Source organism: Micropterus salmoides, unplaced genomic scaffold, assembly GCF_014851395.1.
Source record: "Micropterus salmoides isolate LMB-PRFRI ecotype aquatic unplaced genomic scaffold, ASM1485139v1 Ms_hic_scaffold_1, whole genome shotgun sequence".
NCBI classification, from domain to species: domain Eukaryota; kingdom Metazoa; phylum Chordata; class Actinopteri; order Centrarchiformes; family Centrarchidae; genus Micropterus; species Micropterus salmoides.
This window is the reverse complement of record NW_024040040.1, coordinates 53,363,863-53,490,492: the sequence shown is the minus strand read 5'-3', so window position 1 is coordinate 53,490,492 and position 126,630 is coordinate 53,363,863. Positions and strand designations below refer to the sequence as shown.

At 42.7% G+C, this 126,630-nt stretch overlaps 4 protein-coding genes and 1 long non-coding RNA gene across 9 annotated transcripts in view; 3 read left to right on the top strand and 2 right to left on the bottom strand.

Annotated features, from left to right (window-relative positions):
- Nucleotides 1–2,618, bottom strand: part of LOC119885848 (multiple epidermal growth factor-like domains protein 8) — a 46,071-nt gene extending 43,453 nt beyond the window's left edge. Inside the window, 2 exon segments of the mRNA XM_038696184.1 lie at nt 818–1,019; nt 2,558–2,618. Coding sequence (XP_038552112.1) covers nt 818–1,019; nt 2,558–2,618 — 263 coding nt within the window.
- Nucleotides 2,619–5,286: 2,668 nt separating this feature from the next.
- dipk1c (divergent protein kinase domain 1C) lies at nt 5,287–60,814 on the top strand. 4 transcript variants are annotated; one of them, XM_038732933.1, is made up of 10 exons: nt 5,287–5,822; nt 7,694–8,230; nt 8,475–10,012; nt 47,683–47,886; nt 47,960–48,013; nt 48,094–48,269; nt 51,009–51,324; nt 54,280–54,444; nt 57,839–57,913; nt 58,279–60,814. In XM_038732933.1, exons 3-10 carry the CDS (start codon nt 9,791–9,793, stop codon nt 58,483–58,485), a joined length of 1,419 nt encoding a protein of 472 aa, XP_038588861.1. In that variant the 5' UTR covers nt 5,287–5,822; nt 7,694–8,230; nt 8,475–9,790; the 3' UTR covers nt 58,486–60,814. The 4 variants fall into 4 exon arrangements, with proteins under 4 accessions (XP_038588861.1, XP_038588862.1, XP_038588865.1 ...); XM_038732934.1 differs by having other exon boundaries at nt 5,287–6,356; XM_038732937.1 differs by lacking the exon at nt 5,287–5,822 and adding an exon at nt 6,392–6,847.
- An 808-nt stretch (nt 60,815–61,622) lies between these two features.
- Nucleotides 61,623–66,618, top strand: LOC119913670. The gene is made up of 3 exons (XR_005446607.1): nt 61,623–62,994; nt 63,096–63,198; nt 63,311–66,618. It is a non-coding gene; the product is annotated as an uncharacterized LOC119913670 (long non-coding RNA).
- Nucleotides 66,619–99,125: 32,507 nt separating this feature from the next.
- On the bottom strand, nt 99,126–121,751 carry LOC119913644 (uncharacterized protein C18orf63). Of its 2 annotated transcripts, XM_038732932.1 has the most exons (15): nt 121,463–121,751; nt 119,296–119,443; nt 118,616–118,694; nt 115,900–115,956; nt 115,695–115,806; nt 114,689–114,730; nt 114,269–114,345; nt 112,044–112,156; nt 111,331–111,427; nt 110,179–110,264; nt 109,709–109,895; nt 107,417–107,677; nt 105,455–106,042; nt 104,494–104,577; nt 99,126–99,910 (listed from the first exon to the last, which is right to left on the bottom strand). In XM_038732932.1, exons 1-15 carry the CDS (start codon nt 121,470–121,472, stop codon nt 99,788–99,790), a joined length of 2,064 nt encoding a protein of 687 aa, XP_038588860.1. In that variant the 5' UTR covers nt 121,473–121,751; the 3' UTR covers nt 99,126–99,787. The 2 variants fall into 2 exon arrangements, with proteins under 2 accessions (XP_038588860.1, XP_038588859.1); XM_038732931.1 differs by lacking the exons at nt 105,455–106,042; nt 107,417–107,677 and having other exon boundaries at nt 121,463–121,737.
- Nucleotides 121,752–123,545: 1,794 nt separating this feature from the next.
- LOC119913628 (cytochrome b5) overlaps nt 123,546–126,630 on the top strand; it is a 10,984-nt gene continuing 7,899 nt past the window's right edge. The window contains exon 1 of the mRNA XM_038732930.1: nt 123,546–123,683. Coding sequence (XP_038588858.1) covers nt 123,546–123,683 — 138 coding nt within the window. The remainder of the gene's footprint in view (nt 123,684–126,630) is intronic.

The window sequence follows — 126,630 nt, the reverse complement described above, 5'->3', positions numbered from 1 at the left end:
TACAATACTGACAGTCTGAAGTGCTGCTGGCATCCTCCAGAGGCTGCTGTGTTCATCTCAACCACAATATGAGCAGACAACATGAAGGTTTATCTGTCCTCAGTAGTGGAAGTAGACGGGTAAAGTTTGTCCAGGTGGCGCTAGAGGAAAGGTCTTGCTGACTTCTGCTGACTTGATAGTTCACGTGAGCTGCAGGCGACTGCAGGACTGGCATCAAGTCAAAAATGGCCACCATATTGGGTGAAATATGAAAATATGACCGTCAAGGACAATATTTCTTTTACAAATACTCCTGAATTAAGCTGGTTTGGAAGCCTTGTTGTTGAAACTGAAAACTATAGTGGAAACGGTGGTCACGTGTAACATGTGATCCCAAAAGGAGGAGTTCTAATTTGCATCCGCTTCAGAAGAGATAACGGATCTGAAGTTCCTAAGAATAAAAGTGAGTCAAGTCAGTGAAGCCTGAAACCAATGAGGGTAAAGTTCTGTTGTCACAAAGGTGGTTCCCACCCGCAGGAGAGCAACCGCGGCAGCCAGACTCAGAAAACTGTGCCGGCGAAAGTCAGACAAAATGTCTAACCAGCTTGCCTCATGTGAAGTCCAGCATGCATCAGCGCTGCAATGTCAAAATGCACCTAATACAATCTGAGGGGGTCGTCCTGTGGAGAGAAGGAATGGGAAAAGCAAACTTGACAATCTGTAAAATAGATTTAGATTTTTATTCTGTATGTAAAAATAATCTTTTGGTCAGGGGGGTCAATAAAAACATGAAGAATCATCAGTTATTAGGTATCGTCCAATGAGCATCATGAGCTACCTCAGAATGGGGACGGTGACACTACAGCAGATCAGTATCATGCTGGTCTGAGTCGGATTTTTGTGGTCCTGGCCCCTGGAGTGCTTACCCCCATCCAACACCTTCAGGATGAACTGGAACACCAACTGTGATCCAGACCTGATCACCAGTGTTGGTGGAGTTGCTAGACTCTGAGAGCGAATCGCTGCAGCTGGTTCGACATCTGGAGAGACCAGAAGAGTGGCGCCTGTTAGAGCAGACGTTTGTCCATGTTGTGTATCTAGATGTTGTTGTCATGGGTTAGTTAATAGGCTCGTGTCTCCAGAGTGACCGACAGGACAGATTTAATGTAACTGACTTTTACTGTTGTTCCTCTGACAGGAGCTGGAGAGCAGAGCGGGAGCTTGACGAGCCAATCAGAGAGCTGGAAGACAACCTCAGCCCAATCAATTAAAGGCAGAGTCAGGTCATCATCTGGAGAAATGATAAAACAATCCTGCAACATTAATGTCTCCTGAAAGCTTTTCCAGGACGTGTGAAGTGAAAATAGCAGCAGTGTTTTCTCAGGATCACGTCTTATATGCGTGTGTCTACAATTTAAATTCAGTTTGAAATATATTTCCTGAAATGACTCCAAATCTCAGCCTTAAATGTTGTTATTCTCCACACGGCTCCTGCAGTGGTTGAGTTTAGTCAAATAAATTACTAAGTTGGGTTTAAGAGAAAAAGTCACTTTGGTTAAACCTTTAAAAAGGTCACAGATGTTAAAGGATTTTTTTGCACATAACGAATACGTTAAATTAAATATCCTCTTTTATCTGTGATGTCTTGTGCAGAGAGGTTTGCCCTGCTGCGTGTTATATTTTTATTTGGAGGCAGTTATATTTATTTTGTTTTTTTTAATTTATTCACTGCAGTGCGTTATTTTTATTTGTAATGATGATCTTACTGGAGATTTGTTTTCTTATTCTGGGAATGGAAATTGGAATTCTGCTTTATTTTAGGACAGTTTCTCCTCATTAGTGTCAAAACTGGGTGGTGCTGTTGCTCAGAAATGTAAACCTACAAACTGATAAAGATGACTTAAAGAATAAAGCTCCACTTTCACACATATTAACAGCTGTTTGTCAATAAATCTTCAAAGACTCATATTTGCTGCTGCTGATGAACACGGGCTCATTGTGACCTCTAGTGGTGGCGACTAGGAACTGCAAGCACAAGTGCACCAGATCCACAAGGGTCCTGCAGCGTGTAAAACCCAGATAGTGGAATCAACTAATCTTTTGTCATTATCTTACATATATTTCAGTATTTTTAAACCTGGACTGGTGTGGAAATGACAAGTAGGTATAAAAAGTTTGGGATCCGTGCAGTAGATGCTTCAGCCGGCAGCTGAACTGTCTTCAGGGGTTGCAACCAAGGGCGTCACTTTGTGTCGAAAAGTGTTTCATAGTCAAGAAACTACTATTTCATTTAGAATCTATATTCACAGAATATTTAACAGGAAGCCTGCGTTACAAACTGGAGGTGCGGAGTTTGAAAGATGCTATTCACCAGGCCATTAAGTTGCATTATGGGAAATGTTGGAACCAAATCAGAATAGAACAAATCAACAAATATCTTACATTTATTCTTTTAGCTGATGCTTTTATCCAAAGCGACTTACAGCTGCTATACATGTCAGAGGTCGCACGCCTCTGCAGCAACGAGGGGTTAAGTGTCTTCCTCAGGGACACATTGCTGGACGGGTCACAATCAAACCCAGGTCTCTGACACCAAAGGCACTTGTCTTATCTACTGCGCCATCGCCACCCTGCGTCATTCAGACATAAATAAAATGAATCAGATAAAGTCAATAGTTTTATTTAGCGACTCAAGTCTCCCTGTTCAGCTCAGCTGCTTATTAATGTAAGAAGAGCCGGTTAATAACAAAGCAGGACTGTTCTATGCTTCTGACTGGCTGTTTTGATCATTTAGGGATATTTTGGCTCAATGTCTTTAAATTAAGGAGCAGATTGAGGGCCTATTGTGAATAATTTGCACATAACCTGATTTAATAATAGTAGCCTACATCTTTTTTGGTTTATTTAAACATTGTCTCATCACTGTAGGAATACAAATGTTACAGTAATCTAGTTTTTAACATCCTTTATTGTTAATGCAATGTTTATGATTCACCTCCCCTCCGATCTTTCTCCCCTTCTTCCTCCTCATCCTCTCAGAGTTTCCTGTAAGTGCCATGAGCAGCCACGAGGAGGAGCTGCAACACAACTCAGTGACTCCAGTGATTTAAACAGCCTGACTCACCGACATGACAACCATTTCACCACCAATCAGCTCCACATGAGAACACTCTCACTCCAGCCAGCGGCCGCCTGTGTGCAAATTACCCCAATGCAAAAATGCATGCATGTATTTTATTGAATAATTCCACGCCCGGCCTGATTTAAGCAGCAGCACGAACAGTTCTTGGTTTCTTCTCTCCTGCAAAACAGATTCCCCTGAACTGAAGTTCAGGAAACATCTGCAGAGCCAGCAACTTCTGAGTGTGTGTTGTAGTCAGTTAAAATACCTGTGAGATAAGTCGCTGCCCCTAAACGAGTAACCTCAGGTAATTGGCTGCTGCTAACGAGGCTGCTGTGATAAGTGGTTAAGGAAAACAGTGCTGCTGTGTGCTGGACTGCCAAGAGCTCGCCATATGCCGGCTGATGTAATTGGCAATTACAGGACAAAAACGGCGCGGAGCTCCGAGTGTTTGAATATTCAGGAGCTGCTGGTCGTCTCCAGAAAGTGGACTGGGATCCTGCTGCTGGATGCTGTCTCTGCAGACTCTCCACACAAACATAGTGATGGTCTTGCTCTCTGGTCCTTGTTCAGTCCACTTAAAATCTAGCAAATCATTTTAAGCTTCAACAGGTTGTCGATCAGTAAAGACTCATAATTGTTCTCCTTGTTTGAGAATTAATAAGTCAATAATTCAAAATCAGATAACTACCTTTAAAAAAAGATCCTGTTTTCTAACAGTACAACACAGCTTGGTCTGTCCTCACTGTTTAGAGCTGAAGATAAATCTTTAATGAAAACTGGAGTTAGACTCTGAACTCGGGGTGTTACTGCCGTCTTTAGCCATCGGGCCCCAGAGGGCCACAGAGGGCCTCTCTGTCTGTTGGATTAATGTTTGCAATCTTCTCTCTGACTGCAGAAGGCAGTGAGGAGGAAAAGAGACGGAGGCTGAGAGCAGCTGGTGGACACGGTGGAGCATTTAGCAGCTAAAGAGCCAGATATTTCCCTCAGGAGCTGGCGGAGACATTTGCATGAACATGTTTTAAGTCCTGACGTCAAGTCTTCTGAACGGACTTTTGCCTGAATTGGTCGTCCTTGACTAAATTTGGGAGCAGGTTGACTTTGCAGATCAGTTCCCTCTTGGCTGCTGTGAAGAAAACGGTACTGAGGTTTTAATGTTGTTGAGCGGGATTTTAAATGTAGTCTTCACTGAGCCTGTGCTGTGATGCAAGAGACAAATCAGAGGGACAGTTAACACCTGCAATCTGTCATTCATCTGTGTTTCTGAAAACCCTGTTCCTGGAGTTTCCAAATTCAAATCAGCTCCACTACAGCACATGAAACCTTTTAGATTTGAGACAAACAACTTTAAAACTGCACAACAGCTTCCATGAAAGTGAACGCATGTGAGTACTAACGTCGTCATAGCTTGATAAAACTCCCTATGCTCTCCTCTGCAGTTTCCCCTTCTTCTGCTGTTTCACCTGTGATGGGCTGATGGGAAATGGGGTTCGTTAAAAAACTCCGACATCAGATCGTTCTACCTTCTTTAATAATTAGCAGGGTTACAAATCAAAGAGATTTTTAATGAGGTTCATATGTCAGAGCTGAGTGTCCGTCAGCTTGTTGTGGCCTTTTTCTGCCCGTTTAGATAACTAAATACATCAAACGCACGACACCGCACACACATCAGTTTAAAAAATGACCTCCTCAAACATTTTTCACCCCTGAAAACATCAAACTGCACACCGAGCGGCCTCCGCAGTGGCTGCCCTTTCTTTATGCTTGCAGAACTTTATTGCCATTTTTACAAATAGGGCAATTACCAACATGCCCTGGGCCTCTGGGCTGTTTTTATTGGAGCACTTGCCTTGTATGGCACTAGAGTGAGAGCTGGGGGAGAGAGAGAGAGGGGGGGGGGGGGGGGGGGAAGAAAAATTAGATCAATGGGTGGGAGTTTTAATTTGGCAAGGATCTATGAGGCTGCATGTGGGGACTGAACCTTACGTAGAGTTTTGCTGTCGGGGTAAAGAAGGGGGAGAGAGAGAGAGAGAGAGAGAGAGAGAGAGAGAGAGAGAGAGAGAGGTACAGTAGCATGTAAATGTAAGATGGGGTGAGGAGAGGAAAGAAAGGGGGAGTCTCTTCTGTTTGAGAGGAGGAACCGCCTCCATTTTCCCTGCAGACACACACACACACACGCACACACACACACACACACACACGCGCACACACACACACACACACACACAGTCGATAGGAAAGGGAAGGAAAAAGCCGACTGAAGGACGGAAGGAAGAGGACTGAACTAACACGCCTGAGCTCGACACACACTCTCTCTCTCTCTCTCTCTCTCTCTCTCTCTCTCTCTGTCACACACTCTCTCTCTCTCTCTCTCTCTCTCTCTCTCTCTCTCTCTCTGTCACACACACACTTTGTTTCAGCCGGGCAGTGCGGAGCGTGAGACGGAGAGAGGCAGCAGCAGCAGCAGCAGCAGTGTAAGGAGAAACCAGAGCCGCTGGGACACCAGACGTCTGCTGGAGCCGCCGGGCTGCCTGGCAGTCCTGAGTCAGGGTTTACAGCTCAGCCTGAGAGCCGGATCGTCTCCTGGAGGAAAAGTCTCACAGTTAATCTCCCACAGCATCTCCACGGACTGAGACCTGCTCCTACAGCTGCTGTCAACGCCGCGTATCAGACTTTTGGAGTTTTTGATCAAACCAGGCAGAAACGGGGCCGCAGACAGCAGGTTAGTTTAGTTATCTGGACTTTGCAGACCATCTTCAGTTGAATTAAGCAGGTTTCATAGAGTTACATGTCAGAGTTAATCCTGGATCTGGAGACAACCAAGGGACCCACAAAATGTAGGAGGGAGAAGTTTAGTGATCAAACTTAGGAAGGATTACAGCTGAAATTCAGAGTTAATCCTGGTTCTGGAGTTTTGATCAAACCAGACAAGTGAAAGGACCCACAAGCATCAGCAAACAATCTGGGCATTTTAAACAACCTGCTAACAAGCTTTTGACTTATTTCAGTGGGAGTTAGACCTGGCTGTGGAGTTAATTTATCTGGACACAAACAATTCTTCAGTTCATTTCAGGAGCTGTTTAGATTCAAGTCCTGGTTTTGGTCATCAAAACAACCTGCTAAATAATCTTTTGCAATTGTTATTTCCTGAGCTGTTAAATGTTTGAGTTAATCCTGAATCTCTTCAAAACAAAAACCCGACTAAGGAAAACCTGCGGATCTCGTGGACTTTCTTCAGCCTACCTTTGTTTGAATGGTGAGCAGTGGGTTTTCTGCATTTAAAACTACTTCAGATGCAAATCAAGCAGCTTGCAAATGTAACCAGACCCGTAAAGAACCGTAAGGTCTCAGGATTACAAAATGAGTGAGAAAAGATTTTTAAATAAATTAACATTTGACATTTAACATCTTGCTGCTTCAGGAGCAGGACTTGTGCTGTAGCTGACTGGATTATAAAACTTCGTCTTCTGCTTTTTTAAGTTTAGGTGAGAATATTAGTTTAACCATTTGGACCTCGGCCTCTCCAGCATCTTATGAGACTTCGGCTACGAACGCTGTCTGCCGAAGCCCCTTCTGAGACTGCGAGGAGTTAACTGTATCTGTTAGAGTCCTGCGTCGCTCGCCGGACTCTCACAGCCCCTCTTTATATGTCAGAGATGCACGTCGGCTCAAACAGCCGCTGCTGCAGCTCAAGGACTTCGACTGTCTGCTGCAAGTCTGCGAGAAGAACAAAGAGGACAGGTGAAGGTAACGGCAGGACTCGGTGAGCGAAACAAACTGCCTGGTTTCCTCAGTGGGAGCAGATCTGGATGGTTATTTGGAGACTTGGCAGTTTGGCACCTGTTGCATCTGAGCGATCCGCCGGCAGCCAGTGTTTGCTTTGACTCTGATCCTGGTGGTTTTCTGCAGAAGAAGAGGAATCATTTGAGAGTTTAGAAACATTCGCAGTTTTAGGTTTAGATTTTAGGATGTGAGGGACACACTGCACTCGACTGTCTTCAGCTTAAACCAGCTGACTTGCAGAGTTAGTTACATATTTGGACACATGTTGGATACCAGCCCCGTGTCTCTGTATAAGATCATTTGCAGTAACAGTAAATATAAAGAGAAAGAAAAGGTCACGCTGACTAGGTTATGTTTTGGATGTACAAATCTGAACGCATTCATGACTGCATGAGTTATTAAACTGTTTCATGGCTGTGTCAGAGATCCTGGTCTGCTTTAATACAGAAAGTCTGCAGTGCTTTTGGTGTCCAAGCCGAACAGCAGAAGGACTCGGGATGCTAACCCTGCTAACTCTGGTGTCACAGTCCTGCAGCACAGACCTCCGCCTTTAAACGGAGACTTTACTCAAAAACAGTTTAGTAATATATAAAAGAGTGATTTCTAGAAGCAGGGCTGCACATGCTGCATGGATCAAACCTATGAGGTCATAGAAATAGTAGCTATAGTGTGGTTTTGTCTCCTGGGGGAGCGTTCGAGAACAGCTGCAGCAGCTGTCGCCTCTCCGCTACCCGCGTTCCCATCAACAAGAAACAAACTGGTATTTTAAGAAGCAGGCAATGACAGATCTCCTTTCTTTCTTCCCTTTAGGATTTGAAGAGCTCGATGTCCTAAATTTGGATCTCTGCATGAAAGGCGACGAGGTCTTCTGACGTTTGGCAGGTCTCCTTGTCTCCGGTGTGGAGTTTTTTTCATGGTTCGGATGCTTCATTGTGAGGAGCCACAACCACATCGGGACATGGCTATAATGGGCTAAATAACTGGACAGCAGGGCGTTTTAGATGTGTCAGCGAAAGTCTTCACAGCGGGATAGAAAGCACATCTCTGTGCTGGCCTGATAGAGACTTCCAGAGCTGCTTGTGTGAGAAGTTGGGTGTTTTTTCTTCAGACATTCAGAACAGATAAAAGCAGAAGAGTGGCCCACTGTTAAAAAAAGAAACCCTCGACTGACCCTGCAAATGGAAGAGATAATTAGCTTTTTCAACACGAACATCAGAGGAGAAATCAGACAGCTTTCAGAACTCATCTGAACCCTTCATGGACTTTGGGAAAAGAGAGTTTTATTAGTTTGTTTGCCTTTAACACCACAAAACCAAAGTCTGCAGACAAGCTGTCCGAGAGAGAACAGTAAGAGTTGATTGACTATCAGTTTCCCACAGTTTTGGAGGGGAATAATAATTTAAAAGTAAAGTTTTTCAGAGTTTGAAAAGTTCATGGAAGGCAAACTTTGTTCAGCGCAGTTTGTCTGAATGTTAAAGGCTGATATTCTTTGATGTTGAATCATTAATAAGAAAGTTTTTGATTCATTTTTTATAGCAAAAGGCTGAAAAGTTCAATGACAGCAGTTCATTCTTTTTCTCTCCCGTCACAGATCTCTCTGTCAAACATCAAGCATGTCTTTTTCCAGTGTTCAGGACAGATCAGAGCAGCGAAAACGTCTTCTGACACCAACAAAGTGTTTTTCTTCTTTCTGACATCACGGACGCTTTCCTGCATCTGTTTTTCTTTCTCATGAGGAACTCTTCTCCAATATCACGGACGCTTTCCTGCATCACAGCGTTCTGGATATTTTGGATTTCTCCCTCTTTCTTTTTGCAACACGAAGAGGTTCTTTTGTTGGATGTTTTGAAGTTTGTTGTCGTTTGAGCTGGACGTGGTGACGACCGCAGAGACTTCAGACGCCACGAGGAAGTGACGTGAGGACAACATCGCGGGGAGGTCTGCTGCGAGTGTGTACAAGTGTGTGTGCACGCTGTACAGAGCGTGTTTATGTGCACGAGAGAGAGAGTGTGTGTGGGAGTCCAACAGAAAGAGGGTGTAAAGTTGCGTGTTTGCATGTGTGTGCAGCTGGTTGTGCATTTGAGTGTGTGTGTGTGGACACATCACACTGCGACGGCGACGCAGCTACTTCTGAGTTATTTCCTGTTGCTCAACGCTTGATGAATTGTTGAAAGGACAAAATCTCAACATGAACAAACAAAATTTCCAGATATTTCCCACGGAGATGCTGCCGAGCCGAGCCGGAGGCCGGGCCAGTCCAGTCTGTCTGGAACATGTTGCCCTGATTGGATGATTACAGACGGCTCTCTTCTTCTGCTGCTTCTGTTTTTCTGAGATTTACCCTGAACTATTTGGCCTTTGCTGTTCGAGGACACAGTTTTCATTGAGACCAGTGAGTCTGGGAGAAACTGAGAGAAAGGCCTCGATGGTGATGGATGTTTTACATTACTGAACACATATTTTTGGATTACAGCAGTTATTTCTACCTTACCTGATTGCAGAGCATCATGGGAGATGTGAAGGCACCACCGCCCGATGTTTGGTTCCTAACTGTCGCAAGACACGCTGACAGTGTAATTCATTTCTTTAACACAAAAAGACTCTTCTGTATTTGATCAAACATGAGACTTGACATTCGTGTAACAATAAGAACGTTTTTGACTCGAGCTCATGAGTATTTATCCTCCTTTCTGTCCAACTTGCAAGTTTTTTAGGGGATTATTTAACTTTGTCGAACTAAAAATAACTTTTCTCGAGGCTATAAAATTTAGCATTTTATTGGCAGACCAAATGTTTCAGAAGCTGGAGCTCCGCAGCATCTTTTTTTAGTGAGACCACTGCAGCAGTTCAGAAGAGCTCGGGCACTTTTTGGCAGAGGAGGCTTTCGTGCAGACGCCGACCACCACCATGCTCCCTGGAGGACTGGTGTCGGGTGGAGGGGGTCGGGGCGGCGGGCTGTGTCTGCTCCGGTGGCTGGGCCTCAGGCTGTGGTCCCGCCGGGGGACCCTGGTGTTCGCTCTGCTCTGGTTCGGCTCCTGGTTGTTTCTTAACGGGCTGGTTCTGGTCCACAGGAGCATCCTGTCCGACTACTGCACCGACGACAAGAGTAAGAGGATCCTGCAGAGGCTGGTGAGTCAGCTGTGGTTGTGCGCTGTAAAGATCATCAGTTTACAAGCTGTTTAACAGCGTTACAGACAGAGGTGGTTGTGTGCTGCTCTTCAACAGAGTCTTTTCTCTTGCAAAGCTGGAAAATTCAGTTTGAAAACCCTTCCTGCAAAGCAGAAATCTCACCTTTGTGTCCCTCGTCCAACTGAGTTTTGTGGTGGAGGGTGGACGTTTTTCTCTCTCACAAGAGAAAAGATTTAGACGAGAAAGTAACTAACCTAACTTGGTTTGGCAAATGTACGTCTGATTATTCACGCTTTTCTATGTTAGCCAACTTACAGTCGTTATCAGCCGATGGACTTTGCTCACTTGTCGTCACGTGACCGTAGTGAGAAAAAGGGATGTCACGATACCAGAAATTTAGCAGTCGATACCAATACCGGTGAAATTCCACGATTCTCGATACCAAATTCGATACCGCATTAAAAAACATTACGACAGATGACACAGACTGAATGGTAAGGACAGCAGCTTACTGTTTACATTACGTTAGCCTAAACGTGGTAGCCTTTAGCGTTTAGACTGTATATAAGAAGTGGACGTAGCCATCGTGACGTCACCCGTTGGTTTGTGGACTGCCGTTTTGAAGTCTTGAGTTTGGCCGATGGCCCGGAAGTGACGATACGGCGGAGCTAACGGCCGTGTGTGGAGCTAGCTAGCTTGCTTAGCTAGTTGCATCTGTAATTCACGTTAACTGTCATTTTAACAGGGCTGATAACTTTTTCTGGTAGAACAACAGTTCTTAAAACTAAATGTTCTCACCAGAGAAAGTGAACAGCCGACTCCTAATAAGCTTTTTCAACGGCACTGGTTAAATTTACACAGCGCGAGTCACTCTAACCTGATTGACAGGTCGCCATGGTAACAAATTGTCAATCATAGATAATCCCGCCCTAAAGCCTCCCCTGCTTCCTGGTCTCTGTTCCTCTAAATGGGACCATAATTTACTAAATGAACTGAAGACTTGAAACTAGCGACTGAGACCATAAACTCATCAGGAAAGTGTTTACTGAGGGAATAAATCAGCTGGGAAGTAGAAACATTTTACCATTATTTCTAATGGAGCCAGACTTCTTTTTGCAACCAGAAGAGTCGCCCCCCGCTGGCCGTTCGATAGAATGCAGGTTTAAGGGACTTGCGCGTTCGCATCAGATCGCTGACCGGAAGCTTCCCGCTTGGTTTAGCGCCGTACACAGCAGTGGCAGCTGTCTCAAACTAAAATAATGGAAAGCACTTTCATACACGACTCTTGCTGTTGTTGTTTTTTCGCCCTCTGCGTCTTGGATCCCCGTTACTTACAGTACCTTTGGTGTCAACTTGGTACCGAAGTGCTGGTTCTAGTGACATCCCTAGTAAGAAAAAACATGTAAGAGGACCTTGGGTTAAGTTTAATTTGTCAGATTTTTATTATAGGTTGACTAATTAATTAACTGACTGATTGAGAGGATTGATCCACATCTGACCTGTCTGAAAGTTGTCATTTGACTTGATCTGTGTTTGGCTTAATTCAGTAAAATGTAGAACAGACTCTTTTCTACTGATGGTTTTGAGTCTTTGTATCCACAGCTGCATACCTGCTGTAGGTGACTGAGTTGTGTGTGAGTGAAAGTTTGACATTACCTTCACTCTTCTTGCACCATCTTGTTGTTGGCGCTGGATTACTGGAGGAGCTACTCTCTCGCTCTCTTTTCTTCTAGAAGTTGAAAGACTTTCTGTGTTCCCCTCGACCGCCCACCTTCTTGACAAAAACACAACCTCAGTGTGTGATCAGCATCTGCACGGTAACTTTTTTGGATGGAACTTTTCTCACATGTTTGGCAAGAAAAGTTAAATAATATTGACAAGCAGTTCAAAATAACTCCCATGTGTTTGCTGGTTGTTTGTTATTAAAGAACCTTCCAGCCTTTTTTTCCAAAAATCTTCCATTCAGTTTTGGATGGATTTTCTTTTCCGTGCTGTAGATAGTATATCCAAGTGACTAAAGACTTTACTCTGCAGCATATCAAGTCTCCACACGCTGATTTTTAGAGACATTTAATAACACCGGGCGCTGCCTGAAGGAAGGAAATCCATCTCCAAACTGATGATGATTTGGAAAATTGTCTGCAGGATTGTGAAATAACTGCAGTCAGCCTCCCCACTGTCCCGTAACGCCGCTCATCTGTCTCCAGCTTCAGAATATTTATGGTCTGGAGGACAAACTGCAGCTCATCGACTGTTTCTGTGAATCCCGCCGCCGTTCATCAGACGGTTATAGAAAACAGGCGGGTGGAGATAAACGGCCAGAGGTCAATAGATTTTAATGGCCTGCCGTCTTATCTGCTGCAGCATCTCCTGGTGCACTGTGGGTAAACGCTGATAACAAGACACTCTTTCTCTTAGTCCTCGGAGGCTCCGCTCAGTCGCTGTCTGCACTTAAAAACTCTCCTTTGGGTTTATCTTTTCTCTATTTCAAGTTCATCTCTCTTTTCATTCCTCCCTTTCTCCATTTTCTCCTCTTTTCAACCGCCATTGTGTTTCTGTCATCTTGAATTTCTTTTTTTATTCCCTTCCCTATTATTCTTTTCGGCCTCTCCTTCTCTGACGTCCGTCCTTTATTTCTTTGTGCCTCTATCCTTTCCAGCGTTTCTCTCTCCCTCCTTTCTCTTATCATCTAACTTTCTTTTCATTGTTTTGTTTCTTTGCCTTTCTTCTCTACCTTGATTTGTTTCCTTTTATCACACATGGGACCAGATTTACTAACATCCTGAATAAAGAGGACTAAGTTGTGTGTTCATTCTACAATACTGCACGTGTAATTTTAGTACCTGTTATGGGTGATTTACTAAGAAGTATTGTGTATATAATAACAGGAGCAAACACAATGAAGGTGGCAGTATTTAAATGAGGGTTTTGCGTGTTTTAATGGTTTCCGCCATGGAGAGTCGGGAGGGAACGCAGCCGCTGCGTAAAATCCTTGGTTTGTTTCGTTCAATGCGTCCCGAGAATGTGGAAATCGTCTGTAGCTGCCCGTCTTGCCTGAGAGTGCACTAAGTACTTGGGACAGCACAACTGGAAAAACAGTTTTGGGAAACCCCAGCAGAAACAGCTACAGTAGCTGGAATGAACCAGACGCGAGGAAATGCCAGCAGATCGTGCTTCATCCAGCCAGAGGGAACGATCGCCGACCGTCCGCATTTGCATGCAACAACAGCTGCTGTCTTGCACTTTTGAAAGACGTCCCTCTGCGTGTAGTAGATCAGCTTACGTGTTAATTTGCTGGTGATATCACGTTTGCACAGGTTTTTACTCACGCAGACCTTTAGTGAATCTGGGCCTTAATCTCTCACAGCGGTCAGTGAAGGATGATTAAGTGAATGATCAAAGACAACAGCATCAGTTGTTTAAAATTTTCTCTTGCAGCCGTGAGAATTATGGCTGTCTGTCAGGAGCAAACCAGAAAGTAGCGTGTTGTTTCTATCGAGCCACAAAACGTCTTGAAGGACGCTGATCGCTACCCAACAGTCAGCAATGACCAAAATCTTTCCCCAGTAGTTTTTGTGTCTGAACTTAAACCGGACAGACTCGACAGTTAAAGACGGCACTAACGATTCATGTTGTCCTATCGATCAGGAAAGGGGTTGCTTTGAAAGGTGGTGACAACGTATTTGGTTTAGTTTAGAGGTCCTGTTGAATTTGGTGTGACGAGAGAAGCAGCAGCTTTGAGCCGTCTGCCTAAAGAAGGCTTTGCTCAAGTTTAAACAATACAGACGGCCTCTGTGATGTAAATCACAGGTCTACAGAATATTAGTCCTCTGCAGCTTTATCATCACGCTCCCACGACGCTGTCAGACTCAGGACGGATTCAAATCAATGAAGCAGGACTCAGAGATAACAGGTCTTTTCATTCCACATTCTTCTTCCTTGTCAAAACCTGAAGCCTACATGACCCACAATGCAACTTCATCATCAACAGTTCATCTGGAGATTTGGGTGCGTCAGCCCTTTCTCGTTCCCAGGGCGTCCAACAGCTTTATCATGTCACTGGTGTCTGGCACCAACGCACATGGCAGCATTCAGCGTCACAGTTTAAGGAGGTGGTAAGGGTGGAGAGGTGGGTCAGAAACCTTCACTCAGGAGACTGGTGTTCATTTCCCCGCTGAAAACAAAAATTAATGGGGATTGTTTTAGTGATGTTGCTGAGGATCCCCATAGTGTCATAGTTCAACGGGCAATAGGCGGCCTGCGGGCCAAAATTGGCCCGCCAGCAGTAACATCTGGCCTCTGGCCACATTACTTTAATAGCAGCCAAAAAACAGACATTATTACAGCTGGTGCTGAAAGAGATCTCAGTCATGACAGTAAAAGTTACTCACATAATCACTTCCTCTTAAGTGACTGTGCAAAATGAAAGCGGGAGAACGTCTTTGCAGCAGTACTTTCGTGTTTAAGCGAGCTTTTACATTGAAGTTTAATTTAGAAAAGTTTTAGAAAAGCAGGAATTTCCTCTGCCTGGAGATACTGGGAAAATGAAAGTAAGCGTCCATAGGTTCATGTTGACCAATCGCGGTGGGGAACACACTCCTGCACATGCTTAATTGTGAACGTGTAAAACGAACTCTTGATAGTGAATTTGTTGAAAAGTAACGATAGCAGCAAGTGGGGATTGAACACAATCCCAAACCCTTTGAACAGGTGTCCTGAACATTACCGACTGAACTAAACAGACACACAGCAAATAACAAATCATAAATGTTCTGGCCCGCCATGATATTTAACAGAAAAGACCGAAACAAAAAGTCGACTTTAAATATTATTAAAGTTACGTAGGATACGTAAATTAGCGTAACAACTTTAACAACATTTTATTTTATTTGTCTACCCAGACGTTGCATATTTATTGTTGCTAACTATTGCTAACTTTACCTCGGAGCCCTAATTATCAAAAAACAACACTAAAGTCTACCCAGACGTTGCATATTTATTGTTGTCTTGACCAAGCGTCCATATGTGACGAGTCAGGAGTGAGAATGTGTTGCAGAAACGACACCACGGGATGAGAAGGGGTTGGTTGTGTTATGCTAGTAGCGGCTAATCCTGCAGCAGAGATGAGCAGCAGCAGCTCCCTCTGACACACTAATGTCAGCGGAGTTCCCCTGTGAGCCTTTAACTTGTTTTTCTGTTTTTGGTTAACCGCCTGAATAAACAATGTTGTGGGCATATTTAAGTGCCGTGATGAAATACGGCAACATACAATCACTGTTGTTGTTGTCGTCGTTAGTAACCATTTAATCAGAAATCCGTTTTCCATCACACAGGCTGTGACCTCAAACTCTGTGCTGATATTAAAGCTCTCGGAGATCCGAAGTGGAAACTGATGAAATCCCAAATAAACACGGACATCCAAAGTCAACAAATAGAGCATGTTTGCTGAACTAACGCTGCACATTTGCTCCATCCGTCACGTTGTTTGAAATGTTCTCCTCCTTTTCAACTCTCGGAGGTTTTAGAGATCGTCTCCGGTGACATGTTGACTCGGAGCAACAAGAGGTTTCGTCTTTCCAGAAGCTAATTTGGCTCCTCAGACGGGCGGTAATGCGGGACAGATGCATGAACGGCTTCCACCACAACATCACTGCACAGCTCACATTTTCTGCCAATGTGTTTAACAATGTAGAGCTTTACAAACAAAAGCCCACATTGTGTCCACTGACTGGCAGGCAATCCTGCTGTCGAGTTACCGGATTACCGCGCAGGTTTCTCGGCGGTCGAGGATCAGGCGTGTCTTAACTGCTCCAGGTGTTGCAGTAACCTGAGTGAAAGCCTGTCAGTCTTCCTTCCTGTGGGCTCATCCCTCCTCTCTCAAACCTTTCAGCAGATTAACACAGCCGGTGTGTTGAAACTTTCAGCTGAGTACTTGAGGCTCTTTAGCGCATGAATGCCCAGAGGGGTGGGGGGTTGAGTGAAAGCTTTGTTTTTACATTTACATACAAGCAATAAATCATGTGGAAAAGGGAGACAGACAGCAGAGACATCTGAGGTGAGGCAAGGAAACTCCTGCCAACATGAAAAAACAAATATTAGAAGGCAATAATAGTAAAACATTAGTAGGGAGCCAGCTCTGCCTCAGGTTTTATGAAGCTCGTTAAGGGTAATTAGCTTTAATCTGGACTGACCAGAATCTCTAATTGGAACAATATGATTCACTCTCTGCTTCCTACAGTTTCTCACTGCTAACAAGGTTTTTTTCTGTATAATCCTGAAGTTCTAAGGCGGGTTTTAACGGCTCACAAACCCCAACAGGGTCTAGTAGTGCATTCAGTGCAATGAGGACAGGGTCTAGTCTGCATCTTCCAGACAGCCACCTTTGTTCCTGTCTTATCACTACATGACTCAGGTTAAGGAAACTGCTTCTGAGGCAGAAGATGATGCTGACGGGATGGATGCATCACTCACTGCTGATTTGTTGAACAGGAGAGATTATGGTGATTTGTAGCCCGCGTCCGTCTGGTTTGCTTCTTGGTCCTGAACATGATTAAAGAGACTCTCAGTGTGGACGTTAGGGACAAAGATATAAATACACTCTTGGGAAACTCTTCTCCGTGCTCATCCATCTCAGAGACATGAACTCCTCGTGAGATTTCTGTATGAAAACAAATCTTATTTTGGGCTGACGCAGAGAAAATCGCCCCGTCAGTGACGGAGAAGTCGTACATTTGTCTTATTGCAATCAAACTCTGCTGTCGGGAGGTTGGTGGCGAGTTCACTTCTCTTTGGGGTTTTCTGTCCATGTTCTAAAGTAAATGAGTCGTTCTTTCCACCGTACTCCTCTTCCAGCCTCCTCCTGCAGAATAAACAACTACAGGTTTTTCCTTTATCAGGAAACACATCAAAGGGGAGCAGCATTCCCTCTGCTGCCCCCCCTCCTGATGTCAATACTACAACATCAAACAGAGCTATAATGTAAAATTCCCTATCATGTCTATCTGTATCCTCCATATGTCGTATTCATGTCAGGTTTCTGAGACAAAGGAAGGTATTGATTTTAAAAAGTACAAGGTCAAATGCAAAGAAGCACAGTTTGTCAGGTTAGCTAACACGGCACGCTTTGTTTGTAAACAACATGACTAAAACATGAATTAAAACATTACTGATTTATTGTCATTCGTTCATGAGCAGCATAAACAGATGTCAGAAGCAGTCAAGCTACCCGGCTTGCCTACAATGCTGCAGCATACGGCTGGTTTCACAAGTTGTTTTTACAGAATTTGTTTTAGCGTCTACAATAAACATAAACCTTTATTAATATAAAGATTTCTTAAAAATATGAGATTGATAAATAAAAGTATTTACATGTGCAATAGAAGAATCAGGTCTGTTGTGCAAACATTCACGGTGGGGGGGGGGCGGTGACTGTCAGAGTCCGTAGGGGTCCTTGTTGATGAGGCCGGCTGCAGACGGGAAGAAACTGCTCATGTGGTTTTGGTCCTGATGGGCCGCAGCCTCCCGCCGAGTGGAGAGTCTGAAGTTTGATCCGCTTTGATTGATTCCGTCTTTGGAAGCTACTCAGAAACTGTAATAAGTTAGTTACTTATTACTCTAATATTTCTTATTATTGGGTGAAAGTTACGTTACTCTTACTTTCACTTGACATAAAGGTTCTGCTAGGCTAACTAGCTAATTAAAGAAAAAACATGTCTATCTGTTTATTACTAAGAAATAGGAACATTTTAATGTCTTTAATTAATGCCAAACCCTTTTATTCTAAGAACGACCACGAACAACCAAATGTTTTTCATGTGTGTGCAAAGAGATGTGAAGACTGTTGGAGCACATGTGAAAAATGTTTTTCACTTCTTTAGCGTTTTCTCTCCTTCTCTGGCTGGTTTCCCGCTCACATCAGTAACACGACAACAAGTTACAGATTTCCAGCCTTTCTGGCCTGAATGCATGCGGTGTTGTCCTCATGGGGTCTTTGTGAAATAGGTGGCGCTGAAAGCCAATCAGCTGCCAACCAGACATTAAGTCCAAACACTTACTTTAAGGTTCATATTTACTCACCCGACTGATTTCGATGCTGCCTCTCTTTGGTGGAGCCGTTATAACAGTGTGACGCAGCTAATACGGCAGCTGTCTCTACTGTGGAGTCTTTGGCAGACTCGTCAAGGCTCATGAACATGATGTCGGCCTGACGCTCGGGGCTTCAGTCTCATATAAACTGTGGTCGTACAGCACGGATTGATCAGAGCTGCTGTAAAGCCGTCACAGATACCTCTGCAGGCCCTTCGTGGAGCTCGACACACATGGTCTCTGTTGAAGCACAAATCTGTATGTTTCTGGTGACTATTTATGGCCCAGTGGCTGATCTGTTGCACAGTCTCACCCTGTCCTTACATGTCTTTGGCATTCCTCTGCCTATTTATGGCCTGACGCTACATTTTTATGGCCTACGCCTGTTTCTTAATGCAGTCTGGTTTGTTCCTTAACAGAGACACAAGAGACAAACGTGAATGCTCGCGTGTGTCTTGTTTCTGCTGGGAAGGCAGACGTTTCACTTTTGTCACTGGCCGAGCTCCATGCGGCTGTGTCGGCACGTTGTGTCGCGGCGAGGGCGGAGAAACTGACATATGAGACGGCAGGTGTGACGGTAAATCTTTATCGGATGATAATCAAACATCAGCAGCAGGTGGAGAAATTTTATTTTATCTAACGTCTAATCAAACTGCTATACTGTACTGCTTTAAAGAACGTTTGTTAAAGTGGTTTGAAATCAAACTAACGTGACACTCAAAACAAACACCGACTTTGAGACGGTGGTGAGGCGAGGACCTGACGAGGCCGACGGTGTGATCTTCTCTCTGTCCCCTCCGGCAGGAAAACTTTACTCCCGCCTCTGAAGAATGACTCACCGTTCAGACGTCGGTGACTGACAGAGCGTAACACAGCCGACGGGTAAAAAGACCTTAGTTTACACAGAGTTTTGTGTTCTCACTGAGTTTCACGACCCTCCGAGCTGCTGAAAACCTGCTGGTAAACTCTCAGCTGTGCTGCAGGCAGTTTACAAATCCTCAGTTTCTTTCTTTTTTTTCGTTTCATTAGAAACATTACGGCCTCTGTAAAAGCATGTACTGAAGCACTTTCACAAACTAAAAGTACCCATGAAGAATAATTTGGTAGGAAGTTGTGACACTGAAATGATGAGCTTGAAAAAATTCTATTTTATGATCTTGTGTTTTTCGTGTAAAAGGTGAACCTTTAGCTGGAGAAGATGCAGTTAAAGCTTTTTACATCAGCAGCAGAGAAACTGCATGGAAAGGAGAACAATTTGCCCGTCCCATCAAAATGATTTACAGCCACTGTGACACTCTTCAACACGATTTTCCCCAAACTTCTGGATCAGGAAGGACCAGAGAGGGCAGAAAGGGACAGTTCAGTGATTTAATGACCGCAGGCAGTCAAACAGGCAGGTAGGTAGGTGGGTACAGGTTGCTCAAAAGTCAAGAATCGTGGCAACATAGAACCCACAATGATCTGACTGGGGAAAGGGGGCTGGCTTATGTTCTGCAGGGCTGATGAGGACATGAGGTGCGTGGGCAGGGAAGCTCAGGTGAGGGGCAAATTGGAGCAGTAGGAGCTGGAATAAAAGTAAATTCTGAAGGTATCTGGTGGACAGGTAAAGAAAAACAGCTGAGGGGTCTGAAGACAGGGACGCATTGCAAGAATCCACCCAGCTTTGCACATTTTGAAGCACTGCGTTAGAGCAGGTTGATGGAAACAGAAACATTTTTAAAAACTTCAACCTCAATTTCGCTAAAAACGTTTTTAAGGTTGCTTGAGTTTTTTTTTTTGCCTTTTTCGATAAAACAGTTAATGCGCTAAATTCGAAGAAGTTGAAGACGTTCTGACCTGGGCAACATTTACCTCACGCGTCTGATCAGCTGTTCCCGCTGTGTGCGTCTTCCCGGATATTTCCATTACCTCTCTCCCTTTCTCAGCTCCATGGTCCTCAGCTCCATGGTCCTCAGCTCCATGACCCTCAGCTCCATGACCCTCAGCTCCATGGTCCTCAGCTCCATGGTCCTCAGCTCCATGACCCTCAGCTCCATGGTCCTCAGCTCCATGACCCTCAGCTCCATGACCCTCAGCTCCATGAGCTCCCTCAGCTCCATGACCCTCAGCTCCATGACCCTCAGCTCCATGACCCTCAGCTCCATGACCCTCAGCTCCATGACCCTCAGCTCCATGACCCTCAGCTTCATGACCCTCAGCTCCATGACCCTCAGCTTCATGACCCTCAGCTCCATGACCCTCAGCTTCATGACCCTCAGCTTCATGACCCTCAGCTTCATGACCCTCAGCTTCATGACCCTCAGCTCCATGACCCTCAGCTCCATGGCCCTCAGCTCCATGGTCCTCAGCTCCATGGTCCTCAGACCCTCAGCTCCATGGTCCTCAGCTCCATGACCCTCAGCTCCATGGCCCTCAGCTCCATGGTCCTCAGCTCCATGGTCCTCAGCTCCATGGTCCTCAGCTCCATGACCCTCAGCTCCATGGTCCTCAGCTCCATGACCCTCAGCTTCATGGTCCTCAGCTCCATGGTCCTCAGCTTCATGACCCTCAGCTCCATGGTCCTCAGCTCCATGACCCTCAGCTCCATGACCCTCAGCTCCATGGCCCTCAGCTCCATGGCCTCAGCTCCATGGCCCTCAGCTCCATGGCTCCATGGCCCAAGAAGCAAGAAAAAATCCAAATATAGTTCCCAGTAGTGACTGACACATTCAGCTGCTGCCTCCTGAACTTCACCAGTTGCTGAAGATCAGATCCAATACTGAATCTGCTGCTGTGAAATTGGCAGCTGGCTGTTTTCCATTGGTTTTTGCTAATAAGAAAGAGTGAGGAGAGAACAGTTTGACGAGATGATGAGTTTAACGGATCCAAAAGTGAACCAGCTATTAGAACCCACGTCGAGGCAGAAGACTGAAGAAAAATGACCTGTAGGCAGAATAAATACCAGCCCAACATAATTTCATCTAGTATGTCTTGTATCTCCATGTTAAAGGGTCTTCACTTCAGTCCTCTGGCACAGAGGTGCAGGAACATGAAGGAGAGAATATGGATTTATTCTCCTACAAATGCAGATTTCTGTAGAGTCGTAGCTTTTGCAGCGCGGTGTCTTGTTGGCTGCCTCCAACCAAAAACTTTCCTCTTCATCAGCACATCAAAAGGAGCAGAACTTTAGACTGGGAGCATGAAAAGAAGGAGCGGCTTTGAAAACAGCTCTGCCTGCAGAAAGCTTCCTCACTGTGAGTTCAGGTTTGAGGCTCTCAAACTAGCAGAGGCCGATGGAGCAGGGACCCTGAGTTTGAGACGTTGGGGCCAGCTGCCTCTCTGTGGCTCTACAGTCGAGGTGCGCAGATGTTAAAGTCTGCAGCTGCTGGTGAATCAAGCCGACGGGAGGATGAATCTCTGGTAAATCTCCGCTCGGGTGATTTACAGCTGCAGACCACAGAGAGACATGAATGTTGTGTTTGATCAATAAATGTGTTTGTGTTTTCAGTTTGGCTTATAGTTACGTTACTTATTGTTCCAATAAAGTGGATTCAATTCTAAAACGAACTTAACAGGGGGGTAGTGAAAGCAATACAGTAACAAGTAACGTAACTAATTACTTTAATACCCAAGCCATAAAGATTGCAGCTGACTCCTCCCACCCTGAACACAAACTGTTTCGGACTCTCCTGGACCAAAACCTCTCGCCACAGTTTCTTCCCGTCTGCAACACGTCTGCACTACAAAACCCAAGTGAATATCTGCGACGTTGTTCTTTCTCTGCAAATAGTTGTATTATTTTTCTCTCTTCTTTTATTATTCTTATAGAACTTGAATTTGTTTATTCCATATTTATATATTTCTACATTTATTTATGTCGACTGTTTGTTTGTCCGCCTGTAGCTTATCACCAAAGTAAATTCCTCGTATGTGTAAAACACTACTTGGCAATAAAGCTCCTTCTGATTCTGATTCTAATAAGCTAAATGTAATTTATTCCTAATTAACTTGCCCAACACTGTCCCTAAACTCCCACACATCTCCTCCTCTGTGGGGCAGGAATGTGATCAGTGAATAAATTTTTTTATTCTATTAGTAGAGCTGGACACTTGAAGATCAACCTATGTTGTCAAATATCTAGTGTGAGCCTTTTTGTGAGATTTGTTGACAGTAAAACATCTAGAATAACCAGCCTTATATTCTAACATTTGCTCTCTAATCCAACATATCTGCTTTTATTCTTGTCAGACCGGCGTTTGTGTTAATTAAGGCTGTGCAAAGTTCGTCCATTTGTTCCAGTCCTCTCTTTTAGCTGCACTGGTAATTTGACCTTGGCTAAAAATCAAAGAGCACTTTTGACTTTGGATTCTGCAGCAGGTCTCTGCAGGTTGATTTCATAGCAGAGGAAATGACACCAACAGCAGCCCTGAGGGAGAAGAAGTCCATCTAAAAAACTGATTAGATGATTTAGAAAATGATCAGTAGGAATCTTCAACAGGCTCAAGGAGCTAAAAGATGCAAAACACCAGTTAAGTCTGTAAACAAAGTGGTGATCAACACACGGAAAGACATTATAATCTGGAGACAAGACGCATGTTGCCAACAGTAAAAGAATAGTGCAGAAATTGAGTTTAATGTGTTAAGAAGGAGGCGAGAGAGACACGAGTGTTGGCAGGTCTCTCGCTCTCCTGCAGCCAAATCCTTAAATGTTTTGGAGTTGTTATTCAGAAAAGAGCTGCTCATCAGTCTGCTCACATATCCAGCGCACTAAATCCTTTCTTCATAATCGCCAGAACACACACACGGCACTTCTGTACTTGAGAGGACACTCACTGACATAATGGAAACAGCCTCGAGGAGGCATAAACACCAGGAAAGACGTCCCCCAAAATGTCCTCCACACTCTAACCGGCCCTCGCAAACATCTCTCACACACAAACCTTTCTTCTTGGCAAACAATCAAGAGCTTTTCGGGCTTTTTTGGACGGTCGCCTGGGGCAACTGGCTGACAGACGGGCCGGTCATACGGTGTCTGTACCCACAATGCAACGCGTACGTTACAGTTTTTTCTTAATTGCTAACAAGCGTCAGTCAAAACTGAAGCCACTTTTTCAAAATTCCCAACATGCATCTTAACCAAACTGTGAATCTCACCTCCAAAACTCACTAAAGCCACCTGAACACTTTTTATTTTTCCTATAAATCATCGCCTCAGGACGATATTGTAACTTTGAGGGACTTCCCAGACACTTTTATACTGATGTCGTTAGATGCTTGGATAACATAAGACTTTTCTCCTCCAAAGAAACTCTCAGTGACTCTCAGTGTTTCTGATTTTGACTCGCTAGTTCGTAGAATAACAGGAACACAGCAGATTCAACGCCAACAGCCAGTAAATTGTTTTATAATTATGATTCATCTTTACCAAAGCCTATGGTTTCCTCTCAGCCTGGAACCAAATGATTTGTGGCCGGTTGTTGAAACACGTTCTCACTCCAAAGTCGTCACATATGGACGCTCCGTCAAAACCGTCCTAGTTGAACGCTTACAGTAGGGCTCGTACAAATAGCAGAAAAGGTAAGGAGGAGCCAGGGGACCGGCACTTGTTTGGTGTGAAACACAGGAAAACTCTTACAACTCTGTTTCAACACATTCGCTTCTGACAGGTATAAAACCTGCGTGATGACAATAACTCAGTGTCAACTATTCGCTACCACATCGGAGCTTGTAAGCCCCGCCCCCGCGAGCGAACACTGCTCTGCTCAACACGTTCTCACTCCCGACTCGTCACACCTGGACAAGGCCTTTTGGCGTCGCCTTGTAACGCCCTGGGTAGCCCTTTTGCGTCATTTATTGACTTTTAGGGCTCCGTGGTCAAGTTAGCAACAACAAATATACGTAAAGTTAGCATGCAACGACCGGTTAGACTTTCAAAATAAAACGCTAGCGTTTCGAAACATCGTAATTTTTGACACGGCACGTTATTAAAGTCGTGAAATGTTGCAGTTTTGTTGTGTTTAGGCAACAAAACTACTTGGTCTTGATCCTGGTTTGAGTTAAAATAACTACGCATGTCAGTTAACACGTATGTTAACTTACGTTACTTATGTCAATTTACATAACTTGCGTAACTTAAATAAAAATATTTAATGTTGACTTTTGGTTTCACACAGGACACAAACCCCGGTCTCCTGGTTCAAAGTCGGGGTTCTGGCCCTCCGTCCACCCCATCCACCTCCTTACTCTGTTAAATATCATATACCTGCCTTTACCGACAGAAACCGAAGCTACAGGGCTATTAATTCTGAATGTGTCTGAGCGTTGCACTCCCTTGGGTCCGCAGCAACACGCCCGCCACCTTTGACGTCGATTGAATGACAGTGGTTCCTGACACAAATGAAATACTAACAAACAGGCTGACAGACGGAGAATCCTTCCTTTATTAGAGAGACGAAAACACAAAAGGGCATATACATTAAATACATTTTAGCCTTTTTGGCAGGTACATGCTAAGCAAACATTTCAAATACATTTCAAATACCAATACGCCCAGCTTGTTTTTTCTTTGTTTTCGTAAAAAATACCTAAGATTTAAAGGAAAATATTGAAACGGCAGGCCGAAACATGACACTAAAGGGCACCCAGAGCGTTAAAAAGGCGACTCTTTACCAAACCTGTTGTGAAACTTGCCTAGTTTCTCCCTGTAAGGAGGACATTACCAGTAGAAGGGGAAACCGTCAGGGAAAGGAAGCAGTAACGCACACACACACTTCACCTCACATTTATCACAGCTACATTTCATATGTTTAATTAGAGCGGCAGCGCTCACTGTCCTCTCGTGTAATATCTGCACTTCAGTCTGTATTTCTGAGGCTCCATCCGTCTTACATGATGTGTGATAATTAAGGTAGCACCTGATGTTTGAGCGACGAGTAGGAAATGACTGTTTAACCTTCAGTTAACATCGCCGCCGCTCGGTCTGAGGGAATTTAATCAGCTCTGCTCTCGCTCAGGGTTTTTGTAGTCTCAGGTGGATTCAGCAGCAGGCTGAGTTTTAGCTTCTTTAAACATTTAGTTTATCCTCACTATCACCAGATTCACTCCAGCTACATCCTAGAGGTTCATCTGTCTGACGAGTTTAACATGGAAAATTGTCGGCAGTAGTTATTTCCCACCTTTAGTGCTGCTCGAATTTATTTTCTTCCACCACAAGCACAGGAGCACACACACACCCCGACAGACTAGTGGTCATGTCGCACAACAACACACAGCTGACAATAATAAGCACAGACCAACAATGTGTGACTGCAAGACCACAAAAAATAGGATGTGAACTGTATTTTATTAACTTATTAAATCAACATGTCCAAACTATAAATAGGCTAAAACAAAACAGAGACTTTTGCTAAGGATATTCCATGAACATCACAAACATCAGTGGATTAGAAGTAGTAGGCCTTGTGTGCAGTATTGGAGCTTGTTAGGCCTACTTCGAATTTAGAAATGACTTCTTGTCAGAAGTACACGACTCGTGCAGCAGCACCGAGTAGCTGTTTGTCTTTCACACTGCTGAAAAAAGCTCACTCCTAATGAGCTCCACAGAGCTCCTGTTCTTGCTGAGAAATTGCTAATGAACTAAAATATGTGTCATTGTTTGCAGTGAGGGGTTTCTCGAGCTGCCACTTTGAATGCACGTTGATACATTTTTTACGGCTAAGAACTGTGTCTTACCTTTGCTAGCCTTCATCTCGTCTGGCAAACATGATTTACGTTAAATGCTAACCTTATATTATTATAAGATATTTATGTCAGCCGTCAGAAGAACTACGTTACGGCGGGTAATGTGAGGTTTTCTCAGACATTTGACAGCAACTCTACGCCTGCAGAGATTTCTGAACCCTGACTGGAAGCACGTGTGGGGGTGAACAAAGGAAAATAATTATGCAAATGTTAAAGTTTGGTCTTGATCACATACGACTCTCTTCATGCACATAGTCATCACAAGTTTGCTGGATTTTTATCTCACCCTGTCTTTTTAAGATGGCTGTCGACCAAAATCCTGTAAACAACTCGCAACTTTTCCCATGAAGTTGGGAAGTGTTTATCGCGCCTTCCTCCCTCTCAGCCAGCCGGCGATCACTCATCTTGACAAGCTATCATTTGGCGCGAGACGGAGGCCGAACACCGTCTGTAAAAGCTCCACAGAAGCTGAAACAAGCAGACGGAGACCGCAGAAAGTAAACGTCACAGAAGTCAAAACTTTTCATGCAGTCAGCAAAACAGAAGTGTATGTGGACCAAGCTGAGAATCATTTTTCATTTCTTTCACACAAAATGCATTCAATGACCACTTTCTCCAAAATGCATGAACTCTTTTCTCATTTCTGCTTCACCGCCTGCAGAACACTTTATTTCCGCAGCACATTTTTCAAATGCTAGCACACTGAGTCCCGTTAAAAACACATTCAAAACAGAATGATGCCAAATATCCTGCAGCAACCAGACTGAAAAATATCGAAAATCTTAGCAGAACATTAACATTTTATGTTTAGAGAAATGTGTGTAGTGTTTTGAATCAGTAAACAGTAAAAAAAACTGCAAGCTGAGTGTGAAGCAGGAAATTTTCTTGTGTTTTAGCAGGTTTGGTTCAGGGGGCTGGTGCATCATTTACAGGCTGTGGTCATTGTGTCTCAGGTACCAGTGTTACTGTGTAAACAACTGAGAAAAACTGAATCGCAGTGCTGAAATTACAAGTAAGTCACAAGTAAATTACTGACGGCAGTGACTGCATTTCACATTTATTCTTGTTACATTTAAAATAGTACAGTCAATAAAGTGAAAATATGTTATTCTTACAGTTTCTCGCTTTGGTACTTTTCTGGAATCATCCTTAACATTTGCAAAACTATTTGTATTTGTAAACTATGGCTAAGATTTGGATAATAATGATTGAAAATGCACAAGGCTGCACTTTTTCTGTCATTTCTCCCAATAACAGCTGAAACCCCGAAAAATGTTCAATCTGTCGCCTCCTGACTCCGACAGCTCGTCAAGCTGCTGCTGTTACCAAGCAACAGCAGAAACCCAGATTGGGGTGAAGGCCTTCTGCTGAAATCAAAATGTTGTTTTTCTTAATTTAGCAGCTGAGCTGAGCGAGGTGAAAACATTTTTTAACACGGTTTGGAAGAACAAAACCTGTGGAGGCCCAGAGTGTTAATATAATAATAATAATGAATCAAGAGATAAGAAGTCACGTGAATAAAATGCTGGAAATATATATAAATATATAAAAGTTCATTTTTATTTTGTAATAGAACATTTTATTTATTTATTTTTGTCTTTGAACCGTTAAGTTACAGTTACAAGAAACTTTCAGATCTGACTTCTACCTGGACGTGACTGTTATTAATACTATTAATAAAACATTTTAATTCAAATTACCCTTTTCAAAAATCTGTTTTTATTTCATGATAGAATTTCCCCAACTCGTTTACTTCATGCTTTTTAAGTCAGAGTTTCACTTCTTATGAAATAAAAATGGCATCTTAAAATTAAAATTGTCTTAAATGAAATAAAAACTTTCATTCAATAAAAATCTGTTATTATAATTATGTTGAGCTTAAATAAATCTTTCACAAGTTGTTGGTAAATGTATGATGTTGAACACTTTATACAGATCTACATAAAATTAATGACTCAGATTATTTGTGACAAACGTTTCTAATCAATGAGCCAAAAAACGTCAAGTTTTTGGCAGTTTCAGCTTTTTGTTTGAAGGACTGTCTGACACTCGGTGTAAACTTCAGAGTTTACCCTCATCTGGATTTCATCAGGTCGGATTTTTGTTCACATTCAGAACTGAAGCCTCTTGGAAGAATGTCGAATGACAAAACATCTGCAGGATTAAAGTCCAGCTGCTTTTAAACGTCCTGGACACGAGTTAAAGTAGCAAAACTAAACTGTGAAAACGCTCCAAAGTGTGTGTGTGTGTGTATATATATATTATTAATATGTAATCAAATCAAATATTAAACCTGCCTGCATAGTCGCTTCGTCGTTCTGCGCTTCTCTTGTGAACAGACAGGGAGACAAGCGCTCCGCGAGTAAACGGCAGGCGCGCTATACATAGTAACCACGGTAACGGCTTCTGTGCGCTACGCAGCTGTAGCCTATTTAACTTAAATTAAAAGTATGGGCTGCGTAATTTTACCTGATACATTCAGTTTTGCGGGGATCCTCTGCCACGTGAATTCCCTCTGAATACACGTAGCCTCACGCACACGCACGCCCGCCAGCCGCCGAAGTTCAATTGTCTTGAACTTTTTGTACGCAACGCACAGCCCGAATCATTGGAAGAGTGACTGATCCTCGCTGTTTGTGAGTTTCCAGAATCTATTTCTGTTTACTAAATAGGAGCTACAGAGAGAGCGGGAGGGGCGTGAAAAGTGTTTTGCAGTGAAAAAGTAGCCGTCTGCTCTCATTGGCTGGAGCTGGATGTCGAATCGGCCGATTCCTTCAGATATTTGGCGTGCTAGATATCTGGCTAGATACCAGAAATGTGTCGGGGAGCCATTTTAATGCGTCGTTGTGTAGGCTTTGTGTATTCAGAGCCAGTGAGCAACGGACTTTCAAAATAATAATAATAGTAAAAACTGCGTTAACTTGCCATAAAATAATTGTCGGTGTGAATGAATTAATGCGTTAACGCGATAATAACGCATTAACATGCCCAGCCTTAATAAATATGGGTGGTGATGGGGCAGTGGATAAGATACATGCCTTTGGTATGAGAGACCCGGGTTCAAAAGTGAGACTCTGATGTGGTTTGTTTGTGGTGTGAAAGCAAAGCAGACTAACGAGCAGGACTGAGGGACAGCAGAGGCGGGAATTTAAAAGATAAACTTGTTCGTGTTGGTCGATGATGCAGCAGCTTATTACACCTCATGTTTACATTTTTTGTTTTGTTTTGCGACCTGCGGTGGCAGAAGAAGTCAGGTGACGTAGTTTAAAGAGCAATGTTTTAAAATGCGGTAGTGGGCTGCATGACGAGCGAAGTAAACTTTCTCTCATGAGACCGAGGTTCGAGTCCCGTGTGAAAGAAAGTCGCAGTTGACAAGTTAAATAATGTCGCGTAGATGATTTACGTCACGTGACTGATATGATGTACTTATTTTAACCAAACCACGACCATTTCACAACTTTTCCCACGTGTTAGACGTGTGGGGCATTTGACGATCGATCTATTTTGTCGTTTAGGTACGAGGACGTTTTGTTTTAGCGTTTGGTCTGTGTGACTTCATGCTCCTGGTTTAATAAGTCAGTGTGAACACCACTCAGTTCTCTATCTTTTCTCTGAGGTGACTGAGCTACAGGTGTGAACGTTTACTGATCCCTTTCATTAAAGCAGTGCATCGTAAGTTATCAGCTCATTGTTTGCTTTTCTTGCAGATAAACTAGGTCTAACAAAGTGAAACTGCTCCAGTAAAGGGAGCCTAAAACTTAAAAGGCTTCAGTGCTTTAGTCACTTTCCTCCTCTGCTCCGTACATCTGAAGGAAAACCAGTGGAAAACGTCCAAATCCCGCCACAGTTTCTTGATCTGTATTCAGCCATGCGTGCTGCACAGAGAGAAGAAGGTCAGAGGGGAGAGAGGACAGATAAGAAAAGAGAAAGACACTTAAAAGAGGGTGTTTGAGATGAGCGCTGCATACCAACGAGGAGGCCTGCAGGGTCACAACAAAGCCGTCTGAACAGCGTCAACAAGGCCGCGTCTCTGTTATTCTCTCTGAAGCCAAGGCCGCCCCCGAGACAGGCTCTAACGCCGCCGCCGTTTAGCTGCAGCTCTGCTTCTGAACTTCACGCCACGCTTGGATCATGTTGGAAAATATCCGCCCTAACAGGTTTTTCTATACCAATAGTTCCTCGTTAAAGTGACACTGCTGAATAAAGGAGGTTTGGGGGCAGCCATTTGATCAGCTGTGAGTTTGAAAATGACCTCTGATCCTCTGGTTATTATTATTATTTTTTAGATATTATTGATTCCTGGTTCTTTTTGTATAATTTAACTAAGAAAAGGAATCAAAACCAGCTGTACTTTCAGCACATTCACGCTTTTCTAACTGTAATGTATCATCAATGATTAGGTGTTTTGTGTTTTTTGTTTGTAAAAAGGTAAAAAGTTATTAGATATTTTCTATTTTGTCCTGCACAAGTTGAACAGGATCTGTTTTCCACTTGCTTTTTCTTGACTTTTAACTACTAGCATTTGCCCTTTCTGGATATTTTTCTGAATTTTTACAGCTTCTCATCATGTGATCTGGGTAATTAATAATTTCCCTGACTTATTACTGTCTTTTGTGAAGCTCAGTCACACGTTAGACCCACTGAATGCTGCAAACTTCAAAGCATTTAAAAAAGGTTTCAAAACATCTCGCCACAGAGCTGTAGTTAGCCAGCTGGCTAACACTGGCACATTTACAGCAACGTCGATTACTTCATAGTTTGCTTATTTACGTTGTGTTTGCTGATGAGAAAGCTACTTCTTGTTCAGGAATTGCTGTGCAGGACTGAACTTAGTCCCTGTTAATGTGTGTCAAGTGTAGCAGGGGGATTATTTTAGTGATATATATGAATTTTAGCCGTAGATAACAATAAGCACGCCAAACCTAGCGTGCTAATATGGAAAATGTGTTGTATTTATTTAGCATTATGTTAGCATGCCATGTTAATATCCACTGAGGTTGAAGATAAATCAGTTGTTAGTTGGTATTCTGGTGTGATGTGGCAATTTTGACCTGCAGGTGGCGCTAGATAAAAATAAAAAAAAAGATTCAACGTCTGAGGACTAAAAATATTTTCAGCAATTTTATGGGCAATCCATCTGATGTTTGTGGAAATGTTTTAGTCTGGGCCAGGGTTGGATAGAGTTTGACATTTTTAGAAAACCTTTACTAATTCAAGGGTTTAAGTTAGAACAGACTTAATCTCTGAAGCCAAACTGGTCTCCTACCAGATATCAAACACTGTCTGTCAAAGTGATGACGCTGACATCTACAAGATGTCCGTTTGATGGAAGAATGAAGTTTCCCTCGGTGTAAACATCATAAAACTCTTTCCAGCAAGGAACAGAAATATTTCTACAGCCTTTACTTTAGGGACGTTAAAGGAAACAGGATGTTGAGATTAAGAATCACCTGATGCCAACTTTCTGCGCTTCACAGTTTTCGATTCAGTGTTTTCAGCGAGGACCAAAAAAGTGTTGAAGCAGAAAGACTTTGTTTCAGTGCTCTCCTCGGAATCGCCCTTTTGTTCGCTGTAGGTGTGTGTGGTCTGTGAGTTTGCACGCTTCCCGTCTCTTCATCACGCTCTCTTTGAGCTCGGTCTGAGAGCAGGAGCGCCTGAGTGAGGGTGAATGTGAGTTTTGACAGGTTTTTTAACGAACTCGGCAGAAAGCAGCCTCAGCTCTCTAACTGCCTCACTGTGTCAGACACGGCTCATGAAATATTCACCCTCGCCGTAGGACGCTAAAACAACAGACTGCAGCTGTATGAATGAGGCTGATGAGCAGCTGCTCTGCGTGTGGCGTGTTAGTGTAGGAGCTGCTTAAACTTTCCACATGAACAGTCTTTAGAAAACCGTCTGTATAAAAGATAAATGCGACGTTCCTGAAGGCCCCAGTTTTTAAAGCTCTAAACCAGTGAACTACGGATCATCGTCTATCAAATCTGCTTTCAGGTCATTTCTATAATAAAATACTTGCAGAGACTTTGTGTTGCGTTCAAGGACGCTCAGACAAACATGAAACTAAACGTGAAACTACAGCATGCAGCAGATTATGGAAAATGTAATTCAGAAAACAAACAAGAAGCCAACATCAGGCATTTAGGTAACTTTTTCACAGTTCTAAAAACTTTTTTTTTAGGAACTTTGATTGATTACAAGCCAGCCTCTAAGTTTACAAGAATGTGCCTAATTTTAAAATACGTGGCAAACTACGCTGGACTACATACAGACAGCTTTCGTTTTAGCTTGTTTATAACAACTCGCTATTAGCCGAGCTTATCAATACTGTTAATAGTAGTAGCTCTGGGGCCCGTTTAATACGGGCTTCAGCACCTTCCCTTGGTATTTCCCCTGAAACATTTTGTTCACATGACATAAAACTAAAATAAGATAACACTAAAGGCCGTCTGCGTCACTCCAGCGTTCCCATTGGCGGTGCAAACACAAACAGGGAAAAGGTCCTTGAAGGTCGGCAGCTGGAAAACTTGAAGGGGATGTTGAAGACGGGAGTCCATGCAAAAAAGGGGCTGTTATTAACAAATATTTTATTAAATAGAGAGGAAAAGAAAAGGACAAACGACCCATAACTTAAACCCACAGCCTCACTGCAGGTGGAGTCGGGCCTCTCCGTGGCTTTCTGGCTCTGTGAGCTGCTCAGAGCAGGAAAAACATTCATCAGTTGCAAATGAACAGCTTCAGAAAGATCTTGAAGAATAATTAAATAAGTATGTGATCATAAAGAAGATTTATTCAGACGTTGTATTATATAAGAGTAAAAAGGAAAATATTACTATGGAGCAATCACTCACTGCACAGATACCCTAATGAAGAAATTGATGGTCCTGAAAGTAATGTTGGAAACGGGACCTTGTGAGTTTCTTGGGCCATTCAACAATAACTGTGACGCAAAGAGACAAAACTAAACTAAACGCAGAAATCTGCAGGAAATTCAGAAAGCAACGAACTGAAAGCAACTGCTGAGTGGCAGAAAGGCCGGCTCGAAGAAAGGAAATCTAAAAGCTGATGGTGCCTTTTGGAAAGTTGGAAAGAAGGATGTGACTGTGTGAGTTAAAGGACGAAACCTTTAATCACCGAAAGCCACAAAACGTTCAGAGACAGTTACAACAGTCTGATCAGCTGTTCTGGCAGTTTTATACCTCAGTGTTGCTAATTTATTTTGCAAGTATTCATCGTCCTCAAATGTTTCTTCGTATCTTGGAAGGAAAACAACATTGAAGCCAACATCACTGGGCTTCTAACACTGCATGAACTAATACTGTGTTTATAAATATACAAACGTTTTGTTTCTGCAGCTTTATTTCTGTCTGCTTTTCCTGCTAGAGAAATAGTTTTCAGATATGTTTATTTAATCACTATTATTGTGTTTTTCTTCCTGGTTCAAGTATGCAGCGATGCCTGCAGCTGATTTGATTTGTGAATTACATATATATGTGTTTCACTGCTGGAGTCGGTCACATGCAGGCTTGTTGGCAGCAGACAGTTCGGTTTTATTGGATGTGTTTACTTTCAGAGTTCATGCCTTCAGGTTCATGATAATGACGACTCTCAGCGTCTGAGCGGGTCTCAACATGCTGTTTGACCACAGGCGTTTTAGTTCAGCCGCAGAGAGAGACAGAGAGACGCCGGCTTCTGCACTTCACTGTGACGGCGTCATGCTTTAACGGGTGAGCGATTTATCAGTCTAAGCAGGCGGCTGCATGAAGCCGCAGAACGTCTGGAGCGTGTCTGCATACCGCGGCACAGCGAGCGGGAATTTGGCTTCCACAAAATGTCCTTTTAACATCAAAGGAAGGTTAAAATCAAGTGCAACTGGACTTGGTTGAAGATTTTCGAATCAGGTCCAGTTGCCGTTGATTTTCACCTGACTGAGAACCTTCGCAGACCTTTTCTGACACTTCACAGGCCAACTGATTAATCAAGAAAGTAACTGGCGGCCCTACAATCCAGGGTTGCTGGTGAGGTCGCTCCCTGGCACCCATCACCTGAAACCCTCTCTTTTTAAACATGTGGGCGCATTGAGATCCGGCTCTTTCTTGTGAAAGAAGCTGTGATTGGTTGCGGTCCAACATGTAGTCTGCTGTGTACCCTCAGTAAAGGCACGCCACAGACTGATTATGACTCTGAAACATCGTAACGTCTGAATGCAGAGGTGACCCGGACTCGTCTCTCCAGAAGCCTGAAATACTGTAACTGTGCGATCAAAGCTCCACCGTTTTCCTCCAACACCTTCATGTTCCAACGAAAAGAAATGGACTAAAAGCTGCTGCGCGTCCGCTGACAGAGGAGTGTGGTCACCCGCAGTGTTTAGTGCTTCATTACATCAACATCTGTAAAGAATAGTCACCTGCTCATTGGCTTGTTTCAGAGGCCAACTGCTGCCAAAGCGCTCTGTGCAAACTATGTGTGTGTTTAAGGGAAAACAGAGTGTGTGTGTGTGTGTTCATTATCAGGGAAACAGTGATGCACACTGTGTTGTGGCCTGCAGCTGTGGACTCACCAGCTGTGAGATCAGCCTACACTTCCAGTGAACTGACCCCGAGGTCAACCGCTCCACCCACGCTGTGTGTGTGTGTGTGTGTGCAGATACATGAACATGTAGCGGTGAATACAAGCCATTCAGCCCACACCTCATACATCCCACCGACTGTAAAAATCACACTATTGTTCTTGGAGCTCGCCGCATGCTCGGCACAACAAGAGCACTCATGGAGTGTTGATTTACACTGGAGGCTCATGGGAATACTGTACATCACTGCACTTGACCTCTGACCTCCTGTCACCAGTGATGAATTGCTCACTGTGGCCTGTTTAGAGGCGACGTTTTTCACTTGATGTGATTCTTTATTGATCCACACGGGAAGCTTCCTTCCTTCGTGTCACGTAGTTCGTCCGACCACAGAGCTGCATCTCTAGAGATGGTTGGGTTTCAGTGTTGCTCAAAGACGCTTCAGCAGCTTTAAGTGAAACGTGCGGCCTGCCCCACGTTACTGACTTGTTATTAATTTGTCCTTTTCGTGCTTCTACCACCTTCTTCACGGCTCTCTGTGACCCCGTTTCGTTCCGTCAATTTCAGGCTGCGTTTCCCACGAGGAGCATTTCAGATTCAGAGAGTTTTGCCTGATTTTACTGACATGTTTACATTTTGTTGATTTGGTAACCAGTGTTTGCATGTTGTGCTTCTACTGTGATTAAGTGGGCTACGTAGTTAATTGATTTCCTTTTGTGTCTGTTTTAACTGTGTTTATTGTTGTTTTACGATCAGGAGTCTCCACAGGGTGTGCCGTCAGTGGATTTTAGCGTACTTAGCTGTTATAAACTCTCTGACGATACGTCACATTCTCACTCCCAACTCGTCAGCCCGCCTTGGTGTCGCTTTTTTAACGCCGTGGGTGCCCTTCAGCGTTTTTGGACATGTAACCTACACTAACCATGTTCCGTACACTTTGCGCAGATCACTGCACTCCACTGACCACCACATTATTGTTGAGAGCCTGACAAGCATGTTTGTATGCTCACTCCCTGGGTGAATACCTACTGGACGGTTTATTCTTTGATTTATGTCTTGAACCAATAGTATTTAAGATAAGTGGGGATAAGTACCTCCCCCGCATGTGTACGGATGTTCATTATGGTTAACGGTGTACCGTACAGACCGAATAACTTGATTTCAATGGCGAAAATGGAAGTTCTGAAGAACAAGAATAAGGGCAAACAATGTGCATTTGTTAGAAATTTTTTAACCTGATTTTAATCCTTTATAAATATAAACATCATCACTGCACACAGGATGACATGCAAACAGCGTCTGTGTCGACTGACGTGCTGCGTCTTTGCTGCCTGTCATTGCCCGGAAATGACGTTTAAAAAATCCTATTTCAAAGAATTTATTCAACAAAATGTATTATATTTGATTTGTGATAACATAATAACCATTTCATAAAGAGTGTAGTACTGTGAGGAGCATTAATTCAAACTAAACTTTTTTGGTCGGAAATAAAAGAGGGGGAAATTATGATTACACACATATATAGTTTATGTATGACCTGGAAGTATTTATTTAGCGATCGGCGGGAAAAGGTCATCTGTACGGAATATCGTTGTGTGCGGAACATGGTTAGTCTGCGTTAGGGCTCTGCAGGGAAGTTAGCAACAATAAAAATGCAGCGTCCGGTTAGACTTATAAAATAAAACTAGTGTTAACGTTGTGAAACGTCGCAATTTAGTTAGATTTAGGCACCAAAACTACTTAGGAAAAGATCCTGGTTGGGTTAAATATTAAATCACTTACAGGTACCTAAGTTGAATAACGTTACTTTGCGTAACTTTACGTACATGATCCTGCGTAAATCAAATACAAACGGGAAAAAACGAACACCGGCCTCCTGAGTGAAAGTTTTCGGGCCTCCCCTTCTCCCAAACCACCTCCTTACTCTGACTTTTGTGTTAAATATCCTCCCCCGGTGCGTCAACAGGTCTTAACCATGTGTCCAAATGTGACGACTTGTGGACGATATTACTCCACAATGAAAGTCCAGTTTAATATGATGGGTTTTGATTGGATAAATGTCGCCAAGTGCAGGATGTTTCATAAAAAGAGAGGCATTTTCATGACTTTCAGTGTCAGACTGAAACATCAGCAGCAGCTGTTGGATGGATGCTGACGGTTCATGTTCCCCTCAGGACGACGTCTCATAACTTTGCTGATCCTCTTACTTTTTATCTAGCGCCACCATGGGGTCAACATGTTAATAATGTGTCCAACACTTTGGTTTGCTCTGTGTTTACTGTTACTTAGCAGGCGGGTCTGGGCTGGTCTCTCCTCTGTCCCCTCATAAATATTTCTGCCGTAATGGCTGATAAGAGACGGGCTCTTCTCCAATGCAGGGATCACATCTACAAGACGTTTTTAAACTGGCTCACCTTGTGCTTCTGTGCTCTTTCTGGAAATAACATTTGCTTCTCAGCAGACGCAATTGTTTTGATTTGACATTGTTGCACTGTTAGTTCACGATGCACTGTACTGTAAAGAAGAGGGGGGAGGAGCTGGCTCATGTTGACGTGTGTTTATATCAAACTGTTTCTGTAACAAAGACATTTAAGTAAATAAGACAGAACATCTTCCCGGCGCTGTGTCTCTTTCTGTAGCTCTGGTATTGACTGGACTAACAATCTAACTACCCTAAATGAGACACCTTGATGTCACAGAAATGAAAGTTAACCTCCTGGTACATGAGCTTTTCTCTGTTAATATACTGCAGCTACATTTTTGGAGTGAATATCCAAAATGGCTTCTTTTGTATCGACAGTGCAGCCGCTAAAGGCTGCAGCTTCTGTATTCAACAAAACAGCATCAGAGGGTTTTAATTAGAAGAGATTCCTCTTTCAGATGCAATAAAATGCATCGCTACACTCCCTGAGAGAATCTTTAATTCCTTCCAATAGCTTCGAGTAAAATCCTTCAGGCTCCTAATTCCTGAAAAGCCGTTACAACCTCAGCAAGTCTCTCTCTCTACCGCTGCGGAGCTCGCTCGGCCGACCGAGGCCTTTTGGGCTCAATACACACAGGAATGTCATTAAGGCGTTTTAATGATCCTTGTGTGTTCGGGCTTTACCATTATGGAATGTAATGGTGAGAGCCGAACAACAAAGGCCGCCTTTCACTGTGAACGAGAGCGTCTCGGCTTTCTCCGGCTGCCCACAGAAGAAAATCGTCCACTGAAGCAAAAGTATTCAATCAGAGTAAAACACAACAGAGGGCATGTTAAAATACTGCATTTGCATTTTTACTGAGGCAAAAGTAAAGAAGGATTAGCTGTAAAATATCTTTGAATCTCCACTAGTGGTTTCAAAAGAGAATTAAAGATAAAAGAAGGTAAAGAAAGGAAAGAAAGAGGCGAAGAGAAGGAAAGTAGGAAGAAAGAAAACTGAAAGAAAAAAGAAAATGTGTAAAGACAGAAAAGAGGGAAGGAAAGAGGCGAAGTGAGGAAGATGAGAAGGAAAAAGAATCGAGAAGAGAGGAGAGTTGGCAGAGTAGGATGAAACAAAGAAGAGAAAAGGCTGAAAAGCTTAAAGGGAAGAGAAACAAAAGAGAAAACAGAAATAAAGGAAGGAAGAAATGAGAAACAAAAAAGAGAAGGGAAGAAAGAACGATGAGAGGAAAAGATGGAAAAAGCCATTCATCTCCGGCTGTAGAGGAGTAAAAAGCACACGATTCTTCTCGGAGTGGATGAAAAGCAACATGTCTCGTAAGTGGAAGAACTCAAGTAAAAAGCCTCGGTGACGTTTCAAAGTAATCTCGCTCCATCTGCGGTCAGGCTGCAGTTTGGCAGACGGACCTGAAGTTCATTAGCAGGTTTTAATGTTTCAGTCTGGAGCTCATTTGTTTCTGTCGTCAGCTCGAGGGGAGTCGGCCAAATAAACTCTCTGGATCTTCTGCTGTTTGCTGGCACGAACCGGCGACTGACAGGCTCTTAATTGGATCCATGTTGTTCAGCTGGACTCCGGCGCTCACACTGCGAGACTGTGTTTACTCTCTGCACTGGAAGCTTCCTAAACAGCCACTAGGGGAATGTGAGCATCTGTTCGCGCGTAGACGCACACCTGCTGCGACTCAACCCGGGAGCCGGACCCTCCGAAATCCAAGGCTAGGTGGAGGCGGGTCAACAAACCCTGACGCTGCAACACGTCCTCAACGACAAAATAGGTAGACAGGCAAAGACTTGAGAACGTGTACGACGGGAAAGTATCAGTGCAGCAACACGAGTACGTCACGTAAGTCGAACACGTGGTTAAAGTTGGTCAAAATTTGGTTGGTTTAGGCAAAAAAACTACTTGTTCGGTTTAGGAAAACTTTGTGATCTGGGTTAAAATAAGTACGTAAGGCATTAAGTAAGCATCAGGCCTGATGTAACATACGTATCACGGTAAATATATCACACATGAGGGAAATTACCTACGTAACGTTCTTTAAATCAAAACTTTAAATAACTTCCTGCAGCGATCTATACTTGCTTTTTATAATACGCCACCCAGCTTCTTCCTTTGCTAAAGGAATACGGCCACTAGCGGTCACGCGACACAACAAAAAAAACATATATATCAATATCAATTTTATTTATATAGCACACTTAAAACAACAAAGGTTGACCAAGGTGCTTCACAGGTTACAAAATACAACAACAAACAGTAATTACACAGTAAAAGTACAGCAATAAAACATTATGATAGACAGTATTTGATATAAAGTGATATTAAAATAGCCAGGGATAATAACTGGCTTTGCTCAAAGGAAATGCCAAAGAAAAGAGACGTGTTTATAAGAGTGATTTGAAGCGTTTGAGAGTTGGGGCGGTTCTGATCTGGACTGGCAGGTTGTTCCACAGGTTAGGGGGGTTTTCGCCTCTGGTTTTAAGTCTGCTTCAGGGTCCGTCCAGGAGACTGGCAGATCTCAGCGCTCTATCTGGACTGTGAATGTGAAGAAGCTCTGTTAACTAAAGTGGAGCCAGTCCATTAAGGTATTTAAAAGTTAAAAGTAAGATTTTAAAATCACTCCTGTAGCGCAACACAGGTGTGATGTGGTCCCTCTTCTTCTTTCCTGTCAGGAGGCGGGCAGCAGCATTTTAGAAACACATTCTCACACCCAACTCGCTCTTTAACGCCCTGTGAACCCCTTTAGCGTTGTTTTTCAAAGTTTAGGGCTCCGCGATCCAGTTAGCAACAATAAATATGCAACGTCTGGTCACGTTAGCAAGAATAAATTAGTTACTTGTAATATTTCCTAGCATAACTAAAAAGAATCAACGTTGACTTTTTGCTTCAGACGGTAAACTGTGTTAACGACATGGGAGTGAGACCGGCTGCTCCCGAGAGAGAGAGATAAAGTCCCATTCAGACGGGATGAAAATTACCAGATGTTTCTGAAACAGACATTCAGCAGGACAAAGACCCAAAAAATGAAGCAACAATGGAGAGACGTGAAGCAACTTTACTACGTGAGGCTTTTGAGTCAAAGATCGTTCCCAGAGTAATAACTCAAATCTGATTTATGTGACACACCCTGACATCATTCAATGGGACGTCGCGTCCATCGTCCAACCTTTTATTATCTTGAAAACAGAACGTCTGGGACTTTAGCCACTTGCATGTTCCTGGATTGTGCATCCCGAAAACAATAATGCAGGGAACAAAAGCACAAACATGAGTTTTTGTCTTCCTCTAAATATAAAATAGAATATGAGCGTAAAAACAAATGCAGACACATCTCAATCCCACGTGGAAGCTGTTTTTTAGTTTACACACAAAGATTTCCTCAGTATGCAGGTTTCCCTTTCACACACACTCAGCAGTAAGTGCAAGCTGATCCTCTCACAGCGCGGTGGGAAAGTTTACAGGCTGCAGGGTTGAGGAAGGAGGAAGCAGCTGCAGAGTGTGATGTGATGTAAGGAGGAGGAAATCCAGGGAATTAGAGGGGATATGTGAAAGCTGCAGCGCTCACAGCGCTGAACTGAAGACCAGAGTCTGCAGAAGTCCAAATCCACCTTCTTAAAAAAAGGAGTCGTGTGTTTCTGAAGGACGAGGCGCTTTAAGTTGAAGCATGAGAGCAGGTTTCTAATAAGGTTATAGAGTCACAGTCGTCCGTTTGAAGAGCAGTGAGCTGAAGTACAGTAAAGAGGGCATCGGGGAGAAAGTGCTGCATTAAGAAATACAATTCAAAAGGTGTCTGTTAATGCCACTACGTGCTCCATGCTGAAGCATGGGGCTGTAAGCTAGGATGAACCCATGTGGACTTAATTACCAGTTAAAGCAGGAATGGAGAGCACATTTTGGCTCCACGTTATCTGAGTTCATTTGACCGCTAGACCGTTTCTTCAGTCAGTACAGAATACTGAGCGACGCTGAGTGACGCCAACAAGTTTGACATGTTCAGCTGGATATTAAACTCATGTCTGTGTCTTAAGTGCGGAGCTGGAGTCAGGACACGGTTAGCTTGAAGTCTGGAAGCAGGGGAAAGCAGCCCGTTCTCAATTCCAGAGCATCAAATACCTACGCTTTGTCACATCCTTCGGCGTCTGGTACCAACGCACGTGGCAGCTTTTAGCGTCATCGTTCAACGCTAAAAGTAGGCCTGTTATAAACAACAGAAAAGTCGGCGTAAGGAGGTGGCTGGGTGGGTCAGAAACCGGACTTTCAGCCAGGAGACTGGTGTTTGTTAAAGTGTGATTTATGCTTCTACGTTGAATCGACGGCGTAGCCCCGTACCCTACGCAGTAACCCGACGAGCACCTCCTCAAAAATGGAAATCATGTCGGGGCGACGCGAACCGGCTGTAACAGGGTGGGATCAATATATTTGACGTCACAACCCGAGTGAAATTACTCGTTTCACTCTCATCAAGTGATCAGATTTCGTCAATAACATTTGAAAAATCAACACCAGCCGCACATTTATAATTTACCCACATTCAACTTAGTGGAGGGCTACACCTGCTCGGATGTCAAAGGTCAACACAGTGGACGCCGTAGCGCTGCCGCCTTTTTAACCTTTGCTACGAAAGTTACGGAACTTAATTTATGTAATCTACCCACTTATTTTAAGCCAAACCATGATGTTGTCCTAAACCTGACCAAATTGCGATGTTTCACAAGATAACTACTTTTATTTTTGAAAGTCTAACCTTCTAACCAATGTTGCATATTTATTGTAGCTAACTTTACCGCGGCGTCCTACACATCCAAAAACAACGCTAAAGGGTATCCATGGTGTTATAAAGGAAAACACCAAGGGGTCTTGACCAAGCGTCCAAATGTGACGCCCTGGCATTATAACGGGTTGGGAGAAGCGTGACACGTCTACCAGCAGTTCTGACGCTCACTGATGAACACGTCGTGTCCTGTTTGTTTAACCTGCACACAAACAGAACTGTAAAAACCAGAGTTCGTTGTTGTGGAGTAACGGCAGTACATATCTACGCCGCCTCGTGCTACAGCGCAGCATCTCTGTCTTATTTCTCAGCCTCAAGGCTCCAGAAAAACATCCTTCTTAACAAATCTGCTCCTTCAGGCGTGTCCAAAAAGAGAGCTTGTTAGTGGGCGACTTGCTCGCTGCAGCTTGGCCGTGTCCACTTCACTCCCTCCTTCAGTCATCAGCAATAAACGACAGAGATATTGGACATTTTGTTGTTAGTAGAAAGTCGTGTACAGGCCGTGGACTTTTATTGCTCTATTGTGAGAATCTATTTCAGACTGAGAGTTAAACACTTTTGATTTGTGTGATTCTTTGAGCTTGTGGATGCTTTTGGTTCTGACTAATTTTGGACTTCTGCAGTCACTTCACACTGAAAGTAACTCTGGGAAGGATTAACACTATACATTATAGTAGTAATGGTCTACAATATAGTAGTACAGCTACAACACACACAGCAGTGATGTGATGAGAGACAGCAGGAACTATTAGGAACTCAGAAGGGAGGAAGGGGGGCGATAATTGCAGAGTCTCCTGTGACTCTCAACACCTCTCCTCCCACTCCTGTTGAGTCCATCAACACACACACACACACACACTGAGATAAGGCAAAACACTTATAGGTTTTATCTGAGAGGGAGGAGAACGATCCAACGAGAGACCAAAGCAGAAACCAGAGAGGAGACAGGTGGAGCAGTGAATAGTTCAGGTATGCAGGAAGTTAAAGACTCCTGCAGTGTTTCATGAAACCTGATAATCAGAGAAATATTTGTTTCTGAAGTCGCTTGAGGTCAAGACTTTACAATCCCTCTGACAAGGGAAGCAGTAATGGCATGAATAGACCTTAAACTCTTCCTCCTTAGATTCACCTGCTGCCTCTGTGTTTCATGACAGGTGGAAGGTAAAGAAGATGCTTTTTCACCAAACTACATTATAAATACAGCAGAAAACAGAGAAAGTAGGTGTTACTAACTTCTCCTCACATTATGGAGAACACACTATCCCTGTCTGTTTACTTGACATATAATACATGTAAAAATGTATTGCAAAATACAAGTGAGAACCGATCGATGATACAAATACTTCTTTTGACTCATTCATTTATCGTCCAGTTAGCACGACGAGAGAGCAGGTTTTTACCTCGTCACCAAGTTATTTCTTTGCTGTGCCACTTTCTGCTGTGACCAGGTTTCGGTCGTGTCCTGTTCATGCCGGCGCTTTTTTCATAAACTCAAAGCTATAATTTCTGCAACTAATATTTACTGTAGGATTCTGTTTCAAGCAGCGGCTGTTTACAAACTCTTCTAGGTGGTTTCAGTCACCTCTCAGTGTCAAATCAAACTTTGGAGACAAACCATAAAGACAAAGGGACATTGTGAAAATGATGCAGTAATTTATTACATTTTAAACACACGTGCAGGTCTGATCGAGACGAATCGACTGATTGGCATCGTCTGTTCTCAAGTTATCAGCCTATAAAGCATGGGACTTCTTTAGGTCATAGGAATATTGATCAATATTATTTTGTAAGAAAAACTCCAGTAAAAGTGAACATGTAAACAGTAAATATGGCCAAAACATGGACATTCACATTTTAATTGTATAATAACTTTTGTATTTTAGTATCTTTTCATCAAATTTACAGCTACAGGTGTCTTCCAGGTGTATTAGAAGATATTAATTTGCATTATAATCTACAGGATGATGGTTTTGATGGTGATGTTGCAATTAAAATAAAGATTTTATACCAGGCGTGGATGAATATATCATATTTTCCTTTTCTCCATTTAGTCTGTAATGGCAAAATAAATAGGTTTAATTTATTGAATAATCTTCCTTAGCTTCTGACCTTTCAAAGGAGACCAGATTTATGTATCTAGGCCTAATGGTTGAGGAGTTATTCCTGATTCATTCTGTGCATTTAAGCTGTTTTTCCTGGAAATAGGTGGAAGTTTCCAAGAGGTTAAATATTTCTGACATCCCCTAAACCCTCCAAAATAAGGCCGTGCATCATAATTAACATGATAAAAATATAAGTCTTTATAAGTTGGTTTTCAAACTGAAGTGATCCAGCGGCCACCACCGTGTCAGTCTGAGATTCACAGCTCTTACGTTAACATTCAGATATAGAAACCATCCGCAGATGTTCAGGCCTCGGCTCTAAACTCTCCTCTTCAACATGTTAACTGCCTGATGTTGAAAAGCTTTCATCAGCTGTTAACAGAGTCTCTCTTTCTCAGGCCAGTTAACCCTGTCTGCATACCTGTCTCCTCGTCTTCTCTTCCTCCGTGTACCTGTCTTTCTGTCCGTCACACTTCCTGCCTCTCTAACCACGACTCATATTACCTTGTGGGCTCGACCACAGGATCTGGACTAACTAGTGGAGATTGATGATTTAAATCCTGTGATTTTGATATTTTCTTCACCTGCACGTCATAATTCAAGCATGAATTCTGCCTTTACACTGTGTCGTGGGTTAAAACAGCGAACTGCTGGGATAAACCGCCAGACGGTCGTCCAGCGGAGGTGTGCGATGTCTGAGCTTCTTACTGACTGATGTTTGTGTTGGAATGCGGGCAGAGCGAGGATTAGCTGGGTAATCCCCGACCAGAGCAACGCTAATCCTCAACCTCCTCCCTCACACCTCTGGACAGTAAGCCGTTCAGACGCTGCACAGGATGTATGTGTGTGTTCATTACTGCTAGTTTGCTGAGAGACTTGTGTCCTTCAGGTTCTCTAGAGATAGAAAAACAGACGTGCAACAAAGAGTGAGGCTGAAGGTCACAGATGTTTAGAAAAGCTCAGAACCTGTTCTATCAGGGTTGTTTTAGAAAGGAAGTGGTGCTGCGGCAAAAGTGTTGGTGGTTCAAAGCAAAGCAATGTTTTCACGTTCATAAATTAGCTAATTTAGCTAGTTCACAGACTGTCTGCTCCTTCTTGGGCTCACTAAAGTCATTACACATGCACATTGCATCGTGACAACAGGGTCTTTTGCAGAGGTTCGTTTTCATCATATTGACTTCTCCCCAAACAAACTGCATACCGTAAAACTTCAACTGGTAGCTGGGTCCCAAACAGCCGCCTGGCCCGTTTACTGGCCTGGTGTGGGAACACATTTTGATAAACGCAGGTCTCCATTAAACACTGAGCTAGAGTCCAAGTCAAGTCTCAAGTCTCTGAGCTAGAGTCCAAGTCAAGTCTCAAGTCTCTGAGCTAGAGTCCAAGTCAAGTCTCAAGTCTCTGAGCTAGAGTCCAAGTCAAGTCTCAAGTCTCTGAGCTAGAGTCCATTTAAGTCTCAAATCTCTGAGCTAGAGTCCAAGTCAAGTCTCAAGTCTCTGACCTAGAGTCAAAGTCAAGTCTCAAGTCTCTGAGCTAGAGTCCAAGTCAAGTCTCAAGTCCCTGAGCTAGAGTCCAAGTCAAGTCTCAAGTCTCTGAGCTAGAGTCCAAGTCAAGTCTCAAGTCTCTGAGCTAGAGTCCAAGTCGTTTCAAGTCTCTGAGCTAGAGTCCAAGCCAAGTCTCAAGTCTCTGAGCTAGAGTCCAAGTCGTTTCAAGTCTCTGAGCTAGAGTCCAAGCCAAGTCTCAAGTCTCTGAGCTAGAGTCCATTTAAGTCTCAAATCTCTGAGCTAGAGTCCAAGTCAAGTCTCAAGTCTCTGAGCTAGAGTCCAAGTCGTTTCAAGTCACTGAGCTAGAGTCCAAGTCGTTTCAAGTCTCTGAGCTAGAGTCCAAGCCAAGTCTCAAGTCTCTGAGCTAGAGTCCAAGTCAAGTCTCAAGTCACTGAGCTAGAGTCCAAGTCAAGTCTCAAGTCACTGAGCTAGAGTCCAAGTCAAGTCTCAACTCTCTGAGCTAGAGTCCAAGTCAAGTCTCAAGTCTCTGAGCTAGAGTCCAAGTCAAGTCTCAAGTCTCTGAGCTAGAGTCCAAGTCAAGTCTCAAGTCTCTGAGCTAGAGTCCAAGTCGTTTCAAGTCTCTGAGCTAGAGTCCAAGTCAAGTCTCAAGTCTCTGAGCTAGAGTCCAAGTCGTCTCAAGTCTCTGAGCTAGAGTCTAAGTCAAGTCTCAAGTCTCTGAGCTAGAGTCCAAGTCAAGTCTCAAGTCTCTGAGCTAGAGTCCAAGTCGTTTCAAGTCTCTGAGCTAGAGTCTAAGTCAAGTCTCAAGTCTCTGAGCTAGAGTCCAAGTCGTTTCAAGTCTCTGAGCTAGAGTCTAAGTCAAGTCTCAAGTCTCTGAGCTAGAGTCCAAGTCGTTTCAAGTCTCTGAGCTAGAGTCCAAGTCAAGTCTCAAGTCTCTGAGCTAGAGTCCAAGTCGTTTCAAGTCTCTGAGCTAGAGTCTAAGTCAAGTCTCAAGTCTCTGACCTAGAGTCCAAGTCAAGTCTTAAGTCTCTGAGCTAGAGTCCAAGTCAAGTCTCAAGTCTCTGAGCTAGAGTCCATTTACGTCTCAAATCTCTGAGCTAGAGTCCAAGTCAAGTCTCAAGTCTCTGACCTAGAGTCCAAGTCAAGTCTCAAGTCTCTGAGCTAGAGTCCATTTAAGTCTCAAGTCTCTGAGCTAGAGTCCAAGTCAAGTCTCAAGTCTCTGAGCTAGAGTCCAAGTCAAGTCTCAAGTCTCTGACCTAGAGTCAAAGTCAAGTCTCAAGTCTCTGAGCTAGAGTCCAAGTCGTCTCAAGTCTCTCGTGGTTATTACGAATGTTGTATCACCTGCTATGTTCAATCCAGACTGCTTATAAAACTGCATGGCTATAAGGGATTCTGTAACTGTAACGCTACATGATCAACAATAAACCTTTTTGCAGCCAGCGGGACGTAAATGATTACGTTAATTGACCGCCACAAGTTTGGCAAGTAAACAAACGCTCATTCATCTTTTCATAACGAACGCCAGTCGGAGTTAACCTCTCGTAGGTTTTTATTTGAACCCAAACCACAATGTTTTCCTAAACCTAACCAAATCGTGACCTTAACTATTAGTTTTATTTTGAACGGTGCACATTTATTGTTGCTAACTTGACAGCAGAGCCCTACACATCCAAAATGACCGGTGCATTAAAAGCTGACTCCAAGGGGCCTAGCGTCCACATGCGACGAGTTGGAAGTGAGAATATTTTTTGTGTCTTCGGACGTCCTCCATGCGTTCCTGCCAAGTGTCAATAGACGATTTCCTTTTATGTTCAACTACAATACTGCAAGTTTGGCAAAACAGTTTACCACTGCTTTAGTAAAAAAGATTCAGACACTGTTTTTCACTGTCCTCTTTTGTTTTTGACCGCAAATGTGAGACGTTGTTATCACATAATGTATGTCTGCTGTGACAAGTGAAAAGCTGACGTATGACGACGTTTTTGTGCGTAACGGCGATGACGGGTCAGATTTGCAGAGATAGGTGAAAAATTGCAAGTCACGCTGAATTCACGGGTATTAGCGATTGCAACATCACAAAATCCCTGAGGGACTGATAGATAGACAGATAGATAGAGAGATATTCTGTTACCATTCTGTTATCCAGTAACTCAGACTGTACAAACATGGATTAAACAAACAATTAATAAATAAATGAGTAAAAGTGCCATCAGAGCCGTTGATTCTCTTCGATACTTAGTTAACAAATACCTGCAGAACTAATGCTAATGATTATCGATTGTCTCTTTTTGTGTCATGTCTTTACACTAAAAATGTTCTCTGATTAATTTATTGTTGCTTTTTCAACAAAAACAATTGAGTCACTCTTATTTGTCTTATTTATATATGTCCACTAATTTTCTTCATCTGGACCCCTCAGAAAACTTTACGTCATATATTTATAGTTTGTGACTTTGGGTCACCTCACACCTCTGCCCTGTGTGTCCCTCCCGCTCTACCGTACAGTGTCTGGACTTCGGCGAGGGCTCGGTGACGGGGGACATGTGTGAGGACCTGTGTGTGCTCGGCCTGATCGAGTACAAGCGCTGCCTCTACTACGAGAACGGGAAGAAGGTGATCGAGGCGCGCTGGAGAGGAAACCCCGTCATTCTCAAGTCTAAACTGGAGAACTTCTCCTCCTACGAGCCACTGGGAATACTGGACTACCAGGTGATGTCTGCTTTCATTATTGATCCGGGGAGGCTCAGCTGGATCAATTAATCTCCTCCCCTCTCTCCAACAGGACACAGCAGAGGAGCTCTCCCCTCTTGATGTGGTGTTCTACGCCACTTTGGAAGTAAGTCATCAGGCACTGGGTGCTGCAGCCCCATCGCTGTGTGCAAGTTCACAGTACATGTTCCTTTCCTCTGATCTCAGGTACGAAACTCTCTGGGGCTGGCTGAGGAGGACGAGGATGAAGAAGGAGGAGGAAATAACAGCTCTCTGGCCAGATTTTGGGGGAAGAAGTTGAAAAACAGAGATAAGAGTTACTCCAGAGCCGAGCTGGCCTCACTCTGGTCTCTGCTGCAGCAGGAGGAGTACACCTTCCTCAGGTAAAACAACAACGCGCGTCACGCAGGGAACCACTACCCCTGAAGTCATACCTCAGGAAAGTGGCCGTGAGAAACATCGGACAAGATTCTGCTGTCAAAACGGATGTTTCAGGTGTTAAATGACATCAAGTTTACAGTCAAGGATGGTGCAAATAAACCAAACGGACCGCTGAGTCCCACTAGAGGCAGCTTCTACGCTCATTAACCCACATACTGATAATTTTACTTTATATTAATTTGTAATTTCAATCATAAAGATTAAAACAGTAATATTTCTTCTTCAGTATCACAATCACAATAACACACAATTAGATGAATGGATGCAAGTTGATTAAACTAGCTTCATATGTGTGTGTATGTTTGTGATATCTGCCTTTATAAAATACAAATTAAAAAATAAAATGAATAGGCAGATGGCCGCCCACCCTGAGCCATGGTTCAGCTCGAGGTTTCCTTGCCTCTGTCGCCTGGTGCTGCTCTTGGTGGGAATTGTTGGGTTTCTGTAAATAACATCACAGAGTACGGTTGAATAATAATAATCATTTTAAAGTGAAAGCTAGAGGACAGCTCATGTAGCTTCAGAAATGTGAGGCTCATCCTCTGCAGAGCATGACAGAACTCAGGATTAATCATGGTAGTGTGCACTTTCATTTTGGCATCAAGGTGGCACTAGAGGAAAGGTCAACAAAATCATTAGGATTAATCCTCTGGAGCAAAATAACATGTTCTGTCTTCTTAGCTGTGCACTGAAGTCTCACCAAATCCCACCCTTGCAAATGTCAGATATTTTGTGAGCAGAGCTGGAGGACGAAAGGAGAAAGACGCTCAGACACTGAACAGGCTGGAAGCCAAAACTCCAACGGGTCCAAAAATAAAACCGGCGATGCGAGGTGACCTGTGCTGCTGCTTATCTGGAGGACGCAGACAGCGCTGCAGTGTCAAATGGAGTTAAGGATATGACAAACAGAACTGTGTTGGTGTGTGAGGTACTTGGGAGGGAGCTGGATGGATGTAGGGACAGAAACAGCAGAGGAAAGGAGGATAACAGGCTGCTGTGGATTTGTCTGACATGTAGAGGACGTGATATTAGCTCATAAATCAATCTACAATTACCTGCAGCTCATACAAGCAGAGGTTCTCCTGTGGTTGTCTGTTGTTATCTTGGAAATGAGGCTTATGGCCCTCAAATGTGCCGTAAAACTCCAGGTTGTTTGGTCGCCTGTAGCACCATAAAGCAGTAAGTTAGACAAGCAGGATGACTCGTACAGACCAGTTTGAATTGCTTTCCAATTAAACGGCTAATCCAGCAGCTCTGTGAGGAACTTAGCAGTGCTTTGAGCTAAATGCTAACATTAGCATGCTAACAGGGTTGCCAACTGTCCCGTATTAGCCGGGATGTCCCTCACATCCCATACGTGACCTCTCTTGTCCCGTTTATTGACTGCTACGCTGATCTGATACAGCAGCAGCAGCAGCAGCAGCGCTGATCACGACACTTGACAATGGTCACCAACACCTGTCATCATCCAATCGCAGCCCCCCTCTCTCTCGCCTCAGCGTACGTTAAGTAACGTTAAATGCAGCTACTGTGGACAAAGTAGCGGCAAGTCAAGTCTCGTAGTGTAAGATGCACTTGGTTAGAACGAAAGCCGAGATGATCACACTGAATGTTTTAGGAGCATATCCTGAATGATCCTGAAGGTCACCAACGCCACCGACGCCTCAACCAAGGGAAACAGAAAAAGGTTTCCAGCGTGCTGTGTAAGATATTTTTCTGTGTCTGCTGGTGGGCGGCGCAAGTTACTTGACTTTTATGAAGATAGTGATGAAATGGTAAATGGTATTCCTCAAGTTCTGATGAACTGCCTGAAAAAGCATGAACTGGAAATAAAACACATCAAAAGTAGCTTTGTTCTTTTCAGTTTTCAGACAACCTTTTGTAACCTACAGTGCAAGAGCCACAAGAGCTTTGACAGATAGGAAAGGTAACAGGTAGTGGTTCAATTAGAGGACTGTGTTAAAGGTACCTGCTGTAAATAAACTATTATTAAACCTAACGAATGTTTAACCGGTATAAAGTATAAACCTCAAGGTGGCTCTACATGAAACTTAAGGGGATCGCCAAAGTCAGTGGGATTCATCCTCTGGGCTCATTGAATGTCTCCACAAAACTCTTTGGCAATCCGTCCAATATTTGAGTCTGGACCAAGCTGGTAGATCGATTGACTGATCGCCATCCCTACAGCAGCGCAGCTAGCATGGCTACAAGTCTGAAGACACACAAATATAAATATAGGATAACCTCATCCTGTGTAGCTACTCAGAAACATAGTGATGGTTTAAGCACGATCCAGCTGCACAGAGACAGACATGCATAGACGCTTTTTCAATCTAAAACCTGACCTGATGAGAAATCAAGTTATGTTGCAGAGAGGGAGCAGGCAGACTGAGGAGGCTTTTCATTGCACTCAGGAACAAAACGCTGGAGCGAAGAAGCTACATTTATCTGAAATGTTTAGAAAGCTGAATTTATCCACAAGCTACAAAGACCCACTTCACTCCGACATGAGCGGCTCGGAAACAGAGCCTGAAGTGTTTCCAGCTCAGTGTTCGTTTGTTTGTACTGATGATTCAACCAGAACACTTTGAAGTCCGATCAAATGACCAGCTGCTCTCTGTTAGGCGGTGAAAACTTTAAAACTGCTACTGCTCCTTCATCTGTCCTCCTCTGTCCTCCAGAGTCCTGCAGGACCTCAGCCCCCACGTGGCCAAGGTGTTGGGCTCCTGCGGTCACTTCTACGCTGTGGAGTACCTGTCTGCCGGACACGCCTGGGACCAGAACATCTTCTCCCTGGAGGAGGTGGTTGTTTCTGGGCTGCAGGGTCAGGGTCAAGCCGGACAGGGAGCCCGCGGGAGGTGGACCGCCAGGGAGATGGTGCATCGCATCGCGCTGAGTTTTCTGGACATGGTGTGGCACTTTGACAACGACTTCACCCACAAACTGCACCTCTGTGACATCAAACCGGAGAACTTTGCCATCAGGAAGGACCTGACGGTGAGTCTGCATCTACGTTTCGATTCACTCTGAAGGCCAATGACTCACAGTGAAAACCAGCGAGCCGGTCTCAATGGCCTTAATGTTTTCTGAGGATGTAACGAACGTCAGCAGAATAAAAGCAAAGCAGAGAGCCGGAAGAAAAGAGATAAAAGGGATGTAAAAAAAAAGCTATTAGAGAGAGCAGAGATGGAAGTCAGAGCGGTCGGCAGATTACGTGAAGTTTTTCTTGAAGAGATGTTTTTTCAGCCCAAAGCAGATGATGTGACCCTGGGAAAGAGAAGGTCGTTCTGCATCTCCTGAACGCTACGCTGACACAGACTTACAAATCTTTTGAAATACGTTCAGTAGCTTTGAGGTTCAGGGAGAAACTTTCCTTAAAAGCTTCAGTTAAGTTAGAAAAGGTCATCTGTTCAATAAATCTCTGCATTATTTAAAGCACATTTAGTTTCCTTGATATAGTCCTGATGCTGTACGTTAATGTTTCCCCTTTCTTTGAAACAGCAACCTTTTTGATAAAACCACTTTAGGCTGTGTTATAATATCGACTCGATCACGCAGTCTCAAAACCAAACAGATGGTTGAATCTACCTTGAAAAAGTTGTTCAGTCAAGCCCAGAAGAAATCCAAAGACGGGTTTGAGCAAATAATTGAGTTACAACAAACCGTTGTCTTTGAAGAATTTATTAACAAAAAGAGAATAAACAGAGAAGTACTCAAACACATGTACAGCTGGTCCAGAGACCTGCCGCCTAGGGCAGCTTCGGGCGTCTGGCCCCGAGCAAAGGGATGCATCATCATTTACACAGTCTAGGTTTCTATGTTTTGGGGAACAGAGATCCTCTCTCGGCCTTGACTGAACATTCAAGGAGAGGAGAGGAACAACAAGAGAGGAAAACACCAAAACTATCTCACAGCTCTGACCTAAACCCTAGGAAATGTGGACAGACTAAGGAGTATAGAAGAGGAAAGGTTAAGGATAAAAACACAATACATAAATATCTATGAGACATAACAATAAGAGTAATAATAATAATATTAAAAGAACATATATAAACTTGTAATATAATGTAATATAAAGGTCTCATTTCCATCTGATTATTATTATTAAACAAGCTAATTTGTTATTTTTGAGAACGCTTCAGATTTACTTCTCATCTCATGTGAAAAAAATAAAAAACTGCTGGACTGAAAATGAAGCTACATTTTCTTTGAAAACAAACATCATCATCTCTTAGTCACTATGAATGACTTTATAATGTTCTCTAACTGACATGGTCCTCCTTTATTATTCATCTGTATTATTAAAAGTTGAAGTTTGCTTATTTTAGCTCTAACAATAAATCCAAAGACCCCGAGAAAACAAACCTGGCGTCCTCCCGTCAGTCACAAATCAAAGAAAAGTTTACATGAACCACAAGCAACTGGTTCGAGCTGCGCTGAGATTATAAAGCAACACTCTTGTTTTCTCAGCGCTCTCAGTTGGTTTTATGGTTTATGCAGCAGAATGAGGCAGACTGTCATTAATTCAACGCCATGTTAGGTCTGCGCTGGGCTCCGGGCCAACCATCACAACTGAATCTAAACTATTTTATCTTTCTTCAGGCTCGTGATTACTGGAAAATAAGCAAATGTGGAGTTTGTAGCTCCAACAAATAGGTGGTCAAGTAAACCGCCGGCTCATTATTGCTCTTATGGTATTAGCAGGATTAGTGTTTTTTCCTATAAAAATGTTGACTTGGAACAGATTAAACAGCTCGTTTATAATGCCAACCTTGTAAAATGTTGCAAAAAAACAAGAACTGCCACCTGTTCACCACAAATACAGGAAGACGTTCATGTGCAGCCAGAAAGGCTCCATTTACTTACTGTATAGTCTATACTGTTCTTCTTGTGTATCTACTAACACGGATATTGTCTTCCTCTGTGCATCAGAGCTCCATCGTTGTCCAAAAACAACATTGTACTGGTAACTTTCACACATCAAGATAGAAAGTAGAGATAAGGACGTGCAGGATAAGCAAACAAAACGGGCTGTAACAACAGAGAGACAAACCTGGCCCGAGGCTGAGAGGAGGCACCTGCCAGCAGATCAGCTTCAAGTTTCACCAAACCAAACTCACTTCACTTCAGCAGCCGCTAAGAATACAGACAGGACACAAAGTACATTAATATAATATATACGGTATATATAACGTAAAAAAGAAAAATATAGCATCAAACAGAGAACTGCCAGGTTTTCTTAATATTCTAAAGTGTGGAGTTTGTGTTTAAAAAAAAAAAACATCCTAAACTTTACACCTCAGTGAATAATTTCACTTTGACTTGAAACCCTGAAATTACCAAACTGATTTATAAACATCCCCAAATTGTCAATAGTACATTTTCAGTGTTTAATTGTAATCAATTAACTATTTGTTTTCTTTAAAAAAAAAAAAAAATGTTATAAAATGATCATAAATAATTCCCAATTTGTAAAATGTATACAGCGAATATTTAAATAAGCTATTGTAAAAGTTTCCCACAAAATGTTTATTATGTCTAATTATTTGTAATGTTAAAATTCATTGTGGAGGCCTAAATGTCTGCACTGTCTGACACTTGCAAATGAGGAAATACAAAATGTAAACCTTACTTTGGTGTCTCTTTTCATTAAACTCTTCCATTTTTTTGCTTTTTACAAAATAAACCAAAACAAAGAGGATTATCTTCGGTAGATAATCAGAATAAATATGAAACTAAATTTAAATCATACTTTAATCCTCTCCCAACTAAAAATAAATCTTGTTTGAATTACTCAGCTTGTTTACTAGATATTTAGTCAATGCTGATCCATAGAAGAAGAAAAAACAGTACTTTTGTTTTTAACATTACTGGACGAAATATATTTGTTTTAAAGTAGTTTTTTCATCTTTAAATAACCAATGAGTTTGGTCTCTGTGGTGTCTCCTGCAGGTCGTAGCGATCGACGTGGACATGGCGTTCTTTGAGCCGAAGATGAGAGACATCCTGGATCAGAACTGCAGCAGCGATGACGACTGTAACTTCTTCGACTGTTCGTCCAGGTGCAACCTGAACAAACGCAGGTGCAGCCCCCGCCGCAGGAACAGCAACCTGCAGGTGAGTACGAGGTGGGCCGCGAGTATCTGTTTCCTCAGGAGGTTTGTTCTTTGGGTCACTGTGGCGGCGTGATATAAAAATATATATTAGCTGTTGAGGAACGCCGCACTACTGGCAAATCAGAATTTCATTTCTGTCTGGGATGCAGCATTTAGATATGTTTCTGTTGAGAGATAAAATTTACAAAATATATAATCTTTTTGTAAAATGTGTGAGCTTTTTCTTTACTTGATCAGCAGTTTGGATTTATAGTTCAAATGACAAATTTAGGAAGAAAGTGTCAAAGAACATTAATTTAAGCACTTGCAAAATGCTTTTCTAAAAATAAATTAGTCTTTGAGACAAAGACAAGAAAAGCTGCAAAAGAAAAACAATGTATAAATCATTACTATAAATTTAATAATCATCAATTTATTGTCCTTCTGTTCTCACGTGTCTGAGCTTCTCTACAGATTCACCTTGGGTCTTATTTAGTTTGTGAAGCTTTTCTGTTATCTGCTATCTGTGAAGGAGATAGAAAGTATAACCCGAGGCCGAGTACGTTCACCTCAGCTCTAAACAAGGTCGTTGATAAATCACAGGATTGTCTGGGAATTCTGGGTAATCCATCTTTCACATTTAATTGTGCAGTAAATCAGCGTGTGGAATGATAATTACTGACCTGCTGACAGGTCGTGTTTTTAAATCCGCCATGAAGAGATAATATTTTATTAAAAATCTGGATATGCTTTAAATGCATTTTTATTTATTCTTTTCAGATACTTTAAAAGTTTTATATTATTTGCTATCCTGCTTATATGCCATTGTCCACAGGAACGAGAATTCTTATAATTTTTTTCTAACAATCTAAAGACATCTGTGAAAATGTCAGTTTTATTTAAGCGTTCATTATATACATTTTTTAAGAAAGTATGGAAATAAAAAATTATTTATGTTATGATTATTTTTGACATCATCTCTCCTCTTTGTCTTCAGTACATTTAATCATTGACTGACCCATAAATTAATCATTTGAAAGCCAAAATAATTTGTTTAAAGTGGATTCCCCTCATTTTAATTATGAAAAAATGGGAATAATCATGACTGAAACACATTTTATATCAAAAGGACTGATTCAAATGTTCTTTTTCATTCATTCATTTTGGTTAAAATTAATTATTATTATCTTTTCTTTCTGTATTGTGTGTCATTTTGATTCTTCAAATATAAAAGAAAACTGTCCGCACACTCTGTCAGCACCGACTTTATTAAATGACTTTTGGGTCGTGGAGGAAAAAGTGGGACAGTGAGCAGGAATTTAACTTTAACATTTTCTCCCACACCTGTCCACAAATTTATCTTGAAAAAGTCTACCATCTCATTTGTCTCATCACAAATTGCACTTTTTTACTGCAAAAACTGTAGATTTACCTTTTTGTGTAAAATTAAACTTAAAAGAAAGTCATGATTTGGTTTTACTTTAATTTGATCTTTTTGAATTTTTTAAATATATTTTACTTGTTTAAAATTGATTTAATCAGCGTTCTGATTATTCTTTTTGTTTATGTTTTATTTATCTTATTCCAGTTACCAATGTGCATTTAGTGTGTTGTTTTATGTGAAACACAAGAGATGCGCTGAGTAAATAAAGAAACAACATATATATGTACAGTATATAACATACAAGATTTTGCACTTCTGCTAATTTGCTTAACTAAAAGCATAAATTCAGATCTATATGCTTTTAAGATCATAGGGTGGCACATCATGGAGGATGAGTTATTATTATTATTATTATTATTATCATAGTGGCTAAAGCAACACCAAATATAATACATTTTGCTATTAAAATTATATTCTACATTATTACATTACACTTATTTGTTTTTTTTTATTCAGACCTTGTAAGTAGTGTTGATTAAATTAGTACCATTATCAGGAAATGTATTAAAGTGGTATTGTAATGAGCATGATTAACATTTCAAACAGTGTAATTTTAAAACAACTCATTTAAATAATTACAGATGTTATTGCGACTTTCAAATAATTCTAAATGATTATTTGCAATACTATTAATAATACTTCTTGATACTGCATCTACCAATATAGTTTAACAGCATATAACTAATTTAAATGATTTGGATTTAGTTTAAATAATAATAATCATTTAGCGGCCTCTTCTGATGAGACTCCGAGCGAAACCCCGACAACTTGAGGCCTGACGGACTCGGAGGGAACGTCTGGGATACAAAAGCCAAGCCGGACATCACCACGATAACGCCGGGACAGACTCTCATCACCCTGCCGGCTCCTGTATCACATGTCATATGATACGAGATACCTGCATTCATCATGTGTTCATATGAGACGGAGGGAAAATATGTTTCTACAGGTGATGACAGGATGTGATGCACAAACATGGCATCATCTGATGCTGGTGAGAAATGGGGTCTGCGGCTAGTTGTAACGTAAAAAAATAAGAAGATGGGAGAAGAATAAACTAAAGGCAAGAAGAAATGAAGCAAATAAAAAGAGAGAATACTAGGAACAAGAGGAGAAAAAAATTAAGACAGGAAAAAAGAAGATGAACAAGAGTTAAAACAATCAAAGAGAATAAAAATACAGACAAGGGAGAAGAGCGAGGAGAGGCAGAAGAACCCCCCCCCAAAAGAAAAAAAAAGGAAGAAGAAACCCCAGAAAACCAAAGAAGAAGAGACACTCATAAAGGTGATGAACAAAGACAGAGAAGAACAAAGAGGCAAGCAGACTGGTCATGGGACGGAAGGTGTAGATGACACGGTGATGACACACTGCTGTCCTATTGGTCCATCTGAGGCTCCACATTTGTCTCCTGAGCGCGACCCTGATGACCCCCCGCTTGTCAATCATCTCCTCAGAGAAAGGAAGCTTGTCCTTTTAACTCTGTGTGATAATAAAGCGAGGTGTCGTCTGCATAACGAAAATTAGGATCACTCACCTTTTGTCTTTTCACCTTTCCTGCCCTCTCTCTTCATGTTCTCTTCTTCTCTTTCATCCACTCGTCTGCGCTCCTTCGCTTTCATCCTTTCTCCTCCTCTTCCTCTCCTTTTACCCTTTCCTGTCTTTTCATCTACAATCATAACTACTTCCTCTTCTCCCCTCCTCTCCCGTCCTTTTCCTTTCTCTCCTCACACATTCACTCTTGCCTTCCCCTCATTTCATCTCTTCTTAATTTTCTCTCCAATATTTCTCTCAATATTCTTCTGTTCATTCCTCTCCTGTCCCTTTTCTTTTTCATCTCTTCTCTGAAGCGCCATCTTCTATATTTTATTTCCTCTCATTTTTCACACTTTCCTTTCATCTATGTTGACTTCATTCATCTTCTTCTTCTTTTCTTCACACATCTCTTCTTCTGTTGTTTCTTTCCTCTCTCCAGGTGATCTGTGAGAAGATCTTCCGGCCGTGGTTTTCTCCCACACTGCTCGGGGCCAAAGCAGGGCTCCCTCTTCAGGTAGGATTGTGTATATTATACTTTTATTCTACTCTATTTTATTTATATGTATTTATTGTGTATTTACCTGTATTATTTATTAATGTACTTCATAAAAATAAATAAAATTCATAAACAAATAAAAGACAATAATCAACTTAAGTACTTCTTATTTAATCTATCAACAGTGGAATTTAGTTGAGGCAGCTCAAATGCAGACAATGCAAAAGGGTAGAATTCAGTTGTTTGTTCAAATTATACTTGCTATAATAATGCTCTGTTTCTCTGTAGCTTTGAAAGTTTGCAAAAACACAGGAGGAGAACAAGGTGGGGTTGTAGATGAATTAGGTCGGTCTCAAACTGTCTTCTGTGGGTTTTTTGAACAGGTGGAGCTGCAGAGAGCGGTGCAAGAGTGTTCGGAAACAGTAGGAGGCGTGGAGCAGAGAGAAGACGATGAGATGGGTCAGAGCAGGGGCGTCCATCAGCGTCTCCTTAAAATCCTGACCCGCCTCCTCCAGGAGGGAGGGGCTTCGGGGGAAGGAGGAGGGGCCTGGGAGGGGAAAGGCCACATCCACACTGCACTGAACTTCTGAGAAGGTGAAGTGAAGACTGGTGTCCTTCTACAGTCTCTGACAGTCAAACATGAACTATAAATAAATGCTGTATGGCCCAAAGTATGTGGACAACACTTTCTATGTGTACTCTTGGTCTGGGTCGGGTTTTCCCGGTTTGGGCCTCTTAGTTCCAATGATGGGAAACCCAAAGCAGCTCCATAAAGAAATGGTGAAGAGCTTGACTGCTCTGCACAGAGCCCCCGACCTCAACCCCATCCATCATGTTTCGGGGGAACTTGAACACCGACTGTGAGCCAGACCTGATCAACAGGTTCAACATCTGCTGGAGAGACTGAAACCAGAAGGAGGCTGGCGGGTATGACAAACTAGAATCTATATCCCACCATCCGCTGTTTGTTGTACACAAAGTCTTTGGATTTCATGTCACTTTGGATTTGGTCACAATGAATGTGGAAACATCCAGAGCAGGCCTGGAGGTCTGAGTGAGAGTGATGCCTTCAGTGTCTCCTCATCTGAGGAGTATATTACGGATCCAGTCTACGAGGATCCTCTCTTCTTATCCAGTTAGTCTCAGTGAGATTTAAAAAACCTCAGTCGTTTGAGATACAAGCTGCAGATGTAACACCGTAGTAAATGTATTAATCACTAATTATATCAATGAATAGGTAAAAATGACTAATGGCTTCCTTCGTTGGTGTTGGAGCTCAACATTGGGCAAGATTTGGGCTTTTGAAGGCAGATAACTGATATTTCCTTAATCGAAACTGCCACAGTTAAGCATTTCCCTTCCAAACAGTTCAGTTTACACACAACTCTACATTAGAATATTTCCCCCATAACATACAGCATCTTTATTCTGTACATTTGATCAGTAATTCATTTTGGTTAAATCCACAATGGTCCAAATAAATCTTCTTCTCTTACCTTTAGTTGAGAGTAATGCTACAACGAGGGTCACCAGTCCTGCAGGGACAGAATATAAGGTCAGTTTGTTGACAGGTCTCTGACCTACACATCCTCCACATTCGTTATTCTAATCATAAAAATGTTTTCAATCTGGATCAATAATCTGAATCCACATAGTTAAAGACGAGCATGCTGACAGTCTGAAAGCAGTTGTCTGGGACTATTAGGGTCAGAGTTTGTGAACTCGTCATCTAAATTTGGTTTTAACTGAACAGTATCTTCAAGAGTTACATCAGTTTTAGGCAGATTTGGTCGAGCCAACATGGATCTGACAGTTACAAAAAAAGTATGGAATATCAAAAGGGCAAAAAAACTAAATGTTATGCGTCTAAGGCTACATCCACACTGCTACGTTTCTGTTTTAAAACGCAGCACTTTGTGCCTCATTTACGCCTGCCGTTCAGACTAAAAAGGTGAATCTGAACAGCTAAAATGGAGAAATTTGAAAACTTTTTATAAACTTCGTGGTAGTGTATTAGTGTGTACAGGTAAAAATGGAGAAGTTTGAAAACACTAAATAACTAAATACCAAGTAACACTTGTACTGTGCATATCGCCATATTTACTTTGCGATGACTCCCAGTGTGTTTTCTGCCACCACAGTCGCCTTGTACTCCTGTGTTACTTTCAGCACCAGTTCCACCTCATTGTCGGTCCATGCTAAAAAATCTCCGGTGTGGTTTGTCATCGTCTGTAGCAGATTCTTCTTTCTAATTATTCACTTCAATTCTGCTCCTTTATGGCCTCCGTAGATATCACACAAACTGATGAAGATTGGACAAAGATATTTTAAAGAAATTGTTGGAAAAATCTAAATGGTAGAACATCTTGAGACCAAACAAAGCCAAGGAACCCAGCGGAAAAATGTACTCACAGTTTAGGAAAACATATAGTGCTTTATAAAGGCAACAGGCGTCCTTAAACTTAAAAAAATATATATTTCTTTACTCGCGGCCTAACCTTCCTCCAAATCTTGATAAACCTGTTACCGATGTTTTGTGAACTCCTGCTAACCAACAGACCTTCTTGGCGGTGATAATTACAGATTCTTACATCATCGCGTTGTAGGATCTGTGCTGCAGTAACGATATGGAAGAACATCAACGTCATCTGTCTCCGGTCCACACACCAGCAAAGCACTTTCATTAGGATTTCTTTCTCCGACTGTTCATTCGTGTGTCTGTGTTTATGTCTGGGGTCGGACTGGGTCACATGGGTGCTGTGATATCGCTGAGTCAGCTTAATTGTAATGTACAGTGACTAAATGGTCTCTCCAGGACCAGGCTTGTGTAAATAGACAAACTAAATAAAGGTACTGTGATGTTTGATTTCATATGCAGAGATCAGTTGAATAATAAAATCTTCAGAACATGTGCATACACCTGCTGCAAGTTATTTTATTAATGTACATCAATATGTTCCAGATGGATGCTGGTAAAAGTTAGCGGCGGTGGTTTGATTGCTCTACTCTCACTCAGGCTTAACAACACTTCAACACGCCACTTAAAGGTGAGGACAGACTCACTGCCTCTTGCAATGATTGCCCCCATGACCTCTGTCCATGAAAACAGAGTGTAACAACTGTTAGGGGGGCAGAGATCTGTGGACTGGAGATGAAGGACGGTTTTCAATCATCAGAAGACGGACGAATGTTTCCCTGTAACAACTGTAAGTCTACACATGATCAGTGCTACAAACGCTGCTCACATCAATGTCTGTGAAGATCCTCAGTCATCCAGGTCGTACTTATCCAAGGAAGGTTAAAATTAAGGGAAACTAGATACTTTAAGATACTTGAAGATAGTGTTGTAGTACTCGAGACCGGTCTTAAGACCACTTTTTGATGGTCTTGGCATCGCATTTGTACTCGGTCTTGTCTCGGCATTTGTACTCGGTCTTGTCTCGGTCTCGGACATTGAGGACTCTGGATTTTATTTCAAGACCAGTCAAGACCATAACTTTGGGAATATCAATGATTTGCTTTTGCATTGTCTGATTTATTTGCTAACATCCTAACTTTTATTGGATGACTGTCCCCCGCTCCCCGCGATGGTCAACGTGGAAAAGGAGTGTTGAATAATGATGCTTACGTTGATTTCAGCTCTTAGTGTTTGTATGTGGGTGTTTTAATGGGAAATGGGGATCTTTTCAGATCAGTTTGAGAAGTACCTGTGATCTCGTTCCACATTTTATTGTGTGTCATGTAATGTGGGGAACTGGTCTTGGTCTTGACTTGGTCACAGTCCCTGAAAGTCTTGGTCTTGTCTCGGTCTAGATAAACTCTGGTCTTGGTTTTGACTTTGTCTCGGTTTGGGCGCTCTTGACTACAACACTACTTGAAGACGTTTCGCCTCTCATCCAGAAACTTCCTCAATTCTGACTAACTGACATCGAGTCCCAGTTATTTAACCTCCGTGGGGTCGTTATCAGTGTGATGGATACCGCTTGGTTCGTTAGTGTTTCCGGCTGTTGTAACTATAGTCGGTACGGTCGTTGGCACTGTCACGTCGGCCAAATGTAAGTGTTTGTTCACTCTTCCTGGGACAGCACTATAGGTGGAGGGTAAGTGGTGCAAGGGGTGCTCACATTACCAACGTGCGCCAGCTTGCAGTGGAAGCCTGCAAAACAAGCCTAGCAACGTTTGAGTATCAAGTTGAGGTTGCGTTAGCTCATTAGCTCAGTCTGTGGACTTGGAACTGGAGGTTCGCCGGTTTGAGTCCAGCACAGATCACTGTCGAAGGTGCCCCTGAGCAAGTCCCTGAACCCCTAACTGTTCCCCGTGCGCTGCACAATGGCAAGACACTGCTCCAAATTAGGATGGGAACAAATTCTGCATGCATAGTACTGTGTCAAAATTGCATGCGGCCAATAAAGTTGATTAGACTGAGAACAAACTGAGAAACTCTGGATGCTGCCGATCACACGTCGACGGAGAAAACAGCCGGATGGGCCGTGAGTAAAACCAGTTGACCGACATTAGTTAACTATTATTTCCAAAGTTTCTTAAATCAAAATCCATAATCTAAATTTCTCGATCTCAAAATTTTAACAGAAAGAATAATATAAATTCAAACCATCTTGTTAAAGTTATTATGGCTCCAACACCATTATTTCCGCAGTTATCCCTCTTCAGAAAAGAAGACACGCGTGAACTCAAGAATCAAGAAGGATTAGATGGCAGGAAACTTTCACAGGTTGCTTTCAGATCACACACAGTTGTCATGTAATTGGTTGCACATTGAAAAGCGACCAGGTAAACGCAACGCTCAAGGTCAGCACAAAGTGGTTCTGCTGCTCACTGAAGGAACTTTAGATGCAGCCATGTTTGTTGCAGATCAAACATCATCGCAGTTACCACTTGGCTTCGTAGATATGGCTTTCAGCTTTAATGTTATTTTTGTGACTTTGTGAGAAGTTGCTGGTTTAATAAACTTGGCCTTTTCGTGGCCTTCAAATCCAGAAGAATCCCGGGACACGCAGGAGAGCTGGCAGGTGTGTGAGATGTCTCAGCGCGAGAGACGTGGGCTCGGACTCGTGTTTGGACTCCTGCCCCATTATACAGTATGTGATCGCTGGTTTGTTCATCTGCAGCACTCTGGGGATTTAGTCTCACTGTAAAGCTCCTCATATATAAACACAGTCCTCTCGCTCGCTCTCTGCAGGAATCGGGTTTCAAATCTTCTCCAGCTGCTTCTCTAAACTCAGCAGCTGGAAGCTTTTTTTAAACGTGCTGCGAGTGACTGAGTTGAACTAAACACATCATTGGTGAGTTTAGACAAATCAAACGCTCCTCTCTTCTCCTCTGTAGTTCATGTGTCCACGCACAGCTGGGCGTGAAAGTGATAAGCCATGCTAAGGATTGTTATTTCTTTCACAGATGTAAGTTTCATCAGTCTGAACATCAGGACACCGGTGTAAGGAAGGAAGGTCTGAGGTTTTCCTCCAACAGCAGCGATATGCATCTATACGTCCTCCTCCTCCTCCTCCTCCTCTCCTCCTCCAGACGCCGGCCTCTGAGCTGATCAAGTTTCAGTGTTTCTGCAGAACTCAAAATGAAACCCGAGCTGAGGAAGCAGCAGGAGACTGAAGGTAGACACAACATGTCGGACACAACCTCCGTCCATCTGGATTGAGAGCTCAAAATATAAACTAAAGCTTCTATTTATAACATAGTGGATATAAAAAGGTATTTAAATGTGAGTCTGAACAATGCCCTCAGTTTGACACGAGACCGACCCTCTGTGGGCCTCAGGACTGATACGACGGTGGTGAAAGGATATACAACCCGGGGCCTCATCTGAAGGCTTTCAAATGCAGAATTCCTAATAAAAAGACTGTGAACTTGGAAGAAATAAACTTTATTTGTGTAACTCTGCTGAGGCCTCATTTTACTGGTGCAGAAATGTGAGGTCCTGATGTGTCCCCGAGGTGAATTAACTCCACTCAGACTGTTTGAAGAAAGAGACAGAGCAACAGACAAACTGGTGTCACCACATCAGTTTTATGGTAATGACTTACCTGGAAATCTTCCACAGAACCCGGCCTGGCATCTTTCCACTGTTTTCTTTTCCTTAACAACGCACACTGCAAAAAAAAAAAAAAAAGAAAGCTCTCACATTCAGATGAGTGACTCTCCTGTGAAACAGAAACTCTGTGTCTCTTATAAAAACTATACGATCTGTTTCTGTTGATATGAAACACCACAGAGAGCTGACAGCACAGTTATCATGAGCACTGTGCACTGTGCACACTGTAGTCTGAAAGTCCTCCAACATTTACCTCATGCTGTGTTTCTGCTGCCAACACGCAGAGTTGCTTCACCGACGAGTTTCATGGCTTATCAGACACCAAAAACACTCCACAGCTGTTCACACTTAGAGAAAGTTATCACAGCGACTATCATTTAATCCTCCGTCTCCACGACGGTGAAGCTCATTCGTCTATTTCCTGATGCTTATCCACAACCTGCATAGTTGTGCAGACGCTGGACAGCTGTGCTTATAACCTCGGTTGAGACTAAATTACAAGCTAATCTATTAGGACTGAGCGCTCGCACGAATTTGATTGGTGAATGCAGAGCGCTGCTGGATCACGTTGCCACTCATTCACCAGGTCACCCTGTGTTCTGACGCGACCACCTGCTGGTCTTAATGCAGGTCTCTCTCAAAACCCTTTCTATCAGAACCAGCATCAACTTTTTCAGCGGTTGGACCTACAGTAGCTCGTTGGATCGGACCACACGGGCCCACCTTCGCTCCCCACGGGCATCAATGATCCTCGGCCGTCCACGACCCTGTCGGCGGTTCACCGCTTCTCCTTCCTTGGACCACTTGCAGAAGACGAGAGTTCATCTGCATTTAATGTTTGTTTTTTTTTACAGGCATTTTCCGGAGTGTAACCATGAGCATATGTTCCCCGTGCAGACACTTCACGAAGAAAGAATTTCTAAAGAGTTGGAAATCTGTGGGTTTCAAGCTTCTTGCGTGGAGATAGGTTTGACCATTGAGCAACATTCAACTAATTTGCAGTGCGATCCTGTGTTTTTCCAACACGTTCTCACTCGTCACACATGGGCGCTTGGTCGAAACCGCTTGGCGTCAGTTTTTAACACCCTGGGTATACAGCTCTGCGATCAAGTTAGCAACAATAAAAATGCAACATCCGGTTAGATTTTCAAAATAAAACTAGTGGTTGATGTTGTGAAATGTTGCAATTTGGTTAGATTTAAGCACCCAAACTATTTGGTTAGTTTGAGGAAACCATCATGGTTTGGGTTAACGTTACTTGTGTTAACTTGTGTAACTTGTGCCACAAATTAAAACAGTCAGTGTTGACTTTTTATTTCACACGGGAAACAAACACCGGCCTCCTGGGTTAAAGTCCCGCTTCTGGCCCACCGTCCATCCCAGCCATCTCCTTACATGGACTTTTCTGTTAAACACCTACCTTTACATTTATTCTTTTAGCTGACGCTTTTATCTAAAGCGACTTACAGCAACTAAGGGTTAAGTGTCTTGCTCAGGGACACAATGGCGGTGTCGCAGTGGGAATTGAACCGTCCAAAGGTGACGTTACTGGGCTTCCCTACTATGACGCTAAGGGGCTGTCCAGAAAACTGCCTGCATCGGCTCTTGACCATGCTGGGAGTGAGAACAGGTTGGCTTTCAACACAGTGGTCAGTACATCAGGAGTAAAGTGTTAACGTCGGCCTGAACACAACCTCAGTGAGACGCTGAGCAGAAGTTTAAAAGGATGACTTGGACATTTCTTACAGTGCAGAGACGCACAGACAGCCCGGAGCACTTTTACAGTGCTGTTAAAGTGGCGTCACAGATCATCAGCTGATCTCCGAGTACAAACACAGAGGTGGTTAAAGTGTCCCTCACCGTGGCGGCAGAGTGAGCTCCGGCTGATAACCATCTAATCCACACTGAATCACCAAACCGAGCGTTTAACGTCAGCTGTCAAACACCTGCTGTCGCGTCGCCGATCGAGGCCTTTTCTGCTTTTTGTACATTTTTAGTGCCGACGCAGTGCAGATTTAGTCACATTATATGAGGCCCAAATGGAGCAGGAGTGAATATCTGAACACTTAACAGAATACTCTTTCCAGTCCGAACTCGCGCCCCGTCATGCAGGAGGAGACACGTTCAGCCGCCGCCGCAGGAATTCTTCCCGTGTGCCAAAAGAAGCTCATTAGCTTCCAGGTCAATAATTCTTCTTTAGCATGAGATCGTGTTTCTTTGATGTGTGTTAATTAATGTCTTCTTTCAGCCAGTAAGTCGGATTAATCAAAGCCGTGCCGCCTCTGCTCTGTTCTGTAAGTGGAGATAAATATCTGGTCGTGTTGGTAAGTGTGGGTTTGTTCATCCTGTCACGGGTGTTGCTGTGATGAGACGAGGTAACCAGGCGGTTTAATCTCAGCCCTCGGGGTTTATTCACAGTGTCAGAGTGTACGAGCTGTCAATCGCTGCATGTTTGCCTTTCATTCCCCCTGGAGATTTTACAGCTTTATTATCTATTTATATCTTCTGTAACTGTTGACTGTGTCGCTGTGTTGATTCTGTTTGTTGCTGTTGTTCATGTGAATGTTTCTGGTTTTAAATGAGACCAGAACAAAGAAAACACCAAACCCCGAATGTGCTTTCGGTAAATAAAGCTAGACCCAGTTCGGCCCAAAACAAACTGGGACGTTTTCCTGGTTTGGAAATCAGCGCTGGCTCGTTTTGGAAGTCACCTGCATCTAATTTCTCGATATCTAAAGTTTCCAGCAGCCTACTGGAGGAGCCAAGAGAAGCCGGTCTTCATTATCCCAGAGAGGAGCCACACCTAACTCTTAAATACACATTAAATCACTTCAGTTTAGTTTCACAAGAGAGAAAAAGTGGACAGACTGACAGCAGAGGAGGAAACTAAAAACTTGGACAAATAAACTGTCTGAACACATGATGACTGACACCTGTAGTCAACATATAATCTGATAATAGTCCTGCGTTGTTCTCGTAACTGCCCGCCTGACCCTTTAGCAGCAGGACGACGTCTTTAGTTTGTGCCTTAAAAATCCCTGTTGGAAGATGAATCTGTTTAAGGGTTCAGGCACAAAAACTACTTTAGATTTGAAGAAAACATCACGGTTTGGGGTAAAACTACTACCTCATTCAAGTTAGGGGAGCTTTGTTGTCATAGTTACAATGATAGCCACCTGGTAAAGGTCAGGGAGCGATCGCGGGTCACAGAACAATGTCGCTTTGAAACAAGACACACATGGCGGTCTCCTGTCTGGGGTTTAGCTGACCCGCCCCGCCGCCGCACACACATTTAATCAGGTACTGTACTGAAGTACAGCTTCAAGGTTTTTTCTTTTCAGGCAACTTTCTACTTCTACATTAATCGAACAGCTTTAGTTACTTTACGAATTAAAACATGTGGAGAGTTTATAAAATATGATGTTTTGAACTAAACTCCACAAATGATTTTTACAAGCACAGCTGAAACAATTAGTCGATTAATCAATTAGTCCAGTGGTTCTTACACAAAACTAGGAAAAAAACAACTTAAAAACAACTAGACGGACTACAGCTGTGAATGGAATCACTTTGGGTGGACACGGTAAATATAATAATATAATAACTGTAATGCCAACCGCTAACGCCAAAGAAGAATAAGGCCCCGAACAGACAGAAAGCACTTTGCAGGTTCAGTACAGCTTTTTTTGGTTGAATTTGGAAAAGAGCAAAGCGCTGCGTTTTTATAATGTTGCTGGGCAACCACCGAATCAGCTGTCCTGTCAGTCTAATCAAAGATTATAGCGCCAGCGATCTGTAATCTTTGGTTTGGCGCCGAGTAAAAACTTGATCACATTATATATAATATTAAATAAAAAAGGGGTCGGACTGCCAGAAAGGTTAAGAAATCCTGAATTAGTGGATTTACAGAAACTTGCTGCCAAACTATTTTTAAAAAATTCATGGTTTCAGCTTCTCTCTCGTGAAGATTTGCTGTTTTTTCCTCTGAATCATTGTAATAACTGTAACGTCTGCTGATCACGTTGAGGTTTGGACACGATGAGCATTGTGAAAGAGTCACTTTGGGCTCTGCGTAACTGTAAAATGAAAAAAAATCACTAGTTTAAAATGAGTTGCTGCTTTACATTAATGACGTCCTGATTATACTCACGTATTTTTACAGTGTGCTGGACTTTTAATGAAGTTAAGCATCAGCACTGTGCTGTAGTGGAAATGTCCACCAATGACGTCTTCCCCTCAGAGGACTCACACTGAAGCTTCACTGCTGTTCATTAAGGTCAAATAAAGCGCAGTCACTCGCTCAGCTGCTCGCTGTCGAGGCCGCCACAACGTTTAGTGCTCGTTTTCTGCTGGTGTGTAAATGTGTGTGTGTGTCCGACCGGCCCAGTCCTGTTTAAAGGTTACAGATGTTCTCTCACGGCGTCTGTCCATGCAGATACTTTTGGTTTTACGTGTCCAGGTTTTCAAGATGCAAGTGTCTGGATGCGAGCCTTGATACAGTGGAGGTGAATGGAAATGACTCTGTAGGACGAGATTCACGAGAAGCCGTGACTGCCTTCGTAATGACTCACAGTTTGAGCTCTGCTGCGCTGCTCCAGTTCAATTAAACAACACGAGATAAAAAGGTGATAAAACGGCACGTTGGTTCTGTTCTTTAGAAACTAATTTCACACTGTGTTAAGTCCGAACAGGGAGCAATAAACTGTCTGAGCCGTGATGAAGAGGAGAGAGAGAGAGAGGCCGAGCAGTGAGACATTACAACTTGATTTAATATTGATAAGACAGCGAGGTCGGAGCTTTCACAGCGGCCTTTCTCTACAGATTTAAGTTGTATTTCCTCCATGTTGCTGTTTGGTTTCATCCTCTATTATTAAGAAAAAAAGTAAAGTAATACAGACAAAATAGCTAAATGATCACCTCGAGCAAAGCAGCTGAAGTCCTGGAGAAGTCCCTGATGTGTAGATGTTCTCCGTTCTCCACAGGTCAAATGTTAAACTATAGAAAAACAAATGTTTGGTCATTTAGCATTAAAATACCTGTGTTAAACGTGTGCGACACTAACGGCTAAATCTTCTGAGTTTCTGAGGATGTTTTCATAATTTGAACTCTTTCACTGTGAATTTTTGATACTTACAGGTGAGATTTGAGGTGAAGTTTTACTTTAATGTCGCTGCCACACATCTTCACATGTCTGAGCAGGCTGACGACAACGTCCTAGAAAAGCCCTGTTTCCTCATCCACACACACACACACACACACACACACAGAGTTTCCTGCCATCTGGCTGCAGATGTTGCTTCTCTGATGACAGAACAGCAGCTTCAAAGACGACCTGCAGGCAGAACCTCACATATGTGTGCGTGTGTGTGTGTGTGTGTGTTGTAATACTAATGTTGTGGGGACATAAATCTGTTTACACAGTCACATTGTGGGGACTCACCTTCCTTATGGGGACAAAATGCCTCAAACGTAAATCACTACATTTTAGGGTGCGGACTTGGTTGAAGGTTCAGGGTGAGGGTTAGGCAAGTAGTGGTTATGGTTGGGGTAAGTCTCCTGACTTTGTGTGTGTGTGTTGAAAAAAAGTGATTTTACACATTTGTACAAAATACGTGTTCCAAGCATGCAGTAAACTAAAATTAAACATACAGTATGAAAGTATGTCTCTCTCTCTCTTTATATACTGTATATATAAGGGCTGACCTGAATATATAAGATTCGATGCTTCAATGGGCGGGGCCTGATTCGTCAATCTCACAGTCGAAGTTTTGCAGTGTAACAAGGATCACGCCATTTTGGCGATATGGGGGTGCTCAACGTCTGATTTTACAGAGAACTACCAGTTTTCTCCAAATAAATTAACATACAGCCTGTTACAATATACATTTCAATGTTTAATGCTGTAAATAAACATGTAAAATATTAAAACTTTCAATAAATGTTTTTAAAGTGCGTGAATAAATCCAAACTTGTAACCGTAACCCTGGGTCGTCAGTGTGCATGTGTAGGCGTAGCGTTGATACAGTCTATGGTGAAGCCTAGGGGCAGAAGAAGAACACTTGCTGAAAAGATGGAGCTCCAGCTTCACTGGTGTTGTGCCGTTGCGGGACTTTAATAATTTATCGTTGATGAACCACGCAAAGCATATTTTATCGTTTTTAAATAGGCGGCTACTTGAAATAGACCCGCGAGGGAGCGCGATGTGCAGGCAGCTGTCGGCAGCACGGCGTGCACGCAAAACTCTGCACAAGACGGTGAATTACGAGAGAGAGAGAAAATGGTCATATAGATATGACCATTATATACACACACAGTATACAAATAAACTGTAAATACACAAGAATACTTTATAAAAGTATTGTGAACACACTAAATATACTATATAGCATACTTTAAACAATGTAAAACTATATAATACAACTACTATAAATAAATTATATAAACTATAAAAATGTAAATGTTTTCATAAATAAATAGTATATAATGCAGTTCTGTGCATATTTAGAAATGATACTGTTGATACACTTTTTTTTTTTTTACACAGTAAACACTTTCACTATATTTGTTTAAATATATGTGTAGGTGTATTGAATGTGGTACTCGAAGAAAGAAGATGTACCCTGCGCAGTAGATCACAAGACAAAGACACAAGAAAAATGAATGTGGTCTGGTTTAGACATACAGTACAGTTACTACAGTATCTTGGTCGCTACCCCATTAGAGGGGGCCCGACCCCAAAGATCTAAAAACTACCACTTATCATGGACGTCATACGTGTCATCATGTCGTCAGGTGAAAACGTGAAACCTGGTTTGAACCTCGAGGTTTCTCTCGTGCTGCTGCTGCTGGTTTGGACTTCTGGAAGTAATCAAAGAGGAAATGGAAATTTACTGTACCCTGGAGGTATCAATGGGGCCCTCGACACCACCCAGAGGCCCCTGCACTGATGTATGTTCGAGCGTATGTGAGTTCTCATGATCTCAGTAAACCGTTTCACATGTTGGGACCTGAACTGATGCAATCAGAGAGCAGATCTGATTCCTCCACACGTGTTGGTTACGCTTGGTGTGTGTTTCACCTGATTGTGTAACTCTGACTGTAATGAAAAGATTTTAATCTCTGGCTCGGACCTTAAACTCCGGTTCAACGACACGCTGAACCCCTGAGAGCTGCAGACCTGCTGTGAGCGTGTAGCCCAGACACGCTTTCCTTTTTGGCAGGTTTAAACTTGCGCGTCTTCCTCCGTCAACAGACCAGAATCACCTGGATTTGGATAAAACATTTCACCCTCATTGGCTTAATTTCTGCAACACACCCCTACATATCAGCACGCACTCAGCAGAAGCACACAGTGTTTTATGCGACACACCATGACATGGAAACGGCGCCGTCTCTAATCGATCTTCCTGCAGGTTTGGATTTAAAGAAAGAGCACAAAGTTCGTTTTGGATGCCGCAACACATTCTCCCTCCTGACTCGTCACATACTGACGCTTAGTCAAGACTCCGAGGCAACGCTCTTTAACGCCCTTTAGGGTCCTTTTTTAACCGCAGTAAAGTTAGCAACGCTTAGCAACAATAAATGTGCAACGTCCGGTTAGACTTTCGAAATAAAATATTGCGAAACATCGCCATTTTGAAACGGCACGTTGTTAAAAGTTGTGAAACTTTGCAATTTGGTTAGATTTAGATAAAAAGATCATGATTTGAGTTGAAATCACTACGTAGGAGGGCTGGACGGACCAAAAAGTCATATCTCAGTACTTTAAGGCAGAACATCTATAAAAACATGTATAAAATATATATACATCGGTATTTTCTGGTAAGTTGGCTGTAAGTAAGTTGGTCGGTTTTAGGGGCATGTTGTTATTATTTGTGGGAACTTGTTTGTTATTTCACTGTTTTAATTATACTTCATTCTCCATCTTATTAAGTGTCCCTCACTTATTGAACCCGTCTCCTTCAGTTCTCTTCACACTCACAGACCTAACGAACCTCTGCTGCAAACACGCCAGTGCACGCCGCTTCTTTCCATCTCTCCCTGGTAGTATTGTTGTACTCTAGACCGGTCTTGAGACCACTTTTTGATGGTCTTGGTCTCGTCTCGGACTCGACCGCATTTGTACTCGGTCTTGGTCTCAGCCCCTAAAAGTCTTGTCTCAGTCTCGATAAACTCTGGTCTTGGTCTTGACTTAGTCTCGGTTTGGGCAGTCTTGACTACAAGGAAGCTACGTTGTATAAATTTGCTGGGAAAAAAACAGAACTTGTCTTCTGGACTCCCGCGATTCCGTTCACAGTAGCAGCTGCGCTGCATTTTAGCCTTTCAAAACAAAACCAACTTGGTAGCTAACGAATTACATCTAGTGTGTTCACTGTCGCTTTACCTGGTCCGTGCTTCTAAAATATCCACAGGGTCGCGACTTGTAACTTGCAGACGCAGAGGGAGGGGCGGGGCTACGCGGTGAGGGAGAGAGAGGAGCAAACGGCGGCAGAAAACATAATAATTAACTCAACATCAAACTATATCGGTATAAACAGTATAATTTTAAGTCTCTTTTGAAATTTTAGCGGTATGCCTCATTATCCCGCCCAGCCCTGCCACGTACGCCAGTGAACACGGAAGTTAAATAACGCTACTATCAACGGCAGCACACAGGAGGTAATGGGCTCACAAAGCACAACTTAAGGGGGTTCACAAAAATGACCAGTTTAGTGAACCTAGTCCAAAAGGTCTGAGGCAGCAGTACCAAAATCCCAAGGCTGGAGAAACACTCCAGGTCGAAACACTCTGAGAAGACGCTGACACAAGGAATCAGGACGGACCGGCACAGGTAAAAAGGGGACAACGGGGCACAGGTGGACCGCAGTAGGGCGGGGACTGGTAATCACACAGGACAGGAGGGAAGACAGAGACCTAAAAGGAGACAAGATGATGAAGTCCAACAAAACAGGAAGTGGTTGTAGACAAAAAACTGAACATTTGACCTAACTGGGCAAACACCGGTCTCCTGGTTCAAAGTCCAGGTTCTGGCCCTCCGTCCACCCCAACCACCTCCTTACTCTGACTTTTCTGTTAAACATCATACACCTGCCTTTAGCGTTCACAAGTGACACGACAGGGCTTCCCCCAGTGCGTTACAAACTGATGCGTCCATATGTGACGACTTGGGAGTGAGAACGGGTTCGGCCAAGGTCGCCATTTTATTCAAGTGTCACTAACTTCTGCACTTGGTTGAAAATATATTTGGCACATACATATATAAAATTACTGTTAATCACTGTGTATTTAGATTCTCATGTGAAACGAGGTCCATTTAATTTCTAAACATGCATTTAAACTCTGATTAAAATAACATTTCACTATCGATCTGATGCATCAACAAGATCCACCTGATCTCTCTGCTCTGTTTCCTCTCCGCTGGACGTCCATGTTGGCTCCAGATGTTTCTGCTGGGAGGTCTGCTCTGCAAAACCTCTGGAGTTGAAATGATTAACAGACACCACAGACAGGCCGTCCTGATGCTAATAAAGACTCCCCGCTGAATTAAAGGTTCACGGCTTTTGGAGGTCTTATAGATGTTTGCGGGAGTTTTATAATCACCAGCGGATTTACAGACTTAAAGATCAAACTCGCTCTATAAATTCATTACTGTGGATCGTCTAACAACAGTCTGCTGGTGCGTGAAGGTTCCCACGGGCCTTAAGGAACCAGAGAAGAGAGATGATTACTGCCGGACTCCTGACCCTGACAGGTCAGCGGTCAAACTAACTGTTGGTGTAACATTACAGTCGCCTCGGGCTCCGCTTTACCCCCGTGACACCCACCTCGATGTGCCCGAAAGAGTCGGATTTCACAGTGTCGAACCTCCCGAGGACAAAGTTCTGCACTTTGAAATAACTCCTGTTGAAATGTCATTTTTTTGACAAGTGCTGAAGAACAAGAGTCTGACCTGAAGAGAGGCTGTAAAGTCTGGATTGTACGCGATACCAGCACCGCATCCAACATAATATATTTTTTTTTTGTTTTCAAAATAAAGTGTTAACACAACGTACGGAAATACGATTAATTGGATCATATTCACAGGAAGTATAAAACATGTTACATGTGTCCATTAAAAGTAAAAAAAACACTAAAATGTTGTCTACACAATGTGTTTATGATCAGATTGTTTGCTAGAGCGTAAAGTTAGATGTATTGTCCCCTGGGCGCTAGGCATTTGTTTCTTGTTTTCTTTTTGCCCTGAGCAGCGTTTTACGGGCTGTAAAGCTTCCTGTCAGTCTGCTCAGCCTCCAACAAGCTCCAGCAGCCTGCACACAATCTGATCAGGGATCAATACAATCTGGCATGTTTGAGATGATTCAGAGGTCTGCACTCTTAACTTCTGAAAATCATTTGCTCATGTAGGGTTTTCACCTGAGAGATATTTTAGTAATATAAAATCTTACGTTGTTTCAAACTGGGGTGTCTGTTTAAGACTGCAGCGATGAAAACTCACCAAACTACATTAAAAATAACTAAAACATTTAGAAATAAAAAGCAGTTTCAGTGCTGAATGTTGAATTTGATCTTTTCTTCTTGCTTTCAAACAACAACATCAGAACTGAAGCCATTAATATGTGAGCTCAGCGCAGAGACCTGAGGTAAAACATGAAGGCTTGAAGAAGTGTGATCCACAGTGAAAGTTTCAGAGGATCCAGAGAACGCCTCAGGGTGCGACTTTCATCTGCTGCTCTGCTTAATTAATCTCACCTCCAGCAGCAGCAGCAGCAGAGTTCAGCTTCCTCCAGGCTTTTTAACTAATCACCTTCGCGGGCAAACATTCATTACATCCACCTGACGGATGAGAAAAGTGGGGTACATTTGTCAAACTGCAGAAACTCAGAGAGCCTCCAGGTTTTTACAGTTCATCCACGTCACACGTGTTGGACTGAGGTGGTTCAGAAACTAGAGTCTCGCACTAGAGTCTGATATGGGCCACATGTGAACAGTAAATCACTAAAGTTGTAGATGTGGGCAATAAATGAGAATTGAGCATTAAGGCGTCCGCCGCTCTACATAAAGGACACACTACTTCCTGTGTTGACCCTGGGCATGAATCGTTAAGGTGACCGTATTTTGGTTTGTCAAAAGGAGGACAGTGGGGGCGGGAGGCTGTGCTGGTGAAAACACAGGAATCTTTTCTGCCGCTGTTGACGAGCAAACTGCCGCTCTGTCTCTTGGCTGTTGCTGTGGTGCTGAGGGTGATGATCGAGACGCAGTTTGGCGTGGAGGGCTTGTACATGACCGACAGATGGTGGCGTGTGAGAAGGCGGGACCCTAAAGAGAGCAACCAAACAAATATTCAAACGCGCACTGCTAGCGTCAGTTTGCAGGCCAGTGGCCAATTAGCTGCATGTTAACGTCCCGCGGGTCTGGTTAGACGCTGCCATGAACTCTGACTGATGTGATTTCAGTTAGACTTTAGAAAGATACTGATACACGATATCTCCTTTTATTTCCTGATCTGTGCTTTTGCTTGTTGAGAGTTTTTCTTTTGTTTTGGCCGCTTTGAATGTGTTGACGTGAAAAACCCGCAGTGACTCTGTAACTCGAGACGTTTCAGTCAGGTTTGGTTTGGAGAGAAATGAAAAGAAAATGTTCTGTTGAACGTTGCAAACACAGACTAACATGTATGTGTGTGTGTGTGTGAGAGAGATGTGGATGCCGCAGTATCTGATGCTGTTATTGGCCGGCGGCCGTCTTCACATTCCTGACTGATGGAAGCAGGAAGGAGCGCGACATCAGATAAAACCACCTGCAGACACAGAACACACAGCTCTCTGCACACGCTCAGACTGGACCAACTTGTTTTTTTTTTTCCCTGCAGCATGTTCGGTACTGAGCTCTTATGACCTTCAGTTAACCGAGCACTGAACCAGCTGCTGCTCAAAAACCGGAATCAGAAGGAGCTTTATGCCTACACGTACAAGGAATTAGCTTTGTTGATGAGGTGCTACACGTAGACAAACATACAGTTGACATAAATAAATGTAGAAATATATAAATATGGAATAAACAAATGCAAGTTATATAGGAATAATAAAAGAAGAGAGAAAAATAATACATAAGACATCTGCTTTATTTGAAATGGGGAAGTGTCAGTGGGGGACATGAGGCTATTGGCAGACCGGAAGACCCCACCTGTAGGCGGACTCATCCCCACCAGAGATGAGCCCAATGAAGGTGGTATCATCCTCAAACTTCAGGAGCTTGACAGACTGGTGCAGCTGTTGGTGTACAGGGAGAAGAGAAGAGGGGAAAGAACGCAGCCTTGAGGGGAACCGGTGCTGATGGTCCTGGAGTCAGAGACATGTTTTCCCAGCTTCACGTGCTGCTTCCTGTCCATCAGGAGGTCTTCAGACCATCAAGCTCTTGAAGTTAGTGGATGACACCACCCTCGTTGGGCTCATCTCCGGAGGTGATGAGCACCATCATCTCTCAGGACCTCAACATCACCTCCCTCACCAAGGAGGCCCAGCAGAGGATGTACTTCCTGCGGCAGCTGAAGAAGTTCAGCCCGCCAAAGTCAATGATGGTGCACTTCTACACCGCCATCACAGAGTCCATCCTCACCTCCTCCATCACCATCTAGTACGCTGCTGCCACTGCCAGGGACAACCTTCCACAGAATGTTTGCAAATCCCTGCAGTTACAGATCAAATCTTTTTGGAAGGATCCTCTGACCTTATATGATCGTTCAGCACACAAACTTCCTGAAATCAGGTACTGAACATGAAGCAGACACAGACAGCTTCTACTGTCTTCTACCTTTTGATGGAGAAACTCTGGTTCGTCAGTGGATTTCGAACCAGCGACCTCCAGGTGTTAAAGGATGTCAAGCTCAGACACAGGAACAAGAGACTTGAGCCAGGATGCAGTGGTGTTAACAGAATCCAAACGAAGGTAACGTTCAGAAAACTGAGGCAAACGTAAATCCAAACACAATCAGACAAAGACAAGACAAGGGGAGCAGGCACGGGCGGACACAATCAGGGATAATTAACAGGGACATAAAGCTCAGGTAGGCCCGAGGCCGAACACAGGATGTAAAGTTTTAAAAGAATAAGCTAGTAATTATTTAATTTGAATGGATGGGTGATTATATGTAGACCAACACTCTTTATCTCACCGCTTTAAATCAATTCCACATTATATCTCTACTTGTGTATGTAAACAGCTTATTTAGTGGGGCCTATTAAACATGTATTTAAATAAAAAGGCTCTGAAATGTATTCTACAAGAACACCAAGAATGGTCCTCTCAGCTGCCATAGTCTGTTCAACACCGCTTCCCTTATAAAAAAACGTTTTGTCACCGCTGAGGGAAAGAAGAAACTCTTCCTCCCTTAGGGAAAGACAAACTGCAGGAATTTATTCATCACTTACCAGGAAGAAGCAAACAGATTTGCTCAGAGTCTTGTCTGCTGATGAATGATGATGAAGACGAATGCTTCTGCTGTAAAGCCGACCGGAAGACTTCATAGGAAAAATAATGTTTTCACCGAGACGTGATGGATTACTGGTCCGGGAACAAATTAATCAACTAACAGATAAAATGCCCTCACTGTGAGCGAGGAAGAGTTCCTCTTTTTTTGTAGTTTACATGTGAGCTTCAGATTCGATTTTGGGTTGTTACGTCTTCAGACATTAATTTAAGAGGTCCTCCAGGATTTAGTGCTGCACCTCCATCAAGATGGGAGACTCACAAGAGACTGATTTTATAATAATCAACGGAGCAGAGGGACAGAAATCCTGACTTTTAGTCCCTCGCGTGTTCCAAAACACTGGATCTTACATTTCCCATAATGCAACTGATGAGCACCCTAATAAATTACGGAAGAAAATGAACCTTTCCATGATTTCTTTGAGATGCCCCTGTATAACTGTATGAAGGAGTTGAGGCTACCAAGATGCTGAAGAGCTCCATACAGCTGCAGAGATGATGAGAAATCTGTGCACGTTTTACATTAGACTTAATATCTGTCTGTGTATGTACTGAAGTTTATTAATTGAGAGAGTTTTATGGCTAAAAATCCACATTTACTTGTTTAGAGAGGTTAAGGTTCAACGCAAAGAAACATGTTTCTACTGCAGAGCACATGAAAGGCACTGAAATGTGTAAACCAGAGTCAGGACTCATTCTGTGCTGGCTGATTTCTGAAGATGCTGGTTGAGATAGAGTCTGATGTAAAGAAACCAAAGATCAGAGGAGGACGCTGAGAGGAGAGCAGATCAGTGAAGGAAGGAGGAGAGCCACAGGAAGCACTAAAACTCTAAAGAAACAGCCAGAGTCCGGTTATCAAATCTCACATCAGAGTTCATTTTGCATCATTATCTCAGACTACAACGCAAAAAACCTGCAGAATCTGACGAGTTTCACCCGTGAATATCTCCCGTGTTAGTTGTCTCTTAGCTCGGCCCTGTTTGGGCCTTTTAACGATGCTGGATGGTCCGGATGGTCATGTGTGTCAACAAAAAGGCGGAAGCGGCGTGGGGAAGACGAGACAAACACGAAACATCAACATGGAGGAAAGAGCGACATGGAAAATGCAGATTAAGAGAAACCATAACAAAGGTTTTTTCTCCAGGAAACTCGCTGATATAATAAAACTCCAAGTGCTCTCAGACCCAGAGGGAAGCTTTGATGTCTGGTTATAAACTCAGCCCTCTGTAAAAAGAAGAGATGTGACTCTACAACAGCTGATTCATACTTGTTTGTATTCCTGTTGCAGTGTTTCCCACAGAATGACAAGGTGTAAGGAAAGAGACACGCCACTTAAAGAATCCTCAGTAGAAAAGCCCGTAACGCCAAAGAAAGAAGCCAATCGTCTGCCAAGCCGGGAAACATATTCAGCCAATCCACTGACGTCAGTACACGGCTGAGGTCTGTGACAGTTTTACTGGTGATATAAATAGCGTTTATATCCCGTTGGCCAGTGAAATGCAGGCTCTCTTCCCATTCGTTCCTGGGGCCGTATTACAGAAAGTTCCTACCCTAAGTCTAAAGTTAAGACAGGAAGTTGAGGAATCCTGTCTTATCTCAGGTTAGGAAATCCTCAACACTCAATCCAACATCAGTGATCAACTTTTATGTCTGTAACCTAACAACCGATGCCACTTTCCTCATCTCGCCGAGCTAAACTTCTTTTTATCGCTGTTTTTTTGTAGTTTTTTAATGAAACATACACACAACTGTCATTGAACTTCAAGTCAGATGACTCAGAGGCGTTGGTAACCTCCGCTGAGAAATCCAAATTCACGTAACGCTTAAGAGAGAGGAGGCTAAAATAGAGGAAACGGTCTCCGCCGCATATCCGGCATCCAGCGGAGCGCTGATGCTGTCAAAAAGAAAATAAGTCCATTTACAAGTGATACGAAGAGAAAGACAACTGATATCCGAAACCGCTGGTGGCTCCTCCTGTGCTCCCTCACGGACCCCGGCAGAAACCCGAACTCTTCTCGGGAAAGTTAATAAGGTAAAAAAAAAAGGGGCTAACGTCATCATGTTTTTCATGCATTTCTTGAATTTGACGATCTCCTCCTATCAAAGACTTGCATGAGGATCCTTTTGTTAGATCAAGCCTTTACATCATGTGACATAACGAGACATTATCCAGCGTCACGTCGCCTACAGCCGAGTGGCGGGACTTGCCTCTATAAGGACTTTCACAGCGTGCTGCGAGCGACGCCGAATTATTCTTTTGCACACACGGGTCACTTTCAGGCCGTGGCCAGTAATGCGAACAGTCAGTCAAGTCTTAAGCAGCTAAAGAGCCAGATCTTTCCCTCAGGAGTCTGCTGGAACTGCTACCACCAAGAGGCCAAAGATCAGTTAATGCAGGTTTACATCATTTACAAAAACCTGAATCCAAATTGTTTTTCAGGCATTAAACTAAAACTCGTGTTACACATGCTAAATCTAGAAGTTCTGCACATCTCGAAAGCTTTGGGAATATTAAAACAGACAAAGAAGTGTTTTCTGTGTGAAACTTTAAATTTAAAGAAAGGTGTTCAGGGGAAGAACATCTGGACAAACGTAGAGTCTGAGAATAATTACGTGGGAAAAAGAAAATATTGTAATTGTAGACATGAAAAGCCGCTCTGATCTCCTCTGTAGCAGCTTCCACAACATCCCCTTAAAACAAAGAGATGTGACTGCTGGGGAGAAATCAATACAAGGACTCACATGAATAATAAAGAGCTAGATGTTCATTAGCGAGTTTCTCTGCTTCACTCTGCAGTGAAAACACATCTACTAACCAAAACATGCATCTATTACAATGTGTTTTAATTAGTCCTCTAACTTTCTCTGCTTTAATTCGTGGAAGGCGAGCGGTGACTCCGGTTCCAGACAAAGTCAATCGATGTGATTAAATCCATTTTAAACGGGCCTCAGATCCACAGGTCAGCCTCGCAGAAATTAAACCTCTTCATCTTCATGCCAGACGCTGGGCGGGACAAGGTCACGAGGAGGAGAACACACTGAGCACGCTCTGTTCACGCCTTCAACACTGGGAGCTGCCCAGTAAAACCACAGCGTGCTGCTGGGAGATGCTCCAGTCTGCTGTGTTTTAACATGATTAACAGGGAGTAGCAGAAAGAAGGGCTTACTGTTTTATTATTCAGTGATAATTCAGTCAAAATCTTTTCAGAAGTGGCTCATTAATGCTGCAGAAGTTGCTTTTCTCTACAGAAGGGCAGGAGACATGTGGCCTTAAGCGGGATTTATACTTGTGTGCGTAGCCATCAGGGCTTGACATTAACTTTTTTGCTCACTAGCCAATGTGGCTAATGGCTTTCCAGAGTTTCCAGCCACGCAGCATTTTCACTAGCCGCATTATTGTTATTGGAAAATTATGTTTTAGTTGATTAAACTTGACAATGACACGCTTAAATTGGCGTGCTAAAATGTACTAATATCATCATTAGCTCTGATAAGTTTGTGTGTAAAGCTCCTTTTTTTTTTGCATGTATTAACATAAAAAGAGTAGCTTCTTATTGTATATAATAAAAGTGCTGCATCAGAAACACTTTTTTAACAGCAGTAAATACAGTGATACAGAGTAGAACAATGATCTGCATTAGAAACAAAGAGCAAAATTATTTTGTCTAAGAAAAAATACACAATTAAGCCATCAGGATTAAATTTTTATGTAGGCCTCTGTCAGTTTTGGGTTCTTTGGATTGTTTGTTTTGCATCTGAATGTCCTTCCTGAATATCAACTCTGGAAAGGTAGTTGTGATATTACAATATGATGTGACATAAGGGCTGTGACAGATTTGTACTTTTATATCCTTGCTTGACTAAAGTCTGGATGTGATATTTGGCGTGTGGTCTGGATTCTTCTGCTACTAAAAAAGATTGCTATATCATCACTGCCGCTGGTTAAGATAATTAACAGCAGGCTAAAAGAGCCCTCGGTCCGACGGCCAGCCCGCGAGTTTAATCTCCCCATGTCTTGTTGTTTACAGTGTTGTCGGCCAAGACAATAGGCTTCACGAATGGACCAATGAGCAAACACTATGTGTAGGTAGCACTCATGGGAGTTGTAGTGTCGTACTGTCAAACTGCAATTTGTTTGTTATTTCAGATTAATTTTGACAAGACTACAAGACAAGACAATTTTTCAACACGCCAAAGTGGCTAGTGGGAGTGACTGTGTTACCCGCCACGGCTGAAATCCACCGGCATTTGGCGGGATGGCGGGTGTTAATGTCAAGCCCTGGTAGCCAGGTATTTATACTTGTGCGTCGATGTCTGCGTCGTTCTGCAATTACACCGCCAAACGCTAGTTGCGGCTTGTGAGTTTAACAAAAGCCAAGTGGTGGAAATGTCGTTCGATAATTGGCGATACAGTCGGTGGGTTAAAAGTCAACAAAACCCTCCAAATATTCACAAACTAACTAAAAACTGTGTACTTTTACACAACACTGCTCAACAGTTTGTTCTTCTGCACCTTAACTGAAAAACGCTCTCTTCAGCCCAAATTTTCAGGAGGCAGCTCACTTTGTTGTGAGTCCAGGTTTATCTCCGGGTAGTCGAAATTGTGGTAGCAAACGCACTACTAGTTCACCAGTCGCCAAAACAGGAAGCGAAAAGCATTTTAACCCAATGAAATGACACATACTGTAGGACATTTCCTGGGTACCGGTTTGAAATGGGCCGCTCCAGAGTTCACCTGAGTGCAGTCCGAGACCACCCCCGGTTGTTTGGTCTGCTCTCTGAGTTCCAGTCCGGCGTTGACACCAACTCAAACGAACCGCACCAAGGAAGTCCAGGGTTCGGTTCAAAAGGACGGAACAAGGTCGGTGTGAACGCACCCTTAATGTCATGAGAGCCATTCAAAATACTGTTTAAAGGTACATCGGCATGCAAAACCTTTTACCAAACGCCTGTTTTAGCCTGCCAGCATGACTAACATCAGCCAATCCATGATGCATGTCATCCCAGTGAGACAACAGAGACCAGACACAAAGCTGCACTGATTAACTGTCCCAAAACATCAAGTCCACGGCTCTGACCAGATCACTACAGCTGATTCTGCACAGTGAGCTGAGGATTAAAAGCACAAAAACAACTTTTCATGTTGATACGCTCATTTGTTCTTAGTCATCTTGCTTTTATGGTCTTAAAATAATTGGTACTGATTTAGGCGAGTCAGACCACGGTAGTCTTAAACTTGGTTTATGCTCCAGCTATGGGCTCTGTGAACTTTTTAATTAAAGATTTAAACTTTAAGTTCAGGCAGCAAAAGAAAGATGGTTAAGTGTTGGGAAAGGTCATCGTGATTGTAAAGCTCTTGTTAATTCATTGACTTCATTATTAGGAATATCAACGAAATTCTGTCACCACTTACTATTAAAAATAAATTCAGGCAAATATGCAACTTTCTTCTCTGTGCCTATAAACACTGCAAGTTATGATCATAAGCTCCGACTTTAGTTTGTGAAAGTTTGTCTGTTTGATCGTCTTTCACCTGTGTCTAGTTATCATCCCCATTCTTGTGTATTTAGTCTGTGTGTTCCCTTGTCTCAGCTCGTCTTTGTCTCTTTGTTCAAAGAGTACCTGCTGTCCCTCGTGTTTTCTTTGGACTATTTCTCCAGACTTGCCTGTCTTTGGATTTTATTCCTACCAGTTATTTTCTGGATTAGTTTGCCAATGTGGACAGCCTGTCTGGTTCTGCCTTAAACTGCCATAAGCCTGTGTACCTTTCTGATTTTCTATTAAAACCACTGAACTGAACCGGATCTGCGTCGGTGTCTGGGTCTGAGTCCAATCCCTTGATTTCCTGTTTTCCGCCTGAACTAACTGTGACGTGTCTTTCATACTGAATACCACATGAGCACAGGTACTGTTCAGGTGGTGTAGGACTCCTAAATTGTGTTATTACCCCCCAATACCTTAACTAAACGTTCTCAGTGTTATCTATCAAGTGGACATACTGTACAAACACGAGTTCGATATGAAAAGACGTGCGTATTCAGGAGATGACGTCTATGTTGGTTAAGAGTTTGATGCTTGATGGAAACTTCCACAAAGGCCCAGACTTCCTTGGGTTCGGTTTCATAAGAAGGTGGAGTCCAAGGACACACACAGCGAGTGTGAAAGGAGCAGTTTTATAAGCAACACAGAGAGTCCTCTCTTTGTCCTCCGCTGGCAGTAAATCTTTTGTCCTCTTGTTTGCCTTTACTTGTCTGCATAAACAGAAGGGGAAAAGGACAGAGAGGGATAAAAGAGGGGGATGAATCTATTTCAGACTCGAGGGGACAGCTCGATTGTCTCGGCGAAAAGAAAAACTGCTGCACGGATAAAAGAAGGAGCAAAGTCATCGCCTGGAGGAAGGACCGAAACGTCTCGAAATGTCAGCGGACAAAAGCAGCAGATTGGCACAGCGATGAAAACCTGGAAGCAGACAGGACGTCCTGTACGGCTGCCAGGACCTGCTCAGACCACCTCAGTCTCATTTCTGGGTCAGGACAGCAGAGGACAGAGAAGATGCTCTCTGTGTTCTCATTAATGGTTTTACTGGGCCTCTCGTTGACGCATTTCTGTACTCCAGCACTTTTGTGGCTGCAGGACGACAGATTTAGAGAAGAAGGGGGGCACATTTAAAGGTGCTGGTTCCTGCCAATCATAAACTGTACATTATTAATAGTTAGATTGTTTATTCAGCGTAATAAATGAATGCCATATAAACAACTTTAGATATCTTGTGTCTCTTTGTGGTCATTATGAGCCTCTCTGTAGTCATTCTGAGTCTCTTTGTGGCCGTTTAGAGTGTTTGCGATCATTTTGTGTCTCTTTGTAGTCATTTTGAGTCTCTTTGTAGTTGTTTTGGCTCTTTGTGGTCATTCTGAGTCTCTTTGTGGCCGTTTAGAGTGTTTGCGATCATTTTGTGTCTCTTTGTAGTCATTTTGTGTCTCTGTAGTCATTTTGAGTCTCTTTGTAGTTGTTTTGGCTCTTTGTAGTCATTCTGAGTCTCTTTGTGGCCGTTTAGAGTGTTTGCGATCATTTTGTGTCTCTTTGTAGTCATTTTGAGTCTCTTTGTAGTTGTTTTGGCTCTTTGTAGTCATTCTGAGTCTCTTTGTGGCCGTTTAGAGTGTTTGCGATCATTTTGTGTCTCTTTGTAGTCATTTTGTGTCTCTTTGTAGTCATTTTGAGTCTCTTTGTAGTCATTTTGTGTCTCTGTAGTCATTTTGAGTCTCTTTGTAGTCATTTTGAGTCTCTTTGTGGCCGTTTAGAGTGTTTGCGATCATTTTGTGTGTCTTTGTAGTCATTTTGTGTCTCTTTGTAGTGATTTTGTGTCTCTGTAGTCATTTTGTGTCTCTTTGTAGTCATTTTGTGTCTCTTTGTAGTCATTTTGAGTCTCTTTGTGGCCGTTTAGAGTGTTTGCAATCATTTTGTGTCTCTTTGTAGTCATTTTGTGTCTCTGTAGTCATTTTGAGTCTCTGTAGTCATTTTGAGTCTCTTTGTAGTAATTCTGAGTCTCTTTGTGGCCGTTTAGAGTGTTTGCAATCATTTTGTGTCTCTTTGTAGTCATTTTGTGTCTCTTTGTAGTCATTTTGTGTCTCTGTAGTCATTTTGTGTCTCTGTAGTCATTTTGAGTCTCTTTGTAGTAATTCTGAGTCTCTTTGTGGCCGTTTAGAGTGTTTGCGATCATTTTGTGTCTCTTTGTAGTCATTCTGAGTCACTTTGTCATTTTGAGTCTCTTTGTAGTGATTTTGTGTCTCTGTAGTCATTTTGTGTCTCTGTAGTCATTTTGTGTCTCTTTGTAGTCATTTTGAGTCTCTTTGTGGCCGTTTAGAGTGTTTGCGATCATTTTGTGTCTCTTTGTAGTCATTTTGAGTCTCTTTGTAGTCATTTTGAGTCTCTTTGTGGCCGTTTAGAGTGTTTGCGATCATTTTGTGTCTCTTTGTAGTCATTTTGTGTCTCTTTGTAGTCATTTTGTGTCTCTTTGTAGTCATTTTGTGTCTCTTTGTAGTCATTTTGTGTCTCTTTGTAGTCATTTTGTGTCTCTTTGTAGTCATTTTGAGTCTCTTTGTGGCCGTTTAGAGTGTTTGCGATCATTTTGTGTCTCTTTGTAGTGATTTTGTGTCTCTTTGTAGTCATTTTGTGTCTCTGTAGTCATTTTGTGTCTCTGTAGTCATTTTGAGTCTCTTTGTAGTCGTTTTGGCTCTTTGTGGTCATTCTGAGTCTCTTTGTGGCCGTTTAGAGTGTTTGCGATCATTTTGTGTCTCTTTGTAGTCATTTTGTGTCTCTTTGTAGTGATTTTGTGTCTCTTTGTAGTCATTTTGTGTCTCTTTGTAGTCATTTTGTGTCTCTGTAGTCATTTTGTGTCTCTGTAGTCATTTTGAGTCTCTTTGTAGTCATTTTGAGTCTCTTTGTAGTTGTTTTGGCTCTTTGTAGTCATTCTGAGTCTCTTTGTGGCCGTTTAGAGTGTTTGCGATCATTTTGTGTCTCTTTGTAGTCATTTTGAGTCTCTTTGTAGTTGTTTTGGCTCTTTGTAGTCATTCTGAATCACTTTGTGGCCGTTTAGAGTGTTTGCGATCATTTTGTGTCTCTTTGTAGTCATTTTGTGTCTCTTTGTAGTCATTTTGTGTCTCTGTAGTCATTTTGTGTCTCTTTGTAGTCATTTTGAGTCTCTTTGTGGCCGTTTAGTGTTTGCGATCATTTTGTGTCTCTTTGTAGTCATTTTGAGTCTCTTTGTAGTCATTTTGAGTCTCTTTGTGGCCGTTTAGAGTGTTTGCGATCATTTTGTGTCTCTTTGTAGTCATTTTGTGTCTCTTTGTAGTGATTTTGTGTCTCTGTAGTCATTTTGTGTCTCTTTGTAGTCATTTTGTGTCTCTGTAGTCATTTTGAGTCTCTTTGTAGTCATTTTGAGTCTCTGTAGTCATTTTGAGTCTCTTTGTAGTCATTTTGAGTCTCTTTGTAGTCGTTTTGGCTCTTTGTGGTCATTCTGAGTCTCTTTGTGGCCGTTTAGAGTGTTTGCGATCATTTTGTGTCTCTTTGTAGTCATTTTGTGTCTCTTTGTAGTCATTTTTAGTCTCTTTGTAGTTGTTTTGGCTCTTTCTGGTCATTCTGAGTCTCTTTGTGGCCGTTTAGAGTATTTGCGATCATTTTGTGTCTCTTTGTAGTCATTTTGAGTCTCTTTGTAGTCATTTTGAGTCTCTTTGTAGTTGTTTTGGCTCTTTGTGGTCATTCTGAGTCTCTTTGTGGCCGTTTAGAGTGTTTGCGATCATTTTGTGTCTCTTTGTAGTCATTTTGTGTCTCTTTGTAGTCATTTTTAGTCTCTTTGTAGTTGTTTTGGCTCTTTCTGGTCATTCTGAGTCTCTTTGTGGCCGTTTAGAGTGTTTGCGATCATTTTGTGTCTCTTTGTAGTCATTTTGTGTCTCTGTAGTCATTTTGAGTCTCTTTGTAGTGATTTTAAGTATCTTTGTAGTCATTTTGAGTCTCTCTGAAGTCGTAATGAGTCTCTATGTAGTCATTTTGTAGTGGCCGTTCAGAGTTTCCTTGTGGTTATTTAGTGTTCGGGGTCACTTTGTATCTCAATATAGTAGTTTTGAGTCCCTTTGTAGTCGTATTGAGTGTCTCTGTAGTCATTTTTTGGCTCTTTGCAGTAATTTTGTGTCTCTTCGTACTCGTTTCTTTGTGGTCGTTTTGTGTCTTTGTGGTCACTATATGTGTCTCTTTGTGGTCATTCTGTGTCTGTGGTCTTTTTGCATCTGCACCAGGGGCCTTGGGCCTGTAACTAGCAGGCAAATTCAGTAATCTATCCTAGTTTCTGGTGTTTTAGCCACGTTTCCACTGAGTTTTGCCTTAATGAGTTTCTTTATCTAAAGGACAAAGACCGGCGTCAAAGAAGAAAAAAACGAGGACGGGACAAAGGAGAAGAAGGAGCCTGCAACCTCATCAGGGCAATGACAACACGAAGCAAGAACTATGGGTAATTAACATCTCCTAACATATCCTAACCCCCTCTCAAATTAATGTTTAGAGCAGTGATTTGTCCCCACTAACAAAGTAAATACATTTAAATGCATTGTAAATTTAAATTTTTTAAATTGCTTTTAAAACATTTTTTTTACAATAAAGGTAATGTGTCCAAGGGAGAAACAATAGACCCTCTTAGTAAGTGTAAGAAAAAATCTACTTTTATGCCTCCTGGGTCTCCCAACCCCACACTGGCTACATTTAGTAAACTAGTGGAGAAAGATATTGATGCAGCTGTTAAATCAACTAATAGGTTGAAGAGTCACAATATTAGCCTTATTTGATAGAAAGGCCCTGAGTGAACTACGGGATAATTCAAAAATTGTCATATAATCAACCGATAAAGGAGGAGCTTTAGTGATACAAAATACAAAAGATTATGTGTCTGAGGCTTTCAGACAACTAAGTAAAATCACTTTTTACAGATTGTTGAGAAATATATGTGAGAAAGAGATGACATTTTAAAGGATGCGGTAGACAAAATGTGGATAACTTAGAAACAGTATGACTTTTTGAAAGTTGAATATCCTCTCACTCCTGTGTTTTATTTATTGCCTAAGATTCAAAAAAGTTTATTAAATCCTCCTGGCAGACCTATTGTGGCCAGCAAGAATTATCTATCAGAACAAATTTGAGTCAATTTGTGGACTACTTTATTAAAGACACTGCCTTCATATGTAGCTGACACTAGAGATGTTTTAAAATTGACATTTGTAACATTTGATGTGGAAAGCTTGTACACTAATATTCCACGAGGGTGGACTAGAAGCTATGAACTTTTATCTTGAAGCCCAAAAAGATACACTTCCAGGGGAATTACTTATGACACTCACTAAGTTTAACTTGACGTCTAATTATTTTATGTTTGATAATAAATACTATTTGCAATCTCAAGGTACAAGCATGGGTTCACCACTTGCTCCTAATTATGCTAATTTGTTCATGGGCTTGTGGGAAGACAGACATATTTTCAATAATAACCCCTTTGCAAACAACATCTTGTTCTTTAAAAGATATATTGATGGTATCCTCATGGGATTTAAAGGTTCTGAGGATGAACTTAGGGAATTTAGTGAATACATCAATAACACTTATCCAACTTTGCATTTCACTATGTTACACAGCCCAACAAAAGTTCAATTTCTGGATCTTAGCACTTAATGACCAGGCTGTGGAAGAAACCAATAGAAAAGATAGGAAAGAATTATTGAAGCCTTCCCCTAAACCTGTTGATACCAGTACAACATTTGTGTCAGAATATTGTACCATCTCTAGACAAGTTAATCAGATCATAAACAAACACTGGAGTATCCTAGAATGTGACACAAATTTGAATCATTTAGCAGTGTCTAGACCTCGTTTTTTGCTTCACTAACACAACTAATTGGCTTTCAGTACAGCTTTATGGGAACTATAGATGTGGCAAATGTGCACATTGTTCAAACACATTTGACACTAAAATATTTAACCGTCCACATTCAGGAAAGAAGTATAACACGAAGGAATTCATTAATTGTCTGTCTACCCATGTTGTCTATGTTTTGAAATGTCTATGTGGCTTAATGTATGTGGGCCAAACTAAACAGAACCTCAAAGTGAGAGTGGCAGAGCATAAGGCTGCCATTAGAAATGGGAACATGGATTATGCCATTTATTGGCATTGAAAGATTGAGTCCTAATTAACCAACTTTTGAGAAGGGAAGCTTTTTGGATTCATGAATTGAACACAATTGAACCTCATGAGACTGAATGAGACACTAGATTTGAGCCCATTCCTGTGATGTTGATTATTATGTCTCTGAGGTGGGTTTTTCCTTCAGAGAAAGTTAAGATACTGAATGTCCTACCCCCCCCTTTAGGGATATGTGCTAGAGGTAGAAACGTCAGGCTATTTATGAGGTCTTGTAATGTTGTATTTCTTGTAACTTATGTATGTTTAATTTTGAAAGTATATTTATATTGTGTTGTTTGTTGATCTGTTTGGATAATTATCACATTTAGTGCAACGACAGGCTATTTTGCCTTAAGATACTTACGAGCTCCTGTTATATTGTAATTCTTGTGACTGATGTATGTTTAAAATATATATATTGTGATGTTTGGATAATTAGCACATTCTTGCCATTTCTATTGTAAAACTTTGTATAAGATGTTGATTTTATAGGTATCATGGAAAACATGGATTGTGCTGAGCCTGAAGAAGCAATGGGCGAAACGCGTAGCTCACAATAAAGGTAGTAAAGTCAGATCAGTGTGCGGTAGTTTGTTTTTTGATTTTTCATATTCTTTATCTACATTTGCTTCTTCCAGCACTTTAATTAAGCAAAGCTTTTTAATGCTTAAAAGTGACATTTGTAAAATGCAAAAATAAAAATAAAACAGATAAAGAAAAGAGAAGGCGTGGGGACAGCCGTGTAAAAAGTGACAAATAACAGCAGATACCAAGCAGAAAACAGAGAGAGAGGGTAGGCTGGGGGAGAATAAAGGAGCAGAGGGAGGATGAAAGAGAGATGATAACTGCTGGAGAGTGAGGGAAGTCACTAATCAGCTCCACATCACAGGAAACGAAGGATGAGAGATGAAACGAGGGAGAACGGTCCTCTCAGACCCTTGAAGCTGAAGCAGCCTTTAAATCAAAGATCTTCTTTGCTGCTTTACTGTTAAACATGACATGCTGTGTGAACGCACTGTAACACTTGAGGGCTCAGCAGGGTCTCCACGCCAGCCTCAACGCCATATAATGCGTACACTGTCCACAAGTATTAATGTGGGAATAGTCGCACTCTGTGGCCAAATTTACAGCAGGGAGGCCAGAGAGCCATCAAGTCAACGTAACACTACTGTGTTCTGGCACCTGGAAGAGTAAATGTGAGTTGTTTCTGGTCCATTAATGGCTGCTAGAAGTGACAGAAGTTTGGAGTTGCATGCATGGGCTGAGTTGCCTCCAGTTGGCAGCACTCGGGCCAACTTTGAAAGGACCAGAGAACTAGTGCCAATGATTCTACTGTAGCTGTGGTCTGAGCCAATGCCGGTGTAACATGCTACTTCTGGCATATCAGTTACAAATACAGTTACACATATGAAGGTTAAAGAAAAACAAAGCAAAAACAGCAGATGAACAGCCATGTTTGACAACATGCTAACAAGCTAATGCTAAGCTATTGGTATTAGACACAGGAGGAAAAGTCAGGGGATCACCAACTCAATGGGACTCATCCTGGGGATTACGGACGTCTCTACAAAACATGTCTTGACAATCCATCCAAGAGTTCAGTTTGGATTGAAAGACATCATCATGACCAGCACCTCACTGCTAATTAGGTTAAAAACGTTAAAGTATGCAAATTTTCAGGTCGATAATTTTATTTAGGGGTTGTACCAGAACAGGTTTACATGGTTTAATTTTAAAAAACACCAAAAACACCAGCACCACAGCTACATTTTAGATACCAAGTGCAGTATCTATTTGATCTTTGTTGGGAGTAGGTAAGGACTACTAGCCAATCAGAAGCAGAGTAGGGCGGGTCCTGACAATCCAGAAAAAAGTGGCTTCAACCGGTAACCACAGCTTTGGTTCAGCCACACATCTTGCCGAAACACAGGCAGAACAACCCGAACCAGCTTCGCAACCGAGACTGGAGCGAGACGTTTCAGAGTTTATTAATTTGCAACAAACGTTCATACGTATCGTTTTAACTGTGCAACTTTATGTCCACTGACGGCCTGGAGGGTATCTAGTATTTAGTAGCTTGGTTTGAGAGTGCGCCACACTAGATGCTAGGCGAGCATTACGACGCGTGTTACGTAGCGACGCAGATAGGTTACAGAAGTAAAGGCTGGACTAAAATCCAGCTGTTTCCAGGCAGTCCAGTATAAAAGAAACGGAAAAACCAAAAAGCATAATATGACCTATTTAATGCTGACTGTTGGTATGAAACAAGACGTGGACCCAAACCGCTGGTGTCAGAGGATAACACTTAAATCACCATCTGCCATCCGTTCACTTGAAACTGGAATATATGAAACTTTAACACTAAACGCTGACATTTAATGTTAATTGCCCACGTAGAGTAGTTGCATATGAATGTAACCGTCCCCCGGCTTGAATTATGTACCAAAACTTGAGGTGTGAACGCCTTTCCTTCTGTTCACGGTCTCAGTGATTTGCGGCTCTCTTATTTCAGAGTAACTTTTAACGAGCAGCCGTTAACCTTTACAGATATTTATGGTTTCAAGTGTTCACCCTTTTGGGTACAGGACATTTCCTCTGACCACTAACTCTCAGTAAAAAGCTATAAATACCCCCCCACACACACACACACACACACTGTGTAAAACACAGTTAGCTGGTGCAAATCCATCACTCTGACTTTTCCTGGTTTCTGTCCCACAGAAACAAAAGAGTCTTTGTGTTGGATCTGGACGGGATCTCTCCTCTCTGCAGCCTCGCCAGCTTCCCCACATGAGGATTTAGGAATTAGGCAATAAAAAAGGAGGCAGTCGACATAAATCCCACAGCTTATAAAACAACCCCCCCTCACCGCCACCCCCTGAAAAAAAAACGACCACAAACTGCTGACGCGTTTCTTTGTGGGTCTGCAGGGTGTAAATGAAGCCTCTCAGTGTTATTCATGACCTGTGGTAGAGAAACCAAAACCCTGCAGGAGAGTTCAGGGTTCACTACTACTGAGGTTTAGGTTCTCGTCACATGACCAGTGGCAGGATTCTTTGGCGCCAGTGTGACCCGTTGTTTTCCTATTGGACAGAAAAAACACTGAACCTTGTGAAAACTCTACCGTGGCGCTCCACTGGGGTTTACGCCTCGCCACTTCACTCAACCTCTCTTCAGCAGGACAACATCATCTGTGCCTGTTACAAATCATTGTTTCAACATTAAAACTGCTCAATGATCTGATGGTTAAGGTTTGGTTAGGGTTAGGCACAAAAAACAATACATTAACGGTGACCCGATGGCCCGGGGCCAGTAAAAAGTAACGTCGGGACAGCTGAACTAGCAACTTAGTATTTTAAAAAACTAATTAGAAACTCAACATCCGGCAGTTGCTTTGCAGCTCACGGCGCGCTCCGTTATCTAATCCAGAGTTGTAGTTACGTGACGAGTGGCAACCTCAGGGTCTGAAAGTGAAACCATGCAGACGGAACTTAAAACTGGTTGCAAAAAGAAGTCCGGCTCCATTAGAAATAATGATAAAATGTTTCTGTTTCTCAGCTGATTTATTCCCTCAGTAAACTCTTTCCTGATGAGTTTCTGGTCTCAGTCGCTCGTTTCAAGTCTTCTTCAACACAGCATGATGTTCATTTAGTAAATTATGGTCCCATTTAGGGGAAATAGACGATAATGCAGCGTATGCTTTTGGGCGGGACAACCTTGTGAATCAGGATACAGGCGACTTGCATCCGCTGCTCTGTGTACACTTCTTTATTATTTACAGAGCACGTCATGTTCGAGTCTGTTAGTATGTTTTGTTGACGTTTTTATTTTTTATAATTTGAACTGTGTGTTTACATTGTAGTTTAGTGTTTTTATATCCAGGATGTATTTAATAACTGATTAAACATGTTAACAGAATAACATAACTTATAAGTCTTTGGTTTTGTTGTGACACTGATAAATAACTAACTGGAAGGAGGGCCAGTAAAAATTCTCTTGGGGCCAGTAAGTTTCAAACCAACCGGCCCAACGTTGAGCCCTGGTTAAGGTTAGAGCACCTTTGTCAGCAGTACCAAACAATTTGTTACGTTTTTGGTCGTGATGAAATGAAACCAACATTGACGGGATCGAACAGACACAGATATTTGGGGAAATACTGGTTGTTAAGCTGTATCTGACAAGAACATTTTATTTTTTTTACGGTGGGATTATCTGAATGGTAAGTACGGTCTCTTTAAGGTTCGGGAAAGATTGTGCTCACAGTTAATAAAAAGGTGAACATTTTCAGGTTTGTGACGGCAGGCGATGTCATATCTCCATCATGACACTATCGGGAAGAGTATTTAGAGACGTCTATTGGGTCTGGGGCCGCAACATTTCTTTTCTGTGATTGGCCCTGGGGAAACAAACATGGATATTTGACGAATTAAGTAACTTTAAATGAGTACGATATATTTTTTTTAATGTAAGAATTATTTACAAATGTATATCAATGTAAATGTAACATCTGCACAACACTGTTTTACCCTTGTGATGTTTCCTTAGACATCAATATATAAAAAGCGCTAGCAGGTCACACCGCAGGTCTGGAAGATACTGAAGATGTTCAGTAAAAGTTCTGGGAACTGGGAACTTTAATCATAACAAAAACTACATAATTTGTAAAAGAAGGAAAGAGAAGCAGAAATCTGCTGCAGAGTTTGCTGCTCGATCGGCTCTGGATGGACATTAATGGACTTTATGTGTCACTATCTCCCCAAAAACACTGTAAACACTGTGGGTGACTGTTGAACAACTGAGTGCCCTAATGCGACTTCCTGATTTAAAATAACTGGTACAAAAGTAGCTGGAACATGAACCTCAGTTCATCTGAATGAAGGTTGTTTTTATTCTAAACACTAAAGAGCACCTTCTTCTTTATCTTTAATCTTGAAAAGGTTTCCCGGTAGATACATGGCCTGGTGTGAGTGAGTCATCGCTTAATTAAACAACCGATGACTCACTCGCATCACTAAACTAAACAAAACCCACCGAGCTCTCCGGCTGAGGTTTGAAAGGCTGAGTCACGTGGCTGTACTTTAACATCAAGGACAGATTTCTGAATAGAAAAGAAATCGGTTAGTGCTGGTCAGAGCCGTGCAAATTCAAAACGGCTGTTTGTTTTCTTATTAGATTTAAGAGAATATTCAAATTCATAAATCATTTATCACTGAAGGACATTTTTTTTTTATGATTTTGTTTCAGGTCTGTCCTAACATTCAGTTAAGTTTAGTTTCTCCACCTTAAGAGCCTCTTTACCCAAAGAGGTTCCTGTCACACACTGCTGTCAGCTGATATATATACAGCAGAGTGTGTGTGTGTCGGCTCTTTCAGAGTTTGGATGGACTCGAGCCAGATGCTGCACACTGTTGATATCCAGAGAGTGAAATGACGAGACGCCTGACGGCTAACAGTGATTTCACCTGCAGGGAATCTGATTGGACGGACACACACACACTTAGCGTGTCTAACATAATGGCATTCCTCAGCGCACCGAGCCTCCCATAGCTCAGGATTACATTTCCTGACATTGTGGGAAACAATAGACTTCACACAGAGAACAAATCGACAGGTGGCCGCTGAGACTAAAATCTCAAAAGTATTGGAGAGTAAATATGTAAAAGTCTCATTTCTGCTGCTTTTACAGGAGAACTCATCATCATTCAACTCATCATCACCGACGAGCTTCCAGGGAAATCAACAGTTTTACAGGAGTTGGACCTAAATGGACCTTTGTGAAAACAGCCACAAGGTCCAGGAAGAACAAAACTACAGGGGAGGAAAAGAAGGTCAAACGCAACAACATTGTGATTCCATACGTGTCTGGAGTATCAGAGAAACTCAGGAGGATTTTCAACAAACATAACATCCCTGTGTTTTTTAAACCCAAGAACACACTAAGACAGATGCTGGTCCACCCCAAAGACATGCCAGAGGTCGCTCGCCTCTGGAGCGTCTTGCTCAGGGACACATTGGTGGATGGGTCACAGTGGGAGATTGAACCCGGGTCTCTCACACCAAAGGCAGGCGTCTTATCCATTGCGCCATCACCACCTCACCCCATCTACACCAGGGTCGAGTTTCCCTACCAGTCAGTCAGAACTGAAGAAGTCCTTTGGATAAGGGACAAAGTCCAGTTGCTCTTGACTTTAATTCAACACGATTGGCTGAAATATGTTTCCCGCTTTGGCGATTTTGACGATTGGCTTTCTTGCGGGAGGGGCAGGATAACCGCCATCTTTGCCGTTACAGGCTTTCCCCATAGAGCTGTATTGAGGATGTGATTGAGTGGCGCGTCTCCTCTAATGGTCACAAAATCAGCAGGAGCGGGCGGGAGTGGGATCAACAAAACAGTCTCACCATGGCGAAACGTTTGATGACGTGGTGAACACCCGCAGGGCTAGTTGCTAAACTACTGCACCTGGCGAGCTAATGGCTAACATGCTAGCGCCAGTCAGTCACAGTAGCTCACTCCCCCCGAGAGATTCGCGCTGGTTCATTTTATTATAATAAACATTTTTATACGTGATTGGAAACGAAAGCTCTCCCGGCTAACGAGCTTGCAGACTAGCTCGGTCGCTAACCAGACAATAAATTCACCCAGTTTAATCCAGAGACATACTGATAAGATGTCCTCCTGTCTCCTAATAACGTGGATCTGCTTCAGGAGGGTTTTCAAAAACTTAAATGACTGTAGGGGAAAGCTGGGACTGCTCTGAGAGCCAAAAAGTGACTCATCAGCTGCCGAATGGAGATATATTAAACAAAATGATTGTTGTACGTGTTCATCCTGAAGATTACAAACACGTGTATCCTTTGTTTGTCCTAAAGTCCAACTGATCCCATGAATCTCTCAGACATTTATTTTGAAAATCCTCGTTTTGCTTCACATTTGGAAGCTGAAATCTGAACACAAACACAGCACAGATCTGTCTCCAGCAGGCAAATAACTAACAAGAGGATGTTTTATTATTACAGTTATTTTTAGAGCAGATTACACGTCTGTCGTCCGGAGAAGTGCCGGTCTCATTAAGTATAGCACTAAGATGTTTACGCTGAGCAAATATCTCCTCCCGGTCATAATTAACCCAATCCAGCAGGGTCACACATCATCTGAGCTCTGCATATTTTCATAGAGAGAGATTAGATTTTTAAGCCTCGTTCCCAGGAAGAGGCTGATTTGTAGAGCACACACACACCAAAGGAAAAGCTTATCTTCCTCTTTTAAAAAAATAATTATGTACTACAATTAACTTTTACACTTCTATAAATATCAAATGTAGAATCTTTGTCATATAATCATATTGTTAATTTAGAGACATTATTCTAAATAATGGAAACAAAACAAGACTGTCAGTATCTACTGGCCCTCTACTCTGAGTGTCTACAACACATTCTCACTCCCAACTCGTCGCTTTTTGACGCCTTGGACAACCTTTAGCGTTGTTTTTGCACGTGCAGGCCTCTGCGGTCAAGTTAGAAAGAAATATGTAAAGTTCAGTTAGACTTTCAAAATAAAAACTACTGGTTAATGTTGTCAAAGGTCACGATTTGGTTAGGTTTAGGAAAATACACTATATGGACAAAAGTACTGGGACACCCTTGTCCTCATACTATTGGTGGGGGCAGTTTTATCATGGTGTGGACAACAGTTCCTCCAACAGTTTGTGTTTGGCCTCCTCCTGTCTCAATGTGACGTTGTCCTCGTGCACAAAGCAGCTCCATAAAGAAATGGGTTTCCCAGTTTGGTGTGAAAGATCTTGACTGGCCCGCACACACAGAGGCCTGACCTGAACCCTATCGAACACCTCTGGGATGAACTAGAACCGAGACCCTCTCATCCACCGTCAGTGTCTGAGCTCACAAACGCTCTTCTGGATGAACGGGCAAAGATTCACACAGATACACTGCAAAGTCTTGTTGAAAACCTTTTCAGAAGGTGGACGCTGTTACCGCTGCAAAGGGGGGACCAGCTCCATATTAATGTCCGGTTCCTGGCCCTCCGTCAACATCAACCAACTTCTTACTCTGACTTCTCTGCTAAATATCTTACTCTTGCCTTTAGCGTTGAAATACGACACCGCAGGACTTCCAACAGTGCGTTACAAACTGACGCCAAGGGGTCTTGACTACGCGTCCAAATAGGGGTGCAACAAATAATCGACGTAGTTGATAAAAATCGATTATTAAATTCGTTACCAACGAATTTGAAGTTACTAAAACACCACAACATCAGCGCTGGTATTAACGTCTTCTTCTAAGACCTCCAGAGTGCGGGAGCATTTGACTCTTCACTCGGCCAAAAAGGATCCGAACTGCAGCGTCTGCAAAGCTGAGCTTTCTATACTTTCTTTCTTCTGTCAATGAATTGTTAATGGCGGTTAGCGTAGCAAATAATTATGATGACACAACGGTCCTGTTCACTTTCCAGATGTGCCCTGACTTTACAATCGTAAGCAATGCATCGCTCACGGCGGCGTTTCCAGCTGGACAACGTGTTGCTGCCGAGTGCGCAGGATTAGAGAACACTGGACAATTTCACACTTTCTAAAGAAAGAAAAAACGGTTCTCCTGTGTATGCGTGAGGCGGTGGCTAATCCGCCCCAAACTCCCGAAAGAGTTTTGTGATTTGTTGAGTTAGAGGAAGTTATGTAAACTTTGTGAAACTACAAAAGCGTTATTATTGGTCCCTTCTTGAAAATTCGTCAAATGACAGGTTATTCCTGTCTTTGTCTAAATATAGTGTCAGTTTGTCCCGGTGTGTTGCAGTGCCGGCGTGTAACCTGCTCCGTCACTATCCAGCAGATCAGCTGCTCACATCAGTGCTCGCACACTTTTTTCTTACTGTATTTACCTGTTTGGTCCATGAAAGGACTGGATTTTAGTGGAACTTTCTGTTGCTGCAGCAGAAACGTTCATTAAAAGATGTATTTTTGAAAGCAGCATTTATTTTATTGTCTTGACTGTCAATTAGCACGTGCCTAAAAACAGATTTAATTTAAAAGCTGATAGCTAAATTAGAGGCATTTTGTAATCTGTCGTTAATTGGAGCACTACGTCCAAATGTGACGACTTGGACGTGAGAACAGGTTGGACAGGTTGAGGTCTTATGGGGAACGTGTTCATAAAGGCCCCTAACAACAGAAACATAAATAAACAACAACAAACGCAGTAAAGCACATAATGTACTGTTGAGAGAAGTTGTTGAGAGCAGGCTGTCAACGCTTACCGACAGCTTTAAATGTTGAATGCTAACAAAACAACCAATCAAATGAAAAACGTGGGCCGCTGAGCTCTATAAGCTCGCTTGTTAGCGCTAAATTATTTTGTAGAATGGGCTGAGCAACCTTTAGCATTGAATTGAATTGTACACTTTTTACAGAAGCAGTCAGACGTCATTCAAACTGCTAAGTCAACAATTGTCATGCATCATTAACACACACCTGCTTACCACACACACACATACACTCCTGACTGAGGCATGATGGGAATGACTCTGCCCAAACGCTCTAGTGTGTGTAATTTTGGACGTTTAACCGATTTACTGTAAAACCTTTCTGTATAAAGAGACACACACAGAACAAGACCCAGCTCGCCTGGTGGATTGTGAAACCCTGGAGACATAAAACACACAAACGCACCACGAGAGAAACGCCTGCCATGTATAAACTAATTCATGGATGACTGCACGTGCGTGTGAGGGCTGTTTTTAAACTCACTTTGTGGGGTCCGATCCATCTTTGTGGGGCCACAATGCTGGGCCCCACAGGTCTAAAGGGTTAAGACTTGGTGTTAAGAGCTACGTGTGGGGAGTGAATAATGCCTGGACTGCGTGTGCGAACGACCTGGAGAACACACACAAAGACGAGCGAATGAAAGAACGACTGGCTTCAGATTTTAGTGAATTAAAAAAACACAAACTGCAATTTCTAAAACTGTTTTTTTTAATCCACAGAGCTTCAGCTGGGAAATATAATTACACAACAAGGAAGCAGCAGCTGTATAAATAAATATAGAATAAAAAGGCACAAATTAATGGAAGAATACAATATAGAATATTTTTTCAACAACATCCTGAACAGTATAACGTACCTTTATGCCTGTATTTCTGAGAGGTACATCGTTTTAGTTTGAGGTTTTTTTAAATGAATTAAAGGGAGACAGCACATGAAATCTCTCCTGAACAAGAACGAACCCGTCAGCAGAACAGCTAAAGGTTTTACTCAGTAAATGACTCAGTTTTAGCTGCATGAGAGGATTTAAAGCATCCTAACTCCTGTAAAGGTGATTTAAACTGTTCGCCGACCTGAACAACCTGCGGTGCTTCAAATCAAACACAACGACAGTGGACCACACTTCCTGAGGACCCCACGGGGACTTTAATCTGACACCAGAATTTAATTTTGGCAAATCTTCAGCATCTCAATTAGCGGAGATGAGACACACTCATCTGTTCCAGCTGCACTCTTTGATGCAGACTGATAGGACGGCCAGATTTTACATCAAATCCTTAAATGAGGAGCTTAGAACAGCGTTACTACTGTGAAGTAAGTCGATTAAGTAGATATGATGTGCGAGTGCGTGTGTGTCAGGCTTCGGCCAGACGAGCCATGACCTTCAGCATCAGCTCCTCCTTCTTGTGTTTGGCACCGACGAGCGCTCCTCTTCCCTTCAGCCAGGCCAGCAGAGTCGCAGAGTTCAGCTTGGACAACTGGAGCAGGAGAAGAGAGGGAAGGGAAACTTTTTGTTTCGTCCAATAAAACATCACATAAAAAAGGGAATATTCAACAATGACCTCTTTCAGGAATGAAGATAAAACCGCCTGCTAAACGGCGAATGTCTTCTTGCTTGGTTTTGTTCAGATTAAACCAACAGGATGTAACATGTTGTTTTGTTAGCTTTGCGCAGAGCCAGGCTAGCTGCCCCCCCCCCCGTTTCCAGTCTTTATGCTAAGCTAAGCAGCTGCTGGCTCCCACTTTATATTTACTGTTTCTTTAAAGCTGCGTTCACACTCTGCAGGCCTCTTTCTTCTTTTGATTATCCGATCACATTTTTATTTAAATGCGGCCCGTGTCAGACTCCCGTGTGAACGAGCCACGACCTGAAAGTGACCCGCATTCGCAAAAGATCCCACGCAGCGCGCTGTCGTACGGAAGTAAACGTACAGAGTAAGAATTTATCTTTGTTGAAATAAGGTTTTATCAGAGAGGGAGCTTTAGGATCACAGCAGCAGTGGGTTTGTTTTTTATTTTATTGATGAAAGTGCAGATAAATAAAAGAATAAAACATAAACAAAAAGAACAACACGTTCTCACTCCCGACTCGTCACATACTGAAGCTTGGTGAAGGCCCTTTGGCGTCGCCTTTTAACGCCCCGTGAACCCCTTTTGCGTCAGTTATTGACATTTAGGGCTCCGAGGTCAAGTTAGCGACACTTTGCAACAACAAATATATTTCTATTTACAAATATTATAATACATTTATTCATTTAGCTGACACTCATCCAAAGCGACTTACAGTTGCTATACATGTCAGAGGTCGCTCGCCTCTGCAGCAACGAGGGGTTAAGTGTTTTGCTCAGGGACACATTGGTGGATGCGTCACACTGGGGGATTGAACCCAGATCTCTCACACCAAAGGCAGGGGTCTTATCCATTGCGCCACTGCCACCCCAACTTCCAGTTAGACTTTCAAAATAAAACACTGGCGTTTTGAAACAACTTCTTGGTTAAGGTTAGGGAAAGATTCTGGTTTGGGTTAAAATACTGTGGTGGTGATTGAAATTGTTGACTTTTTGTTTCACACAGGACACGAACCCCGGTCTCCCGTTTCAAAGTCCGGGTTCTGGCCCTCCGTCGACCCCAACCACCTCCTTACTCTGTCTTTTCTGTTAAATATCATCATCATCATCATCCTTTAAAACCAACGCTACAGGGCTTCCCCCCCACTGCGTTGAACTATGACGGTAACGGGATCCCCAGTGTGTCACAAACTGACGATCGACGACCTGCGAGTGAGAACGGGTTGAAAAGAACGTACGGACGTAAACGTGGAGACCACACGTTATTAGTTTCAGCAACTCTGCCTCCGTCAGCTAGGGGTAGGGTGGGGCTAGGATTAGCCAATCAGAGCCAGAGTAGGGGACAGGACTCGACACAAAGCAGGTGTTCGTCAAATGAGTCTCTAGCAGGGTTCTGCATCATGTGCGATGCTAGCAGAGGAAGAGAGTTGCCTGAAACGGTGACGAAGGCAATGAAAAGGACAGAAAGTTTCTCATGAATCAGGAGAATTGTGACCCCAGGAGGAAACCAGGGGAGGGCAATAAAAAAAACAGGAGTCTACCATGAAAATCGAGAGGGTTGGCGAGTATGTGTTCCCGTTCAAATCGCAGAATTGTGACGACGGTCGTTCCAGAGTCAGAGTCGCATGAATTCCCATCTGACTGAAGTTGTATTTCAAAAAATCCAAGCTGTATCTGACTTGGACCACATCTTGTCACGATCCTGTCCTGAGTCTGTCTGTATCTATTATGGTCCTGTCTTTTTTGGACAATAAATAATAAATAGTGCAAATAAAAAATGCAAATATAGCTTCGCTCTAAGGTCAGTTCTGGTCTCAAATACCAGATGGGTCGGCTCTGAAAGGCACAGGTGCAGGCCGTGTGTTCAGGTCTCAGTGTTAGGCACGCTGTAAAGCCTCCTGCAGCATTTTAGCAAATCAATTTAGTGTCACCTGAGATGCTGTGTCAGAATCTGTCCGTGGGAGGAAAATTACGCAACCGCCGCCTGCCCACGCAAACAGAAACTACAGCAACCATGTCAGATGAGGAGGGAAAAAACATGCAACATGCTAATACTGCAGACATGACAGAACCAGAGATTTAATGAACTGAGATGTGAAGAGAGGAAGACCGATGGAGAGAACATGAAAGGAAAAGGAGAAAGTTCTTTCTCTTACATTTTAGGCCTTCAGGACGTCTTTTTTTACTCTTTGAAATGCACAAACATCCATAAAATATCAGTGTGTGTTTTGGAGGGAGAGAAAGAGGAAACACAGCAGCAGGTTCTAAAAGGAAAAGCGTATGGAGATATAAAGAGCCTGTACTGGAGACTAAAAGGTGAGAACTGTTCTCAGCAGGTGAAGGCAGCTGTGTTTTTTAAGGAAAGCTTTAAATCTTTTCCTCCTGTACTTTGGCTTTTCATTGAAATAAAAACCTTGCTTTTACAGTTTAATTCTACAGGGTCGTGTTTGTGCATGTATTTGTGCAGATTTCAGGTAAGTAATCACAATGTCTGATGCAGTTCATACAGGGTCCAGTCATAGTGTCTGCACGCTCCTACAACTCTGCAGGTTAAATTTAAAACCATTAAAGACTTTTATGAATACAATTTATGATCTACTTCATGTCCATACTGTGAAAAAAAAAAAAAGGACATGAAGGAAATCTGAGTCCCAGAATTAATTATTTCATATTCAAGAATCCAAATCAGGTAATGTAAGACATCCTGTCCTCGTGTCCTGAACATGAACATGGTTTAAAACAGCTCACCAGGGCTCGACAATAACAATGGCCCGATGGCCCGGGGCCGGTGGCTGAACTGGAAATCGGGCCAGTGCAAAGACATTATTGAAACTCAACATCTTGCCGTTGGTCAATCAGGGGGTTGTAGTGATGTGCCGAGTGGTTGTCAAATGTTAATTCTCTAATCTCAATCAAGAAAGAACCTCTGAAGAGTGAAGTCAATGCTGAAGTTCCTTAAACATGCATTTTTTCTCGCGGCCAGCAGGAGGCGACTCTACTGGTTGCAAAAATAAATGATAGTAAATTACGGACGTATTTAGGGGGGAAACCCAGAGACTGTATTTAAGATGTGGACGTAGTCATGGTGATGTCACCCGTCGGTTTGTGGACCGCCGTTTCGAAGCCTCGAGTTTGGCCGCCGTGTTGAGTTTTGGCCAGGTTTAAGGGACTTCCGCGTCCGCATCAGATCGCTGACCGGAAGCCTCCCGCTAGGGGAAAAAACAGATGATAAAGCAGCCGATGCTTTAGGGCGGGACTACCTTGTGATTGACATATCGCTACCATGACGACCTGTCAATCAGGAGAGACGGCACGTCACGTTTGAGTCTGTTAGTCTGTTTAAAAGTTAACCTTGTTATTTTTTATAATTTGAACTGTGGTTACATTGTAGTTTAGTTTTTTTTATATCCAGGATGAACGATTAAACATGTTAACACAATAACATAACTTACAAGTCTTTGGTTTCGTTGTAACACCGATAAATTACAACCTTTGGAGGGAGGGACAGTAATAATTGGCTTGGGGCCAGTAAGTTTCAAACCCACTGGCCCGGTGGGGCCAGTTGCAGAAACGTTTAACGCTGAGCCCTGCCACCTATGTTTTGTTTTGACAGATGTTTAGCTATTTTACGTAAAGACCAGAGCACCTCTGCTTTAAATGTTTCCGTACAGCCAAACGCTGTCTGGAGGTCGCTTACCGGAGTTGCAGTTGTTGGTGGTTTGTGGTTTTTGTTCCAGTTTTACAAATACTGATAATTTGTTAAATGTGATTCATGTGACAGAGAGCATGCATTTGAAAATGACTGGAGGTGAAATTAGTTTAGGAGACTGTACACAGAAGTAACTGTTTGCCCGGCACTGGACTGTAACTCCCTGACGTGTCCTAAAGAACAATGTGTGCAGCGGTGTAGAGGTGTGAATAAAAGCAAGAGAAAATGTAAGTGATTGTTGTTAAAAAGTTGCGGGTTGGAGCTGTAAAGTTGATGAATGTTGTTATTAATCTGCTCGGCTCCCGCCTCCCCCTGACCATTCATCACTTTAACAGTCCTCACCCTCCTCCCAAAGGATGTTTGCAAGGAAACCGAGGCAGACAGAACAGTGTGTATACGCTACTAGTCACACTAACACAATTTAATACATCACGGTAATGTATGTAGTCCTCCTAAAGGATGTTTACGAGGAAGCTGAAGCTGTACATCAGGTGCGAGTGGAAATTCATCACTTCTAAAGTCTCTTCCTTGTGTAGATCTCTTCGCATGTGTACCGGCTGTTTTTGGACCCTTGCAGACATAAGAAAATTATTAAATGTACTTCACATGGGCCCTCGCGGCTACGTGCATGCGGAAAGTATAATTTGTGCTTTACATCTTTCTCAGAAAACAGATCCAGTTTAACCTGCGAGTGGCGCCAGAGGAGAGGTCATGTTGTTACTTGAATAGGAAGGGAGGACCAGCAGCCAAGAAAGAAGCTGTGGAGTTCACTACGTCTCCTGACCTGGTGGCTTCTGGCCATTTTCTCCACATCTACTTCGCGTACGGCAGATCTGGATTTCTTCGGCTTTGGCTCGAACACAACTCCCTGAAACAACAAGACGACACAGGACAGTCAGGAAGCAGCTAGGGAGTGCAGCCCACTTCTGCAGCCTAACTGCAGCCGTTCAGCTCCACTGAGCAGGTTTCTGTTAAGACTTATCCAGTTTCTGTAGTGCAGAGTGGTGGTGGAGCTGCAGCATCCTTCACAGTTACACAGTATTTTTTATTTTTGGAAAACCTGCTAAAATAAACACAAGTTTAAAAAACAAATAACTTCTGAAGGTTAAAATCAAGGGCAACTGGACTTGAACTGACTAACCGGTAGGGAAACCCAGCTACATAAACCCTCTGTGGGTCGAGGCCGAGGTAAAGTCTGGCTTGGCCTCCCTCAAAGACGTTTCCTCGAACCACAGAGGTTAAACGGCTGGTTTCCCTACCGGTCAGTCAGAACTCAAAAAGTCTCTCGGGTGAGAGACGAAACGTCTTTGAGTGAGTCCAGAACCTTCACTGACAATCTTCTCCCAAAAGAAACCGGGGGAGTTATGTTTGTGCTAGTTTGAAAGTTAAAATAAAAGACCAATGGCAGCATTCATCCAATCAGGCTAAATGATGGATGCGTCATGTTGATGTCTCGTCCGCTGAAATTTATCCAACGAGTGAAAATATGACTCTGTGTGCAGCTGCGTCGTTTATTAATCACATTACGTAAACATCCGTTGGCACTTTAGTCCAAAGAATCTCATTTAAACTAATCCAAGTTTCACACAAGTTGGGTTATTTTAGTTTTGTCCATTATTTCTAACATTGTTTACCACGAAGAACAGGGTGACGTCACTAAAAACAAGTCAGGTGGGCCAATAAAGACGGAGATACTACAAAAGTAAGATCTGTTTTAATAAACTAGTCGAACTAACTGGACTGACCGCTCTGCTGCTGGTGGAGGAGTCTGTGCAGGAGCTGTCAGAAGACGGCTCAGGTGGTGCGGCTGATGGTTGTGTTGTTGCTTTGTCCTGCAGTTTACGGCCGCAGTTAGCTTCAGTACCGCCTGCACAGCTGGTCCTCGCGCTGGGTTTGAGGCAGGACTTGGGTTTAGGCTTGACCTCCGGCTTTGGAGGGAGGATGAGTTTAGACTTTGACGTTGGGCTGAGGCTCGGGAGGTGTTTGAGTTTGGGGTGACCTGCCGGTTTAGGGGCGGTGCTGCTGTGTTTGGGGCGACGGTGGAAGCGAGGAACGGTTGGAGGAGGAAGCGGGAGGGATGCAGCTGACAAAGAAGAAGAAGAGGCGGGTAGTGTCAACCTCCCCCTTTCCCCCCCCCCTCCGCTCAGCTGCTCCCTCTGCTTCTTCTCCCGCAGCAGGGCGACGTTGACGTGGCGCGAAGGACACTTGTTCTTGAAGATGGGAACCAGTTTGGGAGCAGGGGTCACCTGGGTTTGACTCGGGGGAGGTAGAGGGGAGAGGACGGAGGAGAAAGAAAGGGTGGAGAAGGAGGAGGAGGTGAGGGAAGAAGCTGGCTGGAAGAGTGGGAGAGAAGAGGAGGAGGAGGAGAGGGAAGGAGCTGGCTGGAAGAGTGGGAGAGAAGAGGAGGAGGAAGAGGAGGAGAGGGAAGGAGCTGGCTGGAAGAGTGGGAGAGAAGAGGAGGAGGAAGAGGAGGAGAGGGAAGGAGCTGGCTGGAAGAATGGGAGAGAAGAGGAGGAGGAGGAGAGGGAAGGAGCTGGCTGGAAGAATGGGAGAGAAGAGGAGGAGGAGGAGATGGAGGAGTGGGAAGCAGCTGACCGGTAACCCGAGGAATCAGAAAAGGAGAAAGAAACACGTGAGGAAGAGGAGGAGGAAGAGGAGGAGAGGGAAGGAGCTGGCTGGAAGAGTGGGAGAGAAGAGGAGGAGGAGGAGGAGGAGAGGGAAGGAGCTGGCTGGAAGAGTGGGAGAGAAGAGGAGGAGGAGGAGGAGGAGGAGGAGAGGGAAGGAGCTGGCTGGAAGAGTGGGAGAGAAGAGGAGGAGGAGGAGGAGGAGAGGGAAGGAACTGGCTGGAAGAATGGGAGAGAAGAGGAGGAGGAGGAGGAGGAGAGGGAAGGAGCTGGCTGGAAGAATGGGAGAGAAGAGGAGGAGGAGGAGGAGGAGAGGGAAGGAGCTGGCTGGAAGAATGGGAGAGAAGAGGAGGAGGAGGAGGAGGAGAGGGAAGGAGCTGGCTGGAAGAGTGGGAGAGAAGAGGAGGAGGAGGAGAGGGAAGGAGCTGGCTGGAAGACTGGGAGAGAGGAGGAGGAGGAGGAGGAGAGGGAAGGAGCTGGCTGGAAGAATGGGAGAGAAGAGGAGGAGGAGGAGGAGGAGAGGGAAGGAGCTGGCTGGAAGAATGGGAGAGAGGAGGAGGAGGAGGAGGAGAGGGAAGGAGCTGGCTGGAAGAGTGGGAGAGAAGAGGAGGAGGAGGAGATGGAGGAGTGGGAAGCAGCTGACCGGTAACCCGAGGAATCAGAAAAGGAGAAAGAAACACGTGAGGAAGAGGAGGAGGAGGAGGAGGAGAGGGAAGGAGCTGGCTGGAAGAGTGGGAGAGAAGAGGAGGAGGAGGAGGAGGAGAGGGAAGGAGCTGGCTGGAAGAATGGGAGAGAGGAGGAGGAGGAGGAGGAGAGGGAAGGAGCTGGCTGGAAGAGTGGGAGAGAAGAGGAGGAGGAGGAGATGGAGGAGTGGGAAGCAGCTGACCGGTAACCCGAGGAATCAGAAAAGGAGAAAGAAACACGTGAGGAAGAGGAGGAGGTGGAGGAGGAGAGGGAAGGAGCTGGCTGGAAGAGTGGGAGAGAAGAGGAAGAGGAGGAGGTGGAGGAGGAGAGGGAAGGAGCTGGCTGGAAGAGTGGGAGAGAAGAGGAGGAGGAGGAGGAGATGGATGAGTGGGAAGGAGCTGACCGGTAACCCGAGGAATCAGAAAAGGAGAGAGAAACGCGTGAGGAAGAGGAGGAGGTGGAGGAGGATGTAGGCCAGTCTCCGTCTCCTCTGCATCCTTGACTTTGTGTCTGGGCTCCGTCCTGCTGGGAGAGAGGGGCCCAGGCAGGAGGCTTTGGCTTCTCAGGTCGGGGAGGAGGAGGAGGAGGAGCGGGGAGCTGGGTGAGGACCAGCCTCATGGAGGAGGAGGTGGTCAAGTTGATCTGCTCACTACGCAACACCTGAGGAGGAAGAGGAGGCTTTCTTTACAAAGTACTACTACTTCAAGATGAGGTTGTTAAAATCCTCTGTACCGTTTTTCATCCGTTCTCCGGTCATTTACTCCTTAATCTTCCGGATCAACTCACCTTCTGTTTAAATACGTGACTACTTGTGTTGTGTGCTGAGCTTTAAGTTTGTGGCAGGACGTACGATCTGGCTGCATGTACATCCTTTGTGGAGTTTGATTTAAACAAACCACATCTGACTAATCTTAATTCCAGGAGAGAAACATCCCCTACCAAACAGTAAATATAAGAAGAAGAAGAAGAAGCAAACTGTCACATCAGCACTGTACGCTAACTGTCTTCTGTCATATCTCTCAATAACCTATAAAACAAGCTGAGCTCCGTCCAAACAAGGCATCTTAAAAACATCTGAAATACATTTTCAATCTGTCGTTTCACAGACTTCAGCCTCACCTCGAGCCTTAAAAAGGTGTTCAGCTCAAATGAACTGAGCTGAACACTATAAATATTTTAGTTTCAGTCTGTGAGCACTGAATCGATCTCTCCGGATGTTTCACCGAGCAGTTTCTCAAGTTGATTAAATACACTTCAGCTGCACCCTGTGAATAAGAAAAGGTGGAATAAGCTCTAGCTTCATTACAGCTTCACGGTAATTTATAGTTTCTTCTATCGAGGAGCAGAGCTGCTGAGGAACATATTAAAACTATTAAAGACAATAACAGATATTAAACCTTTTCTTAACTGGGCTTCTCAAAAACATTCATTAAATGGTATTTACTCTTCATATTGTTTAAATCTGCTTGTTCCTTTCAACATTTCACTTCTATTTCTGGGAAAAGGGGCCGAATATTATGAGTTTTATTTAGCTTCACAGGGTTGATGAATAACCTTCAACCTCATGAGTCTCTACATATCTTCTGAACATCTAAAATCTTTCTTTCGTGCGTCTCCAGCACATTTCTCATTAAAAAGGAACTCCGGACACTTCCTCCATCTGTCTCGTGAAAATAAACCCTCAGGATGTTGAGAGGGAACTTTCTCTCCACCTCTTTCTCTGCAGCGTCGCACCTTTACGGTCGTAAAACTGTCCATGAAGTTTTTTTAACAGGTTGGGAAATGCACCGATAATCGATTTTCCTCCCACCACGTCGACCTCCAGGCGCACTCACATAAAATAACCTGCAGGTAAGCGTGTGGGCAAGTGTGTCGGAGAGAAGGAAAGGAAGACAGACAGGTTTGGAAAGGTACGAGGGGAAAACTGCGGATTATTTTGAAAGTGCGTTGCTCACTGGCTCTGAATACACATCTAGTCAAACCCTGGGTCACAGGAGGGGGGGGGGTTAATCAGACAGGGAGACAAGCGCTCCGCGAGTAAACGCCATGGCGCTCTATGGATAGTAACCATGGCAACGGCTTCTGTGCGCTACACCGCATATTATTGCACTTTTGTGTAACATCGCATGTTATTGCACTTTTGTGTATAAGGCAGTACATTTAAATTAAAAGTATGCAATACACAACTTTTGAATTCATTTTTCAATTTTGCACATTACAATGCGATTAATCGTGATTAAAAGTTTTAATCGTTGCCCCGCACTAATAAAGACAAAACAATAAATCCCAGGTGCTCCTTTAATGAATTACCAGGTCCAGCTCATGACTGTAAAATAACCGTCTGTCGCTGCAGCTACACTAGAAAAACAAGTAACAACATGTTTTCCGAATTTTAGTATCGACTCCTCGTGAGATCTCTCGTAACGACGCAACTCATTTTCACAGTAATCAACGGGAGCTGGTGGCCTCGACGTGCAGCATAAACAGCAAACACATATTCCGTCACCTAACTGCGCTTCCCATTTTCTGTCACACAGATGTGGCCATTTGTTTCCACAGACACTGGGGTGAACATGTGCCTTTTCAGTGCAAGTGTATATATATGAAACACACTCGTACGCCTGAACGACACGTTCACTTGCGTGCAGCGCTGAGAGGCTTTAGGCATGTAGTAGCTTTGTGTGCGTGTACCTGTACTGTCGCAGCAGTCTTCAGAGCGACTGTGTGGTAACAGGGTTTGCTGGTCAGACGCGCAGGGAAGCCACACACGCTCTGCAGCCTAACCCTGATGGCAGACAGGAAGGAGCCCAGCGCCCCCTGCAGGTCGACCGGAGGGCAGCGCTGCACCGGCTGCAGGCGGATGCAGCTCAGAGGGTAGCTGCTCAGGCGGGAGGTTAAAGTTCATCATCATTACTGAGCAGTTTTCATTGTTCCATTTAACTTAACAAACGTTGTCACAACATTTCTTACAACTAGTCTCTTTTTAATTCAAGAACAATTAGTGTTTAAAAGAAATACTAGATACTGAGAAATAGATTGTTAATGTCTTAATTTCATGTCAGACGTAACGTTACACTCGTCTGAAAGAGACAGGTTGAGGGAATGTTTATATTAAGACGGCTAATTAATCCAATAAATTCGCTATGAGGGTTTTAGGATACGTGAAGAGTCTCTCTCCCACTAGTCTGAAGTAGACGCTGCAGTAAACCACCTCTTCCTCTGCAAGCTCAGGGAGTCTGTAACCATACTGCAACACACACACACACACCATCTATGAACCATCCCGTGTCTCTGAAATGACCAATATCTATGCTGATATGATAGCTTAGTAACTCACAACACAACTCAAACATGCAAGAAGACAAAAAACACAACACCTTAGGAAAGAAAGGCTCCGCAGGTCGGCTTGTCGAATGTGCCTGTGTTCGATGTTTGCCTGGTTATAACTTTAATATAATTTTAATCAGGTTATATCTGATCAAGGAGTAAATAAACGCACGTCTGAGCCATCATGACTTTGGAGAACTTAAGTGTTTAGAAACAAGTGATTTCTATTTTGATTACCAATAACTCAAGAGTTAGTTTTCACGTGATCTTACTGGTCAAAGACTCAGCAAGCGGCTGCTCAGACAAATATTTATAACACAGTTTTTTGCTCCCGTATCTTTGTGTGTTACATATTTTTATACTCACTAACAAACGGGTAGTAAAACTGAGGTCTCCACAGGGCAGAGCTGCTTTTTGAGGGTTAAGACTTAGTTTTAGGGTTCAGGTAAAGGTAAGAGTAGAGAATTCATTATGTCACGGAGATTGTGTTGTAAAAAAAACCCACTGGTTTCATTTTATCTCCATCCATCTCTTCATTGCACGTGTGGCTTTGTACTGGTACGGTGTGTTCGTGTTTCCGGGTAGCATCTGAGGAACCAAAGATTGGTTCCTACTAGGGCTGACCTGAATAGTCGTATATTTGGTGCTTCGATGGGCGGAGCCTGATTCGACTGTCAATCTCACAGTCTGAGCTTCGCAGCGTAACAAGGATCACGCCATTTTGGCGATATGGGGGTGCTCAACGTCTGATTTTACACAGAACTACCAGTTTTCTTCTTAATATACAGATTTACAGTGTAAGTTGAAAGAATCGAGACTGCAGCTCTGCAGCTTCTCATCCCACCATCGCCGTGTACAAAAACGCACACGATTCGACTATCAGTCGACTACAGGCAGGACTTGACGATTCTGATTCGACCATGTGAATCCTTTGGCGAAAGAAATAGATAGAGGAACAAGTGTGTGTGTGTGTGTGTGTTGTGTACCAGGCGGTTCCAGTGGTTCTGCAGGTCTCTGTAGGTCCTAAATGGTCCGTCTCTGGGCAGCTGACGGCTGATGGTGATAATCTGACCTTTCTTCATGCTAAACACACACACACACATATATATTTATAATGACTAAGTGAAAAATATCTCATTCAATCAAAGAGTAATGTTGTGAGTGTATCAGGACTGAATCTCCTGCAGGCTGACTGGCTGTGTTTAAAAAGAGCTGCAGCTCCACCTGCTGCTCACAGTCAGTATGACACAACCTGCCACTCTGCTGCCATGGTGTCGTTTGAATCCCACAATTCACCAGCAGGTCGCCTCAACATGAGAACCGGATACTGAAACGATGAATTGAAGCCTTAAAACGTGCGTTTAGTGGAAGAGCTCAGCTGGCTTTGACGCTGAGCTTCACCTCACCGGAGAGACGACTCTGTGTTGTTGCCTTTTATTATCCTATCTGAGTGGTAGATTCCAAAACATAATGCGAGCCATTACGTGATTTGGCCAGTAAGACAATAATCATGAAGCCGCACGTCTGCAAAATTATCATTAGATCAAAGGAAATGTAATTATGCATGTGCACAACACCGGGAGAGAAGCTCAGAGATAAATGATCACGCTGTCACATTAATGTAATCGAGGCGTCTTAGCTCAGATCTCATGAGCAGCCCGTGTCCACCTGTCGCGTCCAGCAGGTGGCGTTGTCTTACCTGGGCAGGACGTGACACCAGATTGCTCTCCCGGTGGAGCTGGGGTCGAGGACGAAGTCAGGATCACTGCAGAACCTCCGCAGCACTAACGGCGGGAGGTCAAAGTCCTCCAGCTGCAACAAACACAGAAATCCTGCTTTATCGTGCACATTTTAACCGGATTTTCTGCACATTTGATTTTCAGTTTGCTTGTTATGTGGCAGGACACAAATTTCAGCTCCAGGGAAGAAGCTGTTTTTTATGTGGACGCGTAACATTTTACAGGGATTCTTCATTGATCACACAGAGCAGCCTAAATGTGTGTAATCTGGTTAAAGATAGAAGATACTGCAGTTTTTGGGGATTAGTACTGTTTTTCCCTCCCAGAGTCAGAAACTAATGCCGGAGCTTTTAAATGAATTTGGTGTCAAACAGCAATGACCTGTTGAACTGAGCAAAATGAAGTTTAGTAAAGCTTCAGCTTCACAGTCTCAGACTTTGAAAACCTCTGATTAACAGTATTGTGGTGTTTTTCCTCATGAACTGCAGCACTTGCTTTAACGAACACATCTCACAACTGTCTGCCTGTGTGTGTGTTTTCACACAGATTTAGATCCAGATGCAGGCAAACATTTCTAAATATTTTCAGTTATTAAAACATAAAGAACTAGAGGACAGGTGGAGTGTTTTCAGATGCTGAGTAGGGATAAAACGATTACCGGTTTAACAGTAAACCATGGTCAAATCCCTGACGGTTATTATTACCGTACACATTTTAATTACCATGGTAACCGGGTGAAGTTAACCGCGCTGTTCTCAATCTCACGGGACAAACCCTGTCCAGCGTCTCCCAGAAGCAGGTTTGTTTGGGTCGATGACAACGCTGCAGAGATTTTTCAGTCCCTCTGAAGTCCGGTCGTATTTTAGTTTTTAGTGCTGAAGAAAATAACCTTACAGTGAACGCTGAGTTAACTTTAGCTTTGGTTTGTCTCTCTGACTTGCTAACAGCGTGTAAACTGAAGCTCTCAGTGTTCGCTGCTCTTGTAAAAACGCTGTTCTGCTGCTGTGTGCGTCGGCAGAGTCTGTTCGTCCACTGCACATGAGAACACGTTACGCTGTTTAGCCGGCCAACCAGCACATCTAGAAACGCTACAGACTGCTCTGCAGTTTCTATCACTGTCTTTCTTTTCATGTAATTGTCCACGGGGTCATTGTATTACCTTTATAATATAAAATATAAAATCTTGATAATGCACACTTAGATGATTTTCATATACTTACAAAAAGGTATTTGCTGTTATTTTATTTTTTATGCAAACAAAATGGTGCTCAATACAACATCACAATAATCAAGTTACAAGAAACAAACATGTAGCGACACCAGACGAGACAAAAACAGGGACAGATATTAAGGTGGAGCGAACGTGGTTCTGCTGCAGCGTGGTAAAGTGCGAAGTTCAACCCCCACCTGACTCTACAACAATAACAGCAGCAGAGCAATGCAATGTTAATTAATTACATTAATATGTAGTGACATTAAATATCTGCATTTCAGTGTTTCCCACAGGATTTTAAGAAACGATGCTGGGTGGGCCTCGGACCCGGAAGAAAATTTTATACATTTTAAAGTTAAATGCATTAATTTGGTGCAAAATTAAGATGCTATCTATGAAGCACTTTGTACGCTTGTGAACGATGTTGTGCTGATGTTGTAAACTCATTGTAGAGCTTTAAATGGTGACGAAACAACAAATTTAATGTTTTTTACAAAAACCCTAAATCAAAGAATAGAAAATAGAATAAGTAACTTCCCTAACATGTTATTGTTGTTTTGTTTTTTTACTTTTAATGGCCACATGCAACATGTTTTATACTTGCAGTGAATATAATCCAATTAATCTGATTTCCATCCTGTACAGACGCCTTATTTTGAAAACCCCACGTTGTCACATGTGTTTCCTCCTCGCGCTAAATCCATCCAGTCCGACCCGGTTTGATAAATAATGTTGTAACATGAAGACTTCACAGCTTCTCTTCATACTAAAGAGACAAACTGACAGGATAAAGTCTCTAACCTGCCTGTCAGCTCGCTCTGGGCCGTTACAGTGGATTTACCGTAAAGGCTTGAATACGTGTGCACTCCAAATGCTCTTTTATATTATTTTTTTACACTTTAAGAATGACTTTGTTTTGATTTACATTAGATACTGAAAACAAGTGAAATTAATGTTTCTTTGTTCTCTCACTGTGGTTGGCGGCAGTCTGACGGTGTTGGCTTCAATGCTGATGCACAGTCGGCCCTCACTGCTGCTCAGCTCCATGCCTGACACACACACACACACACACACACACACACAAAATACTATTTAACACATTTTAAAATATCTCATCAATCATATCTCCACTGGTATCTTTGTGCTCAGGAACTTCACAGCTCTGTATTCACTTAAACAGGTAGAAAAAGCTGTGAGACTCCCCATTTTGTAAGTTAATTCTGTAAATGTGTTAGCAAGTGGCTGCATACTTCCACTTCCAGTCATGTTCGTGTCACCTGAGCTCGTGTACGGTAGCTTTATCCCAAACCATGACACTGAACCAGACAGGAAATGTGCAGCATTTAGGTCCTAAAAATAACAAATTCCAGTGCAGCTTTAAGTGAAACTTACGGACAGCGTTGAGCCTCCCGCTCTCAGTCAGGAAGTCTTTTCCTGAGAACAAACACAGAGTGAAAACAGATCAGATACATGATGTAATGTGCAAGAACGTTTTCATGTTCTTATCCTTTAAATCTACCGTACTTTAGCAGATGTGTCAGATTCACCAAACTGTTTGAACGGGTTCTTTTCAGGCTGATTAATTCCACCTTTAGCAGAACAGACGCTCCTAAAAGTCCAGTCAGGATGGAGCGGCGACTGGCTCGTTGACTGAGGTCAGATTTAACCTGCCACTGATTAACGAGACCCTGGCGGCAGTCTAATTTGCTCCGCCATAGTTTCTTAATTACATTACAGACCTCTAACATTGTGTTTTGTGGGCGCTGCTGTAAGCGTGAGGTAACTACGGTAACAGTCTGTTTCTGTCACTCGTTTGTGAGAAGGTAGATTAAGCTAGCTGCACCTAAAGTTGGAGTGCACACGTATTCAGGCCTTTACGGTAAGTGAAAGGGCCCAGAGCGAGTTAACAGGCAGGTTAGAGATTTTATCCTGTCAGTTTGTCTCTTTAGTATGAAGAGAGGCTGTGAAGTCTTCATGTTACGCCGGACCAGAACCACATACGACATTATTTATCAAACCGGGTCGGACTGGATGGATTTAGCGCGAGGAGGAAACACACGTGACAATGTCCGGTTTTCAAAATAAGGCGTCTGTACAGGATGGAAATCAGATTAATTGGATTGTATTCACAGAAAGCATAAAACATATTACATGTGTCCGTTAGAAGGAATTAAACGTTAGGGAAATTACTTATTAAATGTTATATTCTTTGATTTAGGGGTTGCTGGAAAAACATTAAATAAATTTGTTTGAGTTTTGTTGCTGTTTCGTCACCATTTAAAGCTCTACAATGGGTTTATAATTAAATAGTTTACTAGAGCACAACATTGTCTACAAGAGTGCAAAGTTCTTCACTGTAAAATGAGATCCAGGAATAAAAGAGTTCAGACGAGCGTACCGGTGACGAGGTAGAGTCCTGCTTTATTCCAGCTGGGAGCCAGTCTGGTGATCAGAGAGTAGGACAGGCAACACTGGAGGACACCTGGAAACACACACTGAGGAGAGCCCAGCTACACACACACACACACACACTTTTCACCAACTAAAAGTAGCTTAAAATCTATATTTGCAATTAACACAGAGTTATCAATCAGTCATCACACCTGCAGACTGTGTCTCTGTCCAAACACCTGCAGGATGCCCTTCTGGAAAAACTGGATCTGTAGGAAGAGAAGAGATCACAGAATGATTATCTAACAACAAGTGGTTTAAATAAAGTTTTAGTTTGATTTAGCATGAGCCTAAAAAACGCTTGTGAGGAAACCAACATTCCTTCTTGTCTAAATTAATCCAATCCCCAAAATCAAAATGTCTTCGTGTCTTCAACAGAACTGGCAACTGACAAATTACATCTCCCAAGAACAATAATGCCTCACAAAGTTTACAGTTAGTTTCCTCTTTAGTGTCGGCTGCAGGCCTGTAGGAAGAAACTAGTGAAGCGTCCACTCGGCAGGAGAGATGTTGGGAGGGACCTGCTTTGTTTTTTATTATTTTTTAACAGCCTGTATGATCCGGCATCCTCTGGTCTGAGAGGCTGCTTGTTGCCTCCTCAGGTTAATTACTGTTGCAGTAAAGTGGATTCATTTCTAAAACGCACTGCTGAACAGGTTTGTGCTGCGGTGGTTGAAAGTAACTGTAGCTTAACGAGTAACGTGATCATTTACTTTTAATACCCAGTAATGAGTAAAGTAATATTGTTACTTTTTAACGGAGTAATAAGTAAAAAGTAATTAGTCATTACAATTTCTGAGTAATTTGCCCAACACTGCAGCTAGATGTGCTGTTTAAAGTGATGTGCCGCGAGGACAGAGTGCTGCTTTCTGCCCCAGTGGTGCACTCCTAGTGGTCAAAACGTTCAGTGTGGAAAGCTGGACACTTCTCGCCCTCACAGGCCACCATCTTGGCTACGTCGCTAAAGAGGAGGGACCGAAGAAGAAGAAGAAAAAAATTAGGTTTTTATATACAATCAACAGGTTCGAGATGACTTTCGCCGACTTGGTAGTCAAACGTGAGCTGCAGGCGACTGCAGGGGCGGGGTATCAAAACAATGCCTTGTTCCCGTGAGGTTTTAATGTCATGTGACACGGTGGCGTTGTGCAGCATCGGTGAAAGTCGGACACAATTTCTAACCAGCATGCCTTATTTTGAGCCCAGCGTGCATGTCGCAGTGAGCCAGCATGAACTAGTTTCAGCCAGGACTCGTTTTATTATTTCCACCTTTGACCTGTGGAGGATGAGCTGAACTTAAACTCCTCTAAAACACAAGAGATTTAATATACAGGTTCACCTGGCAGCACACGACACCCTGACAGGCTTTGAATGATTCAACACATGAATGACCTGGTGTCACTCAGCAGGACGCTGAGACAGAGGCGTGTTTATGTTTCAGAGGGTAATAATGTGTGTGTGTGCGTGTGCGTGACAAGCACACAGGGAATGTTTGGTATTCAGCCCAAATATTTTGGCTGCGTGTTTCTGCTCAGGAAGTGTCGGCACGCCAACACATATCTGAGCCACACACAAACACACACGCACATATTTTTTGCTGTACTTGCAGGAGCCTCGCTGACATAACACAGTCTGTACCCCCCCGACCTTAAAGGCTCTCCACCTGTCCAACTCGTCCAAATATTCTCATCCACAGTATTGTCACACTTGTGAATTAAAGGTTTATTTCCACCAAACCAGAGCTGCTGATTGTTGGAACAGTTGGGGTTTTTGTTTTGTTTCTGTCCAGTTTGAATGAAGCGTGTTTTACGATGAGAGACGAAGTTTGAATTCAGAAGGTGTTGGGTTGTAATTTTCTGTTTTAATAAGGATTATAGGTGTAAGAATCAATCTGCTGCAGAGGTGAAGAGTGTGTGTGAAAGCTAATGCGTGTCTTTGTTTTGTGTCTGTGTTGCGTGACTGAGTGTGTGCGCCAAGGTATGTAGAGAGCGTGTGTGTGCAGTTCACAACGTTTACGATATCAAAATCTCTGCAAACGCGGCCAGCGAGAATCCGAGACTGTTTTCCTGAAGATTCAACTACACAAGTCAAAGTATCTGCATTAACCTTTCTGCTCAGCCCTTTCAAGAAACGACGAGACGACTGACAAACTGGGAAAATGTTTGAAGCCACGCAGCTCTGTTACACACCAAACGGCAGATGAGGTCATACGTCCCTGAGATATCACATAAAAAAACATTTTAAATGTAAATATTTAAATTGGGGGCTCGATTTTAAACATAACTTTTATTTTAATAAACAAATCTAAATTACTTTCAATGTGAAATTTAGTAGTAAAAGGGTTAGAATTAGGTTGATGAAGATACAAGGATGTGTGTGTGATTAATTACAGTTTTAGACCTTGAGAGCGAGGACATGTTGTCCAGTCCTCCCTGACTGAGAGCCAACACTCAGGTTTGGGTAGAATAATCCATAATAATCCATTCATCTATATTAAACATTTATTTATTTTATACATATTATTTCTCACTTTATAAACACTTTATTCCTCTGTGGTAAATGTTGCCTATCTGACTACAGTATTGTTCCATCAATAAAACCAGTTTACTGAAAATTTACTATGTCACAATCAGCGTCGGGCAGAAACGCATTAATTTTACTTTTTACTTTGTGAGAGATTACTATTTCCAAAAGTAATATAGAAACTTAACAAGTAAAGTAACTAGTAACTTATTACAAAGCCTGAGTAACTGGCCCAACACTGGTCACCTTGGATTGAGACCACCCTTGTTAGAGTGACTCGTACGTAGAGGTTACATAAAGGCGTGCGGTCCTCAGAGGGATAGAAGTATACGCATGTGTGTTTCTTACAGCCATGACCGCCGTGATATCAGTGAAGGAGTCCAGAGCCGGAGAGGCCAGAACATCAGAGTACAGCAGCACCAGCTCTCTGTGGACAAACACACACAGTTTACTGAAGGCCACAGCAATCCAGTGACACAGGAAACACTGCGCACACATCACATTTTGTTCACCTCACATCTTTGAAGAAACACTTTAAACTCTTCATCTGTCCTCCCATTGAAAAGATATTTTTCGTATGTTTAAACCGACTGTGATTAAATCTCGTAGTTAAAAGTGTGTAAACTGACACAAAGATTAAGGACGCGTGGTCAAGAATCGCTGGTGTCAGTTTGTAACGCTCTGGGGGAAGAAGCCCTGTAGGGTCATTTATGAACGGTAAGGGTAGGAGTCAGAGGAAGGAGGTGGTTCGGGGTGGAAGGTGGGGCCAGGAGATTGGTGTCCGTTTCCCGTATGAAACAAAAAGTCAACATTTAATGGTTTTATTTAAGTTACGTACACCAACCCCAACACCATAGTTATTCTTGCTAATGTAATCAAAAAACGACGCTACCCAGGGCGATAAAAATCAACGCCAAGCAGCCTTGACCAAGCGTCCTGTGTGACGAGTTTGGGGTGAGAATGTGTTGGACTGACAGCTTTCAGGAGTGACCGACTGTGATAAACTGTGATGTTAAAGTGGGCGACACCTGCAGGTCTTGATCTGTTTGCTCCTCAGCTCCTCGTCCTCCTGCAGGGTCAGAGTGATGCAGCACAGCTTCTTCAGGTCTGGGAGCCCGAGGAAAAACAACGACTGCTGGACTCCTACGTTCATCCTGCACACACAGCTTATTCCAGCTGATGGATAACCAGCGCTGGATGAAATATTCAGAGCCTTTATTTAAGTGAAAATACTAATACTACACTATGAAAATACTCTGTCACAAGTAAAAGACATACTGGATTGAAAATTACTGCAATAAAAATATAATCAATATTGAAGCAGCTCATTTTGAACTGATTATTTTCATCCTGGATCAATCTGCTGCTTATTTTCTCCATTTATCAACTGATTGCAATAAAATAGTGATAACTGTCTTCACAGTGCTTTTGTTTTTGTACGACCAACAGTCCAAATCTCAACATTATTAACAAACATTACAATTATTATAATTATTCAAAGGAAAAGCAGAAAATCTTCACATTTGTGAAGCTGGAATCATTAAATGTTTTTGCATGAAAAATTACATTAAACAATCAAAATAGCAGCCAATTAATTTTCTCACCCAACTAATCATTTCATCTGTACCTGTATAAACTCTTCATATGTTTTGTGTGTGTATAAATCTTAATTTGTAAAGTAACTGAGGCTGTCGGATAGATGTAGTGAAGTAAAAAGTGAAATATCTCCCTCGGAGATGTGGTGGAGTAGAAGGAAGTGGCATGAAAAGAAAACACTCAGGAGCACAGATACCTCAAATTTGTACTTCAGTATAGTAATTGAGTAAATGTACCTTTTTACTGTGGTTAACACAACAAAGTGACCAGTATCAGACTGTATTGCTCTATATGAAAGATATTCTCATCACAACATGTGTTAAACGATAATTCAATCAATTCATCTGTTGTCACTTATGGAGTATAAATAATATTATCTGGTGACTAACTTTTTAAATATAAAAGATTAGTACTGAAACAATTGAGTCAATGAATCCATGAACCAAACGACCGAACTGTTTTAATAATCACTTAATTAATAATTTATTAATTTATCAAGCAGAAATATAAAATATTCTCAAGATTCAAGATCCTTTTACATGTGGTAATGCTCTTTGTGTGTTGTTGTATACATTTGTAAACTAAATATATTTGGGTTTTGGACAAAATAAATCCTAACTGACAGATAAAAATAACTATTATCCACAATGAATGATTGTTAATTAATTTATGATCACTTTAATCTCCGGTATTAACTTATAAGGGACAGTAAAACATTTTAACACCTTACAGACTAAAAGAAAACATCGAAAACATAATCAATAATACAAATATTATTAATTTAAAGCCCTTGAATCTGTCTCACTCACCTCTTCGTATCTCCTTCACCCCGAAAACAAAGCTGCCCACTTGGCAGTTAGCTAAAACAAGCTAAGGCTACAGCTAGCTAAGTTGGCTAATTAACCTAGCTACTTTTTAGCGTTTTTATTTTCAGTTTTACATTGATATCTCGGTCACCAACTTTATATTTATACTTAAACTACACTGTGATAGTAGTGGTCAAATGAGGAAAATCTTGGTTTTGTGAGAAAATAGGCAATTTTATAAAATAAGAAGCTTTGGGGACAAAAAAAAAAAAAAAAGGAGTCGTCTTAGCCAAAGATGGTTAAAATGGCGAAAAGGAGGAGCTCTCACTCTGCTTACTTGTAGTAAAATAAAAACATTCTAGCCTTATGTCATAATAATATAATCTACCTAAATTTACTATTGAGGACACAGAGTTTAAGTCTATATTCTTATTTTTTATTTAGATTTAATTGCACGTTAATTTCTATCATTTTAAGCTAACGTTACACTTTATGTGTAATGTGAGATGCCATATTTGTTTCACCCTTGAGAGGCTTTAATTTTGACCAAGAGACGATGCATTAAGATGAATATTTAATTTTTAATATTTATTTAGACAATAGCCTTCCATTCTGGCTGATATTCAAGACAGACTTAATTCAGGAGACTTCATTAATTGAGTTTATTGTAATGTTGTTTATTTTCTTTTTACTGTGGAGTGATGAGGTGTAGCAATAGACCATCTTTGTCAGGTTTTCCCGCCACAGAAGTAAAAATAGAGCTTTTTCTACGCAATGTCTCGACTTATCTCACCATTTAACATGTTTCACGGGTCCACTGGGTGTTGAGGATAAACCAGGACCTCCGGCTGCCCGCTGAAACGCACCCTGCGTGAGATAAAACACTCATTGCGTGAGATAAAACACTCATTGCGTGAGATAACGCTCCCCGCAGGCCCTCGCGTGAGAAGCAGTTTCCTTGAGGGTTTCTGAACTCGTGAACTTTAGCCTGGTCCCGCCCACAGCTCACTGATGACTGACAGGGCGACGGCCAATCAGGGGCTCCCGTGGAAGGACGAGATTGGCCAATAGCAGCGCTAGAAGGACAGCGGGGGCGGCGCCAGTCAACTTCCAGGGAACTTTGAGGCTCCGTGAGGCGGTCAGTGCAATTTAACCGGAAACCAATTTTTCAAAGTAAAATCAAGGTGTGTCAAAGTGCAGACTGGTGTTTAGAGCTTTGTTTTTTATTAGTTCTTCAATGTTTAAATGTAGGATTCAGCTGAATAGTTAAATTAATTAAATATAAAATAATTACACAACTCCACAACTAGAGTTATCATTTTTTTTAATACTGTATACCGCATTTATAAACATTTATTATTATATTTTTATACTTATGTTCTCTTCTTAATAATTTCTATTATTATTCCTATTCCTTTTAAGCCATGCGAGTATCTGTAACAAAGAATTTCCCCTATTCTGAGTTTTCTGAGATTCTGATAAAGCTGTTATTTCTTGATAACACTACACACTTAACCTTGACCTTAACCGTAACGCATTTTCAATCCCCACGTTTTAACTCTCAGGCAATTATTTTAAATTATGGTCATATAAAGTTTCTGAAAGGTGTTCGTATATTGTCTTTTGAGCCAATCAGAGCTAATCTTCCTCCGAAATATAAAACCCTGACAATACCTGACAAAGGTATTTCCAGAAAGACTCAACTCAGGCATCAAAATTGTTTCACCATTTATATTGTAAACGTGCAGCAGCACATGTCAGCATATACTCAATATTACTGAGCCTATTCAGAAAGGCATCCATGGGAACTGACATTACAACATTTTAAAATAAGCCTTACATAGTTTATTTCCATTACTTTCTATTTTTGTACACAACAGGATAGAGGAGATGTGTCATATGGATTAAAGCATTGATTAAGAATAAAGTTCTTTATTGCAAAATGGCTTTAAAACTTTTTTAGAAAGCTTTTTTGATAGAAGAGTTGCTGAGGATTCTTGAAAATACCTTCAAAACTGTATATTAAGTGTTGCAAAACTTCTTTTGCTGGGTTTCAAATAACATCAGGTATTTACCTTTTAGTAAAAAGTGTTGCTTTGCTAAATGAATATAATGACATCCACATGCAGGAGACACAAACTGGGGCGCCGACTAGACAGTTATGTTGCAAGGGAAAGCTTTAAAAATAGGTTAATCATTTGCCACAAGGTATTTTCTTCATGCAGATTAACTCTGCACAACCTCCCACTACCTCCTAAGTTTTTTGCACTATAACTTTCATTATAAACTGATATTGCACATCTATTTTTGTGTGTGTATATACATGTGTATATATCTTTCTTTGTAGATTTAACTTACTTATTTCTTCCTTTAGTGCAACTCTTAGATGCATTGTTCTGTTTATTGCTCTCTGTCTTGTATTTTAATATTTGTGCAGGTGTCTACAATCATTTACAAGTATTATATAATGCAAGGGCCTTTGTTGAAAAGTGGTGGGGACATGAGGACTCAGATTAGGGATGTGACCATACACCGTTAATGACACTTATTAGATAATGACAATAAAGCTGAACCTTGAACTTTGAACTTTGAAATGAACTGTTGCACCAGACATTCGTGAACGAGACCTTTACTTTGAAACACACCGCGGAAGTCTCGCGTTGTAATCTCGTGGTCTTGACGGCGTGACCGATCACCCCTGAAAGTTGGGACTGTTGTTGGAAGGAACTGGGTTAAATGTCGGTGTGTTTGTGCGGAGTCACGGTGCTGACAGGCTCGGGGGGGATTATATAACCACGGACACGCTGTTTAACGACTCCAGGCGGCTTTTCTGCGGGTCTTTACTTTCACACTGTCGGAAGATCTCAGGGACACAAATGGGTGAGAAGGAAGAAAAGTGCCCCGATGGAGTCAAATACTACAGACTGTCAGAGATCGAGGAGCAGAACACTTTCAAATCAACCTGGATCATCATCAACAACAAGGTCTACGATGTCACCAAGTTTCTGGAGGAGGTGAGGAACTGCGTTAAGTTTTAGGACGTTTTATGTCAGCAGAAGCTTGCAGCAGCAAGCATGTGGAAATCTCCCACAACAGGATACAAACCAAACTGGGTGGACACACTTCCACTTACAGACACCTTTAACCAAGCCGATGTCTTGCTTTTAATAGAAAATAACTTTATTTCGTATTACATTTATGCGTGGTTCGCTGCAAAAGTGTGTGTTGCAAAATTTGACTTTATTTGACTGAAGTCTGGTGACAACATCAAAGCTTCAATTCATTGGGACAGGGTGGAGACTCTGGTTGCTGTGTGCTGGTCAGTATCACAGGGGGCCCTGGAGAGGCTGCAGGGGGATCCTCCTGCAAAAGTTAAGACCATTAAAAAAAATAAGAAGAATAATCTTTATTTAGAGAGCACTTTTCAAACACAGTGCTTTCACAAGTGCAAAGACAATAAAAGATTTTACTTAATTTTACTTGTGCATATTTGTCAAAAAAAAGATTTGATCATACCTGTTTTGAATGCTCTGCCTCAGATTTGGTAAAAGATCAATTGTTTGGCATCAAGTGTTTGTCATGTTCTGACCATAAAGAAAAGTATAAAACCACAATTAACCATCTGGTTTCCTTTAAACAGCCTTTAAACTTGAAAGAAATAATTATTTGACATTTATCCTGTTAATTATTGACATTGAATGTTTTTTTGTGATAAGATTTTTTACCATTTGGCCCAGCCAAAGTAGTAGATAAATCGATTATTCGATCAACAGGAAGTGAATCTGGTTCCAGCTCCTCAGTTTTCAGGATTTGATGTGACAGTAGACTGAATATACATGACTTAGAAATTATAACATGTTTCACCGTTTTGCGACATTTTAGAGACAAAACATGGATTGATTAAAAGAAAAAATGATCTCAAGTGTAAAGTAGGTCTGCAACAAACAATCATTTCCATTGTCGATTAATCTGTTGATTATTTACTCGAGTAATCTGATTAGTTGTTTGGTCTATAAAATGGCGACCGAAAGCGAATGTTGTAGTCAAGACCGCCCAAACCGAGACCAGGTCAAGACCAAGACCAGAGTTTATCCAGACCGAGTCAAGACCAAGACTTTAAGGGGCTGAGAGCAAGTCAAGACCCAGACCGAGGGAGGACGAGACCGAGTCAAGATCCAGACCGAGGCGGGGCGAGACCGAGTCAAGACCCAGAGCGAGGCGGGGCGAGACCGAGGCAGGGCGAGACCGAGTCAAGACCCAGAGCGAGGCGGGGCGAGACCGAGGCAGGGCGAGACCGAGTCAAGACCCAGAGCGAGGAGGGCGAGACCGAGTCAAGACCCAGAGCGAGGGAGGGCGAGACCGAGTCAAGACCCAGAGCGAGGCGGGGCGAGACCGAGGCAGGGCGAGACCGAGTCAAGACCCAGAGCGAGGAGGGCGAGACCGAGTCAAGACCCAGAGCGAGGCGGGGCGAGACCGAGGCAGGGCGAGACCGAGTCAAGACCCAGAGCGAGGGAGGGCGAGACCGAGTCAAGACCCAGAGCGAGGGAGGGCGAGACCGAGGCAGGGCGAGACCGACTCAAGACCCAGAGCGAGGGAGGGCGAGACCGACTCAAGACCCAGAGCGAGGGAGGGCGAGACCGAGTGCAGTTCAGTCACTTTTACATCCAGTCAAAGTTAGGATGTTAACAAATAAATCAGACAATGCAAAAGCTATTTATTTATAAAAAGTTATGGTCTTGAAATAAAATCCCAAGTCCTCAATGTCCGAGACTGAGACAAGACCGACTACAAATGCGGTCGAGTCCGAGACGAGACCAAGACCATCAAGAAGTGGTCGCAAGACCACGTAGTATCGGGTACTACAACACTACCCAAAGCAGAAGATGACGTTTTGTCAACAATACAAATATATTCACTTTACTGTCACAGAGGAGGAAAGAAACCAGAAAATATTCACATTAAAACGCTGGAATCAAAGACATTTACCTTTTTTTCTTTAAGAAATTAATCAAACTGATGAATCGATTATCAGAACAGTTGACGATTAATTTAATAGTTGACAGCTAATCACTACTGTGAGGAGGTTGTCAGGATGAAATGACTTGTCCATAATTCACGTTTCCTAAAAAACGAAGATTGTTATTTAAGGAAAAGACCAAATTAATATTTATCATAGATTCTTGGTGTTTGTTGAATCTCTGCTGACACATTTCCAATGTTGGCGTACGAACACTTCGAATCATTGCCTGATTACTTTGGCGAACCGTTTGGACCTTGGATCAATCACCTCGATCGAGTCAGTGCGTCAGTGACTGGTGGTTTAAAGCTGTACATGGTTCAGGGTGTGGACGTGCGTTGCCCGAGGAGCCCGTTATCACTGCTGTCGATGGACACAAACACAAAATGACGTCTCAAAGTGTTCAGAGACGTTTATTGAGCATTAATCTTGTTTATTTTGGAGCTTTTTTTGTCAGTTTCAGGCGAGTTTGGCGCTCATGGACCGGGTCGTTCCAGTTTAATGGTTCACTCGGGGGACTCTGCAGGGGCCAGGACAAACACACATCTGGGTGTCGGCGCTGTTAAAGCTGCGCGGCGGCCTTGTGTTGCTGGTAAATCATTGCCAGGACACTTTCATGAAGTTCACTCGCGGTCAGTTGGATATTTTAAGTGAACTCCTGCAGTGATTCATGTTAAGTTTACAAACTCAGAAAGAGTGAATCGGTGAAAGTCGGTAATTATTCTGACTCAGTCCCACAGACAACGTCCTGCTGCCCCAACGCTCACTAGAGCACCACGTGTGGATTCATCCGCCGCTGAAAATAGTCCCCAATAGATGCACCATTCTGTCCCGTTTTTTTAAAGATTTACATCTTCAGGAGGAACCAATGGGCTCTGAGAGCCACAGACAGGAAGTCGGACAGCAGTGAGGGACGGACTGACAGGTTTAAATGGGATTTGGTA

Excerpts from the sequence above, each read along its gene's own strand:
- dipk1c (XM_038732933.1), top strand. The coding sequence starts at position 9,791 with ATGCTCCCTGGAGGACTGGTGTCGGGTGGAGGGGGTCGGGGCGGCGGG. Across the intron at positions 10,013-47,682 it reads AGAGGATCCTGCAGAGGCTG|TGTCTGGACTTCGGCGAGGG; the intron begins GTGAGTCAGCTG and ends TCTACCGTACAG. Across the intron at positions 57,914-58,278 it reads AAGCAGGGCTCCCTCTTCAG|GTGGAGCTGCAGAGAGCGGT; the intron begins GTAGGATTGTGT and ends TTTTTTGAACAG.
- LOC119913644 (XM_038732932.1), bottom strand. Across the intron at positions 115,807-115,899 it reads GACAGAGACACAGTCTGCAG|CTGGGCTCTCCTCAGTGTGT; the intron begins GTGTGATGACTG and ends GTGTGTGTGTAG. Across the intron at positions 114,346-114,688 it reads CGGGAGGCTCAACGCTGTCC|GCATGGAGCTGAGCAGCAGT; the intron begins GTAAGTTTCACT and ends TGTGTGTGTCAG.